The sequence below is a fragment of the Ambystoma mexicanum genome, chromosome 2q (assembly GCF_040938575.1).
Source record: "Ambystoma mexicanum isolate Mex_15411 chromosome 2q, UKY_AmexF1_1, whole genome shotgun sequence".
Lineage (NCBI taxonomy): Eukaryota > Metazoa > Chordata > Amphibia > Caudata > Ambystomatidae > Ambystoma > Ambystoma mexicanum.
In genome coordinates, this window is record NC_090924.1 from 250,513,285 (window position 1) to 250,657,463 (window position 144,179).

Genomic DNA, 144,179 nt, shown 5'->3' on the forward strand with positions numbered 1-144,179 from the left:
GATATAACTCCCCCTGAAGTTGTCTGCAGTAATCGTTCACAATTTCAAACCCATCCTGAAGTTGTCATGGGGCATCCTGGAGTAATTCAACCCCCCACCCAATCCTGAAGTTGTCATGGGGTCATCCTGGAGTAATTCAACCCCCCACCCAATCCTGAAGTTGTCATGAAGTTATTCTGGAGTAATACAAGATCACTGGAAGTAAATCGGAACTCCTCCTGGAGTAGTTTCTGTGATAACTCTAGAGCAGGGGTGCACAACTGATTTTGACAGAGGGCCGAAAGAACCTTACATGAGGGCTATAGTGGGCCGAAAAGTAAATGTGGGCGGGGCGGTAGGCCTGGCGTGGCAGGAGGCTTTTTAAACCCCCAAGTTGTACTAAACACATGGAAAAAGAATGTTTTTGAGGGGTAATGATTTTTATTTGCATTTCAAACTTACATTTTGTACTACACATTTTCCATTGTTATAATTTATTTCTATTTAGTTATTGTATCTCGCCTGTTTAATTAACATATATATTTTATTGACCCTAGATTGGACATGCCGTTATTTTGGACTGCTACAGTTTGCTATTTGGGTTGCCCAAGAGGAGTATGGCCTTCGTTGAATCAGGTTTCCTCAAAAAGCCAAAGATGAACATCTCCTAACTGTGCCTGTTTTAGCTTTATTATTGGGTTGACTCTTGGAGTGCAACACTATGCCCCATGGCCCCCTCACCCCCAACCAAACACTATGCCCTAGGGCCCCCTTACCCCCAACCAAACACTATGCCCCATGGCCCCCTCACCCCAACCAAACACTATGCCCCATGTCACTCACCCCCAACCAAACACTATGCCCCATGTCACTCACCCCCAACCAAACACTATGCCCCATGCCCCCCTCACCCCCAACCAAACACTATGCCCCATGTCCCCCTCACCCCCAACCAAACACTATGCCCCATGTCCCCCTCACCCCCAACCAAACACTATGCCCCATGTCCCCCTCACTCCCAACCAAACACTATGCCCCATGTCCCTCACCCCCAACCAAACAATGCCCCATGTCCCTCACCCCCAACCAAACACTATGCCCCATGTCCCTCACCCCCAACCAAACACTATGCCCCATGGCCCCCTCGCCCCCAACCAAACAATGCCCCATGGCCCTCTCACCCCCAAACCAAACTATGCCCCATGGCCTCCTCACCCCCAACCAAACCCCCCACCCCATGGCCCCCCTCACCCCCAACCAAACCCCCACCCTCCAAATCAGCACACACAAACCAGCACTAATACAGACCCGAACCCCCGCCCCCAACTCAGCACACACACAAACATGCACCCATACAGACCCGAAACCCCCCACTCCCCCGAATCAGCACACTCAAGCATGCACCCACAGACCTGAACCCCCCACCCCCCAACTCAGCACACAAAAAACATTCAAATACAAACATTCATACACATCCGACACACACCCCCCACCCCCGCATCTCAACATACACACAAAATACATTCAAATACAAACATTCATACACATCCGACACACCCCCCACCCCCGCATCTCAACATACACACACACACAAACAAACCCAACACACAAACACAAACAGCACTTACCGGAGACGTGCTGGAAGGCTGGAAGGCAGGTAAACTGGAACGCTGGAATCTTACTACGGCTGGCGTGGTCCAAGGCTGAAATGCCTTCCAGCATCAAGCCTTATGGATCACGCCAGCCGTAGTGCTGGCCCTCCATTGGTGCAGCACACAAGCATTAAGTGGCTTGTAGGAGCGACGTGGTGCGATTGTGTGCTGAGCCAATGAGGGCCAGTGTTTTGTCCGGCCCGGAAGACAACAAAGACTTTCCTAATGGAGGGCGGCCGCCCTCCATTAGGAAAGTCTTTGTGCCTTGCGGGCCGGATAAAAGAGCATGGCGGGCCGCAACTGGCCCGCGGGCCGTATGTTGTGCACCCATGCTCTAGAGTCATCTCGTTTAAATAGTTCGGCCTATACACATACTTCAGGATGATCTCCCTGAACTAGCCATGGATGACTATAGGATGGAGTCACCGGATGACTCCAGAATGATTCCAGTAAGATCTTCCTTTTTGACTTGGGAAGCTATCAGATGCGCAATTAAGCCAATGGGGAATATGGAGTTCAGTGGTTCTCCTTTAGGTCAGCTGTAGTGTAACAACATGGTAGAATTAGAAGACAATGCCAGACAAACTAATCAATGTACACGTTTCTTAAGTAAAGGCTTGAGGAATTTGCATGCAACAAGCAGGGTATCTTCCCTAATTCCATGGGTGTGACATTTCGAAGTAACTAAAGCACTAAACCATGGGGAAGCAGAAAAAAATGCCAAAGTAATATGGATTGCTATCCTCGTGTCACATTACATTAATGGCTATGTAGATTTGTCAAGTGACAACAGTTTGTAAAATGCTGTTGAGCCGCTCCCTGAACAGGAGCAGTCAACATAATTTCTCCGCTTGGACAAATATTTGTAAACAATGTAGCAGATTTATTGTTTCTGGGTAGTTGGCGGAAAGCACAAAACGAACGTCATAAGCGAAGTGTTTAGCTTTAATCAGACTAATAAAACCAAACAGTGTAATGCCCTTAAGCTATGAAAACACTCCTACAAAAAAGCAATTTAGAAAAAAACAGTTCAACTATACTGCATAATACGTTGTCGTGTCCTCTTTTTGGCGGACAATGACATTTGCGGGGCTGGAACCTGGTGCATAAACTGATACAAGCACTGGCACCACTGCCAGTTGCCCCCTCGATCCCCCTTCACGTCCACTCAGTTCCAGATGTCTGAAGACTAAACTCAAACATTTAGTACCTATCCAGTCGCTGGAGCCCACTGCATAAATGCCTAGTGTGAAGCTGTAGGGGGCCACTTTCGACAACTAATCTGTATTTTACCTAGGGTCCCTATACTGCATTCAGTATTCAAATGAACTTGCCTATTAGCAGTGGTGCCAAAGGAGCTAAGCTATGGTTGCAAAACAAATGCCTAATCGTCCTTTATTCATTTGAGCGACCCCAACACCAGCAAGTAGAGCTAGGATGTTGACATGCTGCTATGGACGTCTCAGTGGGGCCGCTTAATTCACAATGCTCTCTACAGAACAGCTTGAAAATCCAATTTCTGACTTGACTGCCTCAGTAGCCGACCTGCACGTTCCTCATATCGAGAGCATGCGCTCAGGTACCATTTACCTTCATGCTCTCTAATCAATACAATACACGTGTGCATAGATGTTTAGCTGTCGGGTAAATCCCAAAATCCCGTGCAGTGAAAACTGGCAGACCCTGTGACCTAAAAGGACTATACATACATTGAAACCATGTATTTATGCAAACCTGCTTATTATGGCCATAAATGCGACGGCTATTACGTTTTTTACATTTACAAGGCTGCAGTTGCCAAACAGAACAGTAATCCCTAGACGTCAATGAATTAATTAGGACACAGTTACGGCGTGGAGGTAGGATTCTGAGCCTTCTACTTCAGGTACCACTTCTATTACATGATCGTTCTACTACTGGAGATCTGGAAGTCATTACGTAGGTGTTTGTCTCTGAAATGGGGCATACTATCAAAGACAATTACAGTAGTAATCGGGAGCAGTCCCAAGTGCAAAAAGATCAGGCAGAGCTGAACTTCGACCTCACATTATGGGAACTTGAAACCTGTTGCTGTTCAATCAAATATGCCCGGTTGGATCTACAAATGACAGCTTTGTTGAAGCATGCATAGATGCATACATTATATTCATGACACAAACTCCCTATGACAGATTCATTACCTGCACCATTTATAAATGTGCCTTACCACTAGTGCATTGCTCACAGTGAGCAGGGGGGCCTTGCACATAACTAAGCTGCGCATCCTAAAATACTAAGCCGCTTCACTGCAACCCACTACTCGGTAAAAAACAATTACTCCGTAAATATTTCAGAACGTGTTTTTAGTGAAGTCGGTTTGCAGTGCAGGACCAATGTTGCTCAATCAATTAAAAGATACACATAGTACGTGTCTTAGAGACAAGGATTTTTTTTGAAACAGAAATGGTTATAGGTAGCTGTCAAACTGAGCGGAGAAATACTGCAGCTTTCACATAATGCGCAAGACGATTTCAATGTAAAAAAACATTCAAATGTACACATTGAACCACACATTTGAGATTGCAGTCGCATCGCTCTTATGGATATGGATTCTATGACCACTCAACGTTAATCCCAACCCAGCTTAAACACCCACGTATCTTCACTACTTACAAATGTAAACAAATTTACTAATTACCAACTGCCTAAAACTACCTGGACTGAATGCCACAGTTGACACTGAACCATCAGCACTGAGGCAACACTAACCACTTGTAAACACATTAAACTCTATTACTGGTTAATGTCATTGGAGATTGACTTTAGGACAAAGCAACAGGGGTAGCATATAGGTGAAACGCTGAGAAATCTCAGGTAAGTGGGTGAATAATAATGCATGCTTGCATGTAACAAGATGCCACAGTCCCTTCAAATAAGATGCCGAATTGGGACTGACAAAATCAGGAATATACTGGAAAAAATAAACACCTACATTGTTAGTCAACCAACTACAGAGCAATTATTAGCACCCCAAACAAACGCAAACGAAAATCTAGAGAGTGAAAACTCTAGCAACTAGCTCAGATCTGCACTACATCAATTTCGCCACAGTCTAATGGAACTAAAATGAAAGCGCCAAACCTAGGTCACCAAAACCAGAGAATCTGTTTGTCATGGCCACAGGGAAAATGCTGTTTAAGGCATTCCCTGAGATCCTCCATGCACAGGTAATGTCATTATTTGACAGAAGTTAGCAAGCTGGCACCGTTTCCCATTCTACACTGATGCAGAATCCCAAAATGGCTTGCCAGTCTCTGCGAACCATGATGGATCAGGCAAATTCAGTCCACCCACTTGAAGCTGCCATTGTCACTCTGAGGCAGACTTCAAATACATTGGCTGCCGCGGCGAGGAACCAGCCCCCTCCAGCTCTTCACCCATGAGCTGCCCAACATCGGGAAAGGAAGAAATCACTGGTTTAAATCCCCAATGTGTAAACATGACAATGTGTACACTGTTTTGTTTTCTTCTAAATAACCCATATTTAATAAAGTGAAAAGCTTGACTATTTAATGTGTTTGAGCGTTTAAGTTAGTAAACATTTCCTATCCGCTGTTCGGGACGCCAGACAAGTCCAGCATAGATGGCACATGATTATAACAGATGCGAACAAAAGGTTTCCACAAAGATGACTTGCCTATACTGCGGCTTACCAATGTGACCTACTCTAAATGTGCTCATAATAACATAACTATTCCAATACACAAACCGTGAGATTTGGCCATGTAGCAGCAGTGTACTGTCCTCGAAAGATGTGCATTACTGGGCACCACCATAGTACCAGGACGTTTTGGCCGGTAGGTGGAGTACAATTAAGTGGGGTTTTTTATTTATTTTTTTATATTAAATGTTTTTAGTACACCCTTTAGCAAACAATTAGTACATAGATGGAAAGAAAAAAGAAACAAGGGTCTAATTACATACACTTTAGGATATCAAAGTACACAGTTCACTCATTAATTCATTCAATTTCCTTATAAGCAAGGCAACTACATCCCCTAGTTACCAATAGTGATTTGTGGCTTTACCCTCCACGGCTAACTGAGGCCATCTGTCTCCCCACTTCCCAACGTAACACCTAGTTCGAGCTGCGCTGTTTCCATACCTTCATCCAGTCTTCCAAAGATTACCATCAGGAGCTTTACCAAGGCTAGCGTGTGGGACAGATGGGAAGTTGTCATAAGTCTATGCCATAGTCTGGTATGACACGTGTTGTGGAGTCGATAAAAGGTGAGAAAGTAAGTAACCTCTTTGCCAGTACTTTGGGGCAGTGCATCACCAAATGTTGTAGTGACTCAAATTCCCCTCCACATAATCTACAGAATCAGAGTTCCGCTGGGATCCCCAGTTTCGGTCCCATTACTTCCAAGGTCGGTAGGCAGTTCAGTCTGAATTTGAGGTACCAGTCTCTGAGCTTTGCAGATGGACATTTTTTGAAGTACTGTCTGAGATCAGTCATCTGCAGACACCAAGATTCGTGCTCTGTGTACCTTCGTAGACGTTCCAGATCTCAAGATCGGCTATGGTGTCCCATCTCTTTATCTTGGATTTCAACAGAGCATCTGAGACCAGTCCCTGCAGATCACGTTGATCCATAAATTCCTCGCACTTTCTTAAAATTGCGCAAGAAGGGGTTGACTCCCTTGTCCATGGTGGAGTTCAGGTAGTAGTCGATCTGGGGGTGTCCAGCTCTAGCCATCTTGCAGAACAGAGTAAGGCTACGTTTCATCACTTGCGCCCACCAAGAAACTAGACCCAGCTCCAGTCTGATCAGGGTTACTGGTACTGCAATGGGAAGCCCCAGAACACGTCATAATCCTCCCTTCAAGAATCCTTGAGTGATTTCTGCTCCGTACAAGACAATTGCCTACATGTTAGCCCCGTAGAAGTCGAAGGGGAGTCGCACAGCCTGCTTTTGACTGCTTTGGCCAAGGACAGGCAGGCCCCCACTTACTCTTCCATTTTTCCCTTTAATTATACGTCGCCGTTTGTGAGAGAGAGAGAATCCTAAGTATTGGATGCACTCCACTTTGTTAACCCAGGAGACATTGATTTTCACCTGTAACTGATAGGATTGTTTCCTCTTGCTACAAGTCATCAAATGCGATTTAGATGGATTTACAGTGAAATTATTTTTTGCAAGATAGGTCATAAGGCCCGTAAGACATTGCTGCAGTCCTGCCGGGGCGTAATCAATCAGAACTACATTGTCTGCATACGTGATGCAACCCACTTGCAAGTCCCCCCCACGTCCTCGCTTCCTCCCACAGAACAGTTAGATCAAGATGGAAAAGGGCAGGAGCAACCACGCACCCGTCAGACCCCTGCGTATCCACTGAGATGGATCTCGAAAAGGCGCCTCTGCTGTTAACCCTCACTTTACAGGTATTTTCCGAATACAGCATCTGGATCATTGCCAAGAGGCCTAGGTCTATGCCCCAGTTTTGTCAGATTCTTCCACAATCGCGGTAGATCTACATAGTCTAATGCTGCAGTGAGATCTATGACTGCCATATACAAATTATTAGGCACACTGCCTTCGACCTCAGAGGTGCAGGCATGTAACAGAAGTCCAGTCTTTCGAGTGCAGACATCCCTTCTGAACCCTGTTTGTAGCGGGTTGTAGTAGAGAGTCAACAGAAGCGGACTCAACAATTAACCTATAACAGGGTCTGCGCAGAGCAGATAGTTACCCTACAAGATCAGATGTAGAAATTGAAAGAGGAAAATAAGTTAATTTTGAGAGACCTCCACTCTCAAACAGAATTTGATGAAGAGCGCCAGAAATTCAATACCATCAGGAAACAAAGGGATGCCCTGGCAGAACAGAGAGGCACCCTAACTCATGAGAGAGACGCCCTAGGTCAGGAAGTAAGCAAATAAAAAATAGTTACAGGGAAGTGAGTTAGCACTCCAGAAACTAAATGAACTCAAAACAGAGTATGGGAATCTACTGGAGCACGCCAGACAGATTGCAAAAACTCAGGAGGCGAGTCTCCTGCAACAGAAATTGTCTCATTATTCGCAAGCCATACAGGAAGCGCAGAGAGACAATGAGGCCCTCTGTGAAAAGAATGATGGGCTCCACAAACAAGTGGCAGCGCAAGAGCGGGTCATAGAGGCCATTAAAGCCTTGATAGCTGAGCAAAAGGCTAAGATCTGTAAAGGATTTTTACCATATACAAAACTTTTTTTTAAAAAAAGGCTAAGATCTTTGCTTATTATCAAGAAGTGGGGGCTGAGAAGGAGAAACTAGCAAGGTTGGAGAAAAAGGGTGCTGGATTTAATCCTAACTGGAGGGACCCTGAACAGGTAGAGGGGGACAGGGCAATCCCTGATCATAGTATAAGGACCTCTGTACTAAGGGACTCAAACCCATTTAACACTTTGTGCACTGCTGACTTCATGGCTGCCGGTTCACATGAGCCGGAACCCATGAGGCAATCAGAATTTAATAGGCCAAGCATGATGGAACTGACAGGTCAGAGCCTCCAGAAAGTGATGGATGGGCGTCCTTGTATAGATACCCAAACATTAAGGCTGATGTCTCTGACAAGGAAGTCTATGAAGCGAGAGTCAGGGAATTAGATCCACAGAAATACTTTCCAAGGGACTAGTTGGTTCAATTTGATGAAAAACTGAATGAAACGAGGCCCAAAAAGAGCACCCTGAAGACCTCTACCCAATTAGGGCAGTGGGGGGTGTTATTCTGCCATCCCTGGGAGCAGGGAAGAGTCACAAGACTACTCTCCTGAGCACCACCAGGGGGGAGAAACTAGGCCCCACCATTCTGCAAGCCCCTCTCAAGTAGTAGCGCCTCCGAGTGAGGGCGAGTGGACTTGGGTGGCTAAACCAGAGAATTACCAGGTTACTCACCGTAGTGACCACCTTACTCCTAGTCCATAGTCCCCTTTCCTCCATACTTATGGGACATCTCTCCGTCCTGTGGGACGGGACCGGAGCACTTTGTAAAAAGCATCCACATTTTTTCCAAAATTTGTCCCTCTCTTTCCTGCGCAGGGCCCGGCACGCGGCCGTAACCCCGCTCACCTTGGCTCCGCCCCACGCATCGCCCATCAGTCCTTTTCTATCGCAGGGTCCAAGACCCATTAGCAATAACAGAGGAACCTTATTAGAGGGGACTGCGGGCGGGCGTATGGAGGAAAGGGGACTATGGACTAGGAGTAAGGTGGTCACTACGGTGAGTAACCTGGTAATATTCCTACGTCCCATCCCCTTTCCTCCATACTTATGGGAGATTCCCAAGCACTCCTTACCAGAACTATGGGTGGATGGAAATACCCCTTACTGAAACAGGTTCTTCAGCACAGCCTGGCCGAACTGAGCGTCGGCCCTAGAGCTCATATCGAGGCAGTAATGCTTACAGAAAGCAGATGGGGAGGGCCAGGTAGCCGCTCTAGCGATGGACTCCCAGGGAACATACTTCTGAAAAGCAACCGCAGCTGCCTTGCCTCGCACCTGATGCGCATGAATACCCTAAGGTGGTGTCAGCTTTTGGACGGTGAAAGATTCCGTGATACAGGCAGCAATCCATCTGGAAATGGATGCCTTAGACACCGGCCTGCCCTGGGGTTTACCGAAGGTCACAAACAGTTGGGAAGAGCTCCGAAGCTTGGCAGTCCTGTCCAGGTAGAACTTAAGAGCTCTTCGGACATCCAGGAAGTGTAGAACCCTTTCCGCCTCTGAGGCAGGGTTCGGAAAAAAGACCGGAAGGGAAATCGACTGATTCAGATGGAATTCGGTCACTACCTTTGGTAGGAAAGCTGGGTTCGTCCGAAGGACTACCTTGTCCTTGTGAAAAACCAAGAAAGGATGCTCCACCGACAATGCCTGGAGCTCACTCACTCTCCTCGCTGACGTAACGGCGACCAGAAAGGACACTTTCCAGGACACGTACTTAATCAACCGTAGCCATCGGCTCGAAAGGTTTATGGCACAGCGCCGACAGGACTACGTTTAAGTCCCAGGGCGGGTGCAGAGTACGAACCAGAGGGTAGATGCGTGTCAAACCAGCAAAATGTCTCTTCACCACTGGGTTAGTTAACTAATAAGAACACCGGTCTGTAGAGAGGTAGGCGGAAATCGCCGAGAGAAGTCCTGCAGGACAAGACATGAACCCCTGACTCTGCTAGGGAGGAGACAAAGGACAGCACCTTGTCAATCGTCGCCACCGTCGGGTCCAACTCTTTCTTCAAACACCAATGACAGAACCTGAGCCATTTACTCTTGTATTGGGATGTGGTCGAGGGTTTCCTGGCTGCCTGGATAATGCGCATGTTATCCGCAGACAAACCCAAAGGCTCTGGCGCCGTAAACTCAGGCACCATGCCGCCAAGTTGAGCGATTGTGGGGAGGGGTGCCACATCTGCTGTTCCCCTTGGTGAAGAAGATCGGGAGTTACTGGTAACCTGATCGGCAGACAAGCCGACAGGTGTTGAAGTTCTGAGAACCAAAACCTGGCCGGCCACCATGGAGCTATCAGTAGAAGAGAACAGTTGACAAAACGTTTCAACTTCCAAATTACTCGAAGAACCAGAGGAAGAGGCGGGAAGGCGTAAGCTCTCATGTTGTGCCATGGGATCTCGAGTGCGTCCCCCAGAGAGGAGGCTCCCAGCCCCCCTCTGGAGGTGTACTGAGGAAGCTTCTTGTTCATCGCCGTGGCGAAGAGGTCCACCTCCGGTGTGCCCCAACGCGGGAAAATCCATGATAGGATCTCCGCCTTCAACTCCCACTCTTAGCTGACCACTGTCCGCCGGCTGAGGGCATCCGCGGTGACATTCAGCCGGCCCGGGATGTGCACTGCAAGCAGCCAGACCCCATGAAGCACGGCCCACTCCCAAATCTGATTGGCCAGATCCACGAGAGCGGGAGACTTTGTTCCCCCCTGCTTGTTTATGTAGTACATTGATATCACATTGTCCGTTCTTATGCGGACCACCTTGTTGACAATGAGAGGTCTGAATGCCTTGAGCGCCAGAAAAATTGCCAGAAGCTCCAATAGGTTTATGTGCAGGAGCTTGTCCTGAGGTGACCAGAGGTCCGAGACCTGAAGAAGATCTAACGTCGCACCCCACCCAAAAAGGGAGGAGTCTTTCGTGATCGTCACCATGGGGCTTGGGTCCTGGAACCCGACACCCACTGACAGGTTGCTGAGAGAAGACCACCAGTCCAGGTCCACTCTCATGGAATCCGGAATCATTATCCGTTTGGAATCCAGGTCCACAGCCTGACGCCAGGAACTCCGAAGAGCCATCTGGGTCCGCCTCATTTTGAGACGAGCAAGAGGAAGAGCCAGCACACACGAGGCCATGAGGCCCAGAAGCCTCTGGAACCACCAGGTCGACATGCTCTCCGACTGCGTAAACATCTGACACGTGGTCAACAGATCCGCCATTCTGTCCCCGGTCAGATAGACTGCCGTGTGTATCGTGTTCCAACGAAAACCAGGAAAGTCCGGTCCTGTGAGACCGTCATGGAGGATTTCCGCCAGTTCACCAACAGCCCAAGATGGAACAGGAGCTGAAGGAGAGACTGGAGGTTGCCCGCTGCTGCCAACGGGCAAGGGCTAAGTAGGAGCCAGTCGTCCAAATAGGGATACACATGGATACCCTGTAGACGAAGATGGGCCGCGATCACCGACATCTTCGTGAAGACACGCAGCGCCGAACTGAGGCCAAAAGGAAGCACCCGAAACTGGAAGTGCTCCTCTCCCAGAGAGAAGCGGAGGTACCTCCTGTGTGGGTTCCAAATCAGGATATGCATGTACGCATCCTGAAGATCCACCACGCTGAGCCAATCGCCCGCCTGCAAAGAGGAGCGAATTTGGCCGGGCGTGATCTTGAATTTCTCTTGGGGTATGGAAAGATTGAACTGGGAAAGGTCTAGGATGGTGCGCAGGCCAGCCTGGTTGGGTTTGGGCACCGTAAACAGCCGGGAGTAGAAGCCCTCCCCTCGCTCCCCAAGGGGAACGGGTTCCACAGCTCTGAGGAGCAGAAGTTTCTGAACCTCGGCCTTGAGGGAGGGTGAGCCCGACAGCTGAAAAGGAGGGTTGAGGGGTGGAGTAGGGGGTAAAGGTAAGCGGAAGCCCGCTCGAGCGACTGACAAGACCCATCTGTCTTCTGTGATGGTCTGCCAAGCCTCCCAATGAGACGCAATGCGTCCTCCCACCGGGGTCTCGTGCGAGCACGGAAAACCCTCATTTGGCAGGTTTATCGGTGGCAGTGCCACCTGAACCTGATAAGGAGGCTGAGGAGCGGGAGAAATACCGCGTACGCTGTTGTCTACGGCGGTTATTCCCCGCAGGAGTAGCCACTCTGCGATTTTTGCGGTCGAGGAAGCCCCTAAAACCAGAGGAAGGTCGACCTTGCGACAAGGGCCTTTGAGTCTTGAAGGGAGGTTTAACCAGAACAGAAAGATTTAGCCGTCGGAGTGCTGTCTTTGGTTTTGGTGAGCTCTACATCAGTAGAAGAGTGAAAAAGCTCCTTACCATCAAATGCAAGGTCCAGGACCTTGTCTTGCACCTCCTTTGAGAACTTAGTGGCATGCAGCCATGCTTGCCACGAGGTATCAACCCCTAAAATCAGACCCCGAGCCGAGGTGTCTACGTGATGAGCCACAGCCTCCAGGAGATCCTGGGCCAAGACCCTGGCATCGGAAAGGCCTCCTCTGAAATCCTCCAGCTTCTCGACAGGGATATGCTCCTCAAACTGCGACAGACCTCTCCACATCCGCATGTTAGCTCCCGCCAAAATCAATTCTGCATTGGCCTGCCTGAGCTGCAAGGCCGAATTGGCAAACATTTTCATCCCTAGGGAGTCCAGGAGCTTGACCTCCTTCCCCAAGACCTGAGTCGCCGTCACGGAGGAGGAAACTGCAGGTCTGGATTGCAACGTGGCCGCAGCCACCACTGTGGAGGAGGGAGGCGGACAAGACAAGGCCACTTCTTCCGAGGAATGTAGCCTGTACCTCGCGTCAATCTTTTTATTGACAAAAAGTCCCGAGTGTGGGTTTTCCCAAACTCTTCGGACCTCGGCCAGAACGTCCTCCTGCAAGAACAGGCTGGTACGCTCCAAAGGAGACAAGGTGAACGCCCCAGAAAGCACACCCTCCAGCGGAGCAGGTGGCTCGGGCACTGGAACATCCAAGAAGCTCATCATGTCCAGTACCCGGTCATGGAAAGCTCTGGTAGAGCGGGGCAGGTCCTTGTTGTCCTGATCGCCTTGAGGGTCATCTGACAGGTCCGGCTCCTGCTGAGCCGAGTCAGGCACTGCATTGTCCACTGGGGACAATGGCGGCACAGGCGGAATCGCAGGGGGAGGCACCACGGGCAAGGGAGGCGCCGGCGGAACCACCGACGGGACGGTTGGAGCCAGAGGCGTGGGTGGACACATCTCCTTGAAAAGCCCCTTGAAATATTCTCTCATGGGGTCGGTGCGCATAAGCGCTTGAAACTTACCGAAAAAGGCGTCCTCAGGAAATTGTTTCGGAACCTGATGAGGCCTCTCATGAGGTGGACAAAACCAGGGACGCAACGGGGACGGGTGCCACACAGGCCCCTCCGCCGATGTATCCACATAAATCAAGGGAGCCGCCCCTGCAGGCAACGAAACATTGTGCGGAAGAGGCATCCGGGCGTTCCAATCAAAAACGGGCCCGTAAGGATGCGCACAAGGGACCTTAGGTTCACCCGAAGGACCGAACCCTAGAGCAGGGGCCGATGGTGTAGTTGTAGGGGTAGTACCTAAAATGGCCGCCGTGTTCGTGGCGGGAACGGGCGCCATTTTGTCCTCATCTGAGGGGAACTGCGGCACGTGAGGAAGTGAGGCAGGGGTCCCCCGTCGATAGATATGGGGTCTTAATTTTAGCCTTAACGCAAGGAACCTCGGCAGAGCCGGTACTATGTGGCCTGGAATGTTTCTGCGACATACCAACCGCCAACTGAGCCTTCGAAGGAAGAGCCTTGGCACTGTCGCTAAAAGAAGAAACCTTCTTTGCCCCCTCAACAGATCTGGTGTCACCACAAGAGCGGGAACGGTGCGCTGTCACCGACAGGGCCTTGCCCGGCCCCTCAGAACTGTTGGTAGCCTTAGCCTCTGTACGAGGAACCTCGGACCTAGGCCCGGTAGAAGCCTTATCGGCACGGGCCTCGAACATGCGTTCAGTAACCTCAAGCCCAGCCAAGACCTCGGGGCGTACCCTGGTTTTGTTTTTGAGGGAAGCCGAAAGAACAGCCTCAGAGCAAGCTCCGGTACCCCACGACTCACTAGAACTGGGTCTACACACAGCCCCCACAGGAGGGGCCTCGGAGTGTACTCCGGTGAACAGAGGCCCCTTACGGAGACCCTCGGAGAAAACTCCGGTAGAATTATTAGGCCCGACAGGCACCTCAGGGCGAACCCCGGTAACAGAGCGATCGACGCCCCTCCCGGCTCGAGAGGATCCCGGGAAGGTATCCCCCGGCCGGGGTGCTCTGAAAATCAAAGAACTTACCGGGCGTTTTTTCTTGAAAATTCAAAGGAGGAGTCCGACCGAACACCACCTCCCACCGCTCCAACCGACGTTGAAGAGCCCGGACCGAAAGGGAGTCACAGTAAAAACAGGAGTCCCAACGGTGTTCCGGACCCAAACACTAAGCAAAGAGGATGGGGATCCGCCCTCGCGAAGCGATGGTGACACGATGAACAGTCTGGAATATCTAGTTTAAAAGACATAGACAGACAGACTAGTAAACGAACGCTAGCGAGAGCCAGAGAGGGAAAAACCGAAGAAAAACTTCCGAGGATGCAAGTGCGTCCGGCCCCGATCGTGCGGAGAAAAGGACTGATGGGCGATGCGCGGGGCGGAGCCAAGGTGGGCGGGGTTACGGCAGCGTGCCGGGCCCCGCGCAGGAAAGAGGGACTAATTTTAGAAAAAAATGTGGATGCTTTTTACAAAGTGCTCCGGTCCCGTCCCACAGGACGGAGAGATGTCCCATAAGTATGGAGGAAAGGGGACGGGACGTAGGAGTAGGTAAACAAACTCGAGAGTTATGACAAAAGACCCCGTTAGGCAGATGAAGGCCATTAGGGGTTTCATAACCCCATACCATAAAAACACAAAATATTGTGTTTGGGAACACTTGGAACTCTATGAGCAGATGGACACTTTTCATATGAAAGACAACCAGAACTGCATAGAGTAAGTAAAATGGACCTTCTCCCCTGAGTATGCCAGCTTCTTTGCCGGACTGGAGGACCAGAACCATTCAAGATGGTCCACCTACACATTAGGATTGTTGTGGTTGATATGTTGTTTTTTTAAAAAGGTTTGATAATATATAAAAATGGATTTTGTAATAAAACATAGCAATATATATATTTTTTCAATCATGGTTGTAAGTGGAATTTGTTGCAACTAAGGAGGGCAGTTCGCAAGGTTTCCGAATAGTTCAATTTGGATCCTTAAGGGTGAGGTGAGAGGCGTTGGGACCCTTCTTTTGTAGAAAGTATGAGTTCCACTGGGCACTGTCCTAAGCCTCTTTAATCAAAAAAACCCAGTCCTTTGCAAGTTTGATGGCCACCTACAGGGCGGCCCACTTGAAACACTTTTCCGCCCACAGAAACCCCCAAGAGGCTCGCAAAGCGGCCTACCATCTGCAATGTGGGAAAGAGCAGGCCCCACGAGTGTTTGTGCAGGAGCTCAAACGCGCTTTTGCACAAACCACTAGGAGGGTGCGCACGGATAGCAGGGAGTTTGTAACCACCTTCTTTCATGCACTCCAAAAGTATATTATGACCCAGCTGGTGAGGGATTTCCATGACAAAAGATCTCTGGACTGAGTTAGAGCAGGCGACCCGCATTTTTGAGGTCCAAAAAACCTGCTGAAAATTAAAATCTGGCCAAGAACCCCAAACCAGCCAACACCCCTGCTGTGGCGAAGTTGAAGGTTGCCCCCATTTTAGCCCTAGAGATGGGGCAGCCTAAAAATGTACCAATACAAAATCAGAGACCCAGAAGGCCTTCAGGCCAGTCACAAACAGGTGGCAGTCAGGGAGGTAATCCCACTAATGGGACCCCTAACTCCCCTTATTATATCAGTGCCCAATACAAGGGCACCCGACCAATCTTGGGGTATGTATGGACTCCCCCCCCCCCCACCCCCCCAACCCCGTGTGTGGTTGGGGGGGACCAATCAGGTAAGTAGCGCCCCGGGAAACTTCCCGCCCAACTTCCCCCAGGAGGGCAGGAATTCCTAAAATGCTGGGTTAAGTTTCTTTCCCCGGTACCCACAAAACCCCAACCTGCAGGACAACCCTCCTTTCATTTCCTGCTTTCATGAGCCCAGACAACCCAATCCGGGAGTGGGGGAGGCCAAGGGTGGAGTGTTACCAAAATTCGCCATATCCAGGGAGAGGGGATAGTTACCCTTCCCGTGATCCACCTAGAGTTGACCAGAGACCCCCGTACCAGCGGAACGGGTGTCCCCACTTGAGCGCCAGGTCCAAAACCCTACCCAGGATATGGGTAGCATGTTGAGGGCTCAACAGAACCCTCAGATAAACATGGCGGCTCAGAACCCCACAAACCAAGGGTCTGGTACCCCAGAACAATGACTGGGAGAGAACCCTGACAACTCACCGGTTCCAGAGGATGAGGCACAGGGGGGAAGGGAGGTGTAAAGCCCTAGAGGAAGCGTCCCTCCTCACTCGTGAAAAGCCCCTGCACACCCAGGAACCGGAACCAAAATTTCCTGCCCCGAAATCCTACAACCCAAGGAACAGAGGGTGGGTTGGAGAAATAAAGAACTTAAAAATGCCCATTTTGTGGAGGAAGTTAGTTAGTGTCCTCCAATTTGAAGGGGAAGAATCCTTAGAGGATTCTGGGAAAACGATCTTCAGGGACGGGGGAACTCCTCCCAAAGAAAAATGGGTCCCAAGAGATTTAAATAAAGACTGGGTGGATGTGGGGACTGAGTCAGAGTCTCCCATCCTTGAACCCCAGAAAGAGCATCCAGGAAACCCAATAGTAACAGGGGGATCCAAACCTCACAAACCAATTCTGTTCACTGCCTCCAAAAAGGAGGTGAGGGGCAGCACAGAATCAGAAAAAGGGGAAGCCCGAAACTCCCCAGATATCCGAATGCAAACATTTTCTTTCAGATCCCCAAACTCCAACACATAATTATGCACAAACTACCCCTGTGTCGGAGTCGAAAATAAGGAAATTGACCACCCAGCTGGCCCAAAATGCACATTACCTTTGCCGCCCATTGGAGGAGAAAGAGGGTAGATTTTATGCCCCGGTCCAAGTTCAAGGACAATGTACATTTCTGTCGCTGGTGGACACTGGATCCCAAGCCACTTCTGTCAAAAAGGGCCTTTGAACAGCTAAATTCAGGAAGGGGGAGAGATACCAGATCCCTCTCACCCCACTTCCTGGACAACTCCAAAACTTAGACGGGAAGGAAATTCCTGTTCAAGGGACTGCGGATTTGGAAATAATAATTGGGCGACATAAGGTGAAACACCCTGTCAGAGTCGTGAATCCAGAGGGCACACCCTGTCTACTGGGGAATGACATCCTGCGCAGATTGTCCCCCTTAGTAGACTGTGAACAAGGTTCTCTGGACTCAGACTAACAGGCCAATAAAATTAAAACAGAGTGTCAACCAGTTTAGTTTAAATGGCACATGGTTGAACAAAAAACCGATCATATGGAGTTTCATTTTCAGAACAATCAAATACCTGACGTGACCGTAATTGCTGTAGGACAACAAACTGGTGATGGGCACTCCTCTCCATTCCTGAAAATCAACCTTCCCTCCAGTTTTAAGTGGCATTCCACACTGGAAGAAAATACTTTGACATTTTATACTGATTCACAATCTGAAGACACCAATTCTATAGCCAAAAGTGATGAGAAACCAGCTCAAAGTTTAGCTGACATTCAGAAAATTAGAGAACAATTGTTCATCCCTATTCAGTTAAATGAGGGGAAGGAGACTGTTCTCACTTGAGTGTGCGTGAACAATGGTAAGAGCTTCATCAGCGAAGCCATGTTCTGACAGCTCCCAAAAGATCCAGCCATTCCCACATTTAAATTGATCGATAGTGGGAAATGGGCCTGGAAGCTCCCAATTCCAAACATCTCCTGCCTAGCAGGTGTATTCTCTATCGGAAACAGAAGCATAGTGCATAATTGTTGGGTCATGCGAGAGGTCCCTGTTGCATTTTATTTAGGCAGTGACATTCTCAATCGTTTTGCCATTCATTTGGATCTAATCAATTTCAAAGCCTGGTACCGACTAGGGGGTAATCCCATGGACTTTGATGATTCAAAAAAAGCATTTCGGTCAGCCTAATTGCTGCCATATGCAGTTGAAGTTCAAATAGGAGAGGAGGTCACCATCCCAGGACGGACACACTATTCCCACTTGAATTAAAAATGAAAAAAGAACAGAAACTGCAAAATCCTGACGCATATGTACACCTCAATGCCCATCTCCAACAGCAGGGGTTGGGGTTAAACCCAACACCATTAGTCAATATAGAACACACCACCATTCCAATATTGATGGATAACAGTGACCTTAGGAGCATCACTCTGGGCGCAGGCACCATTATTGGAATGGCGGTTGATGACCAACATTTTTCCATGGATCTAGTTAATGAACTGTTAGGACCAATCCCCAATGACTGTTGAGTGATAGTGAAAATGGCCACCAGACAGGATCTTCACTCGGCAAGGGGGGGAATTTCCTGGTGTACTCCTCCTGCCCTTGCGGTGAGGAAGAGGTGACTTGTGACATTAGGCAGGAGGCGGTGATCTTCCAAGTCCACAATGACAGCCTCTCCTACCTGAAACCCTCTGTCCAGGTCAATACTCTAACCAGGGACCTCTCCACCCAGCTGGAGGAGGCCGCTGAGATAGCAAAACCGGAAGTCTTTCCAGGCTTCAGGCAGATGGTTGAAGAACGAGTCATCCTAGCTGATGCCCGTGAGACTCCGGAGCAAAAGCAAAAGTTGAAACAGGTTGTCTTAGATATTCAAGATCTCTTTGCGGTGGACTCGAATGACTGGTCGCACCAGAATCCATACAACAATTCCCACATACCCTGGAATGACTCCAGCGTTTGTGAAGCAATATCGCTTGCCTCTCGTATCCATGGAGTCCCTCACGAAAATCATCAAAAACCTTTGGTCCTGTGGGAGAATTAGTCCAGTCCACAGTACCTTTAATAATCCATTGCTAGGGATTTTAAAACCGAATGGCCAGTGGAGAGACTGTGCTGACCTGAGGGAGCTGAATAAACGGATCCACATGTCCCGATGGCCTCTCCCCTACATTGACCAGGGGCTGGCCCAGATCCCGGGGTTAAAGGTATACACTGCCATTGACCTGACCAATGGGTACTGGACCGTGCCAGTCAGTAGGGATGACCAATACAAGCTGGCCTTTACCTTCGGGGGGCAGCAGTACAAGTGGACCCCGGACTTCCTTCTGATACATCAACTCCAGCAACAAATTCAACATCTTCCTACAGAAGGTCATGCCCGACTTGGGTGACAGGGGTAACCTGGCCTATGTGGATGTCTTGGTAAAAAGCTCAACTGTGGAGGAACACATAGCGGAAATCCGTTATGTTCTGACACAGTTGAGGGTTGCCGGAGCAAAACTGTCCTTCCAAAAGGCACAGTGGTGCAGAACCCGTGTCAACTTCTTGGGGCATGAAATAACTCCTGAGGATCTCTGTCCCCAGGAGAAGAAAGTGGAAGCAGTCCTAAAACTTAAAGACCCCACAACTCTGCGGGAGCCAAGAAGCCTCCATGGACTGACTAATTACAGTAGGAAGTTCATTGAGGATTACGCAGAGATCACAAGAACCCTAATCCATCTGTTGAAAGGGGGCAGGGGGTTGAGTGGGGTCCAGAACAATCCGAGGCAGTAAAGCAACTCAAAAGAAACCTCTCACAAGCGCCTTGTCTAGCTTACCGTCAGAAACAAGGAGTTCTTGGAGACAGGGTTCTCGAATACATGCTTCACAGCAGTATTATATCAAAAGCATATCAAGGTCAATAAAGTAATCGCCTATGCAAGCAAGACTTTATCCTTTGTGGATGAAAAATTCAACGATTGTGAGAAGGCACTCCTGGCAACAGTGTGGGCATTGAAAAATTACCGCCCGTTCATCCAGGGGGAACACATCATAGTGGAGACTCCCCACCAGCCTTTGCAATACCTCCAAAGTGACAGAATCCGGGCCGGAAATGTGAGTAATTCCAGAATTACTTCCTGGATTCTGTCAATGCAAGGCTTTCCTGTGGAGGTCCGATATGGCCAAAATAAGAAGAGTCCCCTCATGCAAGGTCTGGCTGACTTGCATGATTGTGCCAGAGAAAACTGTCTCGAGGACCAAAGTCTCAAAACGCACGCCAACATGGAGGCGTACCTGAATTCCCTGCACAAAGTCTATGAAGAAGACAAGTGCGAGGGAATTCCCACAATATGTGTAGGGTGCTCCTACCATGTTGACAACAACGGGGAAAAAGAAGTGGTGGCCGGCATTGGGAATGCCTGGGTGAATGATGCCCCAGAGCCCTCTGATGTGTACAAAATCGGTCCCCATAGTAGTCAGGTGGCAGAGTTGATGGCAGTTCATCAAGCCATCCTTCGTGCCCTCCAACACCAACTCCACAAACTAGTCATAATCACTGATTCAGATTGTGTCCGGAACGGGTTCATGGAGCACCTGGGAAATTGGAAAACCAGAAGCATGCTGTGTGCTAACAAACCGCTTAAACAAGGCAAGCTTATCCAAAACATTGATGATCTGGTCACCTCTAGTGGGATGACCATCTATTGGAAGATCATCAAGGAGAGAGGGGCCAGACAAAACTGGAAACGACCTAGCTGATCAGTTGGCCAAAATGGCCAAAACCAGAGCCATCCAGGGGGATCTCCTTGAGATAAGAGTCCCTGTTGGGGGAACTCCAGGTCACTTCTATCACTAGGTCCCAGACAAATGCTCACAACGAACTCTCAAATGCCCAATGGAGTAAGGAGACCCCAGAAGCTGATTTAATCACGGCACAAAAATGGGATCCAATTATTGGTAAATTTTATAAACACATTGAGGACCCTGAGAACTTTCCTCTGACGGATACCGATTACATTGGCAAAGAGGACCTCAGGGTCTTGAAATGTCCAACAATGTTCCGAATCCAAGACGGTTTGTTGGTAAAGAGATCTGTATCTGGCTGTGACTGTATAAGGTAATATTATGCCCACCAAAAATATTGCCGTATATATGGTCATCGGGAACAGCCATAGGCGATATTTTTAGTGGGGATAATATTTTGGGGTTTTGGGAGTGTGGGTTTCAGGGGTGGCTCCAGCTCCCTTTAAAATATAGAGGTTGCGGGGGTGTCCCCCGCAGGTTCCATGCCTTAATATCCCCGGAAAAATATGGCGATATTTTTGTATGGCAATATTTTTGCAGGGATATTAACACATGGAACCGGCTGTGACCAGTGGGTGGTCCCTACCTCATTCCGAAGCCTGATGCTAAGTCACGCCCATGATGCGGCCACAGCCCGTCATCAGGGTTTCACACTACATCAGATATCTTGCGAGAGGTTGCATACTGACCACACATGAGGCAGGAACTCGACCAATACTTGAAGTGGCGTCTTGTGTGTAGACAATTTCAACCAACATCTCACACCGAGCTCCCCGCCAGAAGAGGGGGATGAAAATGCCTTGGTCAGATTTACAAGTAGATTTCATCTGACCCGTGATTCGCTCCTCTGAGGAACAAGCACATGTTAACCATAACATGCTTGTTTACCAAATGGGTGGAATGTCTCCCGCCCCCAAATTGCAAGGCAGAACCAGCAGTTGCTCTGATGATCCACCACATCTGCTCACATTTGGCCTACCGCAAAGGATTGAGTCAGATGAGGTAGTCACTTTACCAGCAAAGTGATGACAAAGATGTGGGAGATACTTGGGGTAAAAAGGAAACTTCACATTGCATAAAACCAGTCCTCTAGTGGCGGAGTTGAGAGGTACAATAAAACCATTGTGAGCATTCTAAAAAAGTTTGTGGCAGACTCTGGACCAAGTTGGGACATATGATCTTCGCTTGTCCTGATGACCATCAAATCTACACCTTCTTCTGCAACAAAGATGTCTCTATTTGAGCTGATGACTGAACAAAGGATGGAGTTACCTCAGCATTTGCTCTATAGAACACAGGAGCAGACACTGATAAATGCCTCCACAACTCATGAGTATGTTGAGAATCTAAGAAAACACCTTCAACATGCTTTTGTGTACGCTCAGCGGACTCTAGAAAGATCTGTAGAGAGTATGAAGACCCAATATGATCTAAAAACAAAAAAAGAATAGCAAGTAGGAGACAGGGTCTACTTGTACAATTTCCAAAGGAACCAGACCAAAGAGCGTACATTTTTCCCAAGCTGGCGAGGACCTTTTGAAATTGTAGATAAAATCTCACCCGTCACCTACAGAATCCGCATTCCTAAAGGCGAAATGACAGAAGAGAAGAACAAGTTACTTTCTTACATGGTAATGTACTTTCGATGGGATGTTCCGAAGACGTATTTAATCACCACAGCTGTGCTGCTTCGAAGGGATTGGTTCCTACGATGTATTCCACATCTATGACAGACTCCCAAAGCAGTACCAATGCTTTGAGGTGGGAACATTTTTTTAGAATTTTAGAATGCCCAATCAAATTGCAGAATAGAGGACTGCCTTACCAAAGGCCAAATCTTGCCCATGGACAGTGTCCAGGGAGTGACACAAAAGTATGGACAGAGGCCCATGTGGCCGCTTCACAAATGTTACAAATGGGAACACCCCTCTACAGAGCAGTGCAGGCAGCCACACCCCTAGTAGAATGGGCCCTCAAGCCTACCGGAGGGTCCGTACCCGCCAGACGGTAGCATTCCGAGATGGTCAAGATAATCCATCTGGACAAGGTCTGCTTAGTAACAGCTTGACCCAAACGCCTTCCAGCGTACCCCACAAAGAGCTGATCGTCCACTCTGACCCGGGACATGCGTGAGATGTAGAAGCTTAACGCTCTCCTAAGATCCAACCTATGGAGCCTCTCCTCTTCCTGGATGCGGAGGAGGATAGAACGCCGGAAGAATGACATTCTGGCTTAAATGAATTTCCGGCACAACCTTCTGAAGAAAAGGACGAACCCCAAGGACATCCCTGTCCTTATGGAACACTGAGGGGTGGCCTGGCGGTTAGGGCCTGCAACTCACTCTGCGAGCGGACGTAACCGCAACTAAAAATACAGTTTTAAAGGTCAACAGTCTCAAAGGGCAAGAATGTAAAGGCTCACACATAGCTCCCATGAGGAATTTTAGAACCAGGTTCAAATCCCAACCGGGTACCTGGACAGGTGACGGTGGGAACACATTAGTAAGCCCTCTCAGAAACTGAGAAATCAAAGAATCTTAAAATAAGAACACTCCTCAGATGAGCGCTTAAATATGGACAGCGCCGCCAGGTAACCTTTAAATGGTACCCACTTGCAGGCCCTTGTGGGCTAATGAAAGCAAAAAAAGAGAACCACATGAATGGCACATGAAAAAGGATCCACATTCTTAACCCTGCACCAGTCGCAGAACTTTCTCCAACGGCAACGGTACAGGGACTTTGTTGCGGGCCTTCTGGCCGAAAGCAACATCTCCATCACATCTTCAGGGAGGTCCCAATCCTTATACCTCAACCTTTCAGAAGCCAAGCATGAAGGTTGAGGGACTGGACCTCTGGATGGAGAACCTGACCCCCCCTCCCGTGAGAGCAGATCGTCTCGGTAGGGAAGACGGCGTGGAGGGCAGATGGACATGTCGAGAAGGTTCGGGTACCACCTTCTCATGGCCCATGCTGGAGCAATGAGGATCATTCGGGAACCGAACCTCCGTAACCTCTGCAGTACTTGCGCAATGATGGGGACTGGAGGAAACGCGTACAGCAGTGGGAAGGACCACTCCACTACGAACGCGTCCCCTAAGGCTACTCTTGGAGGAAATTCCCACGAGCAGAACCTTTCGCACTTTCAGTTGCCACTGATGGCGAAGAGATCCACTTGTGGGGTCCCCCACAGGGCGAAGATCTCTAGGAGAATCTTCTGAGCAAGCTCCCACTCGTGAGAGACCGTGCTCTGCCTGCTCAGAGCGTCCGCCGCCACGTTTTCGTCTCTGGCCAGATGAACTGCCGAGATCGAAATTTCCTGCTGGATGGCCCAGAACCAGAGCTGCATTGCCTCTCTGCACAGAGGGAGAGACCCTGCCCCCGCCCTTTTTTTTGAGGTAGTGCATGGCCACTGTATGCCATTCTTCCCCCGCACAGACAGCAGAAAAGCCTTCAGGGATAGCCTGATGGCCCTCAGCTCCAACAGATTGATATGGAGTCTGGACTCTGACTGAGACCAACGACCGCTGACTCAACTCGTTGGCATGAGCTCCCCATCCCGTGAGGGACGCTTCCGTCACGATCGTTACCTGCGGCCAGGGTAGCCAAAATGGAGCCCCCTTCATCAGATTGCCTTTGACGGCCCACCACAGAACATCCTGGGTCACCGAGGGCGGCACCTGAACGGGGTCCGACATCCTGCCGGAGGACCGCGACCACTGCAGCTTGAGAGCCCATTGCAGAGATCTCATCCGCAACCTGGCCTTTGGCACCAGAAGAATGCAGGATGCCATGAGGCCGAGCAACCTCAAGAACTCGAACACCGGGAGACTGGGCATGTTGAAACTTGTGCACCATCTGCAGAATGTGATGAGCCCTCACCTGGGGAAGCGAACACTGCCCCAGGGAAGTGTCGCGCACTGCTCCGATGTACTGGAGCCGCTGGGTAAGTGTCAAGTGGGACTTCTTTAAGTTGAGGGAGAAGCCCAGCCTGTGAAGGGAGTGGCAAGTGACTGACAGATGATCCAGGACTTGCTGGGGAGAGAGCGCCCTGATCAACCAATCGTCCAGGAAGGGGTAGACTTGAATCTCCCCCTTTCCTGAGATACGCTGCCACCACCACCACCATGAGCTGGGTGGAGGTCAATCCGAACGGCAGGACACGAAACTGAAAATGCGAGTCGCCAACTGCGAACCTCAGGTACTTCTTGTGCTTAGGATGAATCGGCACATGAAAGTAAGCGTCCTTGAGGTCGAGAGACACCAACCAGTCCTGAAGTTGAAGGGCCTGGAGGACTTGAGAAAGAGTAACCATCTTGAACTTGTCCTTCCTGAGGAGCTTGTTCAAACCACGCAAGTCCATGATGGGTCTCAATACCCCGTCCTTTTTCGGAATAAAAAAATATGGGGAATACCATCCCTTGTTCCTCTCTCTACAGGCACCAGTTCTATGGCACCTTTCTCCAGCAGAGATTTGATTTCCTGCGCAAGGAGCAGATCCGGACTCTTCAAAGAGATTCCCTGGTGGATTGCCGTGAGGCCACTTCCGGAAAGGAAGACAGTAGCCGTGGGCTATGATCTGCAGAACCCACACATCTGAAGTAATGGCACGCCATTCTACAAGATGCTGCGCCAGCCTTCCCCCATCCGGCGAACCATGGGACATGGCCTCATGAATGAGCTGAAGTGGCTGCGGCAGTGCCTGTGGGCAAAGAGGCAACTGCCCGAGCGGCCTTGGCACCTCAAGTACCTTGTTTTCCAACTCTGGTACTCCTACAGTGGCCCCTTTGACTTGCAGCTCCCCTCGATCTACCAAAGGAAGAGTAGTATCGAAAGGACCCTCCCCTCCATTGCTGTCCCCTAGGACGAAAAAGCGGAGGTTGGCGAACTGCAGCGCTCAATGACTTCGCTGCACCTTTGGAGGTCTGCAGCTTTGGAGGTCTGCAACCTCTCAAGGCTCTCGTCAGCCTTGCTGCCAAAAAGATGTACACCATCAAAAGGCAGGTTTAGAATCCGAGCTTGTACGTCAGAAGCAAACCCTGACTTCCGCACCCACGCAAATCTGCACATCACAGTGCTCGCCGCCATGGACCGGCTGACACAGTCTGCCATGTCCAGACCCGACTGAACGGATTCACACATGGCATCCTTGCCATCCTGAACAAGGGCAAGAAAACCATCCCGTTCCTCCCCTTCGGGAATATGTCAGCCACCAAAGAAACAATTCCACAGAGTGGGAGTGAAATGTGCCAAGGCACACAGAGTTGGCTGCCTGTAAAGCCATACCCCCCTGAAGAAAACACTTTCTTTGCCCAGCCCTCAAAACATTTGTCGTCCCTATCTGGAGGGATGGTAGGGTATGACGCCTGCTTTGCTGGGGCCGTAGCCGCCTGCACCACCAGACTCTCCGGAGTGGGGTGCGTATTCAAGTAACAGGGGTCGCTACTGGCTGGACGGTATATTTTCAGCAACAACTTGCTCCCTGCCGGGAGACTCTCCCGAGCAGTCCAAGCCGCTGCCACCCTTCTCTGTAAAGCCATATGAAATGGCAGCACCGGGTCAGTGGGTGGACCTTGGTCAAGGATATCCATCAGGTCATCCTGCAGAAAATCCACTGGTGGCGCAGACCACCCCAAGTACTCCCTCACCCTCGACATGAGGCGCCTGTACGAAGATTCAGCATGCCTACCAGGCTCAGGCCTGCCAAACTCAACCTCCAGAGAGGTATCAAGACCACTGGCATTGTGCAAAGACTGACGCAGGTCTTCCAACTGGCTATGGCCAGATAACAGGTTGTCAGGAACCTCATCAGCAACCAAACCTTCCTCAGACCCTTCATCCACCTCAGATGTAATCCAGAGGCTGGAATAAATCCCTGGATGAGGGCACAGAAAAAAGTTTCAAAGACAGGCCTCACTGATTTCTTCAGGGCCTTCCTCGGAGTTTCCACCGATGCACGGGGTACCTCCGGTAAAGCCTCCACAAAAGGCGTTGAGGGCGTCGACGGAATCGGCATCAAGCATGGCGCTGATGGCTTCGACACAGGCCTTGAGGGCGGTGCCGCAAGAGTGTCCTTCGACGGCATCGGCGGCGATGGCTTCCTCGGAGGAAGAGCCTCGAGAGAGTCCCTCGACGGACATGGCGTCGACGTCTTCTTAGAAGACCTCACAGGCTCCACCGGTCTCGAGGGCGTGGAGGACTGGGACCTGGAGCGGGCATGGCTAGAGCGATCCACCTTGTCTAACCGGGACCTCGAAGGTTCCCGATGATTGCGCCGACCGCCCGAGCCCGAAGGCGTGCAAACTGTGGCCCTAGCGCGTTCCTTGCTGGCTTCTCTCGAAGGCGCGGCCGGAACGGAGCCCTGCGACTCGAAAATCGCCATCATTTCCTTATGAAATGCATCCCATTCTGCAGGTGAAGAATGCTTGGTAGGACAAGCTACCCGCCGTCTGGCAGAGTCCTTGGACGAGGAAGGCGACCGGTGATGGCGCTTCCGCGAGTTCCTTGCAGAGGCAGAGGACTGGCGGGAACCACTCCGGGACCGAGACCCCCTGGATTTACACCGACGATGCAAGTCGCCCCTCGAATAGTCGGTCGAAATCCCAGCGGATTTCGACTTTCGGGTCTTGGAAACCCTACCTACCGACAGCTTCTTCTTTCGCTCCCGCAAGGCCTTCGGCATCAAAGACTGGCATTCCTCACAGTCATCGGAGGCGTGGTCCTCGCAAAGGCATCAGAGGCAGATGTCATGCGGGTCCGTAAGTGACATCTTGGAACCGCAGTCCCGACACTTCTTGAATCCCGACCGCGGGGTAGAAGACATGACCACTTCACAAACCAAGTTCGAAGAACCGATAGAATCAGAAGAACCGAGGTGCGCCGAGATCTCCAAAGTGAACACATTCGCGGAAAAAACAGAACTGAGGCTACGGGCGTCGTGCGTCTTACTTATAACATCCGGTGATGTCGGCTCGACGGAGGCCCTTGAGAACAGCGCATCAACGTAATCTACGCAGATGCCGAAAACTTTCCGAAGCAGCACAGCGGTGGCGATTACCTGTCAGATGTGGAATACGTCAGACGAACCAATCCCTTCGAAATGGGTCCATATTAATCAGCTAAAGAGTAGTCACCCTAGGCATACTTTGCAGCAAATTGAGGAGTCGAGAGAATCAGATCGAGGAGACATCTGATACCTGAAAATAAGAAAAAGAACCAGAAGGGAAACAATAGGATTTATAAATATAATTATGCAATGGGGAGTATTTCTTCATTGTCAACTGTCAGTATTGAACGCAAGCCTATCCCACTGCTGTCAACCCTATTGGAGGGCAGTTAGTGGGAAACTGTAGTAACCGTTTGTGCTAGTTGAGACGTCACTACCAAGGAGGACCTCCCGGTGGACCGGGAAAGGAGAAACCAAAGGAAATACGGGGGTGTCGCTCAACACCATAAAGGAAGACCTCAGGGAAAGCTGTGTGTGTTGGTCCACGTTCCAACCAGAAACAGTGAGAGGAGCATCACGCACCGCTATCTGATGGAAGGACTCACACCCGACTGATCCTGTTTTGCCGCATTGAGGAATCCCACTTGTCCAATTCTCCCTCGATGTGGAATCTCAGAAGAAGTCGGGGGGGGGGGGAATATGTGGGATATATTGACCCACTCAACAGTATTTCTCCACATCACCAAGCTACATTTGTGCAGATACAGCAAAATGGCAGCGCTGGCTCCTGCGAGTGCCATGGCCTCAAAACTGCATTTGCAGCAACAAAAAAAATGGCTGCACCTTCCTGCCAAGCGCACATCAGGCAGGATGGAACCAGGGAACACACAGAGCGTGCCAGTGTATTCTGACATATCCAAAAGGAATTAAGTGAAAAGGCAGCGTTGCTTTGCTGCAAACCCCAAAATCCCCATTGAAAAGTAAACGTTTTCACCTTTAAAAAAATGCTGCTTTGACGCTAATTCCATCTGTTCTTTCTTAAACCAATGTGGTCAATAAGGCCCTGCCATGCCACCTATATCTAATTGTGCCTCAGCAAAACCAAGCATGATTTCTGAATGATCGGCCCTGTTAAGCCAAACCTGAATAAAAGGCCCAAGAAACGTCACTTGCTGCCGTGCACGGGAAATGCTTTATGTTGTGCTACAAAGTGTCAAAGGAATGAACCCTGCAAAAGAAATCATAGCTCTGTGCACATGTCCACTAGGGCTGCAAGACTATTGGGAAGTCAGACGGCAAAATTGAATTTGAAAGGAAATGCTAGCAGTTTACCACATGTGTAAAATGGGCTTTACAAACCAAAGAAAAATAAATGCCTGTTTTAAAGGAAAAGTAATATGTTGAATGAAAGCTTGTCTGTGCCTAGCAATGAGAAGGGGCTTTGGCTGCTGGGAAACGCATATGGGCTATTTTTATTCCACAGGCTTTTTTTTTTTAAATTCAGGACCAAATATAAAAAAAAAAGTTTTAAACTGACTTGGCTAGATTTTGCAAGCTTCCAAAAACAAGTTAATCTAGTTGGCAGAGCTAAGGCTTCCCCCAAGGAAGGGAGCCACCATAAACTTCCAGGACACAAAAGTGATAATTGCTAGTTTGGAAAACTGACTGACCAGGACAAAGAAACTTCACATACTAATCAGACTTTACTCTGGGCAGGGGCCCCTTTCAATAGAAATTCTGGGACATCAAAGTGCGAAGTGGATAAGGGGCAATACATCTTCAATCAAGCTGGAAAAACCCATCCACCCTTTGGGGGAAGTCACAGTTGGTCGTAGCAGAAAAAGAAAAAAAATGGTCCAGTGCAGGACAAAGGACTGCCATTTGCTTCCAAAGACTATTTTTTAATAAACTTTAAAGACTTTTATCTCTGCAGCAAGACTTTGTAAAAATTGTAAAAATCCTGGAGTTTAAAAGTGATTTTGCGGTTTATAATTTGAGACATTGTAGAAGTCACCGACACCTTCAGAATAGAAATGGCAAAGAATCAGGGATTACAAGGAAAGTATCCATGATGCCAATGCAAATTTTTATACTTGCATCCCTCATGATAAACCACAAATGTGTATAAAGTTATGGAATTTTAGGCTGAATCTTACATTTTGGTAATTTTGAGTATGAATCAGAGAGGCGAAACAATGTCACAGAGTTCAGAGTTGGAGTGGCATGGTCTGCATAAAGTATGTAACCTGCTCATGTCATTGGGTAATATGCCACAACTGTACAAATGTGTAAATTCTGTTATGACTGATTTTTGGCAAAAAGGTCTCTGGGAAGTCTTTTCACCTCAAAGTACAACCCCTAAACTGAGTCACATCCTAGGGGAGACAGCCAACATTGATTGCCCAATCCAGTTGGTAGAGGCGTGTTTAGCAGACCCTGCCCAGCCATATACTTAGATGATGTCACTATGCATTATAAATAAGAGTCCGTGACAAGACTCTAGACACACTCTTCCTGAAGTTCCTGCACTGCGTTCCTGTTCCATTCATCATCCAGATACCAGACCCCACTACAAGACCAAAGCATTGCTGACCCTACTCCAGGGCCCACTGTTACGCTCACATGGTCTCTGCGGGGGCGTTGTGGCACGGTTGGAGCCCTCCCTGGACTAGACTGGACTCCCCTTTTTTGAGTCTTCACCCCCAGCTGCGATAGTGTGGACTGCTCTGGTTGCTGGCAATACCCTTGGGAGAAGGTACGAGGCAATGAAAATGCTGCATCTGAATTGCGATCCCCCCCCCCTCATTCCAGAGTGAGATGAGCATGTGTTTTCCCATATGATCTCACCGGTTTTGTAAGGATGAGCTCTCCGTCCTGCTTTCGCTCAGCAGGGGCGCCGTCGCTGGACCAAGTTGCGTCACTGCTCCGTGTGCGTGGTGGCCCAGTCCGGCTGTGACCAATCCACCTTGAAGATACGTTTTTGTAGCAGTGATTATAGTCTTTGTCCTTTTGTATTGACTTTTCCCCAATGATTATTGTTTGTAATGTTGCAACATCTTTTCCTCCCCTATAGATGTGAAGATGGCCACGCAGAGTCGCGGTGATGGAAGCGAGTTCAAACGGTGCCAAAGGGGATTTTGGAAGACCCCACTTGAAGGTAAGTTAGGTTTCCGGATGGTGCGCAAGGTTTGCGTATTGCATGACCAAACGTTAAAAGTTTATGCAGTTGCTAACCTTGTGCGTTTTGTCTTCCTTGCAGTTTCGGCCTTACGGCGCTTGATGGCGAGCGGTTATCCGAGGACCTGTCGGCTGCAAGATGGATGGATCCGTGAGGATGTTGAGCCGGAAGGTGTTTCCCGAGCTGTTGGGCGTTCGCAACAGGTAAGGATGCGAGACGCTGCAGGCGTTGGATTTGCAGAGGTAAGATGCGCGTGGAAGCTGCAGAGCTGGAATCAGGTAAGCTGCGCTTCGAGCAATGGCGTGGCTGGACCCAGGTAAGATGCGTGCTGTAGCTGCAGAGTGGAGATCAGGTTAGCTGCGCTTCGAGCGATTGTGTAGCTGAGTCAGGTAAGTGCGCACTGAAGATGGAGTTCCAGAGGCTGAAGAGAAGCATGCAGAGCTGAAAGCAGGTAAGAAGCTGACGGCGGTAAGCGTTACGCTGCACCCAGCAGACTAACGCGACGCGCCAGCATGCGGGTGGGGCTGGCTTATATAGCCTGGCCTCAGCCACTCCCCTTAAGCCCCGCCTTGTGGCCCCACCTTACCACTCCCTCAAACTTTTGCACGTGCTTCCCATGCTTTTGTATGACCACACCCGGCCTGGATACACGTGCCTTAGGCACACTGTGCAGCACACTTTCAAATGAGCCTGGCGCTGGGTCCATTTGGACCCTGTAGGGCATAAAGGTAATGGCCCTTGACCAGTGGCCATCACACCCACTGCATAACCCAAGCAGTGCTGATCACATTCCCAGCAAGGCCTCAATTCTAAAAATGGGAAAGCTGTGGTACCTTTTGCATCCTGAACCAGCCTGGCTTGCTGCCCACTAACTGCATGCCCGCTGCCATCCGGCCATCCAGCTGACCTTTATATCCAGTGACCAGAATTGCCATTCCAGAAGTGCCATCCGGTGACCAGAACTGCCCCGCTGTTTGCTAGGCATGCTGCCGTGTAGTGACCAGAACCGTTGACGGTCCAAAAATCCCAAAACTAAAAGTGGACTTTGTATAAATCACCATCCCATAGTATACCTTGTCTTGCCTTGCCTTGGTCCTTATCCCACACTCTAAATCTTTCTATCCTTATCCTGATAAAGTGGTTAAAACTGTCAGAATTATCCGTGCAACCCTGCCCTTGATTTCTAGTGCTAGTGCCATCTCTTTTCAACTTTGTCTTTATAATTCTATGCCATTAGTCAGATTTCGAGTGATCGGACTGGTTTCCGCCAAGGTTGGGCGCTGGGGTCATAGAGTTGAACTCGTGAATCAACCTTGGATCTTACTGTGTCCATCTTTGGTGGCCTAGCCTGAATACTTTAGTGTAAAGTAAAACTGTTCTTTTTATAACTGATTTCCTTTCTTATTTCACAGCTTCACTTTACTCAAAGCGCACCTTTTTATATCTTCTATAACTCCTCCAATTTACCAGCTAGATACATACTTTCACTTCCAGAATATCCCCCACTCCAAATCAGTGTATTTCACCCGTTTTTTTTAATTAAAAACTGTTTGGGTAATTTAAGGCGCGAATTAAGAAAATGCAACTTTTACACGTTATTTTGCTGCAATCTGTATTAAACTTTCCACTCATTTTCGAACTTTCTGCTTTTGGTAATCCATTCTGTGTGATTGTTAGTGTCATTATTGCTTTAGTGAGGAATTAGATTTGCTTCAAGGTTTTTAACACACTATTTGTCCATTTCTGAGTGTCATTTCATAACATTGCAAGGGGTATAAGATCTGTTTTTCTCTCTTATTTGGATATGGAAGGTCAGATTTGGATTCAGTTTCCTGTTTCTCATTCCCGATTACCTGCTGCTTCTTTTTATCCACTCAGAACTGATTATTTGTGGGTTGAGGGAACATTGCAGGGGGTATTTCTAACTTCGGTGCTATCTTTCCTAAATCAAAAAGTGCTCCTATTATGCTGTGCTGTGTATATGTTCCACTAGAAGGTTAAACCCAGTGCATTGCTCACATTCTCATTGTAATTATCACCCCATTGGTGATTGCTGCCCCATATTAAAAAGTGTATGATTTCTTTTGAATTTTAAAATAAATATTGCATTTTACCAACCAGCCTGGCTCATTGTCCATTGTGACCTGTGGTATTTGAAAAGGGCGTGTGATAGGAGTGGTGTACCATCTCAAATTGAATCTGCACAAAATAAGGAGAAAAGCATCTCAATTGTGCTCTACGTACTAGACCGAGGCCAAGGTGAGTATCGCTTGATTGAAATCCTTAACCTAACACCATAGTGGCAAAGACCTTAGAGGAAGCATCAATGACAGAGATGGGGCGGTAGCTCCCTGGCGCTCCCCTACTGCCCTTTTTAAGATAAGGATCAATATAGATTGGTGCTGAGAGTCTGGACATTTACCAGATGTAGCAATTTGATCGAACAGGTTCCCTAAGATTCCTGCCCAAAGAGTGGGATTATTCTTCAAGACTCCATTTGTCACCCCATCTGGGCCATTGGCCAGCGAGTTGAGGTTAGTTATATTTTCTAGATCTTCCCTGTCGAATCTGGTCTTCCAAGCCAGAGTTTGGCCCGCTGCTTGTGATCCACCTAAAGGGAGCTTCCCGCCCTCACTAACTTTACTTTGGAAAAACTTCACCCATGCTTCCTCTGCCACGCCAGACGTCTGAAGCGGGGATTGAAGTCTGGCCTTGTTGTTCAGTGTACACCATATGCCCCGAGTGTCTTTCTTCACTAACTTAACCATTCAATCTCTATTATTGGCCATGTGTTTGTCTATTTTCCAGTGCCTGCACCAGAGCCTGTATTTTTGCTTAAGGGGATTTTTCATCATCACCTTAATACCCCCGGGAGAATGTTTTTTGCATTCCTAATTTCTTTTTGTAGAATGCGTTTTCTCTCACGCATTAGACTGCTGAATGGGTGCCTTTTGTCGTCCAGGGTGGGCACTGGAGGAATCCCTATAGCTCGATGTCCACTTCCCAATTTGCCTAATAGATTAAAGAACACGTTGGGAGCCGTCGTCCACCTTTTATCTTCCAAACTAAGGTCGTTCCACCATCGGGTAAGCACACCATTAAGCTTCTGTATGTTAGCACTGCATTGAAGTAGTCTTCCATGCTCCCCCGATACTAGTAGTTGTCTGTCCCCCATCAATTCCATGTTTTCCAAAATCAATAGTTGAAGTGAAGACCTTGGCCCAAGTTAGAATGTCTTTTAGGGATCGATCCCCAACCAGGTTTGATTAAATAAAACCTCATCGAGAGGAAGTGAGACCATTCCCTGCCAATGTTGGACCTTCTTGAGCAGCCCATGGTTAGCCCCCCAGTTTCTTTACCATCTAACTCAACAAACTTGTCAGGCGTTACCATGCAGTAGCAGTTTAAGTCCCCTCCTAGAATAATGGGGACCCCCCCCCTAACCCTCTTCTCGTTGCCACTCTTATAAGGCATTTTCAATTACATTCAGGACCGTGTCAGTGTCACCCCAAAGTGGGTTGAAATAGATGTTCATTAGAAGAGTCAGAACAGTTTGGTTATTAATCAAGTCTATTAATTTTGAAACTAGTAGGCCCTCCCCACACAAGTTGAGTTGACGGAGCTGTCTCTGCTTCTAATTTCTTTACTGCCACTTCCGCTGTTCCTTTGGTACCCTTTTTGGCGTGGTTACAGATTGTCAGGTATCCAAAGGAGGGGGTGTCCCTAAGCCATGTTTCCTGCAGAAAGAGGTCTGCCCCGTTAAAAAGTACAGCCGGATCAGTATTCAAGAAGGAATTGCATATATCCTCTTAAATTCCAGCTGCTTACCAGATCCCAGACTTTAGAATCCTGGACGGCTCTTGCGAGTAATGACAGAGCTCTGGAGAGCAATCCCCAGCCATCCGGGACTCTTTCCGGTCAACCTGCCTCCGCTGGTTGGGGTAAAAAAAGCACTGTACAGTCAAGTTCACCCTCCCTTGAACACAGGCCGCCTCCTGTCTTTTTAGGGTAGCAAGTCTCAAAGCCATTCAAGAGGTCTTCACATTCACCGACCATGGTTTCCACTAGTTTGGAGTGGAAAAAGACTGCACATTACCCAAACCGTAATCAAACAGGTGGACAAATTGGATGTCAGCCAAGGAAATGTCCTAGAGTACGTGGATCAAAGCCAGCAGGGCTAGTATGCCCCGTCTGTTGAGTGGAACGTTCTTGTCCTCTTCTAATACAATCTCAAAGATAATGCGACGTATTCCCCTGCCGTGGCACCGCCTTGAAGCGGGTTGTGCCCGCTTTCTGGCTCCCCTGTTCTCTGGGATACGTTTTAGATCCGAGTGTCCTTGCGGTTGGCTGGGGAGATCTTGGGGTGTGTGTCAAGATTACCTTGTTTTGTCTGACTTAGTGGACCCCTTTTCAGCTGTTTATACGGAGGTCCTACGTAGTTCGACTTGGGTTCCGGAAAGCATCAGAGCCATTCACAGCCTTCTTCGGAGACTGATTTTTTTTATGATCCCTTACTTGTGAGTTTCTGGTGGTGCATTTTGTTTTTGGCTGCTGCATGGTCCTTTGTCTCTGAGATGGATTTGTCTACATCCATCACTGGTTCCTCCACAAGGCCCGGTGCGCTCAGAATTGAAAGGCTCCTCGACTTCCACTGCGTAATCCGACAGTCACAAATGCCTCAGGAATTTTCGGGAGCCCCCGTAATGGTCTTTCGGGCCATTTTTTGTGTTTTTTCAGTTTCTTTGTAGTCATGGTCCTCTCCGAGTTTAGTGGAGATTGTTGTAATTTCTGGCACTTCCACTTGATTAGGTGAGGTCCTGTATTAGTTCCCCTGCAGGTTGATGTACCCGGCTTCGTCTTTGCAGCGAGAGTCTCCGATGAGACCCCCCTTCACCATGCCCCTCACCGCAAGGAGCAGATGCTCCATTAGTAGATTATTTATGTTCGTCAGGGCTGAGGTGTTTGTACGACATAATTGCATTTCAGGTTAAAGCAGTCTGATAAAAGCCTTTAGTACAATGTTCAGTGCTGCAGGTGAGCTTGCACCCCCTTCTGTGGGCACATGATTGCAGGTGTTAACGCCCTTGAATGACAGCGGGGGCAGTTCATGGTCTATAAATGAGGTATATTCCCGTTAGTTCGGGGTGAGGGTGGGGGGAACAGAGTGTCAGATATTGCATTCACCTCTGGAATCTGCATTTTGAAGAGTGCAGGAGAGATGCTGAGGCACTCATACGCATGCTCTGCAGTTCTGATTTTGTTTTGCAGACCGAGGCAAACTTCAGTCAGATGCAAACTTTCTTCTGCTGCCACTTGTGACAGCACGATACCCGAAATGTCTAGATCCTGGTTTGTGCCTTCCATCTCAGAAATGTTTAGGGCTGAAGGTTCTGAGGGAACAATTAAGGTGGCTTCTGTTGCAGCTGCCCAAACCCACCATTCAAATTGAACATTTAATGTGTTTAAAACAGTTTGAAGTAAAACATAGGTTTTGTCTTTTTTCTCCATGTTATTAGTCTTTATACTATGCACATCACCACCATATTCGTTCTAAAGAAGCATGCCTGTTGTGTGAAGGTGCGAATGGTGACCATCCCACCTGTCCATGATGGCAGCCAGATAGTTTCGTCCGTGGGGTGAAAAAGAAAATGGGAAAGCTGGAGAAGTGTGTGACAAGTCAGGGAGACAAACACGTACAGTATTTACTAGTCACAATAAACAGGGAAAGGAAAATAGGCGGCTAGCTGGATCAACCAGAGCATTAGCCATCTCTTAGTTTATGAGAAATCGTGGCCATTGCAAATGTCAATTCCATCTGCAGGAAATTATAAATGCCCTTGCTACCAGAGGTCAAAGTGGGCAGGAACTATGTATACAACATTCCATTGCTTTTCAGGAAAATCAACCATCCTTCCCTTACCAGGCCACCTGAGCACTGTTCCAGGATGGTAGGGGAAGGGCATTTCTCCCCCTACTGCAGATTCGAAACTGAGCACGTCTGGTAACGACCCAGGTGTTCAATCTGAGCTATCTTGCTGGCTTTTCAGTATGCATTTGTGTTAAGCATGAATTGGTGCATGTACTACTGTCTGAACAAAAACCTGGATGTGGGTAGTCAGGCATGTCACTTACGAGGTACACATTCTGGGTGATTGGAAAGAGGAAGGCGCATAAAGTTGCATGCTTTGGGGGGCAACAACAAACTAATAATGGTCACTTAAATGCATGGTCTTTCACTGTTTTCTTCAGTCTGGATGGAACAGTTTTAACAGCGTTGTGGCGTGAGGGGGAAAGAATGGACCACCAGGCATTGGGTTTAAATTGAGAGGAAATATAGTTGCATCATTTTTGTTTTTTTTAACACATCGACGCCCTGCTGCTCGCTGCACTTTGCTTTGTCTTTCTGCGGGAGCTGGACCTGTACTCTGTTGAATATTTGGAGGGGTCCATTTCATTGCTCACCCATTCCTTGTGACATACATTAGACACAGTGGGCACGATTCATGGGATATTTGCCTGGTTCCAATAGAATTTGCACTGCTGAAAAGAGACTTTGCACTGCCGACACAAACCATGATTCACGAAACCATGATTCACGGAACCCTGCAAAGTGTATTTTTTCAGTACAAAAGGACTTTGCACAGCAAAAATACATTTCGAATCGGGGTTTGTGTTGGCATTGCAAAGTCACTTTTCAGCAGTGCAAATTCACTTTGAACCAGGCAAATATTCCTTGAATCGAGCCCAGTGTTAGTATGTCTCGGACAGACATGTAAAAACGCATGAATGGAACCTTTGTGAAATGTGATAGGACCAATAGCCTACGTGAGGGGATATAAATCAATGCAAAGACCAACCCGCAACACATACTGTGACAAACTGACTTGATTTGCTCAGTAGAGGGATGAGTAGTGGCTATACCGCCCACTCTGCACCCCACAGTTCTACAAACCAATAGGCACAGCCAGGAGATGCATCTCCACTTTTTCTTAAAGCCTTTATTTATTGACACATCACATGCACTTTTCAATACAAGGATTTAACGACTGTTTCAATGTTAATGTTAAAGGATATTTATACCGCGGACTATCACCACTTGAGTGGTCCCCTGGCGCTCTGGCGGATCCGAAAGCTAAGAGGGTAGGATCAGTTAGTAGGGTGTAGCGGGATAAAGGTAGAGCAAGATTTGTGATGTCCTGTTGGCAGCTTCGGTTAGCAAAGTTCGCTAAGCATGGGTGCAGTTTACTGATTTGTGGGCTCTCATTTGCTATTCTGCGAGACTGTGTGGTTTGTTTTGTTGTTGCAATGTAGTGAAGTGCTTGTGGTTTGCAGTGCAAGAGAGTGGCGAGTTTGTTTGGGGTTTGAGGTGTGTGCAGAGTGTTGAGGTTTAAGTAGATGAGTTGGTGAGATTACCTCGTTGTTTCAGACATCTGCGTTAGGTTTCTTTGGCCTTGCTGACTGCTGGAGCGTTCCTGTGTGGTTCATTCACCTTGTTCTGAGCGCGGCAGTGGCCTATCTCTGTGGCTATCTAGTGATCTCCCCCAACCACGGTCGAGATTGCTAACGTGGTTTCTGTGGTGAAGAACGAACCAGGTTTTGAGTAGTTTCTTGAATTTTAGGTGGTGCAATATATTAAACCACCACCGTAATCTTTATAGCAGATGAGCTAACCAGCTTCCATCCAGCACCCTAATCAGGGTGACCTGCCAACCTGCTCCATCACGAGATCACGAGCCTGCTAACCAATTTTTCTGGTAAGCACCTGCAACCAGGTCACAATCATTCCTTTTCTTTGACCCCATGCATCCCATTCCTGCATTAATACCTCTTACACCTCTGTTCTCCCTCCTTCCTTGGTACTTTGTCTCCCTTGCTTCGCCATAATGTCTAACAAATATGACCTTACTTTGTATTATTCATGGTTACCAATGATACTTGATTCTTTGTGTACTGCAATCACAACACACCCCCCACCACATGTTCTGATATGCATTTCATGCTGATCAACTTGCTAAACAATATTATCAATGTATCTCTGTGACAAATCATGGTTTTACCAACTTGACTATGTTGCCACCACCAATGTTGTAAATCTGGACAATACCACTGCGCCGCCCAATTCCTCACACACCTATCACTCATACACCTCACCCATCATAGCCTTGATAAAGACTACAGTCGAAACGCGCTTCGGCTTTTTAGTTTCACCACACACGGCACAAGATGCCAGACTTGTAATGCTTTATCAGTACATTAACTACCATGTACAATTATAACTCAAGACTGAGGTGTCCATTATTAACAAGTACCAATAGTCTCACAGAAATTGGATTACCAACAACTGCAAGCGCCCACACCAAACAAGGGTTTGTCACCCCACCCAGTACCTAACCCTTTGGCAACCCTGGAGTTTGTTCCCAGACAAACCATGTGCCAGGCTGCAGGCAAGGCCCATTCCATACACTGAACCTGTGCGCAGGGGACCGGCTGTCCCGACACAAAACTCCAAACTCTTTGAAACCTTGTTTTGAATGTGATACGTTGTTTGATTGTAAGTCAGTGTAATATTTTTAGCGCTGGAGTGATGTGGCCTCTTCGGGATAGTTTGAGAAGTCTGGCTGCTGCGTTTTGGATGCGTTGCAGTTTCTTCAGCAGGTGTTCTGGCATTCTGAGGAAGAGGTTGTTGGCGTAGTCCATTTTTGACGTGATGAGGGCAATGATGGTCAATGTTTTATGGGTGAAGGACAGGAACGGTAGGATTCCATTTATCGAGTGTAGGCGGAAGAAGCATTTCTTGATTATTGCATTGACTTATGGTTCTAATGTTAAAAGAGTGTCCATTAGGATTCCAAGGTTTTTTACTATTTTCAATGGTGTGGGTGCTGTTCCTAGTTCTATGGGCGTTGGAATATAAATGTTATTTTCCAGGTTTTTGGATATAACCATGAATTGTCTTGCCTGGGTTGAGTCTTAGGCTGTTTGCGTTTATCCAGTCAGAGTTCTTTGAGACATTCTCCCAGCGCTGTGTTCTTTTCTTGTGCATCTTCGATTTCAGAGATGTGTGTCTTCTGTGTAGCTGTAGCATGCAAGGTTGAGTTTTTTTAAGACGTTGAGTAGTGGAGCCAGGTAGATGTTGAAGAACAGCGGGGTTTGGGGTGATCCTTGTGTTACTCCACATTCGGTGTCCCGTGGTGTGGATTTGAAGGGTTTTAGCCAGACCGTTTCTGTTCTATTTGCTACGAATGATTGAATCCAGAGAAAGGCTATGTCCGTTATTCCTATTTCTTCTATTCTCTTGATGAAGATGTCATGGCTAGCTGTGTCGAACGCTGCAGAGAGGTCGAGTAGTATCAGGGCAGAGTTTGTGTTGGAGTCTGCTTTTGTCTTTAGGTCATCCCAGATAGATAGATAGGAGTGCCGTTTCTGTTCCCCTTGCGGGTCTAAAGCAGACTTGTGCATGGTCCAGTACCTGGTGTTTGTCTACATTTTCTTGTGTTAGTTTGTAGATTTAGGTTTCTAGCAGTTTTGCTGGGTAGGGGATGTTTGAAATAGGTCTGTGGTTGGAGGTCTTGCACGTGTCCTTGAGTGGTTTGGCGTGCCCCAATTTGAATGATCGCTGTATTTTCCCTGTTGCGACTGACAGTTTAAAAAAGATTGTGTAGCATTTCAGTGGTGCACCCTGTGTGAGGATGGATTTGTAGATGTCTGGTGTACAGGGTTGCAGGGAAAAGCATGCTTTGTTGCTATGTCTTACCAGCTTGACAAATGTCTGATATCTGTGGGAAGCTTTGGAGTTTTCCATCAATCCCCCCATATCTTCCTCCTTAGTCACACGATACGCCTTGCAAGTCAAAATGGAGTCCACATGGGAAGGTCCATCTGTAGCGGATATTTTTATCCTGTAACCAGCTGGTAACCAGCTGGTAACCACTCTTGGGAGTTTCCATATTAAAGTCGCTTGTGCCACATCTTGAAACAGCACTATATTCTTGTCTCAGAAGTATACTGGTTCCTGCCTCCGCGCAGCTCTCATGATCCTTTCTTTTGTTTGGTAAAAGTTGACCCTCGAACGCACATCTGGGATCAAATCTTTTCCTGGTATGAAGTGTAAAGTGTGTGTCCGATATAAGATATCTTTCCCTGTTGGCTCCTCCAATGGATGTTGAAATAGGGCCAGTACATAGTCTTAAGTCTGCATCAACCACTGCCTGGGTATCCCCCAAAGCCTTTTTTATTCTGGATCTAGACTCTAAATCCTCTGGTTTGTTGATGAACCAATCCATTTGTTGGTTGAGAGACTGCATCCATTTAGAATGTTGTTCCTGCTCATAGCCCTGCACACACAGGGTAGTTTCGGTCTCACCCACTCTTTTCGGCACCAACAATACCTGCTTGGTCAGATCCGTAATGGATTTTGTTAGATTGATGTTAGGCAGAAACCTGTGCAGTTCCCTTAGGGACCACTGCAAAAGGTTTAAGACTACAGGTGTTAGCAGTAAACCCAATTGGTAGCAGTCTATACCACTCAGATTCACCTGGTAGCTATGGCTGAGCAGTCAGACTTCTCTCAAGAAGAGTAAGGCAGTATAAGGGTATACACATTAGGTACCAAAATACAGTGGCACAAGCAAACACTGACCAGAGCTTTGGTATAAAAGTATATAATTATTTATTTAAAAACAGACTTGTAAAAATACACTGGCACTAATATGTCACGCAAGTTCAAACACAGTCACTAGAAATATATACACTTCCCTGATTAATTATCAGACAAGTCTTAGGAAAAGAACACCACTTATCAACACAGAGGTGAGCGCTTAACCAAGATGGCACTCCAATAATTATTTAAAAAGGGAGAGAAAAGGCAGAAGGAACAAGTTACTTACCTGTAACTATAGTTCTCCAGCATGGGTCTGGCATGAATTCACATGCTCATGAATATTCCCCGTCAGGCCGGGAATCCTCGGTATAGAAAAAAATCAGTATCAGTTTCGTTTCTGATCTGTCTTTCTCAGTAGTAACCAATCACTGATCTCTGGGTCATACTGCCCCCAGCCAATGACTGCCCTCGCCCTAAGCCCCGCCCCTGGCAGCCAACCTCAGATTTGGTAGCACGTGAAGTGGCAGTATGACCAAGTGAAGAGCCGCCAAGGGGTAGGCGGGAGGGTTCGCATGTGAATCCATGCCAGACCCATGCTGGAGAACAACAGCTACAGGTAAGTAACTTGTTCCTTCTCCAGCATGGGGTCTGGCATGGATTCACATGCTCATGAATATAAGAATACATAGCAGTATACACATGCACAACCACGGGAGGTGGCAAAAGGCTCAATATCAAGCAATACAACAACTCAACATTAAGCAACTCTTACCTCCTCATCAGGCTCAACTTAGGCGAACAGGTTGCGCAGCACTGCCTGGCCGACTCTGGACTCCTCCCTGGAATCCCAGTCGACGCAGTAGAATCTCGTGAAGGTGTGCGTCGACCTCCACGTGGCAGCCCTGCAGATGTCAAGCAGGGGCACACCAGACAGGAACGCCGTAGTAGCAGCGATCGCTCTGGTCGAATGGGCCCTCGGACGGCGTGGCAACGGTCGGTTTGCCAACCGTGGACAGTGCATGATGCAGCCGGAGAGCCATCTGGAAATGGAAGTCTTCGAGAGAGCCTTCCCTTGATTCACAGGTCCAAAGTTTACAAACAGCTGTGATGTCTTCCGAAAACTCTTCGTGCGGTCCACGTAGAACTTCAGCGCTCTAGCTACATCCAGAGAGTGCACAGTCCTCTCAGCCGGCGACGAAGGCGACAGGAAGAAAACTGGCAACACCAAGGGCTCGTTGAGGTGGAAGTCCGACGGCACCTTGAGCATGGAGGGGTGCGTCCTCAGCACCACCCTCATGTCGTGAAAAGTCAAGTATGGAGGCCTGCAAGACAGGGCCTGGATCTCTCCCACTCGTTGTGCAGAGGTGATGGCCACGAGGAATGCTGTCTTCCACGACAGAAACTTCAACGGCACTGAATGCATAGGCTGGAATGGGGCCCCCATGAGCCTAGTCAGCACCACGTTGAGCTCCCACGCCGGAGCAGGGGCCTTCATCGGGGGGAATGATCAGAACAGTCCTTTCATAAATTCCTTCACCAGTCGATGAGACCACAAGGACGCCCGTCCTGTAGTTCTGGTGTAACGTGAGACGGAAGCCAGATATACCTTGATGGAAGCGTGAGCTAGGCCAGCCTTGGCCAAAGACAATAGGTACGGCAATACTTGAGGTGCCGTAATCCGCAGAGGGTTAATCTTCTGTGCACGGCACCAGACAGAGAACCTCTTCCATTTGTGTCCGCAGCACGAGAGTTGAGGATGCCCTGGCCTTTGCAAGAACCTCTCTGCAGTCGGCCGGGATGTCGTATCCTCCAAACTCTAGTGCTGCAGGAGCCAGGCCTGCAAGTTCAGCGACTCTGGTTTGTGATGAAGAATGGCGCCTCCTTCTCTGGAGAGAAGATCCGCGTCCGTCGGCAGCTTGACTGGTGTGGACGCTGACAAGTCCAGAAGGTCCGGGAACCAGATCTGCCTCGGCCACGCCGGTGCGACGAGGATCATCCTGCACCGGGACCTCTTGAGCTGGTTGACGAGCCGGAGTATCAACGGCGGGAACGCATAAAGGAACAGGCCGGCCCAGGGGAACGAGAAAGCATCGCCCATGCTCCTCGGTTGGGGAAACCTGCTGGCGAACCTCCAGCATTTGGAGTTCGCCGCCGTCGCGAAGAGATCGATCTGGGGTTCGCCCCATCATCGGACGAGTCGGTCCACTTGATACTGGCGCAGTTCCCACTCGTGGCACGAGCGCAGCTCTCTGCTGAGTGAGTCGGCGATGGTGTTTTTTATCCATGCCAGATGAAAGGGTACCAGAAACATCCCTTGGGCGACGGCCGAATGCCACAGATCCTGGGCTTCCGTGGATAGGGCAGGGGATCTGGTTCCGCCCTGCTTCCGAATGTAAAACATTGTGGTGGTGTTGTCGGTGAAGATCCTCACCACCTTGCCCTTGAGGGACAGAAGGAAGGACCTGAGGGCCCAGAACACTGCACGGAGCTCCAATATGTTGATGTGGAGAGTCTTCTCCTCCGGGAGGCAAAGGCCTCTCGCGTGGAGACCCCCGGTGTGCACTCCCCAACCTTCCAGGGAGGCATCCGTCGTCACAGTCACCTGGTGGGCCGGGGCTAGGAAACCTGTTGCCGCCGTCAGATGAGAGCGGACACCCCACCATCGTTTCACCTGACGGAACGCTTCGTCGTGCGGGATCCTGTCCTCGAAGCTGCCCGTTGTCTGGATCCAGTGGGCGTCGAGGAATTCTTGCAACGGCCGCATCCGAAGTCTGCAGTGGCGCACCAGATAAATGCAGGAGGACATCATTACGAGGGGGGAGTTGATAGACCTCACTCTGGCCACGTCTGTGGCCAGCAGACGTTGCACCTTTCCCAGGATGGTCCTTATCCTTTCCTCCGACGGTGAGGCCCGCCGCGGCACTGTGTCGAGATGTGCTCCCAGAAACAGGGCGACTTGCGACTGGACCAGGTGGAATTTTGTAAAGTTGGAGAACCCCAAGTCCGTGCACAGCTGGACGGTCTTCGCAGTGTGTTCCACGGCGAGGTCCCTTGTCCTTGCCCGTATGAGCCAGTCGTCCAGGTAGGGATAGACGTGGATCCCCTGCAGGCGCAGCCGTGCCGCCACCGGTGCTAGGCACTTAGTGAACACCCTGGGCGCCGATTGTAATCCGAACGGGAGGGCCTTGAACTGGTAGTGCCGCCCTTCGACCACGAACCTGAGGAATTTTCGGTGTCTCTTTAGAATAGGGATGTGGAAGTATGCATCCTCCAAGTCCAACGACGACAGGAAATCGCCCTCCTCCAGCTGTCCCAGCACGTGCTGGAGGGTGACCATCCGGAACTTCTGTGCCTTGATGTATTTGTTCAGTCGTCGCAGGTCCAGGATGGGACGCCATCCTCCTGTCTTCTTTACGAGGAAGTATCTTGAGTAAACTCCGGAGCCCCGAAGCCTCTTTGGAACAAGCTCGATGGCACCTTTCCTGAGCATCGCCCTTAATTCCAACAGCAGTTGAGGGACGTGATTTTCCTTCCTGGCCACGGGAGGAATGCGGGGGCACCTCTTCTGGAACTCGAGGGCATGCCCCAGGGCCAGGGCGTCCAGCACCCAACGGTCGGTGGAGATGGACTCACACACGCCAACGAACTTCGTCAGCCGGCCTCCCACCGGGAAGCTTCGGCAGGGGCCCGAACCGACGGTCGGTTCAATCTTGCTTGGAGGCCGCTTTGCCTCCTTGACCACCTTGGCGACGACGGCGGGATCTACCTGACTTGCCTCATCCCCTGTAGGCCTCCTGCGACGAAGATCTTGCCGCTTTACGGTACGCAGAGGAGCTGCTGCCGGCTCCCTTGGAGGCACCCTGTCTGCCTCCGGAGCTCCGAAAGGACAGCCGTCGCATTTGGAGCACACCCAGTGCCCGGGCCGTCTCCGTGTCCATCTTGATCGCTTGAAGGGACTCATCAACCGCCTTGCCAAAAAGGTTGTGCCCATCGAAGGGCATGTCCAAAACCTTGGTCTGTATGTCCTGGCGGAAATCCGTCGCCTTGAGCCATCCTCCTCGTCTCAGGCAAACGCCGTTGCCCAACTGATGGAAACCGGTGTCGGCGATGTCCGTAGCCACCATAATGGCGTGGTCCGAGGCAATCTCACCTTCCTGTAAGATTTCGAGGGCCTCAGCCCTCTTGGCGTCCGGAAGGAAGTCCAACAGAGGGGCGATCTTGAACCACAACTCCCTGTCGTAGCGGGCTACAATGGCCAGGGCGTTGGCCGCCTTGATGGTTGTCGCTGCAGATGAGATGACCCGTCGTCCCATCGCATCCAGCTTCCTACCCTCGCCGTCCGGCGGGGAGGTTGAAGTCGAGGCCGATGCCCCCCCCCCCCGCTTTCTTCTTGGCCGCTGCCGAAATTACCAAATCCGGGGTAGGTTGCGCCCTAAGGCACAAGGGGGCAGCGTCGGGGACCCGGTACTTCTTCTCGTACCGGTCCCTCTTCGCAGGAGCCGTGGCAGGGTTCTTGAGGAGGGCGAGCCCCTCATCCCAGATGTCATCAAGAAGCGGTACGGCGAGGACCGTCTTCCTTTTTACCTCGCGCCGTTAGAAAAGGAGGAAGGGTTCCTTTACCTCGGGGCAGAGCTGGAAGAGCTCCGATGCCCTGGAAATCATAGCATGGAAGGATCCAATCTCGTCGGGCGGGGACGCCTGGGCAGGGGGCGACGGGGGACACGTCCCGTCGTCGCCTCCGTCATCATCCGTACCCGTCGTAGTCGTGTCCATGCCTGTATCATTCCAGTGGCTAGTGGACCGGGGGAAAGGCAGAGAAGGCCGCAGAGGCGGGAGAGGAGGCCTAGGATGCGTCCTCCTCCTCTTAAGTGGTGGGCTCTCCGAAGGTCCTGGCTCCGGTTCCCCCGTCGGGTCTGGCTCAGGTACCTCCGTCGGGAGAAGGGGCAACCTAGTCCTCATCTCCGAGCATAAGGACTGGATGGCTGACAAAATGGCCGCCGAGGTGTCCTGTGGCGCCGGAAACGACGGGAGCGAGGGCTCTTGAGGAGCCTCGTCTGCGACACCGTCGCCCTCGTTGTCGCCCTCGTCGGGATCCTTCTCGATGGGCTGGGCCTCCTCCACGACTTGGATGAGCTCCTCTTCAGAGGTCGTGTCCGTATCCACGATGGCCACCAGCCCCTCCCCCACCCTTTCCAACGAGGACTTTGTGGGGGTCTTCTCGATGGGCCTGAAAGACTCCCTCTGCGGTGGCAGGGAGACTCTGGTACCTGAGGGCGCCTCCACTGGTGTAGCCTCCACAGGCTGAGCCAGGGCCGCGGCGACATCCTCAATCGAGGGCTTAGCAGGGTGAATTAAGGCCAACATCACCTTCTGTACGCCTGGGGCCTTCACCTTGGAGGGAGGGTCCGAGCCTCGCTCCCCCTCTGCTGTAATCTTCGAGATCGACCGGTGCCTCTCCAGAAGCTTTGCCGGGTTCTCGGACTTCCTCTTACCCGAGCCAGAGCATTGGCTCGTGGTTGATGGCGCCGGGGAGGATGCACCCTGCCTGGCAGCCAAGGAACCCGACCGTTCGGCGCTCCCGGTGCCCGCGGACTCTCTGTGCTTAGCCTTTTGTTGGGCCCCCGTCGCCGGGGCACCCTCACAGGACTTAGACCGCTCGGACTTCTTTTTCTTCTTCTCGCCTGGCGGGCTCTTACCTTCCAGCCAGTTGGCGAGACGGAGGTGGCGATCCTTCATGGTCCGCTCCGACATGTTCCCACAAAACGCGCAGTCCTTTTCCTTGTGCGTTTTGTCCTCATGGAGACAGTAGAGGCATAACGAATGCTCGTCCTCCTTGAAAATGAGCTGAAGCTGGCATCCAGGGCAGGTCCAGAACAGCTTCCCGGGCGTCAAGCTCCCTTTCTCCTGGGCCATGTCTGGGGTAGGCCTCGGAACTTCTGGAATCCTCCAAAAGTGTAACTCGACGAAATCTTCACCCTTGAGGGTCGTAGAAATTCCGAAACGGATCCCCGTTGATCGGATGTAGAAACGGTGGAGCTTGAGGCTCTATTTAACTGAAAAAATGAGAAAATCTCCTGAAAAAAGCGCGAAAACGCAGCAAAAGCGAGAGCTACAGCACGAGGACTCCCAACACTTGAACGTGCGGTAAAAATCTGAGGATGGCTGCCAGGGGCGGGGCTTAGGGAGAGGGCAGTCATTGGCTGGGGGCAGTATGACCCAGAGACCAGTGATTGGTTACTACTGAGAAAGACAGATCAGAAACGAAACGGATACTGATTTTTTCTATACCGAGGATTCCCGGCTTGACGACGGGGTATGTTCATTAGCATGTGAATCCATGCCAGACCCCATGCTGGAGAATTAGGAAAACACACAATACCAACACTTTTAAAGAACCACAGCAAGTCAAGAAAGGCAGGGTCTACTGTAGAGCAAAAAGTTCATAGGCCAGGCCCACTCTTGGAGAGCAAGGCGGAATGTGCCCAAGATCACACAGTTGAAGTACACTTTAAAAGTCTTTGCAGATAGTTCAAAAAGGAGTTAGATCAGTTCAGAAAAGTTAGTTAACAGGTCCAAGGTCACCACAGGATAGTGTGTCAAGGATTCACGGGACACCTTGGACGGTCTGTTGCAAGGGAGACCAGGCGGGACACAGTACCTGAAATGGTGAGAAAGCTCCAGCGGGGGCAGTTGTTCCACTGCCAGGGAAGAAACCAGCCGCGGAGTTTCCTGGTTAAAAAGGTACTATTACTATTTATTCGCGGTAGTGGTGAAGCCTGGCTATCCGGCCGCCGGGGTGCTTGGCACGGGCGATTCGACCATGAGACGATCCAGGAAGGTGAAAAAAGGGCGAACTGGTTAACCCCACCAGCTCAAAGGAAGAAGACTCTCCTGGAAGATCTTCTCTGTCGTTGGGAAGTGGTGAGTCGGTTCAGCAGGGCTCCACCGGTGGTGTCGTTGTTGCAGGTCAGCTCAGCTTCTCCCTCTTCAGATTCTTTAGGTCCTGTGGCGACTTCTGAAGTTCCAGTCCCCAAAGCCCTGCTTTTATGCAGAAAACCCCCAATCATCAGTCCTAGCTGTCACTCAAACATGCTAAGTGGTGAGCCGGGCGGCTCACCACTGGGCCAATCACACAAGAGTGGGACTTGAGATGTCGAGGCAACTCAGTCCAGGGTGCCTATTCCCCCCCCCTACCACACATCCTGTAGACCCAGAAAGAGTGGCACCTCTTTTGGAGGCTTCTGTGCAGAAGCCTGCCAAAAGTGGAACAAAGGGCTCGACTTGGGTTGGAGTTAGAGGCAAACACAAATGCCATTTTAAAACCGAGTCCTGGCAAAAAGACCCAACCGGGGAATAAATAACCCGGCGGTATCTTTAATGTTGTACCAAAAAAGTGGTGCATTTAAAATGAATGGGAAAGGGGGGTGTGGCCAAGAGCGCCATCGATGTGGTCGTTCTTTTAATGGCCTCCGTGGGGAGCCCGCTGCGTTGGTGAAAATCAGGCGGTTCCCGCGATTAGCAAGAAGCGGAAAGCATGGTTATCGCCTTCGGAACTCCCCAGGCACACTGGGGGCTAATAATATTGCTCATCGCACCTCTTGAGCCTCGGAACTGATGCGGAATTGATGCGGGAAGATTCGGCCCGCCAGCTGCAGTGCCCCAAGATGGCGGACGGACATCTCAGCAGGGGAAGGAGGAGCTGAAACAGCGCGAAGAGTGGGTGAGACCCGGCACCCCCATAGACCAACAGCTTCATGGGACCCGGCATCCCGCTTGACCGGAGGGGACCCGCTGCCTCCAGACAGCGCTCACGAAGATCGCGGGGACTGACTGTGGCATCGGCTTTGCGGAGCGCTTTGTGGACGCGCTGCCCTGCACCCCGCCTGCGCGTCGGCCCTGCCTGCTGTCCTTCCTTGAGCCTTACCTCGGGGGCTCGGCGGCTCCCGGCCGGGGCGCTCGACAGTCCGGGTCCGCTCTGCGGGGCTGGCTGCTCCCCCCCCCCCCCCCCCCCCCCCCCCCCCGAGAGCCTGCTCCAGTCGGGAGCAGCGACAGCGTCTTGCGGGTGGAGAGCCCATATCATACGGAACTCCCACGGGGCCCACCTTACCAGCAACGAACATCAGTCTCCCCTGCCCGAGATTGGGGCTATGCGCAGTCTGAGCCCGAATCCAGGAAAACTCGCGCACTGCTCTGCCTGCAGTAATTAAGGGCACCCAGCCCAGGGCTGATTCCCGCCTGGAACCTACGACCTGCTTGTACCCAGAGACAGCTGCCCCCCACCCCCTTATCTCCTGGGCCACTAAACCGCCGCCCCCTTCCCCCCCACCCCCCTGCTGGGATCCCGCTTGGCGTGGGACGGGGGAGATACTCTCCCCTTATCTTCACGGCCCCTGGAGAGAGAGAGAGGAGCACACCATTGGACCCGGTGCGGATAAACCGGGACCCTGCAACTCGGGACACTGCAACTCAGCAGGGGCAGTTTGCCCCAACTACAAAGTGCCACAGCGCTGGCCTTCTTCGGGCTCTGCAATAACATTCCTGGGGCGCCCCAGCCCACTCAGCGATTCCCGTCCCCCTGCTTGGCTCACTCCCAGACAGCCTGCGACACGGGAGGAGGGGGCCCTCCCCCACATCCCCTCTTCGCCTCCGAGGCCCAACGTCTTTCTCTGGAACCCCAGCGCCTATGAGCAGGGTACCCCTAGATCTCTCATTCTCCCACTCCTGCCCGCAGCATATAGTACGCCTTTTCTCCACTTCCAAGACCTGTGGACTCCTGGCTTTTGAAGACTCCCAGCACTATTCCTGGGGCGCCCCGGCCCACTCCGCGATTCCCTATCCTCCGTTGCCTATCTAGGGGAAGGGGCATCATGTTGAAACAACCTAAGGTCATGAAAAACACAGACATTACTACAATGCTGCTGGCGGCGGATAAAGGGAGGAAGCAAGACCCACCCAGCACCGCCCTACAGGCAGACCAGGAGGGCAAGGAACACCTCGCAACCAGAAGCGACCTATTGGCCTTTATGGCTGACATTAAGGTGGAATTTCGATCCTGCATGACTGAGCTCTCTACGAAGCTTGAACACACCGATCAGAGAGTTACCGAGGCGGAACAAAGACTGGGGGAAGTGGAGGACCAGGCCCAAGACCACGCCACGGCTATAGACGGGATCCAGCCCTCCATCACAGCTCTACAAAACCGATGCAAAATCCTGGAATTCAGGCAGGAAGACCTGGAAAATCGAGCCCGGCGCAACAACCTACGAATCCAGGGTGTTCCTGCCGCAGTACCGGATCAAAAGCTGGATGAATATATCGGGGAGTTCTTTCAATGCCTTCTTCCGGACCTGGATAAATCCCAACTCTTGCTGGACCGCACCCACAGGTTTTGCCCTCGCCGCGGAATCGGACTCACTCCCTGATGTCATCACCAGGGTCCACTTTCCATCTCATCCATCTCCCGCACCCGAGACGAGTTATCCTTCCAAGAATCCCCACTCCAAATCTACCAGGACCTCTCTCTCGTCACTTTGCAAAAAAGAAAGGCTCTCCGTCCATTGGCTCTCTTTCTCCAGGACCAACGGATCCGCTATAGGTGGCTTTTTCCCAACAGCACTACAATTCACCTACAAATGCACTCTACGTAGAATCGCCCACCTTGAGGACGCTGCACAAATAATGCATCCACCTTCACCTGGAACGTCTCCCCCAGGGACCTCCGAAAGGATCATTGAGGGGGACCCGTTACCTCCACCGAAATAAAAACGAAACACATGGACTAGGGTCCCAAACGACAGGAGGGAGAAATAACCGCGCTTCACAAATCTTGCATAATCACCATCGACATCCACCGCAGCGGGCCCCTCCCCCCCACGGCTCCTGCCCACTTCAAAGGAAGGCTACACCTATAGACCCTTGGAATGCCAGCTATAGTCTGGCCGAAAGTTCCAGCCATGTTGGCTGTCCCATGTTATTTGGCCCAGTTGGCCTGGGGTGGCACCGGCCTCACAATGCCGGCCCCCCCACCAGTTAATACCCGGCCTCCCCATTGGAGGCAGGGACTAAAAACCCAAGAGCAGGATAACAACCACTTTTCGCCTTATGGACAATGGCGGACCTCAATCCCACCTGCTCCTCTTGCCTGAGCCCATCGGAGCTCCCACCCCCCCTACTCGAGACCATAGCATCCGGAGAGTCGTTTCCCTCAATGTCAGGGGGCTGAATTCCCCCCCCAAACGCAGGTCCGTCCTACAGAGGCTCCAAGATGAGGAGGCAGCAGTGGCCCTGCTCCAGGAGACCCATTTGTTACCAGCGGACTTCGGGCGCCTGCGCACCCAAATATTTCCCAAACAATTCCTTGCCTCAGGGGGCAGCAAGAAAGGAGGCACGCCGGTCCTCTTTAAGAAGGCAGTCCTCTGAACCAGCTTTACACCTTTATCTCGGTCTATGCCCCGAATACGGGACAAGTTGCATTCTATGAAGCCCTCTCCACCTCCCCGATTCCCTTTGCGGAGGGCCAGATCGTCATGGGCGGGGACTTCAACGGAGTCCCAGACCCTTCGAAGGATAAATCACACTCGGCCTCTTCTGGAGACACCGTCGTGGCTCTAGGTCTGCTACAATTATTCAGGACCCTGGAAGTGGTCGACTCCTGGCGGGTGGGTGTTGCACCCCTCGGAAAAGGACTTCACCTTCTACTCCGGTCTTCATAGAACTTTTTATAGGATCGACCTCCTGCTGACATCGCCACAGATACTTGCCTTCACGAATGAGGTGTCCATTGGATCGAGAATTCTGTCAGATCATGCCCCGGTAACCCTGGAGATCCGCACTCATGACCCAATACCCTCTGCCCGCCGCAAATGGTCTTTGTATGACCCGATGCTGAACGATATGTCAGTCAGGGATGCTGTAGCTACCTCGATCTCGAACTTCTTCCAAGAGAACCCCAGTGAGGACACTTCCCCGGCCAATACCTGGGATGCCATGAAGGCGGTCATCCGGGGAGAGCTAATAGCCCGCGGGGTGGCATATCACAAAAACCGAAGGCAAACTCGTATGGCTCTTGAGGAAGACCTCCGGGAAGTGGAGGCGAGGCATAAGGGGAAAGGCTGGTCCCCTAAAATACAACGAGCGCTCCGAACGGCGCGGATGAAGATTGAGGCGCACTACGCTGATCACACGGCGCACCTACTAGCAAAAACCAAGCAATTCTATTATGTCAGGAATAATAAAGCAAACAAGCTAAATGGTAGCAAAACTCGCCAAACTCAAGGGGAATAACACCATTGTCGGACTGCGTGACTCCCAGGGCACGACCCAATATTCTGAGCCAGAGAAACGACTAGCGACCGAACATCTCGTGCAAGTTATGTCGGCACAGCCACGCAACCGGCAGAAGCAGACGGAATATCTGCGGAAGGCTACCCTTCCACAGCTGAAGCCTTCAGCCCGTGACACCCTGGACGCACCAATCTCGGCAGAAGAGGTCGAGGAGGCTATAAAAACCCTCAAATCCAGAGCCCCCAGACCAGACGGATACACCACAAGATTCTACAAACTCTTTCGGCATCAGCTATTGCCACCCTTGGTGCAGCTCTTTAACTCTTTCTGGGGCGCAGGCACCATAACCCCTTCCATGCAGGAATCAATTACAGTCCTTCTGCCTAAACCTGGGGGGGGATCCAGCAAATCCGGCCTCCTATAGAACCATCGCACTACTGAACATCGATGCCAACATCTATTCGAAGGTCCTAGCAACGCGCCTTTCCCGCGTCCTGCCTGACATTATCCACCCAGACCAGGCCGGATTTATTAGGAACAGAGCTACAAGCGACAACATTCTTAGAACCCTGGATCTGGTGGATCTAGCTACTTGAAATTCCCAAGGCTTGGCACTGCTGGCCCTCGACGCCACTAAGGCGTTCGACAAAGTAGACTGGACCTTTATGAACCTCACCCTGGAGGCTTTCGGCTTCGGACTGGAGTTCCGCAATATGGTCATGGCGAATTACAGATCCCTGAAGACCCTTCTAAGAATTAATGGCAATCTCCACCCCCCCATCCCTCTAACCAGCGGAACCAGGCGGGGATGCCCACTCTCTCCACTTTTATTTGCCCTGGTCATGGAGCCCTTCGCCCAAAGAATTAGACTGAATGACTATCAGGGGGCCCCAGGTTGGACCCTCCCAACACAAAGTGGCCTTATATGCTGACGACGTCCTATTCACCATCTCACAGCCCACTGTCGCTCTCAAACACGCCCTGGCCGAGATAGAGGACTAGGGGAGAGTTACTGGTTTCTCTATTAACTTTGGCAAATCCACAGCTCTTGGGATAGGCCTGTCTCAGTCGGAGAGGGCGTCCCTGACCCCGCTTTGTCCCATTCAATGGAAAACTATGGCAATTCCCTATTTAGGGGTCCAAATTCCGGCAAATCCAAGGGAGGTCTACCGCATGAACTCTTCTCCCCCCCCCCCTCTCTCCAAGGATCTGGCAGATGACCTGAAACGATGGAAATCACAGGAAATCTCGTTAATGGGCCGTATCACTGCCTGTAAAATGAATCTTCTCCCCAGATTCCTATATGCTTGCTCCTCACTCCCGGTGCTTATTCCTCCTTCGGCTCTTCGAGACCTCCAAAGGAATATGCTACGCTTTATCCGGCGGGGGAAAAAGCCCAGGATCCCCCTGAGAACAATGTTGGGGAACACCAGGCTGGGCAGTCTGGGGGTGCCCGATCTATAGGGCTACATGATGGCAGCACAACTGGCATCTACTTAAGCATGGCGAATATCTTCTGACCGCCCTAGGTGGGTGGAACTCGAACAGTCTCGCCTGGCCCTCCCCCTACGCTTCCTCCCGCACGTCCCGCCGCCCATGCGACAGAGAAACTACTGCTGGCCACCAGGCACACCGTGGACACATGGGACAAAGCGCTGAAGAAAAAAGGGGTCCCCAGAGGCCTGAGCCCCTCATCGCCAATTTTTCTCAATCCAACTTTTTCGCCAGGTATGAACCCCCGGAACTTTAAGAACTGGATTGCGGGGGGCCTGGAATCACTGGGGCAACTGTATGAGGGAGGGGAACCGCGGACGTTCACTCAATGCAAAGAGACCTTTCACCTGCACGAGACCGACAGATTTTCCTATATACAGCTTCACCATTGGTGCTCCCACCCGCAGACTCGCCTTGCGGCAGTCCGTCCACCTACAGCACTGGAACTGACCCTGATGGACCTGCCGGCCCGAGGTAAGATTTTGGCCCTATATAAACGCTTCCAGGGGGACTTCCTCATCTCTAAAACTAACGCCATGGCACAGTGGGAGGCGGACCTGGGTCATCCTATAGAGGACCAGACCTGGACTGATATTTGGTCCCGGGCACACTCTTCCTCGGCCTGCATCACCAACAGAGAGTGTGCGTACAAACTTTTATTGCGCTGGTATTACTCGCCCATGAGACTCCACCACATGAACAGTTCCCTGGATCCGGCGTGCTGGAGACAATGTGGACACCCGGGGTCTTTTCTTCATATGTGGTGGACATGCCCGCAAGCCCGACAATTTTGGGGACAATGCCTGGACACTATTAAGGACATTACCCAAACTGCGCTCCCCCTAGAGCCTGAACCCATTTTGCTGGGCGCCCCAATCCCAGGAATATACCCAAGGTTGCGTGGTATCCACTGCCACCAGCCAGAAACTCGACAAGGGGGGACTGGACGTGCCCCCTTGGAAAACAGACCCAGGGGCAATCTAATTACCCCCACCAGTACTTCCACAATTTGATGCTTTGTACTGGTTCTGTTCACAATTTGAGACTAGTAAAGCCAATGGTGACTTTACATGCCCTGGGAGACCGTAGTCAGTCCCAGGGTATGGAGCCTGTGTTTGGGGGTCACTATGACACCCCTGTGTTACTGCACTGAGTGCTGTGTGACACACATACCAAAAACACATGAAGCCCTATGGAGTAAAAGACCCCATAGCCCATAAAACACATTACATAGTCCAAGGACATTCTCAAATCATGCCTAAGAGTGGGAGAAAAAGAGTGTCACTCTTAGCAGGAGAAAAAATAAACCCCAAAAATCCATAAAAGCTGCTGGGGGACTCACTAGTTTTGGGAAATTAGCCTTTACAGAGAATTCTCCCTAACAATTGAGTATGCAATTCTTGATCTCTTTCTTGATTTCTGCCAGCATTACATGGAAATCCGAGCTTCATGTGGGCGGTGGGGTCGTTCGTCCGCCTCAGTGGGCACGCTCCTTTCATCTGACGAGTGGATTTGTACAGTTTTCTGTTGGCGTTTTGAAACTTCCCATCTTTGCATCATGGCTTTGATGTCCCCTGAAAGGGGAGATTTCCGCTTGCCTGCCTGGTTAGACATACTTTCAGCCTCCAGAAAGACAGGTTTGCTAGGTTAATAGGTTTGGCCAAAGAGCCATTGTGTCGCCAGCCTCTGCTTGTGTCTCGTTTCTTGCCTAGCCCAGACCACTACCATCACCCCCACGCAAACTTCAGGATCTTACAGGAGGATTTCAGTTCAAGTGTTGTGCTCCATCACAAAAGGTATAAAGATGTGGCAAATGAAGAGTTCATATATTGCTGCGGCAGGAATCCAATATTTTAAACCAAGTGAGCCCCAGCTTGTGAGGTCCGCCTCTCCATTGCACTGCAGCACCCATGCTACCTCCACTTCGGGCACAGCTTCCTTATATAGAAGTCTGTGCGTTCGCCATCACTAATCCTTCACTTGGAGTGTCCTGGTCTCTTCTGCTGCCTCCAGTCACAGACGACCATCAGGGAGAACACTCCCGCCCCAGGTAACCACCAGCTCAAATAATTTTTGCAGGCCTGATGCCTCTCACCGCAGCACATTGCATGCGGTGGGGGGACAGCAGCTCCTTCAGTTCCCATCTTCACCGAGCAGGCACGCATCTGTCCCAATTCTAAATGTAAAAGGCCTCCATCCCAATCCGTTAGTGGTGGCGTTAGTTTCCCCGGGGCAAGCCAGTCCCGCCTCCAGTTCTTCCGTCGAGGTTGCGCCCACCATTTTGGAAGTCTCTGGCAGGATGAACAATTGTGATAGCTCATCCTTCGCCAAGCCCCGGTGGTTTAGATTCGAACGGTGCAGTCGGAGGTGCAGGGGGTCTGGCCTTAATGCACCGAATGTGGGGGTAAATGGTGGCAATTAAGGGGTCTAGGGGCCCAAGGGGTGGTCACGGAGCTCACCACAGCATCAGTCTCTGCCCACGGCTAGCCATGCCCCCTCCTTAACCTTTTGTGGTAACATGGGCTAGGGGAAGGCAATACTCTCAGAAGCGGTGTGAACATGAGCCAGTAGAAACCCCAGCAATAGTACATCTCATAAATTTCAAACCAAGGTTTCATAAGACTATATTCTTTCGATGGGGTTGAACCAGGCTTTTTAGTTACTGCAGATGCAGGTCGAACCAGATTTGGATGCTACGAATGGTACTGGTTCAAGATGCAAGCCAACACCAAGTTGGTTCAAAGCAGGTGCTCATTGCAGTTCAAGTGCAACGATCGAACGATAAAGTTAGGATGGCTCCTCAGGGTCACTACGATGATCGAGTTAGTTCTAGGCATTTGGTAACCACTGGTTTGGATCTACAAGTAACGCAATGCTCCAGCAGTTACAGTCATGTTTCAGCAGATTGAAGCTGAGCCCGATGGTCCAATGCGATGTTCGAAGTGCCAGCGGTTCAAAGTAGTCTGCAGCAGCAAGATGGTTCTTTGAAAAGAACAGGTGACATGCTGTGCCGGTTGCAATGCAGCAGCAAGGCAGTTCAATGAGTAAGAATATTTTGTGTTTTTAAATCTTTAGCTCTTGTAGGCGTGACATTGCAGCCTCACATCTCCATTTATACAGTCCCACAAGGAAAAGTCAATGTGGTATTCAGAAAGCAACATTTAAAAGAATAACGTAACTTCAACCAAGTTGAGTAGGTCTCCAGCTTTATTCTGGAAATAAACACAATTCTAGATATCATAACCAATCAGCAAAAATAAATGTACCTGCCTATACAAATCCGGCTATTATCAATCCATAAAAGAGTTGAATCAGTCTTCCTATGGATAATTGTACATTCTTTAGACAACATACTTTAACTCAACGATAGCAGTCAAAGATAATCAAGACAAGAATGGTCTCAGAAAATCGCTTCAACAAATTAGAGCCCATATACAATCACATTAACTCCTGTATACAAGTGTGATGTACTAAATGTATATGCTATGTGTACGCCACTCACCAGTAGACGATAGTCAGCTTGCATTGGCCTCTTGTAGGCTTGATTTAGAAATAATCTCGGGGATCAGTTTATTCTATTCTGAACCCACACGCATATTGTGCTAAAAATATGCGGGTACAGCTTTCTCTAAACATGCATGTGCGACTTCCTCTAAACATGTGTTTGTTACTGTCAGTCGATAACAGTGTGTGACTTTGAATAAAGCAAGGTATGCAGCTTTAAAGTCACTTGTATGCGTGTGTCCTGTTTCCAATCTACTTGGGTGTGCAACTTTCAAGCTGCGTATGCTTGCACAATTTACGTATGTTGGCATGTAATTCTCAACCTGCATGAGTTTTTGGGCTAGAGCTGTAACCTTCTTTAGTAGCATGTAAAATATTGAAAAAATAAACACGTACCTTCCATATTACACATGAGTGTTTATGCATCCAAAGATGCGGCACTGCAGGGGTTTGTAAGTCACAATTCTTATAATTCTTTATACTATTTTTTTGTTGCACCAACATCGAATATTTGACCATGACCCAAGCTGCACTAATGCATGACATCTCTCAGAAAATAGTATGTTGTGACTCACATTATGGTCCAAAAGGACTCTAGATTGGCTTAACTCTTTAATATCTGAAATAGTACTTTATTTTAGAAAGGCAATGCTAGAATAAAGCTGAAGTTGTAGAAAAAGTCGTGACCATACAACTACAGAATTTTCTAGAAGAGAATAACATCTTTGACTCAGTCAAAATTTAGGCCAGGTCGTGGCACTTAAACACCATTAACTGCCGTCTGGGATGATTTACTTGAGGCTGCCGATGGTGATATCACCATGCTCATCATGCTGGACGTATCTGCAGCATTTGATACAGATGATCCTCCTCCTCCTCCGCCCCCCCCCCCTGAAATCTCTCCATTGGCTCCCAGTGGATGCAAGAATTACATTCAAACCCCTCTGCATTGTCCACAAAGCTTTCTGGGGCCTGGATCCAAAATACCACCAGCTATCCCTTTCCAAATACCTCCCCTCTCGAGCTCTTCGCTGCTCTACCTCCAACTCCCTCAGGGTCAGTCGTTACTCAAAGAAATGAGCTGGGGGTAGAACTCGGTCTTCAGCTGGGGCCTCCCTCTAGAATAGCCTCCCTGCCACTCTGAAACGTGAGAACCTTTGCCTTCTGCCTTTGCCCCCCCCTTCCCCTGCTGATCTGTTCTCTCTCTGCACCGTGCACCTGGCCTACCCTCTGTCTTCCGGGTCCATGTACCTGCTCACCCTGCCACCCTACTGCACTGCCTCTGGGACAATCCCTGCACTGGGGTCTGTATATGTACCCTTACAGCCCCCCTTTTTTTCTACTGCACTTATCAGACACGGATTCTGCACTGTTTGCTGCCTTTATTTTGTATCTTTTTTCCTCCTTTGATGCGCCCTTTCCCCTCCCCCATGCACTTATCCCCCTCCCCCTCTCCCATGAGCTTGCACGTTCACAATGTCACTGGGCCTAGTAAGATCGTTTTGGTTCCCCCCTGTTCCCCTTCCTTGCCTTGTCGCGCTCTGAAACACGTGTACGAGCGCGATATAAATGATATATCATACTATAAGCTCTATTCAAATTATGCTTGGCGAGTAGCTATTAAGCATAAGTCACTGAATTTCACCAGTATCAAGTCCAAAAATAAATGCCGGTATAGATTATGTCGATCTTCGACACACTTAATTGAAAAATACAAATACTGAATGTGTATGCCCCAATACAGATAGCCCTGAATACTATATGGTTGGCAGCTTTCTTAACCATAATGTTGGTGCAGTAATGTAGGGAATCTAATTCAAAGTAAAGATACAGAGAGCAAGGTGCCATGTTCCAAACCAACACGTGAAATGCTGTCTGCGCACAACATTTGAAAAATGCGCAATATTTTCAAGTCCCCTCACACATCAAAATACAGTGCCAAGGACCGAGAAACATCTCAAGTACAAGAAACTATCCTGCAACTTTTATTAAAATGGGGAATTGGAGAAAAATAACAGCAATTTCACAGAAAGAAAAACGAACTTCTGCTGCTGTGGGTTTACTTTACCTTGCAGAATATGGGTTTACTTTCCCTTGCAGAAATCGGGGGGTTAGTGGTTATGCAACCTACAGTAATGGGCACCTGTTCAGTGTGTGATCTAACCCAGAACATGAAAGCAATGGACCTGTATGGTGTACACTGGGATCTACGGCACCATACTAAGACAAAATGGGCAGTGTACAGGATTCAATGCCTGTGCAAGTTGATCCATATTGGAAAGACAATACGAGAAGTGCAGCAACGCATATGTGAACACTGTTCCTTTTTAAATAACGAGGTTCAGGATAAGCCCTTAGTTTAGCATTATGTGTCTATGCAACACACAAATTCAGATTTGTTGTGGTTCATAATTCAGGTCAAGAGTCCACACCATAGAGGTGGTGAATCCAGACTGAAAAGAAAAGGATACGTAGACTTAATACAGTGGATAGAGGTAGGAGCACCAGTCTGGATTGGCAAATCTTTGTTCCGATTTTACCCGGCCTATCCGAGTACAATGTCTTTGGGTAGGACGACTTGTGCAGATTGACCCAACTTTAACAATGATCTTTATCCATTGAATGAGTTGAAATGAACAAAATTATTGTGCGAGCTGGATTGCTTCTATAAATACACACTAGATCTGCAGAGTCAACTGAGAGAATGTGCGTTTTAACCTTTATCATAATTGTTCAGTTTAACATTGTGTTCATTCCAAGATGCTGCTTAAAATCTCAGCAATAGGTGTTGCCTTGTCCGTATTTCATTACTCCCATAACAAGAGCTTGCCTGTTCCGAATGAAAAAGCACACTACACTTTCAGCTGCTTATAATGCAGATCCGTGGATGAATGCTGTCTGACCCTGAATTGAAATAAGGGTCTATGGCCCCCAAAAAGTTAAGTTAAATAATTGCCAGCACGTGACTTCAGTTTTGAATAGGACAACTTGTCTGTTCTGAATGATTGACCGTGCTTGTGAGAGTATAGAATGTTTGCTAAATGTAGGAAATGGTGGTGGGGTCCAAAACATCGTTATTCGACCGCCGGGGTGGATACTTGGTACACCATATGTTCTTGAAAGTTGGACAGTGTTGCCGAAAAGATGGTGACTCAAGAACTGATCTTTACCAACAAATGTTTGACATGGTCTCATTTGGTGCCTTGCATTTCTTTCTAGGCTACCGCTTTTACAGTTCCAATGCACTGACCAAGTCTTATGTGGAATCTGCGGACAGCTTCAGGTTAGTGAACACTGAACATTATCCACTTGTGTCCTAATGAATATCACATGGACGTCTATATTAGTAGGCAGACCAACCAGGGTTTTGAATATGAGGAAGTAATTGGTTAAACAATTGATCATGTATTTATACACAGGTTGCGTGCTGTGACTAGGAGTACAGCTGTGGTCCTCCAAAAAATTGAAGTGAAAGTGAAGTATATTCAGCTCGAAAAACACCCTCAGCACACATTCAGGTTAGTCCTGTATACTGTACATTGGTTCACACTGTAGTATAAACGTATCGCATTAGTATGAAATACTGAGTTTGTCCTCTAACAAACTCAACTGTCAAACCTCAAGACAGGGGTTTGCGTGGTCTCCAGCCACAGTCCATTATCTGGGAATTGTTGTGACCAGGCAAGGCACATCGATGTACGAGCAAAACTAAGCTGCATAAATGGCACAGCTGGAGATAGAACTCAGGACCTGGGCACAATTGCCAATGACCATAGCAGGCAGGATCACTCTAATAATAACGACAGTGATTCCACTCTTCTGCAGACTGGGACCTGAGGCCATTGATTTCCCCCCCTCCCCCACCCTGTTTTGCTGATGGCTGAGAGTTTGATCCTGTTAGTGCCACGGCAACGGCCTGGTTCAAAATATGGTTGTGGGGGGTGGCTGCCCTGTATCAAATGGATCTCCCCGTCTGGAACTGCATGCCCTCACTACATCATACAGATAAGGCTTCCCAGCGCCCCTGGGCACAACATGGGTTCTCCAAGATGGGGGCACTATACTCAGATGGGAATTTTGTGGCCGCTAGAGACATACCTATGCTACAGCAAAATACATCCTGCATGTGGCTAGAATATAAGAGTTTGCATGGAGTATGCAGGAAACTGAAAAGGATTCCTATGGAGCCAGAGGGGGATATGGTCCTAGGGTTCATCCTGGCTGCCAACAGTTGCGAAGCCCTGTATTGTCTATACATCATCTAGCTTAGGGTCGTATGAGGAATCCGCATAGCAATGCTCGCTCAAAGTGGGACATGCAACTGGATATCATGGATGACGTGTGGGCGGACATGTGCAAGCACGCTCTAAACATATCCTATAATTCCAGATTAAATGTATGGATATAGCCCCCACCCCCCCCCCCCACTCATCCATTTCATGAGTTTGAGCATCGTCTGAAGCAAATGAGAACATTTGTGGCACTGTCTTCTTCTTGCCAAGTGTTGCATTCTGTTGCGATGGACGAGGGCGGGAGCCCCCACAAGAGACCAATGGCTGAATTCAGTTGTTTGACCTAATGACATGGAGCAATGGTCCCTGACGCAACCCATTAAGGCTCACCCTAAAGACATGTGGGGCCCGTTTACAGTATCTGCTGCATACACCATCTCCACAAGATTCCCCTGCTGCCTCTCAGATGGACTACCTTCTTTATGGTATGGATTCCCTGGGAGGGTTGCACTTTGCCCCCTCAGAGGCAGTTCCTTTTGAGGCAATATGTATGCCGAGTTTCTCTTCATTGTTTTGCCCTCGATATGTCTACTGATATTTGATGTATTGTATGATGCCAAGTGTGCTAATAAAGTGTGAAATATAAATACGGAGTTCGGGTTTCTTGGTTTTTAGGAATCTTTTGCACTGTTGAAAAGTAATATAAAGCACATCATGAAGCAATACCAAGAATGCTGCACAACACATGAGCCGCATATTTGACTTTTTGGTCCTGATGAAGGCCATACAAAAATTGTTCTTGGGGGACACTAGGGATGGGTGTGCCCTTAGTCACTTACAGGCCAAAACATCTGTGTCAACATTGTATTGGTGATCAGTAGTAAGTGAGTCAGTCACTTTTTTGGCATACATCCAAAGGTTGAGGGAACACGATTTTGAATTTGCTACCCGAGTGGCCGATGATTGGAATCTAGTACACCCATGAGCTACACCCAGGAAGGCTGAGCTTGTGCATTTTGACCAGGGATGACTGAATATAACGTGTCATTGCTCTCTCCATATATGCTTTTAGAGGAAATGTCTGTATTAATTCATTAATGTAATCCTTGTCTGAATATTTCTGTGCACTTCAACAGGTTACTAAACTCACTCATGGCATCTAGCAATTTTTTAACATGAATGTTTGTTTTGTCCAATCTCAAAGCTGCATTATACTTTTTTGCTTTTTACATTTGTCTGTTCTTTGAACGTTTAGAGTGTCCACAGAATATTTTTTCCAGTATTTAGATAGTTTGTCACTGGGGACGCTGTGCATGAGTGTTTGAAACAAGCCGGGCAATCTATTTCTAGAATATGGTATATCCTCCCACATGCAAGTAAGTGACCCACCCTCCCCCCGGGAGAGAGGCAATTAAGGGGGGTAGAGATTACCCAGTTAAGCCATAATGACAGTCAAAAGGACTGTCACAGGGAGGCAGAAAGGGATACCAATTCTAAGGCCGCGTTTTTATGGCCTACATCTGTTTATGTTGGGTTTGAGATGATTAAAAAATAATGGGAGTTCAGCTTGGCCAGCGGATCTGTTTTGTCTAATCTGCTACTTCAATCTCCCAGGCCCCCTGGAAGAAAGAAAAAAAAATACCTGGAAAAACAGTGTTTATCTAGAATCTGCAAGACAGGTGACTGGACCAAGAGGAGCAGCAATTGGAGTCCTATAAACACCTAGAATTTCAAAGACTGTACCACTGCCAGGCAGAAGTTAAAAAAATGTTTTCCTCTGAACTAAAGACACAATGCTCTTTAATTGACAGACCCAATTGCAAATTCCCGATGTTATTTTGGATAAAGAAAAAATGCCATATTGGCTTCATGTTTCGGGTAATATTTCCCCAACGAAGTGTCGTAGCAAGTTCATTTTTGTATGCAAAGCGTTCAGTTTGTCTATTAGATGAACCAAACACGATTTTTCTAATGTGATCTTTAACAATGCAAATTAGTATTTGGTCGTACAGAAACTGTGCACGCCAGGGGTACATATATCCTCGCATCTACAGTGATGAGCCTGTTACCTTGAGACAGAAAAATAATTTCTATATAAATTGCGACTAATCGGACAACCTAGTCACCGATTCCCTGGAAGGAAGCCTCTCTTATGTGGCCAGGGAAGGGCAGAATCTACCAGATACCAAGCCTGGCCATCTGCGGGAGGATCATGTGGGAGAGGACCAGCTCCAGGGAGACCGAAAAAGACAGTCAAGACAACTCTTCAGTCATCACTTTTTGTAGTAGCCATGTGCGCCTTTGCAACACTCCTACGTGGCTTATTGTGAGATAGAGACTAACGATCTAGGTTTTTCTAGCACTGTACCTCATTTATCATCCCCCATTTTGGTATGGAGACGAGGAAGCGGGAGGGTGTAATGAGGATGACTAGACATTGGAAGCTACAAAGAAAGCCTGGGACAGGAACACAGGTGAACCAAATGATAAAGGAGAGAGCTAGGGACTGCAGAGGCACCTGCGGACGTTGTGAAGGACGCAGAGAGCAAGCAGATGCAGAGCACAGCACTGATGCCATTGGGCATGGTGTACCAAGGAACCGGGTCAGGACACATTCACTTTTCCGGAACAGGAGCAGAAGGTAAAGCGGGAGGCAAACAACTCGAAAGATGCACTGCCAGTCAATCGCCGGAGCATAGACACCGGTGAAACACAGGGAACGCGGAAGACACCACACAACCGCTAAGCCCAGAGAAAGTGAGCGGGTTACTGGGGCGCTTCCGGGTGAATGTCATGTACCGCATACTATGCTAGGAAGCTTTAAAGGCAGTGAAACGAACATTGTTGAGAGAAGGAGCCCAAATAAAGCCAATGCAAATATTACTGATACGAACATTGTGAGCCTAAGTAAAGGCTGTGGAACTATTGCAGACAAACATTATTGAAAGCAAGAGCTCAAATGTGGGCAGTGAATTAATAAGAAAGGGTCGCTGACCAAATACTGGAGACGTGTTGTAAGCTGGTTGAAAGAGAAAGTGAAAAAAGAGCGGAGAAGCCCTGGCAGGTTAGTGAACCAGGCAAACAGTAAGTCTGGGACTCGCCCCCAAGGAAGAAAGTGAGTATAGCCTGGCAATTGAGTAAACCAGGGGTAAGAAGTGATAAGACGTGAAGGTGCATACCCTTTTTTTCCAAGAAGACAGAATACCCTGGCAGGAGAGTCCAAGGAAAAGACCGATTGAGAAAGCAAAGGGGTCAAAACCCCATTTATGAAAGTGTGTAACAGAAGGGAAGACTCATCCCCCTTTAAGAACTGCATACATTTGAGGTGGTTCAAGGCAAGAGCTTTCCCCCTTGAGCAAAGTGGAACTGCGATAAAAGCTTATCAAAAACACTTGAAGTCGTCTAGGGGAAGGGATGTCGCCTTTCCTGGAGGAAATGCATCACTTTTCTTTTTGGCACTTTAGTAAATAAAGTGTTAGAACTTTGCTGAGATCCCAGTGTACACATCGTATTTAGTTTAGCTTGTAAGGGTCCGATTAGGCTTTTTGGACACAGGACGCTTTATTTTATTAACATACTGATCGATGCTCCTTAGTTGTGCTGAGGCAGTGAAACCACTTAAGGTTAGGGGCAGATAAGATTTCTCCAACCTTCTTTTCATTTGTGATAAATAACAGTTTGTAACCCACACTCAAGATGCCACTGTGTCTGAGTCTTACTCATGTCTCCTTACACAATGTAGAAGCAAGTTAAATGAAAAAATATTTAAGCCAATAGTCCCCTTGGTCCTACGACAATGAAAATTGCATTGCTTGATTCATGCCAGAAAGAAATCCAGTGAGTCGATTAAAAGTGGTCATATGTGTGGAATTTACTATTTCAGAATGTTACAATGTTTAATGCAAGAAATAGATAAAACAACAACGGGAGGGAAACTGGGTTTAGAAGTTGCTCCCATAAGACTACCCCATTCAGTAATATGTCCAATGACCGACGAGGGTTTATGCCTACTGTGATGTCACTTATGGAACACTGTCGAATTACAGACATTGACCAATTCGATTGGGGTAATTATACACATAAAATAATCACTAGGGGAACACAAGGACAGACAGACTGAATGATGGAGAGTTGAAGAATAATATATAACAAGCAGGAGAAGGAATCGCTTGCTCTCCTTTTCAACCAATTGATGGATTATTAACAGACTGAAAGAAACCTAGCTTGAGTTAAAACCCCAGGCCTTCTTCGGGGGAAGAATGATCAGACAGGCTGTGGCAGAGAGCTGATCCATCTTGCTGACTGTCCCCACCTGTTCCTAGATGGACAGAATTGAACCAGTCCTTAAGGGGATGCCCTCCTACTTGTGATAAATCCAAAAGAAATGCATATGAGAGTATGATCTAAAGGAAATAATCCAGAGGGGAGTGATACTACAAAGGTAATTAGATTAAATCCTAGTCTTAAATACTGAGGAGCAGGGTATACAAATTGATGGCACATCCTGCAAAATAAGTAAATATTTCAAAGCGTATGCGCTTCTGGAATTATACATTTGATTAACTAGAGTGTGTGCGTATATATATATATATATATATATATATATATATATATATATATATATATATATATATATATATCCCTTGACTCCTATTTTGTGCAATGTGCAAGCAGACAAACGCAAGACATCTCTCTGTGTGCATACCTAGACAAATAAAGTAATTGAAATATCTTCCTGGATATCCCATTAAGCAGAAAAGGGTTGTTAATGCTAAGTTTTTCCGGGGGAAAAGGGTGATTCTTGGCTATCCAATTTCATGTTTTTAAGTAAGTTGCCCAAGGGAGAAAGGTACACTTTTTACACTAAGTAAATAGAAACCTCACTGAAGCCAGCCAACATACGCCATTTACTTACAGGAAGGTCCAGTAGTTTGTTGCAATTGGGTATTTTAGAATGCTGTTAAAATTCTAATATTCCTATTGAGTAAGGGGAGGGGCGGTATCTATTTGCATTAAAGGGAAAGTAGAGAAAATTGGATAGGCAGGAATGTTTTAAATTAGTTTCTTTTAACAAATGAGTCATATCCTGGCCACTCATGCATTTTTTTTTTTTTAAAAAAGTGATGGATGCACGCCCAGGGTAAACAAAACAATGAGTGGCAATGGCTATGTTACAAAAGAACAAGTTACTTACCCCTGGTAACGTTCTTTCGAGTGGATGTTCCTCCCACATATTCCTCATCTTATGATAAATCTCTCCAGCTTCAGCTGCTTTGGAAACGTCTGTCAACAGGGGGCGCTGCGTGCTGTCTTGTCGATGTCCCTTTATGGACTCTGACTGTTGAGGTCATCAGTATAAGTTGCGCACGAAGCACCTGTTGGCTTCAGTTCCGTTTTGCCTCCTGAAGTGGAATCACTAGGCGTACCGTAGACTTTAGGCTCCAAGAAAGCGTAAAGTGTAAGAACAAGTGCATTTTACGGCGGGGTATGCTAGGAGGGGCTATGAGGAATATGTGGGAGGAACATCCAATCGGAAAAGAACGTTAACAGGGGTAACTTGTTCTTCAAATGGATTGAGTCCTTCCAAGTATTCCTCATCTTATGATAGACTCCCAAAGTAGTAATAATTTGGAGGTGGGAGTACGAATTAAATTTTGTTCCAGTCATGGGACCAAATGAAGGACCGCTTTTGCAAATTGTCCTCCCTGACAGTAAGATGGATACAGGCAGTAATGTCTCACATAAGTGTGAACAGGCGACCAAGTGGACGCTGGAATAATGTCTTTGATTGGGACACCTCTTTGAAGAGCAGCAGAGGTTGCATTGCCCTTTGTGGAATGTGCTCTTAGGCCTTCGGGCAGGTCCTTGCCCGCTAATCTGTAACATTCACCAATAGCCAGGATGATCCATCTGGATAGGGTTTTTTTTTTTTTTTAACAGCTAGACCCAATTTGAGGCCAGTATAGCCAATGAATAATTGGTAATTTTGGCGAAATTTAGCCATTCTAGCTATGTAAAAACCGAAGAGCCCTTTTTGGGTCCAGACTATGTAATCTTGGTAGGTGGCTAGAAAGTTGCTAAAGTGATTTTTTGAGACAAGTGGAAGTCAGAGACTACCTTAGGTAAGAAAGAAGGTTTCACCTCGAGAATAACCTTGTCTTTATGGAAAAAAAAGTGGAGGTTTGCAGGAAAGCCTGCAACTCGCTTACCCTGCGGGCAGACATTATTGCAATAAGCAAAAAAGTTTTGAATGTTAAAGGTCTTAATGGGCATGGGTGTAAAGGCTCAAAAGGAATGCATGTTAAACTAGATTGAGATCCCATACAGGAACACTGAACGGGACTGGTGGAAATACGTTAGTAAGGCCTTTTAAGAAATTAAACAATCAGATCTTAAAATATGAATCCTCCTCTTAAGAGCTCTTCAAAATAGATAGCGCCGCCAAGTAACCTTGAATTGTTCCAATGTGGAGCCCCAGATTTGCCAAATTTAACAAAAAGGAAAGGACCATTGGTGCGTCACCTAAAAAGTGATCCACATTCTCGTACCTGCGTCAGCTGCTGAACTTGACAGCGATACAAAGAGTTTGTTGCTGGCCTTCTGGCCAAAGCAAAACCTCCATTCAGTCATCTGGGAGGTCCCAATCCTTGTGTCGCAGCCTCTGAGAAACCATGTGTGAAAGCTGAGTGTCTTGACCTCTGGATGGAGAACCCGACCTTCCTCTTGCGAGAGAAGATCCTCTTTGTGGAAGACGCATTGGAGGGCAGATGGACATGTCCAGAGGGTCCGGGTACCACGTCCTCCTGGCCCAATATGGAGAAATTAGGATCATGGCTTTCCTGAACTTTCTCAACCTCCTGATCACGTGAGGATTGACGGGGACAGAAGGAAACGCGTACAGGAGGGGAAAATCTCAGTCCAACACAAACGTGTCCCCTAGAGCTCTTCTTGGAGGAAACTCCCTTGAGCAAACAGTTTGCACTTCCGGTAAACACTGGTCGCGAACAGATCCACTTGATGGGTTCCGCAAAGGGTGAAGATCTCTTGAAGGACTTCCTGAGCATATTCCCACTCGTGGGAGACTGCTCTGCCTGCTCAGAGCGTCCGCCGCTGTGTTCTCCTCTCCGGCTAGGTGACTGCCGATAGGGAGATTCCTTCTTGAATTGCCCAGAAACAGAGCTGCATTTCCTCTCTGCAAAGTGGTATTGACCCTTCACCACCGCTCTTGTTCTGGTAGTACATGGCCACTGTGTTGTCCGTCATTATCAGGACATTCTTCCACCGTACAGAGGGCAGAAAGGCCTTCTGCACTAGTCCGATTGCCCTTATCTAGAAAAAGGTTGATGTGTAGTTTGGACTCCGATAGAGACCAACGACCGCTGATTGTCAGATCGTTGGTGTGGGCTCCTCACTCACCGTCACTACGGTCATCTCCGGCCATGGCTGCCAAAAATGTTCTCCCTTGAGAATGTTGTGCTTGAAAGCCCACCACAGAAGGTCCTGAGAGACTCAGCTCGGAACTTTCAGATGGTTGACATTCTGCCTGAAAACTGGGACCATTGAGTCCTGAGAGCCCATTGGAGGGATCCTATTCTCAGGCAAGCCTCTGGCACCAAGAAAACAGGATGAAAACACAGGATGCCATGAGACTGAGCAACCTCAAACACAAAAATCGAAGACCGGAAGATGCTGGGCACTCTGGAATTGGGTAACCATCTGCAGAATGTGTTGAGCTCTCACCTCGGGTGGCCAGGCTTTCCAAGAGGAAGCATCCAGGACTTCTCCAATAAATAGGAGTCCTTCAGATGGTATCATGTGGGACGTCTTGTGTAATTGAGGGAGAAACCCAGTCTGTGGAGCGCATGATAGGTTACGCTGAGATGTTCCCAGACTTGTTCGGGTGAACGAGCCCTGATCAGCCAATCGTCTAGGTAGGGGTAAACGTGAATCCCCCCACTCCTGAGACTTGTTGCCACCACCCTGCCCCCCCCCCCCCTATCAACTTGGTGAAAACCCTCTGGCGGAGGTCAGCCGAACGGCAGAACTCAAAATTGATGAGAACCGCCAACCGCGAACCTCAGGTACCTTCTATACCTGGATGGATAGGCACATGAAAGTAAGCACCCTGAAGGTCCAATGATACCATCCAGTCTTGGAGTTGGAGAGCCTGAAGGATTTGGGAAAGGGTAACCATAACTTGTCCTTCCTGAGGAACTTGTTCAAGTTTCTTAAGTCTAAAATGGGTCTCAATCCTCCGTCCTTTTTGGGAATCCGAAAGTATGGGGAATACTAACCCTTGTTCCTTTCCGCTACAGGTACATGTTCTATTGCACCTTTCTCTAGCAGGGTCAAAATTTACTGCACAAGGAGCAGATCTGGAATTTTGAAATAGTTGTTCCCCAGTGGATGATCCCGAGGCCTTTTTTGGACAGGAAGGCAGTAACCTCGGGCTACAGTTTCCATTGCCCAAGCATCTTAAGTAATGCCTCGCCATTCGTTCAGATGCTGATTAAGTCTGCCACCCACCGGGGTCTTGTGAGTCAAGGCCTTGGTTGCTTTGAGGCAGCTGAAGCTACGGCTTATGGCGAAGCTGCTGCTGCTGCTGCTGCTGCTTGGGTTGGTTTAGCACCTCCCCCTTGTCCACCACAAAGGAATTTCTCTGTCCGGCTTGTTTAACGATCCATGCCCCTGACCCCCCCTCAGGTATAACAGCCCCCTGGCAGCAGTGGGGCTAAAGCCCTTCACACTGGCCCCAAGGGCCTTTCTCCATCAGAAACATACATGGAGTCAGTCCTGGCGCCAGCTCATTATCAGGAATAATGCAATACCAGTTTTGGATCTTAATCCAACATGGAGGCCTATTACACAGCTAAGTTCTTTAGAACAAAGCCATGTGGTCTAGTGTTTTGGGTGTGGCTAGGCCTGGAACTACTTGGCCTGGAACTACTTTACCTGGGCTATTTAAACCACACCCAAACAGCAGAACACGTTTCGTGTTATTCTGCACTCCTGCATCGTAACGCCCACCATGTCTAGCACCTGCTCATCTGCTTCTCCGGCGGCCCGATCCTGAAGCCCTAGATCTGGATTCCATTAATAACCTGGAAGAACAAGAACAGCATTAGCGAGCAAGAACACTTACCTGTGAAGTAACCAGTCTTGAATCCATCCTGCGCTTCGCTTACCTCGCCCATCTCCGGAGTTCCCTGCAAAGGTAAAGAAACAAGGACAGCATAACAATTCTTACCTGGGCAAGCAGCGAGTCCTGGCAGCACCCTGCACTCCTCTTACCTCGCCCATCCCTGGGTGTCACTGCAACCTGCAAGGGAGAAGGAACAAGGTCAGCATTAACAAAGCACTTACCTGGGCAAGCAGCGCTTTGATCGCTCATCACTCCGGAAACACCACCGCAACCTGTACAAAGAAAAGAAGAGAACACAGGTTAGCAATTGACACCAATAAACCGCTCCGTGCATCAATAACTCACCGTGGTCTTCGCAACCATCCCTGTGAAAACAAAGACACTTTGTTAGGGACCAGCGTAGTGGAGCAAGATGCCGAGAAGGCAGAGAAAACAGAGGGAAAGAAAGAAACAGAATAAAGACGGAAAAGACATTATAACTCACCTGGAAGACAGCAAGCAGAGTCGGAGTCACAGCCGGTCTGGACCCGACATAAGGGCACACCAACCAGTGAAGCAACTAGGTCCACGGAACGCCCGCACCAACCACGCGCCCTTGAACAGAGACGCAGGACGGAGAGTTCAACGCACAAAAACCTAAGGAGCAATAACCCCAAGGGAGGGGATTTGGACCAGAGGGAGGCGAGAGTCCACCCATCACAGAACCAGTATCTTAACCCTCCATTCTCCTTTTATAGGCGCTACCCAACGTCTGGCACATAAGCAGATCCAGGATAGCGCTTAGACCTCCATCCAGTATCGCGTGGTGCCCCCGTGGATACCAGGTGAACGTAACACTTGTCCTCTTCCAAATTAGTAGAATCGAAAGGACTTACCCCTCCAGGAAGATGAGCCAGAGTAGGGGTGTTGATGCTGTCTAATGGTAGTGCTAAGGGATTTAACCACCTCCTTTGCGGTCTGCAGCTTTTTCAAACTCTCATCCGCCTTGCTGCCAAACAGCCTCGAGCTGTCCAAGGGCATGTTGGAGTCTAGCGTGCACATCTGGTGCAAACTCAGACTTCCTCAACCACGCAAATCTACGTAACACTGTGCTAGCTGCCATGGGTCTGCTGATGCTGTCTGCAGTATCCAGACCTGACTGGAGACATTCATCCATTGCCTCCTTACCATCCTTGATTGCCAGGAAGCCGTCTCTTTCCTCTCCTTCTGGGATTTGGTCAGCCGCCATAGCTACGGAGTCCCACAGGATTAACGTAAACCTTGACAAGGTACAAGTTACATTAGTTGATTTTAATGCCACAATGCCAGCAGTAAATACCTTTCTTGCCCAGGCATCCACTCTCTTATCCCCATCAGGAGGGAGGGATGGATGGATGGATGGATGGATGGATGGATGGATGGATGGATGGATGGATGGATGGATGGATACGCTGACTGCTTGGTAAATATAGCAGCCTGAACCACCAAACATTCTGGTGTTGGATGTTTAGTCAGATCCTCTGGGTCGCTGCTGGATGGTCTATTTTTTAGCAAAATTTGTATTCACTACAGCCGCAGTTTCTGGTGTCTCCCAGTTTGCTCTGACCCTTTTTTTGTAATGCAATGTGAAATGACAAAATTGGATCTTTCTGGGGACCCTGGTCCAAGAGGTCTGTCATGTCATCCTGTTCAAAAGAAGGAGTAGGCCTGCTCAAGCCTAAAAACTCTATAACCTTACTCATTAGTCTCCTATATCAGGAGTCAGCACGTCCAGTAGGGTCTGGTTTGCCAAATTCAAGCTCGTGAGATATATCTAACCCACTGGCTGACTGAAGGTTGTCATACAAATCCTTTAATCTAGACTCAGATTAGTTCTACTGGCACATTAGGGATGCCGAATTGTAACCCAAATGGTGGTGTGTTTTCTGAAGGTTGTTCATCTTCATAGATGGCTGATAAAGACGTAAAAAAAGTCTTTTAGGGGGATTCCAAGATGGCGGACAGCGCAGGAGGACGTACGGGTCGCACTTAAGAAGCTCTTCAAATATGCAGTGCGGTCGCTCTAAAATTCTCTACTGACCTGGAGGGTTGCCAGCTGTATGGTGTAAGTGCGGAGCACGAGCGTTTCAGTGGAGGGCCTCCGACGCCTCTCCCGGGCGCACATGCAGAGGAGTGTGCGGGAGGCGCCGCGGAGCTGGGCGGCCAAGTCAGGACTGGCACCGGGTGGAGTGTGGCCTGCGGGGGGTGCATGGCGTCTGAGGCCCCCGTCGAAGAAGCACTAGAGCGGGTGCCTGGGGGTCGGATGCTGTTGGTGCCCGGGCACCGGGAACGGGAGCGAGTGAAGTGCCGCGGTCGGATCCCAGCCGGGGTCGGAGGGGCCTCTCTGGGGGCAGAAGTGGAGAGCCGCGACCCCACGAGAGCAACAGCGACACCAGCAGCAGTAACGAGGCAGAGAGGGCTCCCGGGGGGCGTCGGCGGTGATCGGAGGGGAGCCCCGGGGCGGGCGCCGCCCCTGCCCCCCCCTAACGGATTCAGCACAAACGGGCAGTTTCACGCCCCCATCGGGTCGCACGCCCCGAGGGGCGGAGGATACCGCCCCTATAGCGGTGGGCCCTTCATCAGTCTCTCGCCCTGGAGGGAGCCCCGGGGGAAGGATCTCTCCTCCATAGGGCACATCATCTTGGTCAAGCAGCGGAGGTACGGACTTGGTATGGGGCCCTGGGCGGGAGAGCCGGACCATCTCCTGCGTTTCCTGTTAGGCCCCCCTGGCGTCAGGCAGTGGCCCGCGAATCGGTGGGGCGGGGCAGGGGACCCCCAGAGGGCTTCAGTGACTGGAGGGACCTTGGAGTGCTGTGGCCTGCCCAGGTGGCTGGGGCTTGGTTGGTGGGGACGTGTCCTGCAGTCCGGCAATTGCCAGACCCCATTTCAGTGGAGAGGGGTCGTTGGTATCCGGATTCCACCACTCCATGCTGAGGACAAAGACCCCGGCACGCTCCCCCCCCCCCAGCGGAAGCAAAGCAGTAGTCTCAGACAATTGTGGTCCACGCAGGCTACCCCAACCATCGCATCTGGAGAAGGGCGATCCCCGCCTCCCGAAGCAGAGCAAGAAAACATGGCAGGGACAGCGATGAACAAGACAGAACTTCAAGATTGCTTCAAGGAACTTCAGGCGCAACTACTCAATGCAAACGCAGTTTAAAATACTCCGGGATGAAATGAAACAGTCGATCCAGGAAATTAAGCTAGATATAGCAAAGCTAGAGGAACGGACGGACACCCTGGAGAGGCAAGTGCAGCAGGTGGAGGAGGATTCTCATAAGTCGGACGAAACGCTGGACCATTTCGCTCAGGCCACCACCTTCCTCAAAATCCAGTGTAAAGACATAGAAAATAGATTAAGATGGTCCAACATTAGGATTAAGAATGTGCCGGAGTCAGTAGCGGACAGTGATCTCAAGGGGACTATCACTCAATTGTTCACTGAGATCCTTGCGGAGGACTCGGATCAGCCTGTGAAAATAGATAGACTGCATCGAGTGGATCCTAGAAGGTCAACCGAGCAAGGAGCCATACCGCGGGATGTTCTGGCTGCTATGACGTATTATATCCAAAAAGAGCAGATCCTTCGCAGGGCACGGCTCACACCACCTGTCAGAATAAACGGACAGGAAGTTCATCTCTACCAAGATCTTGCTCCTTCCACACTGATCAAGCGAAGGAAGATGGGTCCGGTGCTTCAACATCCGATAAGCAACAAAGTTAAATATAGATGGATGTTTCCGTTTGGCCTTCTCTTTACCTGGGAGGGCTCGCAACACAGAGTGACCACATGTGAGGAGGGTGAATCGATCCTGGGGATTCAGAACGAATCAACGAAGGCACAATCACTTCCACGGAGAAGAGGGCGGGGTCCGAGCAGTCAAGACAGCTGGACAACAGTTCAGAAGAAAGGCAGAGGGAGCATCCACAATTAGAGCCTAAACCCTCTCAAGTCAGTTGACAAAGCTAGAAGAAACGTGACCGACACGATTTCAGCAGGCCCGGCCGGTGGGCGGATCAACTAGTCTGGAATCACTAGTGGGGTTTAGGACCCCCCCCTCCCCCCACGACCTTTTTCCGGGGATGATTTGGGACCGGGAGCTCTGGGCATTTCGTCTAAGGGCGTTTAGCACCTCTGGCATAGGGGGTGGGTTTTGGTGGTGGAAGGGGGGGCAGGCTAAGGGACTCCTGGGACTTGTGGAGGGGGCCCGGAGAAAGTAGAGCAACTTGTTTTGGGATCTTCATGGAACATTTGACGATTCTTTCACAAAATGTCAGAAGGATGAATACACCAGCGAAAAGAGCCAAGCTCGACAGGCAGGCCAAGAGGTGGAAGGCAGATGTTCTTCTCTATCAAGAGACTCATGTTAAGAGACGCGAGAGCGCTAAGCTCAAAATAAGGGGCTACACCTAAATATATCAATCCAACGCTAAGGGGAAAAGGGCAGGGGTCCTTATAGCAGCACGCGACACAGTCGCCCTATCGGTTCAAGACCACAGGAAAGACAAAGAGGGCAGATTTATTTTCCTGAAGGCTCAGATTGGGGGGGAAGGGCTATCACGCTGGCGTCGGTATACGCCCCGAACATGGGACAGGAAAGCTTCCTCAAAGAAACACTACTAGCCCTGGAAGAATTTGCATCTGGTGACATTATCCTTGGCGGCGACCTGAATTTTGCATGGGACCCCAATCTGGACAGGAGTACTTCGACTTATGATTCTAAGGCCCTGTCGAGGTCCCTGAGGAAAACATTTGAGACGCTGTCCCTGCATGATCTGTTGCGATCTAAACATGGCAACAATAGGGGCTACACGTACTACTCATGTCCACAATTCACAATCCAGAATAGATTACCTATGTGCTTCGACCGGGTTGGTCGAGAGAACAAATAAGATTTTGCACGGCCAGATCTCTTTCAGATCATACCCCTCTAATAGCGACCATAGCCCTGGGGGTTCGTGAAGTGCGGCTGTGGACCTGGAGGTTTCCAGAGGACCTCCTCCGGGACGATACGGTGGTGGAGGAGATTCAGGAGAAAATAAACACCTACTTTAGCGAGAATGACAGGAGTTGCCGCAGGGATTGGTATGGGATGCTTTCAAGGCGGTCTTGCGCGGGGAGCTGATGGCGCTCAAAGCTAGACGAGTGAAACAACTATCACAATGGGAGGAGGAACTAGAGCAGAGACTAGGAGGGAAGCGACGAACAAGCCTAGTAGAGCATCGAAGAGAGCGCTGAAACATGTACAGAGCCAACTGAATCTCCTTCAAACCAGAAAGGCCGAGGCGGCCCTGCTGAGGACGAAACAAAGTACTATATGTATGCCAACAAGGCCGATAAACTCCTGGCACGGCAGCTTCGGGAAAGGACTCGTAACGGAACAATTTTAGCATTAAGGAATCCCCTCGGAGATAAGGTGACTACAAACGGAGATGGGGGAGGTTATGAAGGACTTCTACCAGACTTTATACAGCACAGAGAACCCTCCTGGGGAGGATCAGCAGGCATACTTGGCTCGGCTGGATCTACCCCAACTGTCGGAGGAGACCAGATCCTGGCTGGACCGGGAAATCCAGTCGGAGGTGGTTGTGGAGGCTATTAAGAGTCTTCCAAAAAATAAGGCCTCGGGGCCGGATGGGTATACGGACGCATTCTATAAGAAATTCCAGACATCACTGACCCCCAGACTCACCTCTTTGTTTAATACGTTCAGCGCTCAAGGCGACATTACACCTTCCATGAACGAAGCAAAACTAATTCTCTTCCCCAAACCGGGTAGAGACCCACCTCTACCAGGCTCCTACCGTCCGATTGCCCTAATCAATTTGGACGCCAAGTTGTACACTAAGATTCTGGCGAATAGGCTCTCCAAACATCTCACTACATTGGTGGACCAAGACCAAGTAGGCTTCATCCCTACACGGCAGGCAGCAGACAATACTAGGAGGGTGTGCCATTTGATTGAGAAGGCCGAACACTCAACCATACAAGCAGCACTTGTCGCCTTGGACGCCGAGAAGGCGTTTGATAGGGTGGAGTGGTCGCAACTCTTCCCAACGATGGAACGCATGGGGTTCGGGGGGGACCGTTATACAAATGGTGAAGGCTAATTATAAGAACCCCTCGATCAGAATCTCAGTCAACGATACTGTGTCTCCCAAGGTGGCACTCACCAGAGACACAAAACAGGGCTGCCCACTGTTGCCCCTCCTCTGCCCTCTTCCTAGAACCCCACCTGGCGAAAATTCGGATGCACCAGCATATCCAAGGGATCCCAATGGGCGACAGGGAGCATAAGGTCATGGCCTTGGCAGAAAATCTATTGATAGCCCTCACCACACCGGACCAATCTCTTCCAGCTTTAGTTCGGGAACTCAATGGTTTTAGGAGTCTCTCAGGTCTAAAGATAAACAAACACAAATCAGAAATTCTCAACCTGTCGGCCAATCCCGAGATCGTAGGGGTCCTGTCCCAATCCCTCGGGATGAAGACTGCACAAGATTGTATTCCCTACCTGGGCATTAATCTGACCCCTTCTTCATCCAAGCTTTATTCAGCAAACTTCCCGGCCCTGCTTGGCCATCTCCAGCGTCTCCTTGAAAAGTGGACCCCACTGAGCACGTCCTGGTGGGGGAGGATCTCTGCGGTCAAGAGGATTATTTTACCAAAAATTCTTTACTATTTTCAGGCCCTACCGTTGATGCCGCCAAATTCTTTCTTTAGAGCCCTGAACAAAATGACGTCTGCTTACATCTGGCAGCGGAGAAAACCAAGAGTGGCAATGTCAACGTTGACGGCGCACAGACAGGAGGGAAGGAGGGAGGGATGGCATTGCCGCACTTCCGAAGATACAATGAAGCCGCGCAACTGAGTGTCTTGAGGGAATGGGTCGCAAGCTCCCCCCAGCAAATCTGGACCAGTCAAGATACCGCAGTGGCGGGAGCCCCTCTCTCCAATCTCCTATGGAACAGGAAGAGCCTTAGGCACCCAAATACCAAAATCAGTGTAGTTATGAAGGCTCCTCTTGAAGCTTGGGATTCAGCAGTCAAGAGGGGGTAACAACCACAATCCCCTCTACTTTCACCCCGCTGTTTGGCAATCCGGATTTTCCCCCCAGGTATGAACTCCTCTTCTTACTCCGCCTGGAGGCGGGCGGGCTTCTCAGTGGTCAAGGACATGTTTGAGGACCAGGTCTTGCGATCCTTGGAGGAGTGCTCCCGAGTTTTTGGCGTCCCAGCGAAAGAAAAATTCCAATATGTGCAGCTTGTTCATTGTCTAAACCACCATATAAAGAAGCAGGGACTAGGCCGCTAACTAACTTCGAGACGTTTCTGTCAACCAACTCGGGATCTATGAAACTGATCTCGAATTTGTACTCCCTCCTGAACGGACAGGGAGAAGACATTTGTTGGGCTTACATGAAAAAGTGGGAACAGACTTTGGGGAGAACGATCTCAAGGGCCCAAGGGCAAGATGTTTGGCGTGAGATCCCGAGATTTTCACGCTCTATCCAACTGAGGGAAATGTGGTAGAAAGTTCTCCTGCAGTGGCATTTTACTCCAGCTAAATTACAGTCAATCTATCCGAACACTGACGGAACTTGCTGGCGGGGCTGCTCCATGCGGGGTGACTGGATACACATTTGGTGGAAGTGCCCAGCGCTCCAAGCGTTCTGGTCAGATATTAAAACGCAAATAGGGAAGATGGTCCAATGAGCAGAAGAATTGGAAGACAGTGTGTGGCTAGCGGGTTTATGGGACCTGGAGAGGCGGTTGCTCACCAGGCGTCAGCGGAGAGGGCTGATGGCCCTCATCATAGCTGCTTGGCTAGTGATAGCTCAAAACTGAAAGAAGAACCCTCCCCCCACGCAATTTCAATGGCTCTAGAAGGTCTGGAACTTTATCGCCCTGGAGTGGATGACTAGTAAACTCCAGCGCTCCCGAGAAGACTCAAGCGACCTGGGGGGGAAATTCTGCAGTATCTACAAAGTGATTACATGCTCCAATGGTGCCCTCACAAGATCAGAATTTATTTCCTGGGAATTATTAAAGCCTGCTAGTTTTCAACCACCATAGGGGAAGGGGGTGGGGAGGGGGAAATGTTCTGTGTTTTGTGTTATTTTGGAACTGCAAGTATAAGTACCTGGGAAGGAATGCTCGTCATGAAGGGTGGGGGTGGGGGGGAGGTGGGCGGGATTGTTTTGCTTTTGACTTGTTGCAAAATTCAATAAAAAGAGTTTTAAAAAAAAAAGTCTTTTAGGTAAATGTTTGAAAACCTTTTCCTGGACTACCACTGGCTTCCACAATTTAGAAGTAATCGTTAACAATGACTTCGATGTCAGGATCGCCTTAGTCGGCATCGTCTTCGCTGGCACCATCAGAGCCGTCAACGCCAGTATCGAAGAAGTCTACTTATGTTTCTTCAACGGAATTCTCCATGGGATGGGTTCCTGACTCGAAGGCCTCAACGATTTCTCGTCAGATCGAGATGTTTCCTCGATGCAGAACCAGTTTAAGGCTCGGTTTTGTAGACTGTCTTCAACTTCCTTTTGTCACCTTTTTGCAGATCGACAGGGGCATGGGCTTTCTGCTTGTCCTTCGAGGAGGGGGAGAGGGGATTTGAGGCCACATTGTCAAACATTTTGAGCATTTCATTACAAAACATCCCACTTTGCTGGGGAGTCCGATCTAGTTGGACACTTGATTAGCTCAGCCGAGGAATCACTGGAGGTCGAAGGTGACCTATGACGGCATCTCTTGGCCTTCTTCAAAGACGACGAAGAATGGCGTGATCGACTTCTCGATCGAGATCCGTTTAGATTTTTTGCATCAAGTAGAATCCTTCACTCATCGGCCTTTCTCTTTGAACACTTCGAATGAGACTTCGAAGGCAACCTCCCCACCGCCAATTTACCTTTACGCTCCCCGAGAGCCTTTGCGGTCATAGCCTGATAGGAGCCACAGTCGGAGGTACAGTGACTCGTACCAAGACACCACAGACATATGCAGTGGGGGTCAGTGATCGACATCTTCGATCCACAGTCTTGGCACTTCTTGAAGCCCGTCTTAGGCGTTGATGGAGCTGACGGGGGAGGGGAAGTCATTTTCGAAACTAAAATAACTATCCAAGTTCACAGAAGAGCCGAAGCACCACCTAATTCTCTCGAAGCATTAGCTCGGATAAACTGAACTGTAGCCGACGGGCGCTGCGTGCGCTACTTATACTGATGAGGATGTCGACAGTCGAATGGAGGCCTTCGAGCAAAATCGACTCAACGAGCTGGCACACAGCGCCCCCTGTCGAAAAACAATTCTGAAGCAGCTGATGCTGGAGATTTATATTTTACGATGAGGAATACATGGGAGGACACAATCCATTTGAAGCCTACATTTTTAGGACAATAGCACTAAAAAGTAGAGGTGAATAGTGTGGATTTTTCATTATTGGCATTTTATTGATGTATAACTTATTTATCTTAAAATGTATCCAATTATTTCCATTTTATTAATACACATACCTTCTGTGCATCCCTGTGTGGTTCTTGTCCCGAAAGGGGAGGGTAGCTGTAAGAAACCAATATTAAAGTGGGGGTTCCAGATTCATAAAAAGAAATTGACCCAATAAAGGAAATATTGCACAAGCCCATTTGGAGTGGGTGCAAAGTTCCCCTGTATTAGATGTTACTCGATTAAAACATCCTACAGTAACCATATAGATTGGAGATTTTAATGCAGTTCGGAAAGATTCTAAAGATAGTTAGCGAGGTAGACTGTCAGCCTTATAAATCCGCTGGAAGTATGGCTAACTAGATTATATGGTCTAATTGATATTTGTGAGCACACAACTCGTTAGCTAGGATAAATTATACTTTTATAGCTATATCCAAGTCAATTAACAGTTATGGGAAAGAACGCGCAAGATTGCCAAGAATGGGGTACAACCACATTCTTATTAAACTGGCCATGCAACTGCCACTAGATGCATGCAGTGGGGTCTCAAACTATGAAAATTTCTCAGATTCCATCTTGAGGGCCGAGATAAAAGACAATTTTTAAAAAAAAAAACAAGCGTAGGGTGGGTCACAATAACGTTATGGGAGACGTGTGTGTGTGTACCTGGAGTATTTACATGGCCACAGTATGCAGAGATCAGAATACACATGCTCAACTGTATAAGAAAGAACAATTTACAGAGTTAGAGTCTGAAGTCCCATATACATAGAACAGTGGCAGCAATGCAATACTGAGAAAAGTGACAGACCAAGTATTGCTCTGGTTGATAGCGAATACGAATATATTATGTGTTATGACAGATAAGAAAGAATACATTACTGATTGTGTACAAATTCAGTTTCAGAGATGCAATCAGACATTGTATATCTCAAGATTATCCTGCAGAGATCTCAAACTTGTATGGTACCGTTGTAACAGAGCTCCTCTCCGAACAGAACAAATTCTGAAATTGATGATCAGATTAGAGCTCATAAAGAGGGCTTTAATGTATACACCAAATAAGACACTAGGCCAGACGTTTGTAGATTTAAAGCTGCACTTGCACCAGTTATATCCAGAATCGTTTGATTCAGTGTGCCTCCCTCAAACACCAATGGAAGCCAATATGATAGTACTTTTAAAACCTGGCAAACCACCGGAGCATGTGGTGCATATAGACATTTGTCATTGCTGAACAGATTATAAAATTCGAGATGAAAGTAGAGATTGTTGCAATAATCTGGTGTTGGCCAGATGTTGTCGGTCTAAGCGTTAAGAGGATGGATAAAGCTGCTGTAAACTGCCACTACAGCATGAGTGATCACAAATACTAATGGTATTCCAACCTTCAGGTGTACTCAACAGGGTTGCCCATTGTCCTCATTTTGTTTTCTTAGGTGATTGAGCCCTCAGTCCAGTTACTTCGTTAGAAGCATGCACCTCATGGCATTCGCATCTCCACCCTAAAACATTTTTGTGTGCAGGGGATCTGTAAATTTGCCTCAATAGCAATAGATGTGGCATTACACTGTCAATATTGAGTTTAACAATTAAATTTGAGCTAATATGAATGGATCCCACGACCCTAGAAGCATTTGAACATCCACTGATGGCCTTGTGCCTTCCATAAAACAAAGTGTACAACATCTTTGTTAGTGCCCAGTTGGGCTCCTGCTACACTGTGCTGACCTCTTTTCACTTCCAAAATGGGCTGCCACCATTACTGACCTTGATTTGCAGAATGTGTGCGCCCGGGAGCCCGCCTTACTTTCCTTTGATTGGCTAATCTCGCCTTAATTTGAGCCTACCCCGGGAGCCGGAAGGAGAAGCTTGCTCTCTGCTCAAGGCCCACTCATAAGGCCTTTCTACATCCCTGTCTGGCCTGTCCAGCCGTGGCACGCTCTGCCCTAATCGGCTCCATCTGAATTTGTCTCCCAACACCTTGTGTGATTGCTCGCTGCTCGATCCTGCATGGAAAGTAACCGCCATCGCCTGGCACCCCTCACTCTTTCCCCTTGCCACTGAAGTGTTGGATCAAATCCGCCCCTCCCCCCACTGAGGCCGCTGTAGCCTGCTCATCCGGCCTGCCTGTATGTCCACCTCACACTTGTACTATGGGCTTAGCTATTGCCCCCCCCCCCCCCAACGCTGCAGTTTTCTTGCCTCCAACTTGCACTATAGCACATTGGCATCCAACTTTTTCACTATGCACCATCTTCTATGCGTGTTCACTGCAATTGCCACCTACCACCTCTGATCTACTAACTCTACCAGTTGCTTACTGCTGAACTTTCGACACTACATGTTTTTATGGTAGATCTGCCTTTCACTCTGCTGTACACTGACCTGCATCAAACTCTTTTCACCTCCCCCAGTCAATCTGCTACATGACTTTATCCCATTTGTTTTATGGTTGTGGTGCCATCCTGCTCTAGCCTACTACTTGCCAACCTCAAACCTCTACTTATCCTCAGCCTGTAACCTATTACTGAGGCCTTCTAACATGCACTCTATGTGTAACTTGAAAATTGCCTACTTGAAGCCTGTGAGGATTTTCATCTTATTCTAGAAAGTCATGTTAAATCTGTACTCGGGTGCTAGGCTTTTCACCTTTACTTTAAAAGTCGAATCCAGTACTTTCTGTAAATCTTACAGTATTTAACTGCTAGGCATTTTACACTGCTTCAAAATGCACCGCCTGCCGCCTTGGCGTACTGTTAATCTGATTTGTCTTCCACCGATTTGCTGCTAGGCCACCTGGTGAGCTCTTTGCGCATTCCCTCTGCCCCCCCCCGCAACCATAGCACTCTCCATCACTCCCATCTATTTTAATTGCTACTCTATCACCAATCCCACCTCTCAAAGGAAAAAGCAGGAAAAATCTCAAGAAAATTACTCCTGATATCCAATCCTAGCCTGCCCATCACTGACGATTTGGGGTTCAATGCCCAAAGCGGAAATGGAGGGAGAAATGACAGAAGATTATTTTTTCGAAAATCATTTTCGGTCATTTCTTCCCTGAACATTCCCGATAGCCCAAACCCTTAACCCCACCACACCCCCATCCCCACCCCCCTACTTACTATGCATTCCATCTTGCCGTGTCCCTGTGACACCTGTTCCCTTTCACTTTTGTGATCGGGAACCGGCGCCGCAGGGTCATTTCCTTTTTTTTCCTTCGGGTCAGCTGTATAGTGAGCCGGGGTTGCGGGGGACACCCCTGCAGCCTTATTTCTTTTTGGGATGTCTGCGGTGGGCACCCCCACAATCCCCAGCACCGAATGCATAGTTTGGTCAAACCTTTCAGCCGTTCAGAGATTTTTCGAACGGCCGAAAATCGGCCAAATCACGCAGTCAGACATTTAAATTCAGTCTTTTTGGCCAAAACCTGGCCGACACCTACGTCAATGCTTTCTCCAGGCAGACTATCACTGACACCCCTTGTCGCCCCTTCTTCTGACCTATGGACTCCTAATATAATCTCTAACCTCTCCTCTTTCGACCAATGAAGCGACTGTAAGCTGCTGCCTTTACCACCACTTTCATCCCCCTCACCTATTAACTCTCCCATTGACAGCCCTCGTTAATCTTCACCTCTCCATCTCCAACACCCTTGCCCCTCATGAGGATCTGTATGAAGCCCGCCTCCAAACATTGTTATGACTCAGATCTAGCCTCCCTGAAATGAATTTGAAGAGTTGCCGAATGGCCGGCATCAAACACGTCCACTGACAAACTGGTCTTTCACCTGCTCCAAAGGCAAGAATGTCTCTCTCCACCTCTCCGCTTCCATCACAGGCCCTCTGTACTGCGCTGTCCTCCCTTTCCTCTACCGTAGTCACACTCTTCCTCCCTCCCCACCCTACCCCTCCCCCCTCACCTCATCCCTCCCCCCCCCGATGAGGTCTGTAAAGCTATCCGCTCTATGAAAGTCTACTAAAAACAGGTGCTCCTCCAGAACTATTAAGGATCTCCACTCTCGCCTTATCCCATTTGTTTAAACATTACTTTGTCGCTGGCACTTTCCCACTCTCCCTTGTACACTCTCCTAAAAAGAAAAAAAAAAAAAAAAGCCATCAGCAGACCACTCCTGCCCGGCTAACTACAGCCCTATTTCCACTAGTTCCCCCCCCCCCTTCCTGGGCATATTCCTGGAGAAGCTGGTCATCTCCCAACTGATCCGCCACACTGAATCTGTAGGTTGTCTCCAAGACCACCAGTCTGGCTTTAGAGCATCCAGAAGCATGAAAACTGCTCTCCTGAACACATGTGAAGAACTGCTCAAACCTTGACCCCAACTCAGTCTGTTCTCATTCTCCTTGATCTCTCCCCTGCCTTTGACACAGTCAATCATGTCACCCTCTCAAAGCATCACTACGAAACCCTCTGCATCACAGAGTTGCACTGGAATGGTTGATGGCCTTTCTTTGTAATCGACCCTCGGGTGCAACTAGGCCCCTTCCTCTCCTCTACTCTACCTGCGGCATCACTCAGGGCTCTATCCCATCGCTGTGGCTCTTCAACATCTATCTTGCCCACCTTATTTCCTCCTTCTCGCCTCATTTCCAATGTTATGCTGATGACACTCCGCTCTCCTTCAAGCTTCCCTCCTCTATCCCCCCTCTTCGTCTCTCATTCCTGACTGCTATTCAGGCATGGTGCACGGCTAAAGATCTGTCTTAATGCCAGTAAGACAGAGATCCTTCTCATTGGAACAGAAACTCAATGTCTCCACAGCTCTCGTTCTCTCTAGGCTAGACCACTGCAATAGCCTCTTCCTTAATCCACCTCTTTCCACTCTTCGCCCACTTACACTAATCAAGAATAGGACTGCAAGACTTATCCTTGAATTCAAGTCTAGGGACTACATCTTTCCAGCCCTTAAATCTCTCGACTGGCTCCCAGTGGCTGCAAGGATCAAATTCAAGACCCTGTGCATAATCAACAAGGCCTTCTGGGTCCTGGGACCCCTCTACATCCAACTCGGTCTCCCTAAATACCTCCCAGCTAGAGCCCTTTGGTCCTCTACCTCCAACTCTCTGCATGTCGGATATTTTTCCAAGCACTTAGACGGTGGTCCTACCCTGTCATTCCCTGGCCCTTGCCCCGCCCACCCTTCCCGCTGCATCCCTCACCCTTGCATTCTCCCCAACACTCCTCTACCCCCCCCCCCCCCACCGTCTGCACTTGCAGGATCCGAATGTCACAAGGCCTAGTAGGACCGTTTTTGTTGTTTTATATCTACCGTTCCTCCCCACCTCCTTGTTGCCTTGTCACGCCTAGAAACACTGATACACAGTGCACCTTATGAATGCTCAATAATCGCTGCAGAATTAGTTCTCCCTGTGTCCATATGGGATTTCTATAGGAACCCAGATTCTTACGACTGCAGAAAAGCTATACCAGACAAATTATGTCTGGGTGCTAATACAACTAACAGAACATAGATGGATTGTGCTGCCACTCCCCATTGCGTGTCAATCTGCAATTATTGAAATCATTCTCCTAAAATGTTATCTTTTTCAAGCACTCTATTTTCCTACCATTACAATTTTTTGGCAAATTCAAATGTTTTATCCTGAGAATTTTTTGAATAAACCTCACTTCACGGGCGCATCAGAGGACCCCGACTGACATGTATTCCTTGGTAACACGGACACACTTTGCCATACAGGTTTAGAACAGATGAAATATATCTCGACACACACGTAGAGACCTTGTTTGCAGAACTGGATACTCTATGACGATGACCGGGTAGATGAAGCAGCCACAAACTGAGTTATATGCAATGACATGCAATTGTTGGGCTTGGAAAATAATTGGCAAAAAAAGAAATTACATATTTTCACCAACATGGCATTACTGGCATGTGAAGGGTTTAGTGGTAACTTCAGGTGCGGCATTACTGATAGCCTGGGGCTAGCTATGCATCATAAACTGGGATGGAAGACGTGCTAATTATATATTCCCAGACATCTGTGACAATTGTGTCCGTAAGAAAAATGTTTTACATTTACCATTGTATTGAAGTCCGATAGCCGCTTGAATTATGGTGAAATCCCATTACGATATCAGACACATAATAGGGAAGAGCCTGTTCTGTAGTCTTCTAGTCCTCCAAATATCACAATCTTTGTAGCAATTAAAGCGCAAAGAATTATCTGGCTGCAAGACGGAAAAGGTAGCAGAACTCATGCAAGCTTGATGTGTTCCATTCTAGATTGCACACGTGTGCTTGATATTTGCCAGCAATATATCCTCAAACTACAACCATTTGCCTTTCCTTGCAGCAAAAAAAGCCAGTTGTATCATCTTCTGCATCATTTATTGTGAATTTGGTTGTGAATATCTTCGATATTTCGGATTTCCAAAGAGTTTTCCACTACTTTAAATTGCTGCTGCTAGTCTCTCCCCCTACCCCCGTGGGGTGAGTCAGGCGCCATCCTCGGCACTGCAGCCCCCAAGTCAGCCTGCCAGCAGCTGCCAGCCCTCGCCTCGCACAGCTGCCCCTAGCTCCTCGGGAGGGCCAGCACTTTCAATGCAGAGCCAAAACATTGGCCGACAGTGTTGTTCGAGAACTGTGTCACCGCATTGTAACTCTCACAAAAGCACTTGTGTCTGAATAGGCTAGCCGCTGACCTCAATGTGTTCAATATGACCTTCTGTCACTGGCATCAACCCACATGAGAACCTGCTCTATCAGGATCGTTAAGAAGCTTACACCAAGATGCTAACGCATTGCTAAACGGTTTGAAGATCGCACCCATTGCTAGCGCTTAAGGCAACGGTCACCGACGAAGCAAAGAGATTGTCATGGAGGAAAGGTCAGCAAGAGAATACAAATGGCAAATGAGTTATAGCGGCAGATTGTTGCTTTGTAAAGTAGTCAAGCAAACTAACAGAGACAAGAGAATGTCTTTTCGAACGTGAAATGCACTTATGCATTCTGAAAACCGAAATATGGATACCAATTCACATGCACACAATAATATAACAGCCATGCTATGCAAGGGTACTGCCACAAGCCAGATAAAACTTGCCAGAAGCCCAGACACATCATTGACCGCAGTGGAGTTACAAGTTAAAGCCCACCATCAATTGCGGACAACCTTTGTCCCAAATAACTTTCTGGCTACCATTATGAACAGTACTTGGTCTGGGGAGTGAGTAGGTTTAGGTTATGCTAACTTGCATTTGTATTGCGTCTTCTGTCGTAGGTTATGTCGTCGAAGGGCTTTTCCGGTCAGAGGCAAAGGAAAAGTATAATAAAACATTCAGTAATGGTAGGGTGGAGCAAAGTCAGATCGATAGTTGGGTTGATGGGCGAGTGAGGCATAAGGTGCTCAGGAAGGAAACTGGAGGAGCCATGTCTATAATTGGCTCAAATGTATCTTACGTATTGTGCGGTATCAACTCCAGCAGGGGGGCCTGGGCATGTGGAAGCCATGCCCAAGAAAACAGATGAGACCTTCCTTCTAACTTTCCTTGGACCCCCCCCCCACCGCCCACCCCCGAATCCACATTTGGGAAGGGATGCATGTCAGAAATCCGAATTTGCCAAATTTGGGAAATGCTGTAGGGCCGCCCAAAGCGAGGCCGGGTAACTGCTGCCCCCATGGCAGCAGTCCCAGGAGATGGGCAGCAGCCTTCCCACTCCCCCAGGCCTGCTCCCCTCTCTCTCACACACACACACACACACACACACACACACACACACAGAGACATGCAGTCTCAGCGCTACAAAGCGCAGGAAGGGCGAGGTGTGAACAAACACCTCACCCTTCCACAAGGACAAATGGGTGCTAAGCACCCAAGGGAAGCAAGTTGGTCAGGCAGGGAAACTACAAAGATATGCCCCCACTACCCCCCCAGGGGTTCAGACAGTCAGCTGCTGCCGGCCTGGTGGGCTGGCCTAGAGCACCCACAGAACACAACAAAGACCCAGGGGCTACCCCTGGGTCCTATATAAGGAGCTGCTAGCAGCTCATAAGATATAAACTGTTTGTGGACCCTGAACGGGGACCCAAACAGCCAGGAGGTTCGTTGGGCACTCAGCGTCTTCTGCTCTTTTTCTTTTCCGCAATCCCGCCCCGCCTACAAAAAGCAGGGAGTAGAACAACGGAAGAGGAAGCAGGACACTGTACAGTGACCACAACAAGGTCGTGGGACAAGAAGGCGGCACGGGCCAGAGGGGGTAACCTCAGGACCTGGTGCCCAAAAGTACTATATTATTACGATATGCGATTGTTTATGTTTTCCATAACCATATCTGCAACAATAAAAACCTACAGCCTTTTATTGCCAACACTTAACAAATGTTGTGGTGTAACAATTCATTGGGGAGGGAGGGGTTGTTTGCAGTTCACAAACCCACATCCCGAACACAACAAATGCAAGTTGCCTGCATATGGGTCCAGCAGTTTTGCAAAAAGCTCCCTGAAAAGCAAGCAAAAACCACCTCAAATTTTCTTGGTTTCCTCATTAATGTCATGGTTACCCAAAGTATTTTATTTTTATAAACTTGATAAAAAAAATAAATCCAGGCTTGTGCTTCTGGACAGGGTGCTTAACACCACTCAATGCTCAGACCAGAAAAAAATGCAACCCACTAGGGAAAAAGGCTCAGCACACTTCTTGCAAGGAGAAAGGTTTATTTCCACAAAAATAGATGCAGCAAAGCACTCTGCTGCCACGCAACCTTAGGGCAAAATTAGTACAACCAACGCATTAAAAAGGCACACTGTCAGTGACAAATTACATAAGGTACAAACCCGAGTGGCTGGTTGGCGCGACCCTATACATAGGCTACCTGCTCTGTAAGTGATGGCAGGCCATCGGTCCCAGCCCTATCTGTCCATCTTTCACATGGGCTTCTCCTTGTACGCCATCAAGCATGAGGCTACAGTCAATTGCTTGTTATGCAGAAAAAACAAAACAGCCTTTATCTGTACCCTAGTGTGACCTTGGTACTTTAGACAAGGGCCAAGCAGACACTTTGAAGCCATTGTAACCGACAAATCCCTTCCAAAGCTCTCCATCCAACCTCGTTTTAGGTTTGTCGTTCTGGTACCACGTAGCACAAATCATGTGACCCCATGGTGAAGGCCGCCTGTCCCTGCTTTTTGATCTTTTCTGATTGATGGGGGTGGGAGGAGGGAGGGATTGGGGGGTTGCTAAGAGTTTTATGGTCGGTGGTCTGGGACCGACTAATACCTTTGAATGCTGGGGTATTGGGAAGGGGCAGCTGGTTACCATTACCTGGAGCTGGGACAGGGGGAAGGTCGGAGGCTCGTGCCCTCCTTCTCGTGGGATCACTTTACTCCCTGCGTAATCAACCCCCTTGTGTCCTTGCAGGGCGCATTCTTCCTAGAATACGAAATGCTCGCAACATGAGACAATGAAAGGTCTATGAATCTGCTGTTCTGGCCTTTCTCACCAGTCCCTGCAATATAACCTTCTCTCACATGCATGCACTTATTTCCAGGTTTGTGGCTCAGGCCTGCAGTCCCAGTTGCACTGCAATGTTAGGCCTCTATTTCAATATGGCTGCTATTGCCCAAGACAGTGTCTGATTCCTACTGTGTTCTAAACCCAAAGCATGCACTACCCTCCCCGCACGATAGCGCCTGTTGCCACCCTCCACCCCCCCATACCCCCCCTCGTACATTTCCAGGCCTTTGCCTCATCCGAAACCGCTTGGGAGGGGGCGAGGGGGGTCTGGGCGATAGTTTCCCATTCCCAACTTTAGGCATGTTAAAACCACAGTGGGGAAAGCCCTATAACGTGTAAGTGTGTCCCTAATTACGCTCACACCAGAATAAATACACCCCTCTAGAGAAAAAAGGGGAAAAGGCGATCTTGTAAGGATAACAAGTTTAATCTTACAAAATGAGGATGTAGCAAAGGACTCTGCTTCCCGAACGATTATCTCCGGTCCCTCTTCCGTTCCTTCCAGCCAAAGTGGTTTCAGGCAGGGGTTTATATAGGCCTGGCTTGCTGTGGTTTTGTCACCGGATCTGGATCATGGCTTCATCCAAATGAGTCCTTCCATAATGGGGATGCTCCAAAGCCTTCTTTCTTCGTTTTCAGAGCATGCTGTTCTACAGTTTGCGGACTATACAAAAACACACTGCAGCTCTGCAGACTTTCACAAACCTGAACGCCTAGCCCAAGGAAAAACTAAATTTTTTTACGTGTAAACATTTTCCAGTCATTCTCTCCATATTCCACTCATCCTGCTCATATTTTATATTGGTCCTGTAGTCTCCTCCACACTTTACTCTTATAATTTGTCCCATTCTACATTTTGTCACACAGAACATGCAATTCCTATTTTTAACCTGCATGGTCCTTTGACGGACAGTAGACCGCTGGTGAGCCTGTGCTGGCCATTACGGCGAACACTGCATAAGCGCCTGTGGTAAATATTTAGATCCCGCAGGCCGCATTGCTTCTGGGAAGGAGGGGGGAGTTTGACTCATACAGCACTAAGATTTTACAATGCCTAGGATCTGACATTACAAATCTATCCAGCTAATAGTTAATTGTGCCTTATATTTAAACAATAACTACCTTCTTCAGTGCTTGCCTAGGTCTGTTTATGTGATTATGTTTGCATGAGGGAGCCTTCCCAGTGCCCCTCCTCCCCCTTGTGCATTATAGTGCCTTGAAGAGGTCTTGTTAACTCTAAAGCGCTTGGGGGTTCAGAAGGACCATGGTTCCTTCCCAACAAACGTACTCCCCTAAGGCTGAACAGCCAGGTTCTATAGAAGAGAAAGCTGGAAGGAAATCTGGGCACATGTAACCGAGGGTGGGATTTGGACCACAGCTCCCTGGGAGCATAAATCCTGGTCCAGCATTCCTGGAGGTTCCAAAGTCCTGCTAGAACCTTTACGGCAATGGTTATAGTGGTCCAAGCACCAGGAATCCTCATAGGCTGAGGCTGTGGGCTTATGAGAATTAATTTGCATAATCTAGCCTTTGACTAGCCTCCTCACCCGGGTCTGCAGTTACTATGTCCTGTTAAAAGATGGCATGTGAATATTAAGTCACAAGAGGTGTGTAAGGTCTAGTTAACACTACAGATTATATTTCCATGTCTACCATCTGTTGCTTGTGTGTTTAGGGGGTGCCACCTTGGGGCTGCTTCAAGGCTCTTGAACATTATACATTTACATGTAAACATTATAATGAAACCTCAACATAATAACTGGACTTAACCATCTAGTATAAACAAAGAAACCAACAACATTCTCCCCTGCTACCCCCCCACCTCAAGTGAGTACATACAAGTTAAAAAAGGTAATCCTGTAGATTTGTGTAGCACTTCAAAACTAGGCAGAGCATATAGAACAGAGCTAGTACAGGCACATCGCAAAACAGGCCATCGGTAGGCATCCCAAACAAATAATGATGCAACCCAACAGCAAATGACCTGCAAAGGTAGCGTGTCCGCAGAAAAACATTAAAGATACTGGAGTGGTCACACACTCTCTGCGCCAGGCTAAGTCTGGATTTGAAATCTTCTGCTCTTGGGGTCAACTGCTTTTAAGATGTAAATGGATGCTCTTTTGTAGGCCTAGGCCTCGGATGTAAAAATACTCCACCTCCACCCCTCACACCCTTCCTTCATTCTGCCATGGGGCAAATTGCAGTTTTCCTTCATCAAGAAGTGCCAATCCTCCTTTAATTTACATGTGCTATCTCTTGGCAGAGGAAGGAACGTTTGCGTCCTTTTTTGGTGAGAGCGATGGCTCATTCTTTGGAACAACTGGTGGCTTCCATAAATGGAGTTTTTAATTTACAAAAAAATTAAAGGGCATTTTAGTTTGATTCTTAAGCTCTTTTTCCCCCCAGTGTGCAATTCTCATGGCAGCACATTAGCAGCTTAGGTGAGGTACCCACTTTGCCTTTTTATGCTTCACTGGCAACCCAACCTATGTCTGTGTTCCTATTGTTTCCAGGCAGGGAAAGTAAAGCTTAGATTTCACCCCATAGTCATTGAACAGAACCACCCTACCTTCACAGCAGGGGACCACCACAATACTGCTCGCCTTAAAATTCGAGATAAATACCAAGAGGTAGCTCAGCAAATCACATCAGCCAACATACTGTCATGATCTCTGCTTCCAAAAGGTCAGGACTTACCCAACTCCCTTGGAAGCAGACCCATAACCCAGGTTCCGAGTGCCAACCAGTCCCAATTGGGATCTTTTGGACCCTGTCCTGGCGCCAGTGGCACCAGGCTCATAAATATGCCCAGTCCCAGCGCTGGAAGCGCCGGGCTCATAATGCTTGGGTGGACTTAACTGCAGCAGACCATGCTGCTTACTTACCTGCCAGTTGAGCCTCTGATCCTCTTCTGTTTGGGACTACTTTTCCTGTTGGGTGGGGCAGGAGCCACTCCCTAGGTTCAGAACACTGGAACTCTTCTGGAAAACAGGAACTCTTTTCTTACCTAGGCGAGGCTGTGGAAGGAGACACCTAAGCACTACAGGAGGCTATTTAAACCACACCCGATGGATGAATCTTGCTTTGCGTTATTCTGCATCCTCTGCAGCAGAACGCTCATCGTGTCTTCTGCATCTGATCCTGGGCCTAAGGGAAAAAGGCTTACCATCCTGAATCCAGTCTTCAGCAACACCTATAAAGACAAGAAAGAACAGGTTAGCATTACGGTCTTCAGTGACAGCGCTTCTCTTACCTGGTCCATCGGCTGTCACCAACGCCTCGCGCTGCATTCCGGCATCTGATAGACAAAGGCTTACCTACTCTTCACATGCTCCGGAGGTCTTCGCACTGCATTCCGGCATCTGAAAGACAACAGCTTACCAACTCTTCGCACGCTCCGGAGGCCTTCGGCGCTGCATCCCGCATCTGAAAGACAAAAGAAGGTGCGTTTAAAGACATTGGGTAACTTTATTACTCACGTGCCAGTACTCCTTCCCACGCCGAACCCAGTGGGTATTCCGGCACCCTTCAGCAGCTCCGAACTTGTACCTGCAAGATAAAAGGACAGTTAGTGCGCATCGTGAAGCAGGCAACAAGCGCTTACGTGCTTCCAGGCGCTTCTATTCCTCACACGGGTTCCATCCTCAACTCACTTCAGCCCGTCATCCGCCATCGCCGGAACCCTGCAAAATAAGAGACATCATTACAAAAGACTTTAAGACATTTGAAATACTCGGAACTTACCGTTCGTGCAGTAAACGACGGACAGCAGTCCTCTGAGGTCAAGAGGCCTGCACCCTTATCCAGTGAAGAAACTGGTTACGGCACCCTGCCCCGAGGCAGATGGAGAGCTCGGCGTTCACTTACCTAAGGTGAGAGCGTTAACCTTTGGGGTTCTACAGGAGAAGAGAAGGGGAAGAAGAGAGAGACACCCAATAACCCCAGTTCATTAATCCCATATTTTCTATCTGCAAACATCTTACTCTTCGAGTCAGACATACAGTGCACAGAGGTCCAGCCCAAAGAGCCAACCGTGTGTTACACATCACCTTTGAAGATACGGTATTCGCCCAGTCAAGACCGGCGCCTCTGCGGGAATCAGGTGAGCGTTACACATACACATGGCCATACTTTCATCAGGCCATCGGACAGAAGGTAGAGAAGTGCTTTGAAGAGGCTGCAAAGCAGCATGTAGTGCTGTAGAATGCACCTAAATAATAAATTCACAAATTATATATGGCACTGCTCATTACCACTCGTCCTACTCTTCCCATATCACAGTCCTTGTCTAAAACTTCACAGGAGTAATTACAGGTCTTCATGCTCTCAAATTTGCCTGCGGTCAGACTCCCGCTCCTCCACTCTTGTATTCTTTCTTACAGAGCAGCAACTGCGGGATGGCTTCTCGGCACTGACCGGAATAAACAAACTGTTAACATTTACCCAGGGAAACTATGAATCTCTGCACCCCAGAGCTATACAACCCGAATCTCAAAATAAATAGGGGGAATAAAATATTTAAACTGCTTTATTCCATCATGAGATAAAGCACCTAAGGTGTTAATGCGAATAACTAAAACCAAATGAACACATTTAGAAAAGTACAAAACGATATTTGGGGATTATGGTTAAGGCAGAGCAAGGACACGATAGGTTATCAGGATGTTTCATTAATGGCTTATCAGGATTTTTCAATAATGGCTATATTGGGCATTTGTTCAGGGAAGGGGCTGGACTAACAGGATGTGGGGTCCTGGGTATGGGGTTCACTACTAGAAATAAGTTTCTAAAGTAAATTGTCAAGAAAAGTGGTTCTTGCCAGATGTACATAAAAACAACGAAGTTCAGCATTAAAATCAAAGTTGTTAACCTATTATAAGTTTTTTCTCCTCCTTGGGACACCCTACTCTGCAAAGCAATGAGGAAATGATGTGGCCAACAACAAGTTCTGTTCCTAACCATAGCAAGTCTTTCAACCTGCCACTACCCTAAGCTATCAACACAATTGTTCCAACGTTATACTAACTAAAGAGATCCCAAAATCCTAACCTTAAATGTGAAGCCCTGAAATAAAAAAAAGCAAAACAATTTCTCACCGGAAGGCTCCTCCAGTGGTCCTGTTTTCACTGGCTCACTAAAGACCAATCGCAGTTCTCTGGTTCCTTCTCCAAGCCACAAATTACTTCAATCCGTTCTCACAGCACTCCTGGTGTACTTCAGGTCTCTCCAAGACATTGGCTTTCACCAGCTTCGAACAGGCCTCTTCCAGGCTGTGGGTACGATCAGCAAGCGCAAAAGCTTTCTTCTAGACAGTGGGTTCACAGCATTAACGCCAATGGGTATTTCTTCCCCTACACTCATTATTAAGAAGCCTTTTTTCAGGCAGTTGTGTCACCCCCCCACCTCCTTAACACAGGCCTTCATTCAGGAAGCACTTTCCCTAAATACTTCTTCCTCCTGTCCTCAGCTGTCTGCCTTCTTGGGGGATTGAGCCCCAACTTTGCCCTCTCCAGAGTAGATGTTGCAGGTTGGCCAAGGTGTGGACTACCTCTTACCAGATATGGTTCATGTGTATCCAGAAACAGTTTGAAAGCTCACTGGCTTTTCTACAATCTTCCTACCTCTCTTAGAGTGCTTCTGAGGAATGTGCACTTTTGGCCCTTCAGATTGGCTGTGGCTGGTGTGATTTTTTTCTCCAAGTTTGGATTGGTTTGTTTACGTGCAGTACCCCTAGAATACAATTGAATCTTGTTGCAGGTCTTGCTTTGCATTTGTTAATAGGAATATTTCCCTCACCGGTTCTCTCTGCATCTATAAGTGCGGCTGATAGACTCGCCACAATCTTGGAATTCATCTGGGTTCAGTATTGAAGTTCCTGCATGCAAAGATTGGGGCTCGCTGGTTTCTGACAGTCATTCAACCAGACTGAGGATTGCAGTCGTCTGAACTCTGGTGTGTATGTGTGAACTTCCCTCCATCGTGGGTGCTCTTCACACTCGCACTGACTGCTACACTAGCTGGTTTGGGGAAGATACTTTTGCGAACAGCAGCGGGCCATACACAGGGAGCAGTTACCAAAGTATGCTCCATGTGGTTTCCTAATAACTCAGCATTAAGTAAAGGGGACGGAGAGTGTTGGTCTATTACTTAGGTAGAATACTTAATGTGATTTCCTTTGGGCTTTTTAGAAGCAGGGTTCTTTGCCTTTCTGGGGTTTCACAAACTCGAAAACTTTCTCCACATTTTGTAAGACAGGAGTTAGAGTACTAAATTACATAGTCCTAGAATATTTAGTGGAAAGGAACATATGTCCAGTGTTTTTGATTTACTATTCTTACTTCAGATTTAAAAAACATTTTATACTTTGGCGGAGGTATGACTTGAGAGAACACTGGTACTGTCCAGCAGTCTTGCAACTTAGCACACTGTGCTGTAAAGTGCAGTGCCCTACATAATCAATAACCTGAGTGACACAGATGAAAGGAGGAGCAGTGAATCATTAAACGCCTACAAAAAATATGCTACATCCATTATGTGTTGGCCTCCATGTTTCAACCCCAAATGGCACATACAACTAAGAGGGTAATGAGAGGTTTGTAAAGATGGTCTTGAAAACCCCAGTTTAAGCAGAAATGGGAGGCTGGGAAAAGCTGCACTCAAAGGAAATCGTCAAAGTGAAAGCCAAAACTAACCAGGTCACTCACACTAGTGACCACCTTACTCCTAGTCCATAGTCCCCTTTCCTCCATACTTATGGGACATCTCTCCATCCTGTGGGACGGGACCGGAGCACTTTTGTAAAAAAAGCATCCAATTTTTTTTCCAAAAATGTGTCCTTCCTCTCTTTCTTGCGCGGCGCCCGGCAGGCGGCCGTAACCCCGCCCACCTTGGCTCCGCCCCGCGCATCTCCCATCAGTCCTTTTCTATCGCCAGGTCAGAGACCTATTAGCAATAACAGAGCAACCTTATTAGAGGGGACAGCGAGCAGGCGTCTGGAGGAAAGGGGACTATGGACTAGGAGTAAGGTGGTCACTACGGTGAGTAACCTGGTTATACTCCTATGTCCCGTCCCCTTTCCTCCATACTTATGGGAGATTCCCAGGCACTCCTAACAGGAACTACGGGTGGATGGAAATACCCCCTACTGAAAAAGGTTCGTCAGCACAGCCTGACCAAACTGAGCATCAGCTCTTGAGCTCATGTCAAGACAATAATGCTTACAAAAAGCAGATGGGGAGGCCCAAGTAGCTGCCCTAGCGATGGACTCCAAGGGGAGACATTTCTGAAAAGCAACCGCGGCTGCCTTGCCCCGCACCAGGTGTGAATGAATACCCTTAGGAGGTTTGAGCCTTTGGACGATGAAAGACTCCGTGATGCAGGCGGCGATCCACTTAGAAATAGTCGCTTTAGACGCCTGCTTACCCCCAGGGTTACCAAAGGTCACAAAAAGTTGAGAACTCCTAAACTCGGAAGTCCTGTCAAGGTAGAACTTAAGAGCCTTTCTGACGTCAAGACAGTGCAGAACCCTTTCAGCCTCTGAGGCAGGGTTTGGAAAAAAGACTGGTAGGGAGATCGACCGATTCAGATAGAATTCAGTCACCACCTTTGGTAGAAAGGCCGGGTTTGTCTGTAAGACTACCTTGTCCTTGTGAAAAACCAAGAAAGGATGCTCCACTGACAAGGCCTGGAGCTCACTCACTCTCCTCGCTGATGTAACGGCGACCAGAAAGGACACTTTCCAGGATATGTACTTGAGGTCCACCGTAGCCATTGGTTCAAAAAGGTTTATGGCACAGCGCCGTCAGGACTACATTTAGGTCCCATGGCGGGTGCGGACTACGAACCGGAGGGTAGAAGCGTGTAAGCCTGCAAAATGCCTCTTAACCACTGGGTTACTCAGAGAATAAGAGCATTGGTCTGTAGAAAGATAAGCGGAAACCGCTGAAAGGTAAGATCTGCATGACAGAACGTGAACACCGACTCTGCTAGGGAGGACACGAAAGACAGCACTGTGTCAATCGTAGCCACCCTTGGATCCAACTGCTTCTCCAAACACCAATGACAAAACCTGAGCCATTTACTCCTGTATTGGGATCTGGTCGAGGGTTTCCTGGCTGCCTGTATAATACGCATGTTATCTGTAGACAAGTTAAGATGCTCTAAAGACTTGAACTCAGGCACCATGCCGCCAAGCTGAGCGTTTGTGGGGAGGGGTGCCACATCTGCTGTTCCCTTTGATGAAGAAGATCGGGAGTCACTGGTAACCTGATCGGCGGATACACCGACAGGTGTTGAGGTTCTGAGAACCAAAACCTGGCCGGCCACCACGGGGCTATGAGTAGAAGGGAACAGTTCACCGAGTTCTTCAGATTCCAAATTGCTTGATAGACTAGAGGCAGAGGCGGGAAGGCGTAAGCTCTCATGTGCCATGGAATCTCGAGAGCATCCCCCAGAGAGGAGGCTCCCAGCCCCCCCCTGGAGGCATACTGAGGAAGCTTCTTGTTTACCGCTGTAGCGAAGAGGTCCACCTCCGGTGTGCCCCAACGCAAGAAAATCCATGAGAGGACCTCCGCCTTCAACTCCCACTGGTAGCTGACCACTGTCCGCCAGCCTTAGGGCATCCGCTGTGACATTCAGCTGGGCCGGGATATACACTGCAAGCAGCCAGACACCATGAAGCACAGCCCACTCCCATATCTGGATGGACAGGTCCACGAGGGGAGGAGACTACGTTCCCCCTTGCTTGTTGATATAATACATTGACACCACATTGTCCGTGCGTATGCGGACAACCTTGTTGGCAATGAGCGGTCTGAACGCCCTGAACGCTAGGAAGATCGCCAGACGCTCCAAATGATTTATGTGCAGGAGCTTTTCCTGAGGCGACCAGAGGTCAGAGACCTGAAGAAGATCTAACATCGCACCCCACCCCAGAAGGGAGGAATCCGTTGCGATTGTCACCGTGGGGGCTGGGTCCTGAAACCCCACACCCACCGACAGGTTGCCGAGAGATGACCACCATTCCAGGTCCACTCATGGAATCCAGAATCATCGTCAGCTTGGAATCCGGGTCCACAGCCTGACACCAGGAACTCCAAAGAGCCATCTGGGTCCGCCTCATCTTGAGACGAGCAAGAGGAAGAGCCAGTATGCACAAGGCCATGAGGCCCAGAAGCCTCTGGAACCACCAGGCCGACATGCTCTCCGACTGCGCAAACATCTGACACGTGGTTAAGAGATCCGCCATTCTGTCCCCGGTCAGGTACACTCTGCAGTCGATCGTGTTCCAGCGAAAACACAGGAAAATCAGGTCCTGCGAGACCGTCATGGAAGATTTCCGACAGTTCACCGACAGCCCAAGATGGAACAGGAGCTGAAGGAGAGACTGGAGGTTGCCCGATGCTGTCAACGGACAAGGGCTGCGTAAGAGCCAGTTGTCCACGTATGGATACACATGGATACCCTGGAGACAAAGCTAAGCCACCATCACGACATCTTCGTGAAGACACGTGGCGCCGAGCTGAGGCCAAAAGGAAGCACTCGAAATTGGAAGTGCTCCTCTCCCAAAGAGAAACAGATATCTCCTGTGTGGGTTCCAAATCAGGATGTGCATGTACGCGTTCTGAAGATGCACAACGCTGAGCCAATCGCCCATCTGCAAGGAGGACCGTATCTGGCCGGGCGTGATCATCTTGAATTTCTCTTGGGGTAGGAAAAGATTGAACTGGGAAAGGTCTAGGATGGTGCGCAGGCCAGCCTGGTTGGGTTTAGGCACCGTAAACAGCCGGGAGTAAAAGCCCTCCCCTCGTTCCCCAAGGGGAACCGGTTCCACCGCTCAGATCCAGAAGTTTCTGAACCTCTGCTTTGAGGGAGGGCGAGCCCGACAGCTGAAAAGGAGGGTTGAGGGGTGGGGTAGAGGTAAGCGGAAGCCAGCTCGAGCGACTGACAAGACCCATCTGTCTTATGTGATGGTCTGCCACGCCTCCCAATGAGACGCAACGCATCCTCCCACCTGGGTCTCGTGCAAGCGCAGAAAACCATCATTTAGCAGGTTTATCGGTGGTGGTGCCACCTGAACCTGAGGAGGAGGCTGAGTAACGGGAGAAAAACCGCATCCGCTGTTGCCTACTGCGGTTATTCCCCGCAGGGGTATCCACTCTGCGAGACTTGTGGTCGATGAAGCCCCTAAAGCCAGAGGAAGGTCGACTCTGTGACAACGGTCTCTGGGATTTGAAAGGAGCCTTAACCAGGACAGACAAGGACTTAGCTGTCTGAGTGCTATCCTTCGTCTTGGTGAGCTCTACGTCAGTAGTAGCATGAAAGAGCTCCTTCCCATCGAACAGAAGGTCCAGCACCTTGTCCTGCACTTCTTTCGAAAATTTAGTTGCATGCAGCCACGCCTGCCGTGAGGTGTCAACCCCCAGCATAAGGCCCCGAGCCGAGGTGTCTATGTGATGATCCACAGGCTCCAAGAGATCCTGGGCCAAGACCCTGGCGTCAGAACAACAAGTTACTTCTTACCTTGTAACGTTCTTTCGACGGGATGTTCCTCCGACGTATTCCTCATCTTAGATATCTCCTTCCAGCTCTGCTGGCCTCGGAAAAATTTTTCTCTAGAGGGCGCTGCGCGTCGACGTCCTCCGAGTCGATGTCCCTCGACAGCCGCCGTATCAACGTCATCCTGCCTATAAAGGCCGCGCGCAGCGTCGGTTGCTCAGTTCCGTTTTGTAGCCCACAATAATACTTTCTGGACTAACTAATCACCCTGAAGGAGCGTAAGCTGCAACAACAAGGGAAGTAGAACTGCGGGGATGGATGGGAGGGTCGATGAGGAATACGTCGGAGGAACATCCCGTCGAAAGAACGTTACAAGGTAAGAAGTAACTTGTTCTTCGAAGGGATTGTGTCCTCCGACGTATTCCTCATCTTAGATAGGCTCCCATAGCAGTATTCTATTATCGGAGGAGGGAGTACTGACTTCACGCTGTCTATTGATGAATAGAATGCAGTACAGCCCTTCCAAACCTAGTCTCTTGACTGGAGGAGGAATCCAGATTGTAAAAACGTGTAAAGGTATGGACAGACGACCATGTAGCGGCCGCACATGTGTCTTTAACCGGCACGCCTCTTGAGGGCCGATGAAGCTGCAATACCTCTGGTCGAATGAGCCCTAAGGTTTTGAGGGGGCTCTTTCCCTGCCAGTTTATAACATTCCAGAATGGCTAGAATGATCCATCTGGAAATGGTCTGCTTAGTTATTGCTAACCCCAGCTTGTGACCTGCGTAACCTACAAACAGCTGGTCTGCCTGTCTTATCCTGGCTAGTCTACTAATGTAAAAACTTAAAGCCCTCCTAGGGTCTAGCCTGTGTAACCTCTCTTCCTCTTTCCCCGGGTGAGGAGGAGGATAGAAAGATGGTAGGGTAATCTTCTGAGTGATATGGAATTCAGAAACCACCTTTGGGAGGAAATTAGGCTTCACTTGCAGGACAACTTTGTCTTTGTGAAATATTGTATGAGGGGGTTTACAAAATCTGTTCCAACAGCAGCGGTATAAAGACTTTGTTGCTGGCCTCCTTGCCGAAAGCAACACCTCCATAACATCATCAGGGAGGTCCCAATCCTTGTACCTCAACCTTTCAGAAGCCAAGCGTGAAGGTTGAGGGTTTTGATGTCTGGATGGAGAACCTGACCTCCCTTCTGTGAGAGTAGGTTCTCTCTGAGTGGAAGTCGAATTGGAGGGCAGATGGACAAGTCTAGAAGGTCCGGGTACCACGTTCTCCTGGCCCAATCCGGGGCAATTAGGATCATGGTTCGCCGGAATCTTCTCAACCTCCTGATCATTTGAGGAATGACAGGGACCGGTGGGAACGCGTACAGAAGCGGAAACTCCCAGTCCACTATGAACGCGTCTCCCAGAGCTCCTCTCGGGGGAAATTCCCTTGAGCAGAACAGGTCGCATTTCCTGTTTAGGCTGGTGGCGAACAGATCTACCTGAGGGGTTCCCCAAAGGGCGAAGATCTCTTGAAGGACTTCCTGAGCTAGCTCCCACTCGTGGGAGACTGTTCTGCCTGCTCAGAGCGTCCGCTGTCAAGTTCTTCTCTCCGGCTAGGTGAACTGCCGATAGAGAGATTCCTTCTTGGATTGCCCAAAACCAGAGCTGCATTGCCTCTCTGCACAGGGGTAGTGATCCTACGCCTCCTCTTTTGTTGAGGTAATGCATGGCCACCATGTTGTCCGTCATTATCAGGACGTTCTTCCCTTGTACAGCTGGCAGGAACGCCTTCAGCGCAAGTCTGATGGCTCTCAGCTCTAACAGGTTGATGTGTAGTCTGGACTCCGATGGAGACCAACGACCGCTGATGGTCAAGTCGTTGGCGTGGGCTCCCCACCCCGTGAGTGAGGCATCCGTGACTACTGTTATCTCCGGCCAGGGTTGCCAAAACTGTTCTCCTTTCAGAATGTTCTCCTGACAGGCCCACCACTGAAGGTCTCGAGCCACCCTGCCGGGAACCTGAAGAAGATCTGTCATTCTCCCTGAGAATTGTGACCACGGAGTCCTCAGTGCCCACTGGAGGGATCTCATTCTCAGGCGAGCCTCCGGCACTAGGAAAATGCAGGATGCCATGAGACCTAGCAACCTCAAAAAGTCGAAGGCTGGGAGACGCTGGGCATGCTGGAACTTGGTGACCATCTGTAGAATATCTTGAGCCCTCACCTCTGGTGGCGAGGCTTTTCCCAGGGAAGTGTCCAGGATCGCTCCTATGAACTGGAGTCTCTGCGATGGTATCATTTGTGACTTCTTTAAATTGAGGGAGAAGCCCAGTCTGTGAAGGAAGTGGCACACGTGATTTAGCTGGATCTGAGCTTGTTCCGGAGAAACAGCCCTGATCAACCAATCGTCCAGGTAGGGGTAGACGTGAATCCCTTCCCTCCTTAGACTTGCAGCCACTACCGACATTAACTTGGTGAAGACCCTCGGGCGGAGGTCAGCCCAAATGGCAGCACTCGAAATTGATAGTGAGAGTTGCCAATTGCGAACCTCAGGTATTTCCTGTGTTTGAGATGGATAGGCACATGGAAATAAGCGTCCTGAAGGTCCAGAGATACCAACCAGTCCTGGAACTGAAGGGCCTGGAGGATCTGAGAAAGAGTGACCATCTTGAATTTGTCTTTTCTGAGGAATTTGTTCAATTCTCGCAAGTCCAAGATGGGTCTCAGTCCTCCGTCTTTCTTTGGAATGAGAAAGTAAGGGGAGTACCAGCCCTTGTTCCTCTCCGCTACAGGTACCGGTTCTATGGCACCTTTCTCTAGCAGGTCCCAAATTTCCTGCAAGAGGAGCGGATCTGGAGCTTTCTGAGAGCTGATCCCCGGTGGATGACTGAGGTATACGTAGGAAGGGCAGGCAGTAACCTTGGGCAACTGTTTCCAATGCCCAAGCATCTGACGTGATAGCCTGCCATACCGCCAGATGTGGAGTCAACCTGCCTCCTACAGGTGTCCTGTGAGGGAAGTCCTCAGAGTGGTTTTGGGGCGGCTGATGCAGATGCCGATGGTTAAGCGGTACCTGCTGTTGCTGCGGCTTTTGAATATCTACCCCGTCCACCTCGGGTAGTTCTTCTTTGACCCCTTTGAGCCGGTCGTCCTCTACCTCTTCCGAATGCAGAGTAGAAGCGAAAGGACTTGCCCCTCGCAGAGGTTCCTGTGGGACGAAAAGGAGTCCGACGGATTGCAGCTCCTAGGGATTTTGCTGCTGCTTTTGAAGTTTGCAGTTTCTCTAAACTGTCATCCGCCTTTTTCCCGAACAAAGAAGAGCCATCGAATGGCATGTTCAAGAGCCTGGCTTGCACATCTGGGGCAAAACCAGACTTTCTCAACCAAGCGAATCTCCTGGTTGATGTACTTGCCGCCATTGCTCTGCTGATACTGTCAGCCGAATCAATGCACGTCTGGAGGGATTTGCACATAGCGTCTTTACCGTCCTGTATAATATTCAGGAACGCATCCCTTTTTTCTCCCTCCGGGATGCAGTCAGCCGCTGTAGAAGCACACTCCCAAAGTGTATGGCTGAACCTAGCAAGGGTGCAAGTAGCATTAACAGATTTTAACGCCATGCTACATGCTGAAAAGACTTTCTTTGCCATAGCATCATATTTTTTATCGTCCCTGTCCTGTGGGACGGTAGGATAAGCCGTCTTGACATCGGTAGAGGATGCTGCCTGTACCACCAGACTTTCTGGGGATGGGTGTTTAGAGAAAAACTCTGGGTCTGTAGAAGATACCCTGTACTTTGTAGACAGTTTTTTATTTACTGCTGGTACTACATCTGGGGTTTCCCAGTTTGTCATGATCTTTCTCTGAAGAGCTTTATGAAAAGGCACCACAGGTTCCTCCTGTGGGCCTTTGTCAAGAATATCCGTGAGGTCATCTTGTTGGAAAGATTGTGAAGGTGCAGAACACCCCATGAACTCTGTGATTCTGGCCATTAAGGCTCTGTAGGGGGTTTCAGCATGCTCCCCTGGGTCTGGCTTAGCAAACTCCACCTCAGGGGAAGTGTCTAACCCACTTGCCTCATGTAAGGAATCATGAAGATCCTTTAACCTGCGCTCTTCAGAGGAAAATTCCTCTCTAATTGGTGCTACAGGTCCCTGTAACTCAAATGGGTCATCCTGTTCAGACAATTCACCCTCTTCCAAAATTGAGGACATAGTTCTCAATTGTTCTGAACTCATAAAGGGAGTAAATCCCATTTCCAAGGCAGAGGGTGCCGAACTTGTCATTATCGGCCTCGAAAACGTCGATGTCGTCGACGCCGAAGGCTACGAGCGTGGCGTCGACGGCCTCGAAAACGTCGATGTCGTCGACGCCGAAGGCTTCGAGCGTGGCGTCGAAAACAAAGGCGGAGGCCTCGAAAGAATTGGAATTCTACTCGACAATCTCGAAGCCATCGACGTCGAGGACCTGGGGATAGTCAATGGATGTGTGGTAACCGTGACTTTTCTTGGCATCGACGCCGGTGTCGAAGCTGGCGTCGAGTCGACAGACCCGTGTGTCGAAGGTCCCTTCGACAACGGCGTCGAAGACATCGACCTCGACGGAACCCTCGTCGACGGCGTCGACGGAACCTTCGAGGAAGGTTTGGAGGTCATAGTCCTACTCGAGGGTTCGAGACGCGCTCGAGAGGTTTCCTTCGCCGGGTACTGCGACTCGCGGCGTTTTTGACCTTCGGGTCTTTCGACCAGAGCATCGCTCTCGGCAGTCTTCGAGGGGGTCGAGGCCGCTTTCTCGAAGACGCTCATCATATTTTTTCGGAATTCCTCCCATTCAGCCCGGGAACTATGTTTCGTGGGGCAAGGGATTCTTTTTGGCGAAACAGAGGAAGAGGAAGACTGAGAAGGGGATTTTCGACGTCTCCTCTTCGAGTGCTTCGATCTCGAGGAGTGATGAGACCCACTCCGAGACCTGAAGCGCGAATGGTGACGAGGAGACGAATGTCGCGACTTCGTCGACGAAGAAGAAGCTTTAAAAGTCTTACCTTTCTCCAGCTTCCCCCTACGCTCCTTCAGGGCCTTAGCTGTCATGGACATACAGTCCTCGCATTCCGAACAATGGTGTTCAGCTCCCAAACACCACAGACAAACTCTGTGAGGATCGGTCAACGACATCTTTTTCCCACAATCTCGACATTTCTTGAAGCCGGATCGAGGAGTTGTCGGTTCCGACGAGGAAGCCATCGAGTACGGATCGAATAACTCGAGGTAAATAGGATTAATCTGACTAAGAACTGAGCAACGGTATTCCGAGGCACTGAGTAAGCGCGGAAAAACGGAACTGAGCAACGGACGCTGCGCGCGGCCTTTATAGGCAGGATGACGTCGATGTCGATACGGCGGCTGTCGAGGGACATCGACTCGGAGGACGTCGACGCGCAGCGCCCTCTAGAGAAAAAAATTTCCGAGGCCAGCAGAGCTGGAAGGAGATATCTAAGATGAGGAATACGTCGGAGGACACAATCCCTTCGAAAGGCCTCCTCTAAAGTCTTCCAGCTCATCGACCGGAATAAACTCCGACAGACCTTTCCACATCCGCATGTTAGCTCCCGCTAAAATCAATTCAGCGTTGGCCTGCCTGAGCTGCAAGGCCGAGTTGGCAAAGATTTTCCTCCTGAGGGAGTCGAGTAGCTTGTCCTCCTTTCCCAGCATCTGAGTAGCCAACGTGGAAGAGGATGCTGCAGGTCTGGACTGCAAAGTGGCCGCAGCCACCACCGGGAAGGAGGGGGGCGGACGAGAGGACAGGGCCACCTCTTCCGAAGAATGCAGCCTGTATCTAGCGTCAATTTTCTTATTGACAAGACTCTGCAGACCTCGGCCAGAACGTCCTTCTGCAAGAACAGGCCGGTATGCTCCAAAGGAGACAGGGTGAACGCCCCAGAAAGCACGCCCTCCTGCGGAGCGGGTTCCTCAGGCACCGGAACATCTAAGAAGTTCATCATGTCCAGTACCCGGTCATGAAAAGCTCTGATAGAGCGGGGAGGTCCTCGCAGTCCTGATCACCTTGCGCGTCATCCGACAGATCAGGGTCTTGCTGAACCGTGTTGGGCGCTGCCTTGTCCACAGGGGACAATGAGGGCAAAAGCGGAAGAGTCTGAGGAGGCACAGTAGTCAAGGGGGGTGCCAGCAGAACCACCGGAGGGACAGGTGGAGCCGGAGGCGCAGGAGGGCATATCTCCCTAAAAAGCCCTTTGAAATACTCCCTCATGGAGTTGGTACACATAAGCGTTTGGAATTTACCGAAAAAGGCTTCCTCCGGGGACTGTTTCGGAACCTGAGGAGGCCTCTCATGAGGTGGAAAAATCCAGTGACGTAATGGGGACAGGTGCCACACAGGCCCCTCCACCGACGTATCCACATAAATCAACGGTGCCGATCCTGCGGGCAGCGAAACATTGTGCGGAAGAGGCATCCGAGCGTTCCAGTCATAAGCTGGCCGATAAGGAAGCGCACAAGGAACTCTATGTTCACCCAAGGGGCCATGCCCTACACCGGAGGCCGATGGCGTAGTTGTAGGAGTAGCACCCAAAATGGCCGCTGCGGTCGTGGCGGGGACGGGTGCCATTTTGTCCTCATCTGAGGGGAACAGCGGCACGTGAGGAAGTGAGGCAGGGGTCCCGTCGATTGATCAGGGGTCTTAACTTTAGCCTTAACATAAGGGACCTCGGCAGAGCCGGTACCGTGAGGCCTGGAATGTTTTTGTGACATACCAACTGCCAAATTAGCCTTCGAAGGAAGGACCTCGGCACTGCTGGTAAAAAGAACTTTGCTTCTTTGCCCCCTCAACAGGTCTGGTGTCACCGCACGAGCAGGAATGGTGAGGAACAGCTTTCACCGACAAGGACTTGCCAGGCCTCTCAGAACTGTTAGTAGCGTTAGCCTCTGAACGAGGGACCTCGGACCCAGGTCCGGTAACAGCCTTATCTGCATGGGCCTCGAACATCCGTTCGGTAACAGCAAGCCCACTCAAGGCCTCGGGGCGCACACCGGTCTTATTTTTGAGGTAAGCCGACAGAAAGGCCTCAGAGCACGCTCCGGTACTCCACGACTCAGTAGAACTGGGTCTACAAACAGCCCCCACAGGAGGGGCCTCGGAGCTTACTCCGGTATCCACAGGCCCCTTAGGGAGACCCTCAGAGAAACCTCTGGTAGAATTATTAGGCCCAACGGGCACCTCAGGGCGAACCCCGGTAGCAGAGCGATCAACGCCCCTCCCGGCCCGAGAGGAACCGGGAAAGGTAAACCGGGGTGCTCTGAAAAGTAAAGAACTTACCGGGCGTTTCTTCTTCTCGTCAATGAATGCCTGAAAATGCAAAGGAGGAGTTTGTCGGAACACCTCCTCCCACCGCTCCAACCGACGTTGAAGGGCCCGGACCGAAAGGGAGTCGCAGTAAAAACAGGAGTCCCAACGGTGATCCGGACCCAAGCACTCTAAACAAAGAGGATGGGGATCCGCCCTCGCAAAACGACAGTGACAAGATGAACAATCTGGAAAATCTAGTGTGAACGACATAGAAAGACCAGCACACGATCGCTAGCGAGAGCCAGAGAGGGAAAGAGAGAAGAAACTCTTGCGAGGATGCAAGTGCGTCCAGTCCCGAACGAGCAGAGAAAAGGACTGATGGGTGATGCGCAGGGCGGAGCCAAGGTGGGCGGGGTTACAGCCGCGTGCCGGGCCCCACGCAAGAAAGAGTAAGGACACATTTTGGGAAAATATTTTGGATGCTTTTTTAGAAAAGTGCTCAGGTCCCGTCCCACAGGACGGAGAGATGTCCCATAAGTATGGAGGAAAGGGGACGGGACGTAGGAGTACTGCTTTATTAACAATTCAATATAAACCAGAGACGGCATACAAGCAATGAATTCTCAAAGCTCTCATCCAAAACAACAGATTATGGATCAAAAACACGTCACTATTGACGTCTTACTACAATCCTGGTTATAAAAACCTACAGGATGAAGGGATTGCTCAAGGGAATAGACTATGTATGCATTACATAGGGGTTAGTCTTCTAAATGTACATTACATATCTGATGGCTCCACCAGAGATCACCTCTGAATTGATAATCGGGACTACATCTCATCTCTAAAAGGTGTGACTGGTCAATGCAACATGTACTTGGCAGCCTAGCATTGAGGGTTTCATTGGTTGGCATTTTACAGACATGAGCCAAACGGGAGTAGGGGTTGTGAGGCCCAAGAACCACCTTCCTTTCAATTAAAAAAGATACGATACCCTATTCCCAGACCATGAGCCAGAGTGACTTCTTTGTAGTTAGCCTTGCACAGTGCCTCATTTCAGAGACTATGTGGGGAGTCTAGGCAGATGCCCCATCTTTGTCCAGGACTAATGAATAGACAGTGTTCTTGAATCATGGGTCACATGTGAGAGGACCGCAATTTGAATTATTTCACCCTGCATTTATTAGGATTTTAGCTAGTGCAATTGTTTTCTCGACCACTAGAGACTTAGGCAATTCCTTCCCTAGGAAGGTTTTAGCTCTTAATTAGCCTGCGCCTGGCTTTCAAAGGCTGGTTGTTCTTCAATCTTAGAAAAATATGTCTTGTACCTTGGTAATTAGTATTTCGTGTTCTCTCTGAGCCGTCCAGCCCTCCCCAATTTCTCAGTAACCTTGGCTGGGTCCATGCAGCCGTCTGTGCCCTGCACAGTTCTGTATTTCAGTAAATTCAGCATTTTAAAAAAAGATGGCTGCCCATTACTGTCACGTTTATGTTAGTGAACTATACAAGTGTGTTCGTGTTGCGTTCAGCTTATACGGTGCTTATGTTATCTTCAGGTCTTCATGGTGTCAAGTGATATTCTTTGTGAATAAATGCATATTTAACCTAGTGTCTGCGTTTCTTCATGTCGTGTGCATATTTGCTTTGCGTATATTGCATGCAAGTGTAGCAACAGTGAGTTTTTCACATTCTCGCCATCTTTAGTTATATTAAGTCAATTTCCTCTTGTACCTGCCTGGGATAAGGCAGCTATGGTAGCCTTGTTAGGCAGAATCCTGTGCAGTTCCCTTGGAGACTACTGCAAGAAGATTAAGACTACAGGAGTAAGCAGTCAACCCAATTGGTAGCAGTTTGTACCACCCAGATTTACCTGGTAGCTGTGGCTGAGCAGTCAGACTTCTCTCAAGAAGAGTTAGGCAGTATACAGAGGATACACAATAGGGCCAAAAACAGTAGAACAAGCACACACCGACCAGAGCTTTGTATCAAAAGTATATAATTATTTATTTAACAGACACTTTAGAAAATACACTAGCACTATCAAAGCAAGTTCAACACACAATCAGAAAAGTATGCACACCTCTTAGCAATTATTAGACAAGTCTAAGTCAAAACACCACTTGAGAGCCTAACTTAGATGGCACTCCAATAATTAAATAAATGGGAGAAAAAAAGGGAGGTCATTAAGATTAAACAGTTCTCAACACTTTTAAGAGACAAAAACAAGTTAGTGAAGGCAGAGTCTACTGTAGAGCCAAAGTTCATAGGCCAGGCCCACTTTAAATGGAGCAAGGTGAAATGTGCCCAAGATCACACAGTTGTGAAATGCATTCAAGTCTTTGTAGGAATGTTCAAAAGAGGTTGGGGTGGTTCAAAAGATAAAGTTAGAAGGTCTGGGGGCCAAGCCAGTTGGAAAGCAAAGGATTTAAGGGTCACCTATAGCAAACCGTGGAAAGGGAGGCCAGGTGGAACACAGTACCTTTAAAGTTGAGGAAGCTCCAGCGGTGGCAGTTGTTCCTGGCAGCGGGTGCAGTTCGTGGTTTCGACCAGGGGAAGAGAGGATCTCGTCGAGGAGGAAACTTGGAGTCGTTGCACTGCCCAGGGAAGAAACCAACCACGGAGTTTGTCGGTTAAAAGGTGCGTTCCTGGTATTTGCGGTCACAGTGGTGAAGCTTGGCTATCCGGCCGCCGGGGTGCTTAGCACGGGCGATTTGACCAAGAGACGTCCTGGAAGGCGAAATGGCGAACTGGTTGATCCCACCAGCTCAGAGGAACAAGGCTCTTTCAGCAGATCTTCTCTTGTCGTCGGGAAAATGGTGAGGTTGTTGCAGCAGGGCTCCACCGGTGGTGTCGTCGTTGCAGATGGCTCAGCTTCTCCCCTCTTCAGATTTCGTAGGTCCTGTGGCGACTTCTGAAGTTCCAGTCCCAAAAGCCCTGCTTTTATGCAGAAAAAACCCCATTCAACAGGCTAGCTGTCACTCAAACATGCTAAGTGGTGAGCCGGGGGGCTCACCACTGGCCCAATCAGAACAGAGTAAGACTTGGGTTGCTAAGGCAACGCAGTCCAGAGTGCCAATTCCCACACCCACACATCCTGTGGAACCCAGACAGAGTGGCACCAGTTGGAGGGCTTCTGTGGAGAAGCCAGCCAAAAAGTGGAACAAAGGGCCCGACCTTGGTTGGAGTTACAGAGACGGACACGAACGCCATTTTAGAAAAGAGTTCTGGCGAAAAGACCCAACCGGTGATTTAATATTAAATAAATAAACCGGCGGTATATTTAACATTGCACCAAAAAGTGGTGCGTTTAAAATCAATGGGAAAATCCCATAGGAAATATTCCGGTGGAATATTTTGCGTGGTAACCACTGCCACCAGCCAGAAACTCGACAAGGGGGGACTGGACAGTGCCCCCTTGGAAACAGACCCAGGGGCAATCGAATGAACCCCTTCCAGTACTTCCATAATATGTTTTTTACTGGTTCTGTTCACAATTTTGGACTAGTAAAGTCAATGGTAACTTTACATGCCCTGGGAGACAGCAGTCAGTCCCAGGGAATGGAGTCTATGTTTTGGGGTCACTAGGACACCCCTGTGTTACTGCACTGAGGGTGCTGTGTAACATGCACAAAAACAGATGATACCCTATGGAGTAAAAAAAAAAAAAACATAGCCCATAAGCACACAAGAAGTCAAAGACATACCTCAAATCATGCCTACGAGTGGGAGGAAAAGTGTATCACTCTTAGCAGGAGAAAAAAAAAAAAAATACCAAAAATCCAGCAAATCCTTGGTATCAGGTTTTTCCTCCGACCAGGAGTTAATCATGACCCAGGAGCTATTAAAGACCAGTCACATGAATGTAGTGCCTCAACGATCGCATAACTTGGTTATTTATCCATATTGTTGCATGTACCCAAAAATGCACATGCCCCGACAACCTCCTATTGCTTTGTTGCCATGTCTTGTTGCATCCTTGGTCTCCTCATGTTGCTTTACAAGTCTTCCCTTTTCACATTCTCTTTAAATTGCTTTCCAATTTCTTTCACAATTCTTTTCTCAGTTCTTCCATCTTGTTGCTCTCGCTCATTTAGTCTTTACCCTTCCTTGCTGCTACATCAGAAGATTGCCACTACATCTGTTCCTGCATTAATCTCTTATTATCTCTCGTGCCACTTCTGTGATGCAAACTTGCTCACACCCATCCTCCGCTGCAGAATGAGGTACTAATACATAGTATACAACACATGTAACTTCTGAATGAGATACAACTAGCTCTTGTGTGCATTACATATGACCATTTGTGTTTAAAAGGTCTTCTAGAGGTTAACTAATGCACCTTTTATGCAAATTCACAGACAGAGTTAATATTCAGATGGGTATATTTGTGTACCCCAAGTTGGCTTGGGGTGCTAAAAGGAGCTCCTGGTAGCTGTTTGTGTCTAGCTGGCCAGGGTCTACTAAGCACCATCCAGGAGCTAAATAGCTCCCAGCAATTTGGAATCCTGGGTCTTCCTCACAATATCTTCTCATGGGTCACCATTCCTTGATTATATTTTCTTATGATAGATGTGTGGTACCAAACCATTTATGTAAGGGAACACATACAAAAATAACATTAACACAGGCTCCAAATGGAACATTTAAATATTCCACAAAAATACTATTTATAATCCATATTTACATCACAAACGCTTCATAACATAATGGGTACTTGCAAACCTTTTTCATCTGTTAGTACTTGCATATGAATGTGTACAGAGTACGCCTCAACTCAAGGAGCAGGTCACAACTGTTTTAATGTCTATCCTCCTTGCATAAGAACCTGTAAAATAATCAAGAATTATGTTCAAAGCAACACTCTTCATATTCCACTTCTCCAATCTGTTCACAACATAAAATGGTGCAGAATTACTTCATGGTCACTTGTCGTGCCCCCAATTACACAGGCTGTATGTGATTCATGAATTCCATTGGACTTTTTTCGTCTGGGCAACCCCTAGAATGAAAGAGGGCTGGTTATCCTAACACTCCATTATATTTTTGCTAACCTATCACTGTGTGCATTTGAATTAATTATGGATGTTAATACAAGAATTGTGTGAAGGCTTCATGAACTAAGACACAGACAACAGATCCAACTTTTTAAGTAGATGGTTGTCTTTCTTAAATGTCAGGATGGAGTAAAGTCTAACTTGCCCTATGCTAATGTGGGATTTCCCTACCTAAAGAAAAACTAAGTCAACTTAAAAGTCTGTCTGAATCCAAAACCTACACTTGCCCTCACAACTAACCATATATAATGTGTAGGGATGTCAGCATCAAAAGAAAGTGTTCAAAACAAAGTTCTGAGCTTCTTCCAACTCGGGGCTTAAGTTCAGCTTAAGTTCAGCTTTCCTTCCAAGTTCAGAACACTTCCAAAAAGGCCTTGGGGTTCCCTTCCCGAAGAGTTCAACACAGTTCAAAATGTTCCAGCGTTCTCTTCCCAAAGAGTTCAACAGTTAAAAAAAATTATAATAAAGCCTTTGGGCTTACTCTCCAACAGTTGAACTCATAGTTCTAGAATCAATACAATTCACCACACCTCGGGGATCACTTCCAAGAAGTCCGCTCTTCCTAGTTTCAAGACAACAACCAGTTCAAGTCTCGACTTTCAAAATAATTCCAATTCAACTTCTTAACCATTCACGCTTTTCAATAGGTCATAAAAATCAGTGCACAGAGGGTCCCTTTTCGCTCTCTGTATTTCTTATGCACAAGTAACTGGCAGAATGCAAGCTTCTTCACATGTGCTTTCCTTGGCTCTTTGAAAATGTGGGTCATTCGGTCTAGGCACGGTTGTCGGACACATGGTCCACCCATTACAGGTCACGAAAACCTTCTAACCCTAGGCACTTTGTTATACATCTAACCTTCAGATGGATCATTAAACACGGATTTCAGATTCTCCTTGGCATTCTCTTGGTTTGTCGCCATGTGCATTTCACATAACGCATTCCGCATTTACCTCCCCCCCCCCCCCCCATCAGCTTGCTTCCACTTTGCTCATGAGGGTTCATCATTTGCTTGAATCTCATGCTGTGTTCATATAGGTGCATTCATCTCTCAGTTTGGTATTCAACAATGCTTGCAGCATTCACAAAAAGTACTTCTAGTTCTTTGCATCCATCTCCGGCATTCAACAATGCGTGCAGCACTCTCATGAATACTTACAACCCTTTTTAGCTTCATCTGGTATGGAGTAATTTTCATCGAACTCGTACAATTACTTGTGTCTATTTGCAGCTCGTTCGGTATTCAACATTGGATTTACTCTTCCACAGCAATAGTAAGGATTCTTAGTTCATTTGCTATGCCAATTTGCCCCTCTACAGCCACAGAGCATACTGGTATGAGTGTTCCCATCTCTTACACTCACCAGTCTTATCGCTCCTCCTGGTTTCTCGATTCGGCTTCAATGTTTCTTTCAGCTCCCCCTGTACCTCGTGTGAGCTTCTGTGACCCTTGCTAGTCATCGTCCTCTGCTTCAGCTGCGTGTAGCTCTGCTATTCCCTAGACAAGGCTACCAATGGGCTGTGGTGGTTAAGAGCCTTCTGTGTTCCACAGCTCCTGCTGTGGACACTGGTGAAAGGGAACATCAGGCTTCTTGAGCCTGGCACTGCATGCGCTGGCCCTGGCATCCTTTCTGTACACCTGCTCAACCCAGCTACGCTCCAACCAGTTCCCTTTCAGCCCGCTCTGTCTCTGCACACCGTGTTCCTTCCTGGATGGCTCACACCAGGACAGTTCAAGTGGTTCTCTTGAGTTGCTGGGCGGTCACTCTTATAAACCTGGAACGTGTTAAGTTGTTTCAGGTGCAAGTCCTTCACTTTGTTTGCCCGGCCATGATTAAGCCAATTATCTGGACATACCTGACTTTCACAACTGTACTCCTCCATAGCTCTCTTCGTCTCAGTAACCAAAGTGGTGTGAATGAGTGGAAGTGGGCATTACTCCCAGTTACTTCTTTCTCCCTTTGGCATCGACCTGATCTCTCTCTCTCTATATTAATAAGAGGAGACCGATGCATATGTATACAGTCCACCTGAGGAATTGCCCCCCTAGCGGATTTCTTCCAGTAAAATATTGGCATTTTGGAGTGTCATTTGGAAAGGAAAAGGAGGGGAAGGATCAACAATAGCCTACAAAGGCGGTTAGGACCGAAGATTCATTGTGAAAAGGAAAAGGGAGATACCATGCCTCACCCAAAGAAGTCCTCTCCCCAATCCCCAAGTCTTCTCCCCTCGGATGATCCTCCTTCGCATATCCAACCCTAGGGGCAGGATTTAAAAGCATGGACTTTCCCTGGCCACCTGAGCAGAGAATACAGGGGAGAGCAAGTGAGGGCGCCCTCACGTTCCTCACAATTGGAAACACCCATCGGTCCGTAACACAAAGGCTGAAAGTGTGTCTAGTGTAATCCCATATTCCACCCAACAGTTTCTCTTTTGCATTTTGTTTGAGCTACTTATACATTTTGCTATAAAATCAACAAACCTTCGACTTCCTTTGCGATGCAATTCCAACCACTGGACCGTTACATGAGCTTAAGGGTGCCAATCAGTCTGCCATTGTGCTAAAAGAGCCAACTGTTAATACAACTGATTACATGTACCTCGTTCCCCTTCTACGCTTAATGTATGATTTTCCACATTTCTAACACATTGCTCATGTTTCACAATTTTATCATTTATGTGCCAGAACTTTTAGGATCACATTGGAGTGCAAAGGTTAGCATACCTCTTCTATACTGTGCATGAATGATGTAGGCACATTTGCTTTCACTCTTGTATTCTACATAACATTGTTTCTACATTTCCTTCGAATTACTGATATTTTGCCATAGCTTCTTCAGCAAGTTTGTGCAACTCTGTGCAATCAGACTTGAACCACTAGAACTTTGGATTTATTTTTCATAAAGGCTAATGTCGGTAAAACAGCTGACTTCATTTGTCTAGTTCAACTCACCAACTATATATCTATATAGAACGCTTAATATGTTTCCGTACTCAGCGGATGCAATCAGTGTTCGGCTGCCATCTACTATCCAAATGACAAAGTGCACCTCTGTGTGCCCTTCCACTTCAACAACAGATATCATTTTAACTAACAGAATAGGCACAGTTCTTCGCAGTCACCTTCACCTTCCACTATCGCAAACATTCGGTATAACTGCAAGTTACTTCTTTCCACCCCCACTTCTCTTCACACAGGGCAGGCTGTTCCAGTGCCAATGAACAATCAATTACCAGCTCAACGTTTGTCTCTGAAGAGACAAACACTGTTGGACAAATGCCTACTCAAGCTAAAACTGAAGTAGGTTCTGTAATTATGCTACTACACAATCTTATGCCATCACGGGGACTCTGCAATGGAACAAGGTTGACAATTACGCGTCTACAAAGACGCATCAGAAGTCTGTGTAATCGATGGATTAAACCTAGATACTGTTCTGATACAAATATGCCTTTCAAATTCAAAAGGAGACAAGTTTCCTATACGTTAAGCTTTTTCAATTACCATTAATAAGTCCCAGGGGCCTACGCCCCCTTCCTGGAAGCGACGGTTGGTAATTCTGATATTTAAGAAGGGGGACAGAAGTGACCCTATAAAATACAGACCAATAGTGAACTTCAAGATCTGCTAAAACGGCATATGTTATGCCAGAAACTGCTCGTTTTATTATATTTTGGGAATGCCGGAACGGGTTTCATTTATACCACTGGACCCTGTTCACTTAGTGTAGGTCTCATTTCAACAATATTGAAACATGTACTTTACTCAAATAGTTCTCTTAACATTTGATTTCCAATGGGTTGTATTGAATCCCGCTTTCCATTTGTTATCTTGTTCCAACAATTGTGTACCAAGCGGTGAACAAATGGTAATCCTACGCGAATAGGGGATCGATCAAACTTAAGACTGGGCGATGCCTCAACATTACAAAAATGCCCATCATTAACAAAAGATATTATGGTAAAAAGAAAAACATCAATCGCATACATAGTCTGTGGAATGGAGGGCATGCCATGCGACAAGTTTAGCAATTCTGCTCTCTTTGGCTCATTTCAGTGCTTTAGGCAGTGTTGCTGCGTGAAAGGGTGCTGGTAATCTGAACATGGGGTTAATGAAGAACGAAACCAGCACCATTTGCCTAAAGCCATGCATACATCAGGCAAGAGTCCAGTGGGGAACTTTGCCTTTCACTTGCCCAGATCAGGGTTCGTAGGTCAACCAAGGATATGGCTTTAAGTTACTCTCATCTTGAGATGAAACTAAAACTCAAGTCCAACATGTGTGCCTTGTTGCAAAGTGCACCCAAATCATGTGCTGGAGCTGAATTTTCACAACCGCCCATTTAGCGTTTTGAGGCTGAGCCCAAAGTGAGGTCACGGACACCCAGCCCAATTTAAAAGCTAAAATTACATTTCCCCATTTCACGAGGAAATCAGATTTATTAATTTAAATATAAATAGTGGGACAATCTTCCAGGAGTCACTGTGCATTTTTTTGGAACTTCTTTTTATTGGTTTTACAACAAAGAAAAAATGCATTTCGTAACTCCCCCCACCCTCCCTCCCCCTGAAGGCAGCTGCATTATGTCCATGATCCATTACCTCCATGGACCGATGGCCAAAATTATTAGGTTTATAACAGAGAAACAAACCTTCCCAACTCCCCCTCTCTCTTTCTCTCTCCCTCCCCTGGGAGCGGCCCCTCTTTGTTCTTGATCCATTAACTTCATGGGTCACCCGCTAATGTTCATTGCAGGTCCAATAGTCGTAAATGCTGAGGGCGCCAGTCAATCTGAAAGTCATCTTTAAGAAAAACCAAGGTTTCCTCCCAGTCCCTTGCGAAGGATTGGACATTGTTATCCATAGCATACGTTGCCCAATCAAGTGCCACAATTTCCCAAAGCTTCTGCAACAAGTCCTGCAACAATGCTCCTCCACCTCTGTGCTATTACCGTCATAGCTGCAATTGTGAGGCTCGCCGTTGCTCCCCCCCCGCCCCCCGAGACTTAGATTTCCCTGTCATAATGCCTCGCCCAACTCCTAGGAGGACCTCCTCGGGGGGTCTGTTACTTCCTGACCCGTAACCTGTTCCTGAGCCTTCTGGACCACCTGCTAAAATGGCCGAATTTTTGGGCATGTCCACCAGATATGCTGCGCCGTGCCCTCCATCCCACATCCCCGCCAACAACTCCCTGAGGTGGTGGGATAGATCTCCCGGAGGCAGACTGGTGTGTAGTGTCACCCGAACAAGATCTTGTACCATATTTCCTGTAGCTGAGATACTTTGACCAATCTGGGAATTCTCCATAACCTTTCCCACTCTTCTCGCTCAATTGCCCTTCCCAAGATCTGTTCCCACCTCCGCATATACAGCCATTGGCATCTGACAGTTCTCTCATCCAAGATTTTATATAAATTAGATATTAGTTCCCTGGATCCGTCATTAGCTAGAAGGAATTTCTCAAACCGCATCTCCCCTTGTTAAGGGCTGCTTGTTCACAGGGTTCAGGACCCAGTGGCGTAGCTGCGCGTATCTGAGCCTTTCCCCCTCCTTTATTCCGTACTCCCTCTTACCATCCTCAAATGAGAGCATTCTCCCCTCCCCCAAAACATGTCGCCCAGCCATTTGCAGCCCCCCCTCTTGCCACTGCTTAAATGCCCCCCCTCCAGCCCAGGGGTAAAGTCTCCATTGCGGAACAGGGGTGTGAAGGGGGAAGGGAAAATTGCGATTCCCCTAGTTCCCACCAATTTGTCCCAATTCTCCGCCATCAATTTCGTAATGGTGCTTTCATATACATGCTTGGGCCTGTGCCGTTTTGGGAGCCACAGGACTTCCGCCAGACTGCGATGTACTACTGCTCTATCCATTGCCACCCACTGTTTATCTTGTGTGTCCTCCCCTTCCCAGAGCCAATCTCTAATTACTTGTAGCTGCGTGGCCTCATAATACTGTTGGAAATTCGGTAATGCCAATCCCCCCCCCCCTCCCGTCTGGGAGCCATCAACTGTTGCCTACTGACCCGCGGTTTTCTCGCTTCCCACAAGAAGTCTCTGGTTAAAGATCCCAATTCATTAAAGAATCCCACAGGGATTGCCTGAGGTATTGCCTGGAAGAAATACAGCAAGCGCGGAAGCGTTACCATTTTAACCGCCACCACCCTGCCCAACCACAAAATCCGAAGGCCCCTCCACCTACGATCGTCCCATTTAATATCCTTCAACAGAGGTGGGTAATTCGCTAGGTAACAACCTGCCAGGGTTGGCGTGGTTTTCACACCTAAATATCTGATTCCCCCTGGGCTCCATATAAATGGGGTGGCCGCCCTCAGCGACTCCCGATTCTCTGCCTTTAGAGTCAAATACATGAGTTCCGATTTGCCAAAATTAATGTTGAAACCAGAAGCTTCCCCCAAATTCCTCCAGCAATTTCCGATTTGATCGAATAGACTCCATTGGTGCCGTCAGGGTTAGCAACATGTCATCGGCAAAGGCTGCTACTTTTTGTTCTACCCCCCCAAATGGAATGCCCTTTATCCCCTCCGTCCCACTGATAGCCTGCAATGGGGACTCCAAATAAATTGCATAGAGCATAGGAGACAGGGGGCAACCCTGCTTAGTGCCCCTGCTCAATCTAAAGGACCTAGACATAACCCCATTTACCGCTATTCTCATGGTGGGTGTCTGGTAGTTGGCCTGGACCATACGTAAAAACCCCCACCAATAAACGCTTTTTCTGCGGCCTAAGATAGGAACACCGCGGGAGTGTCTGTTCTGTGAGCATTTTCCACTAAGTGGGCCATCCTCCTGATGAATCCCCACCTGATCCGGGTGGATCATATCCGGGTGGATCAGAGCCGGGAGAAAACCCTCTGGCCTGTTTGCCAATATTTTTGTGAAGATCTTGGCGGCGATATTAATCAACGCTATAGGTCTATAAGATGTTCTCTCTTCAGGGTTCTTATATGGTTTCAGAATAAGGGTTAGCCTGGCTTCCTCCATGGACAGAGTTATTTTCCCTGTTGTCCTAAAGGTTTTAAAAAAGGTAAGTCAGATGTGGGATTAATTCAGTTGCAAAAGTTTTATAGAAAGCTGCAGTGTAGCCATCTGGGCCTGGCGCCTTATTCTGAGGTAAACTTCTAATCACCCTCTCCACTTCCTCCTCTTGAATCTCCCTGCTCAGCAGTTCTGATGCCTCCTTCCCGATCTTCCCCAAATCCACCCTATCTAAAAACTCTTGCTGCGAGCAGTCCCAAGGGTCCTGCGATGCGGAATTCTACTAACGTCTCCCGTATCTCCCCTGCCTCTGTTACCCTTTCCCCAATCCTGTTTTTAGAGCCGTGATCGCGTTTCTAGCTTTCATTCCCCTTAGCAAGAGTGCGAGGAGAGTATCTGCCTTATTTGCTTTAACATAGAATTTTTGGCGAACACTGAGCAGAGCTCCTTCAGCTTTTTTGGTCCAGAGGACCTCCAATTGTCCTAGTGCCTTGCAGTACTCCCTCATAGAAGCCCTAGTCTGGGTCGCCCCCGCCTTCCGCCTTGCTGTCTCAACTTCCTCCTCCAATTGCGTTTCCAACGCCTTCAATTGTTTCTACCTATGAGTCGCTTCTGCTATTAATTGCCCCCTCAGCGTGGCCTCGAAAGCGTCCCATCTTGTCTCCTCCCTCGTGTCCCCCCTCTGGTTGATTGCAAAGAAATTCCTGTCCGTTCCCTCTCCCAGGCTATGTTAAGGTCGCCCAGCAATTTTATTTGCCCCCCGGGCCCTGTCCTCCAACTTTCCCAGAACCCGCTTCAGAAACTGCTCCTGACCTGCATTTGGGGCATATACCACTGCCAAGGTATATGGGCTGTCTTGGTACACCCTTATAACTATGATATGCCTACCCTCCTTGTCTCTTATAATTTCAGTGACCCTAAAGTCCACTGAGTTTTTGATAGCTCGGGCTACCCCCTTACGCATGCAAGATCTGGTCAAACCCCTGCAGCTTGAGACGCCCCTGGTCTTTTTGTCTAAGATGCTTTTCCTGTAATTCCAGGATGTCCGGGTTCTCTTTTCTCGTAAATTGCTCTTGTTTTTTTCTCTTGAGGGGGGTGTTCAGACCCCTCACATTGTGTTAGCCACTTGAACGTGGGCTAATTTGTCTCTACTCCCATAATGCATTAGATCTCCCCAAACCTTCCTTTTCTAGGGGCAACCAACCAGCGTAGCGTTCTAGACACCCCTCTTGCTCCCTCCTGCATCTCCTGATATTGGGTAGGATCTCTGCTCCCCATGCCCTGGCCCTTGCACAAAGTCTCCGCTGCCCGACCCACCCTCTAGAAGGGCATGCCCTTCCCCGCCTCCCTCTCCCCGGGTATACCCACCTTTCCAGTTTCATAGATGGATCCCCCCCCCCCTGCTAATTACTCCCTTTAGTGGCCCACAACCCTTATAGCGCGTTGTGATTTAGGTCTCCTCTTGTGCATCTCCTCCCATCCCCACAGGGCTTTTCTTGTTTCTTTCCTTATTCGGTTTACCGCTCAACTTCGCCCCCCTTCTCTTCTCTCCCACTGTTGTCCAAGCCCATGGCTTTGGCTCTAGCCTAGCGATCATGGTTTGTTTTTCAGATCCAATGGGAGCATCATCCAAGTCCAGTCGCAGAATGCTCGCCCCTTCCTGCAATGTAGTTATCCGTCTCTGAGCCCCTTCCCACTCGAACAGGCCAAATGGGAAGGTCCACCTGTATTTAATCCCCTTATCGTTAAGTACCTTAAGAACCGGTCCCATTTGACACCTCTTCGTTAGGGTGCTACTCGCCAAGTCCTGGAACAGTGCAATGCGGTGCTCATTAAACATAATTGGCTCTTGCTTTCTTGCCTCCTGGAGAACTGCCAGGTGAACGCTGCCAGAACGTCTCAAGGTCTTGACAGTGACCCTTTGCCCCCTCTGCCCACTCTATGAATGCGATCAAGCTCTATCCTGTCAGGAGACGAGACTCCCAATATCTCAGCGAAGATAGATTGGACCACTCCTTTTAATTCTTTGGCTTGGACGGTTTCCGGCAGTATTTTGCCCTTCGATTGATTCTACGGGACCCATTTTCAATGTCCTCCATTTGAATTTCCAGATTGTGCGTGGCTGCATCCAGCCTTTCAATTGCTTCAGTTTGTCGTCACTTCCTTATGCATTTCCTGCATGCCTCTCTCCAGGAGATCCGTCCGCTCGCCCTGCTGCCGCAACTCCTGCTTTATTTCCCCCAGGGACGAGTTGAGATCTGGTCGTAGGAGTTGGAATTGTTCCTGGAATGTCTTAGTTAAACTGGTCTGCAGAGTGAGCATATGCCCCCTAAAGTCCTGCCGTGACATCATGGTCGTGTTCTCCCCTTCAGGTGGTGAGTCACCTACTGAGTCCTCCCTCGTGGCCTTAGCCATCTCCCTCATCTCCTGCATCGGCCAAATGGTAGGGAGAGTACCTGGGGCGTCCCCTGGGGTTTGCAGTGCTCTCCCACCCTTCTCCTTAGTTTTCGCAGCCATATCAGTGCGGGGTCTGTCCGTGTGGTGCACCTGTTGCCCCGCCGAAGCCTCGCCTCTACTCGGGGCACACTGCTTATACTTCAGGGGGGCTATCAAGGCTCTTCCCCTGCTATGCTTCGAGTGATTCCCTTCCCTGGATGCCCAATCCAATGCTCCCTGCACCGTTCTCTCAGCCGTGCACTTCCTTGGGCAGTCCCGCCAGTGGGAGCATGTGCTTTGCCCCTGCGCCTCAGATAGAAACTCTCCTGCGGGAGGTGAGATACCCTTGCATAACACTTCGCCTCCCTGAATATGACTGAGGAAACTGATGGCCTCAGGGGGGGCCTCATGTTATGAGCTCTAACTTTGTGCAGCTTGAGTGCCCTCCCTTCCCGGGCCTTTTGATCTCCTCCTCTCGCAGCTGCGTCCCAGGCCTCTCCAACTTCCCGGCCGGTACTTCCTCCGCCCCCTCACCACTGCCGCTCAGTTCTCTCAGTCAATGGTGTGCCCCCCCGACTAGGGGCGACCCGGCCAGGGCCGCTGATTAACACCTCCACTGACCTCCGGTAGAACCGCTTTGTGCCCCTCTTCACTGTCGGCCCGGTGCTGGTCTTCTCTCCTCCCATGGTACTGGGCTTGTTATGGGGCCTCCCTGGGCGCCGGGACAGTCGCCCACCAGCCCGCCCTCTTCTGAAGAAGTGGGCCTCCTCAATGCTAGCCCTGCTGGGCCTGGCCGGCGATGCTGTCAGGCACATTCCCGATGAGGCCACTCTATTTCTCCTCGGTGCCGGCTCTCCCGACACCCACGGCTGGCGCGGGGGGTTCGCTGCTGATCTCCTTCGTAGTGCCCCTGGGGGGGGGACGCCCCTTCCCCCTCTGATGCTGGTGAGCTTATCACGGGGCGCCCCCGGTACCGGTGCCGTGGCTGCCCACCGCCCTTTCAGGACCCCTCCAGGCGCCGATGCAGCCGCGTACTGCCCTGCCTCCTCCTGTTCTCAGAGCGGGTTTCCTCACCATGAGCCCTGCTACTGGCTGCAACCCGCTCCTCCACTGCTCGGTCAGGCACCCTGCGGCCTCCGCTGCAGCTCCTCCTCTTCTAGCACGGGAGTGCCGCGGATCGCAGCCCGCCATGGCCACAACGGTTTTCCTCACCCTCGGACTCTGGCCCGTCCACTCCAACGCCACCGCTGGAGACAGATCGCTGCACTGCTCCCAGTCCGCCTCGGGCTGTCGGGTGCACGAGTTCTGCGCTGCTGCGCCCACTGCCGCAATTCCTGCCCCAATTGCTGGGTGGTGGGCATTCCCTAGCCTCGGGACCCGGGAGCTCCGCCGGCACGTCTATCCCCTGCAGGCGGCCATCTTGGAATCAGTCACTGTGCATTTTAATTGTACACCCGTTAAAACGATTTTGAACGGGACTCATTGAAGAAATACCATTCAAATATATGTTTCCCTGTTAAACTGGTGTATAATGCCAGTTTTCTGCAAAAACAAAAGTAGTATTTCAGTTGGTTTCAGTCAGCTATGCTCACTTCTTGAAAACCAGGTGCGATTTCTGTGACATTTGGAAGATTGTAGCAAAACTATTTTCAGCAGATACAGATGCATAAAATATGTTGAATAAAGTGTTAGCACCTTTTTTGTATTTGTAGGCCATGCAATATAATATTTCTTAGTGCCATTTCATGTAGCTAAATTGAGACTAACACTATAAAATGAAGCCATGTTAACTCATACAAAGGAACTTCCAAAACTACCATTATTTATCCGTTTTAGGTTGAATGCATTGGAACAGAAAAGTTATAATCTTTATAAATATTAAAGATTTGATATTTTGTATTCAAACTGTTAGATGATGGGAATGTGAGCAGACCATTTCTTATGGGCAGGCATGTTTTCTAGAGATCAATCACTCTTTTTTACTATTTCTTAGAATTATTTAGGTTTCACTTGTGAAGCAAAATAGTTGTGTTTAAATAGAAAAATATATGAGACGTGGCCAAGATGGCGAGCTAAGCGGATGCGGAACTGTGGAGCTATGTCACGAACCGCCGAGAAAGCAGTTATTTACTCAAACACGTTAAGATCTGTGGTGAAGTGTTGCAGGAAAGAGGGAGAACGTCGCTGCGAGAATACCGACCTGGTGAAGAACAAGAACGGCTGATGTGTTGGAGCTGTGCTTGCCAGCAAGAGAAAATGGCTGGCAGTCCCAACTGACAGCAGGAGAAGTAGACGAGCCAAGAGGGGAGAAGTGAGGTGGGGAGTTGGCGGGCCAGACTAAGGGGACGTGTAGGAGTGGGAGAGAATTGGATCAGAGAACCCTGACGATTGGTGGTTGGCCTGATCTGTGTACCGTCCGGGCCTGCGGCAGCACTAGAGAGCACCGCGGAGGACAAGGGAGCTGTCAGGGAGGTCGGAGTGGAGAGCCAAGCAGGTGGCGAGAGGCGCCTGAGAAGTGACTTCCGGCGAGCGCTGGTGGAGTCGGAGCGGGGCACCGAACACAGTGCCCCGTACGCCGGTAAAGGAGGGAGAGGAGCAAGGAGCCACGGGCGCTCTTCCCGAGGAGACAAGATTGGGCTGTGCGATAGCGACCCCAGGCACCAGATGAGGAGGAGCTGGGGCCACAGGAGATCTCGGACAGGAGGAACGGGAGGGATTGAAATTCTCGACCTCCTGGACTGTAATCCTGAGGTGCCAAGGGAGAGAGATGCCCAAACTGGACAGGATCCTCCAGGTTGAAGGAAAAAAAAGATTCTAGCTCCCGTGTTGGGCAGGCGCCTCACCCCGCATATGACAAGCGGAACATCGGGAAAGGGCTCCCTTGGGGGGCCCAGAAGAAACGAGAGTGGCTGGGGGCGAGCGGGCTGAGACGCAGCTATTGGTTTTACTGCAGCAAACAGCACAGCCGGTCAGGCAGGAAGAGAGGGCCTAACAGGACGCTGATTGGATGTGGGGCTGTGGAGAGGCGCCCCCAATCCTAACAGAAGGTGGACAACAGCAAGGACCGTCCATTGCGAGTGGCAGGAAAGCAGGCACCTTGGAGGCGACAACCCCACGGGGGAGGAGAGCGAGGAGTACCCCTAGACATCAGGAGAAGACCTCAAAAGGGCATCATAGACCTACTCGAGGTATTGGTCTCCTGGCGATCAGGATCCCATAGGGGGCTCAAGGAAGAGCCAGCAGCAGGGGCGGAACTGGGAGCACCAGTGTGCAGCAACCTAATCCCTGCAGAGAGTCAAGGAGCAGAGGGCGAGAGGACGTGCAGAGTTGCACAAAGAAGCAGGCAGAGCGTACAAGAGAGGAACCCAAACCTGAGGAGCGCAGGGAGAGGGAGTGCACGGAAATGGAGTGAAAGAAAGCTGATGGGCCCTAAGAAGAAGAGTGCATACCCAGGAGAGCAGGAAAAGCAAGGGCACCACAAGGGGCACATCCAATCAAAACTCACCTTTGGAAGGGCACCAGTTGGAACCGACGGGGAAATGGCGCTAACTAAGGAAGATCTGCTAGAAGTGCTTGCTCAGTTCAAGGGGGGGCTCACAGACTGTTAAGGGGGCAAGTATTACGGAGGAACTCTCACAGGCCATCGCAAATAACAGGAAGGACATACTCACTGGGGGAAAGGATGCAGGACATGGAAAAGCACGTAACGGAACTGGATGCAACAAGGCATGAATGGTCTCAGCATTTCCAGGGCACAGAAGAAAGATTAAGAGCACTAGAGGAAAAATGTGAGGATTTAGAAAACAGGTCCAGACAGGGACCATATGCGCATCAAAGGCCTGGGGGAGGGAGTAGAAGGGGCAGACCTGGAAGCCTGCATCCGAGAGCTTTTTGAAACGCTGGTGGAGGTTGACAATACTCGTAGCATGGGTATCAACAGAGCACACAGAGCGGACATTCAAAGGGTGGAATCAGGAGCGAGGCCTAGAGATATCCTGGTGAAACTGCACATGTACAAAGACAACACGCAGTTAATTGGAGCTGCAAGGAATAAGGGAAAGATCGATGTGCAGGACTCCTGGTCTCCACAGGGGCGCCGAACAGGAACTGGGCGCCGAACAGGAACTGGGCGCCGAAAGGAACTGGATGGTCCGATGCGGAATGGATCCACATGCCCCCTCCGTTTGCCCCTTCCGTCACGAAAGCAGATTTGCCTAAAATGTTAAAATGAAATGGTACCTAACCGCAAGGAGGAGGACCAACTCCCACCTCCCGTGGCTGCCTTGTGCACCCCTCTGCTATGTCTCACCTTAGTGTTATGAATGGGGGACTCTCCATCCTGTGACTGTGTGCAGAGGTGCGTAGCAGTTCAAGGATCTAGTTACTTCACTGATCCTTAAGAGTTCTAGACAACTATGACTCAATGGGGTAAATCTTTATACCAATGGTATGGATTTCATTAGAGTTAAAGTTGCCAAAAGTTGACTCCTGTGCCTTTTCTTTGCAGGTTTCCCCTTGGTGCATAAAATGAAGCGGACTCCTCCCCAGAAATGTTGAACTGAATTCCAAGGTGAGTTTCCACGCCAGCGTTACGCGATAAAGTCTTAACATACGGTATTGTTCTTCAGCGCAACTATCCTGCTGTTCTTTTTCTATCCTGCAGGTGCGGTACCTCCGGGGCGGAGATCGCATGATGTCTTGAGGAACTGCAAGGAGATGCAGCCTTCAGGCGAGTAGTAGCGCTGCGTAGGATTTAAATGTCTTTAATGAGGCCCTTCCCCATTGCGCAGCTAACCGGATGCCTTCTTTTGTGTTCGACAGGTGCGGCAGCTCCGCAGCGGTGATCGAGTGATGGTGCTTCGATGGATCACAAGGGTGAGCAGCCTTCTGGTAAGTATTAGCGTTGCGATGTCTAACGTGGTCTGCGCGGCTCACCTGGTGTTTTCCTTTTCAGCTCAGCAGAAGCGGAGACTCCAGAGTGATTGAGATGGAGCATCAGGTAAGAGCCTTGTTCTGTTTTCTCCTCTCTTCTTTTCCTTGCAGGCAGGTCATGAAAACCTGGACGGGCGTGGCTGAAGACTGGCCTGAAGTTAGCAGACACGATGAGCGTTATGGTGCAGGAGTGCAGAATAACGAGAAGCGTGTTCTGTTCTGAGGGCATGGTTTATATAGCTTTCAAGAAGTAGTTCCCAGGTAAAGTAGTCCCTCCAACCACACCCTATCAAGTAGTCCCCAGGTAAAGTAGTCCCTTCAACCTGCCTCAGACTGGTCGCACGTGGTTCTCTTTCCTTGTAACCTGCCTTGCTTGAGAGGGCAGTATGAGCCTGGCACCAACGGCGCCAGTTCCGAGCCCAGGAAGCCCTTAGGCAATCCTTTGGGGCCTTAAAGGTCCCCATGGGTGCCAGTACCCTGGGCAGGCTGGTCGGCTCCTGATGTCTGGGGGCAAGCACCGTGACACTGGTCTCAAACTACACTCGCGAGAAGGCGATCATTTAGACCAGAGGAATTTAATAAGAGGAAAATTAGATATAGGTGGCTCTATCCGACGAGGTTGCAGTTTCGCGTGGGTAATGAGGAAAACACTGTCTCGCAGGGTGTAGGAGGTTCTGAGGGTCCTGGAGATGGCACAAGGAGCGACAAGTGAGGCCAAGTCGAACGGCCATTTGGGGGAAAAGTATGGTTAAGCAGGTCAGGAGGCCACAGGATGGAACATGAAAAGTTCTAAGAAAATGTGAAAAGAGGTATTGGGATTGCTACAGAATAAACAGACTACAATACAGTATGGTGAGAGATATACCAGAAGGGTGACTACGGCGAGGGGGGACAAAACAGTTCAGTCCACTGGCGGGGACCACATCGAGAACCTTGATGGATCCAGGGACCATCATAAGTGGGTGGACTGGGGGGGAGGACGGACAACCAGTTCGGGGAGGAGTATGAAGCTGCAGGAAGAGTGCTTACTAAACCAAATGTGTACACAGCTCTCACTTGTGCGTCGCTCGTCCGAACCGAGCTCGCGGTCACATGATAGTTTATTTCTGCGTTTGGTCGGACACATGATCGTGGTCTTGTGTCTGCTCACAAAAGCGTCCGTACGCCAAAGCACGGGATTTTGTTATCCATAAGTATTATCAGTTCAGACACAAAGTGATGTTTTCCTCTGTGATTTATATATCTGCAATAAACAAATAAAGGGATTTATTCTTCTAAAAATAACTATCACGTGACCGCAAGCTTGGTTCAGACGAGCAACACACAAGCGAGAGAGCTGTGTAAACATAAGCGCGTAAGGAGGACAGTTTTTGGTGGCGGCCGGATACTGCTTAACAGACCCTGGGAGTACGCAGCATGTTAAGTAACAAGTCCGTCCCCTATAGTCTTTTTATCATAGAAGCAGCCACGCTACGGCACGAGCCAGTTAAAAAGGCAACCATTCCAATATGGAAATCGCTCCAAACAGACATGAATTTGGATTGTGATGCATGGTTAAATTGAATTTTGCTTGCGTTGCAGTAGAGCGCACACGTTAGTGACCTTAATAATTACACTCCTTTTTCTTGATGACTACAGGCTGAAAACAGGAGTTGCGTCACGGTTTTTCACCTACAACTAATAATAAATGGATGAATTCCTTTCCTCTACCAGCAAAGAGTGAACTACTCACGCCCGTGCACCGAAAAATAAAAAGGCATTTTGAAGGTACCAGTAATGTGAAGCTTCCTTTTGCCCCCTCATTCCTAAACATTAAATCATGTTAAATACTAAAATAGGACAGGTCTGACTACCATCTGAGACCTGAATAATGGACCAAATTAAAAAAGTGTTACGGTTTTGTTCCATAGGTCCTTACCCAACGCATTGTTGAGCGACATTTGCTGTCCATCTGTCGGTGCCTGCTTTGCTCACCACACTGAGGTGAGTTCTTTATGCATCACCTGTAAGATGTCCTACAAAATTGAGTAGATGTCATGACCAGACCCAGTCTATCGCCTCCCACTGAGATTTTATTTTGTAGAGGGAAGAAAAATATAACTGGGGTCAGGAGTCAAAGACCCCTTTTATAGCTTTCATTTCCTGTCCTGATGAAGGCCCGGCTTTAATGAAAGAGAAGACCAAGGATGGATGCGGTACATCTCCTGCCAATACGGCTGAAATGCACCGCGTTGACACAATAACTTTGCAATCTCTGTCTAAAACAATTGATGCAAAATGATGGAACTGTAAATAATGTGGTACTGTGTTTTTACACCACTTTGATTTTTGTGATACATTTGAAATATACACTTTCAGATGGGTCTAAAGAATCTGTATTGTATGTTACACTTGTTTGTGCTCCGAAATATGTTTTTATATGGTGAATAATGTTTATATTGAAAAAAAGACTAAAATAGGAACCAAAGATAGACCGGCAATAAAAAAAAAAATAATCATACCCTGCTGGTTTCTACAATTGTTAGCGAAAAATTATTCTGTGTGTGAATAAGCTCTGGTTTTGGTAGAAGTGGAGCCTGCGTGCAAACTACTGGGTGGTATTTCACTTTGGTAATTATCCAATATATAAAATGCAGGAGTAGGAGGTAGTCTGTGCCCCCCCCCCTTTCTCTTTCAATCGAGAAGGAAGGTACATGCTGATTAAAGGCTAATGAGCGGCCAGATGTACACGATGGCATCAGTACATGCCCTCAGCCAGGGTCATGAAGGTTCTCTCATCGGGTTACTGGAGGACCTAAGTAAATTCAGGGAGGGAGAAATCATCTTGGGGGATTTTAACTTCGCTGCAGACCCGATGTTGGATAGATCCGGGGGGATACGGGCCCACGCAATGGGAACAATGTCTGAACATTTGCTGAAAACATTCCAGGAAGAGGGGGGTCAGTGATGTATGGATGACAGATCACCCACAAGAGAAGGACTACTCCTACTCACACAACCACAATTTATTCTCAAATAGACTACATTTTGGCAACTAGGGGAGTGGTCCAAACAATACGCAGGACACAGATTGGTAGTCTGACAGTGTCGGACCACGCAATGATCCTGATAGAATGGGAGGAGCAACATGAGGCCAGGGTCAGGGAGGTGGAGGCTGGAGGAATACGGAGAACAAGATATGCCTATTAATGGAGAAGGTGGGTGGGGAGGGGCTGGACCTGGGGGAAAGTTGGGATAGATTGAAGCGGTATATTAAGGGCCACTACGTAGGGGCCGCAAAGCAGTTCCGCGAAGGAAAGGAGGACGCAGAGAGGAAGCTTGAGAAGAAAATCAGGGAGCTGGAAAATATGCATAAGGAGGAGGACGACAACCAAAGTGGCCAGGAAACTAGCCCATGCAAGAGGCCAGCTCAGACAAATAACCAACAAGGCAGTGGAGAGCACCCTACTTAGAAGCAGGCAGAGGTTCTATGAACAAGGAAATAAGGTGGGGGCAGCTCTAGTACGGCAGATAAGCGAGAAGGAACAAAAGGCGTTTATAGAGGTTTTGGAGGATAAAGGGGGGAGGCCAGTGGGAACAGAGGGGGCAAAGAGGAAGGTGGTGAGGGAGTTCTAGACAAATGTATATGGGGAAGAGCCAGTGGGAGAGGAGGAGTTACTTGGAGGGCTGGGAAGGTGCATGCTTCAAGCAGCAACAGATCAACAGAGTAGAGGAGCCCATAGCGTATGAAGAGGTGTTGAGAGCGATCAACTGACTGAAAGGCAATAAAAGCCCCGGGGAGGATGGGCTAGCAGCAGGATTCTATACAACATTCAAGGACCGCTAGCCAGAGTCCTAACCGAGATATTCAACTGGTTCTGAGAAACGGGGGAAATATCCAAATCAATGACTACGGCACACATTACTCCAGCAGTATTCAAACTGTGGGGCGTGCCGCTGCAGGGGGGCCACGAGAGCCCAGAAGGAAATGTAAAAAAAAGATTTTGGAAGACGTGGACAGGGGCAGCTCACATGGTCGGGCTGAAGCATGGAACCGTCTTCGGCACCAATGAAAAAGTGGCCTGCAGTTGTAAATGGATATTCATTCCTTTAGTCACAGACTGTTTGAATAGTACCCAAGGGGGTTCTTTGTGTTAAAAGAACAAGTTACTTACCAACTGGTAACATTTTCGATTGGATGTTCCTCCAATGTATTCCTCATCTTAGATGTATTCCATCCAGCTTTGCTGCTCTTCGGAACTTTTTTCAGCAGAGGGCGCCATGCATCGATGTCGTCGAGTCGATGGTCCCTCGAAGCCCTCCGTCGAGGGTGACGTCATCGGGTGTATAAGTAGCACGCGCGGTGCCCGTTGGCCTCAGTTCGGTTTTTTCCCCTTTTTTGCCTGTGATATTGTACTGTGTAGATTGTGCCGGCAGACAGGTATCAGCCTTGCAAGATTTGAGATGGCAATAACACGGAAAAATCTACAGAAGGGTAGGTTGGGAGGGCGATGAGGAATACGTTGGAGGAACATCCAATCGAAAGAATGTTACCAGTTGGTAAGTAACTTGTTCGAGTGGATTGTGTCCTCCAACGTATTCCTCATCTTAGATAGACTCCCAAAGCAGTATTTTGTTACTTTCTCTGGAGGAGGGGTCAGAGTTTTGTTTTTTATCAATGCCTTTAGATGGCGGAATAAAGCACTGCTTTTCCAAAAGTCAGCTCCCTAGACTGGGAAGCATCCAGGCTATAGAATTTTGAGAAGGTGTGAAGTGAAGACCTAGTTGCTGCTTCGCAAATGGACCTTATTGGGACACCTCTTTGAAGGGCCGTGGAAGAGGCGATGCCTCTGGTGGAATGAGCCCTCAACCCTTCTGGTGGGTCTTTTTGTGCTAGTCTGTAGCATTCTGAAATGCAAAGTACAATCCAGCGTGAAATTATCTGTTTTGTTACCGATTGACCCAGTTTCCTTCCTGTGTCGCCTATAAACAACTGGTTGTCCACTTTAAGCCTAGAAAGTCTAGAGATGTAAAAGCTTAAAGCTCTTTTTGGATCCAGTCTGTGTAATCTTTCTTCCTCCTTAGAAGGATGAGGTGGAGGATGGAATGAGGGTAAAACAATTTTCTGACTTAAATGAAAATCAGATATTACTTTTGGTAAAAATGATGGTTTAACCCTCAATACAACCCTGTCCTTATGGAACACAGTATAGGGTGGCCCAGAAGACACTGCCTGCAATTCGCTCACTCTTCTTGCCGATGTTAGAGCAACTAAAAAGGCCGTATTCCATGTTAGTAATCTTAATGGACACGTGTGCATAGGCTCAAAAGGGGCAGACATTAAGAATTTTGGGACTAAATTTAGATCCCAAATCTGTACTTGAAATGGGTGAGGAGGAAACACATTAGCGAGACCTTTTAAGAATTGTGTTATCAAAGGAATTTTGAAGTAGGAGCATTCTTCCGATGAGCGCTTGAAAATGGAAAGCTTTGCAAGGCAACCTTTTATTGTTCCGATATTCAGACCTCTATGTGCTAGGGTCAGAAGGAAAGATAGTACTTCCAGAATAGAACATAGAAAAAGATAGACATTCTTTTCCCTGCACCAGTTGCAAAAATGTTTCCAACGGCAACGGTATAGGCACTTTGTTGCTGGCCTTCTTGCCGAAAGCAACACCTCCATAACATCATTGGAAGGTTCCAATCCCTGTATCTCAGCCTTTCAGATACCAAGCATGAAGGTTGAGTGTTCTGACCTCTGGGTGGAGAACCTGACCTTCCATTTGAGAGAGAAGGTTCTATCTGAGGAAGACGTACTGAGGACAGATGGACATATCGAGAAGGTCCAGATACCACGTTCTCCTGGCCCAATTTGGGGCAATTAGGATCATGCGGTTCCCGAAGCGTCTCAGCCTCCTGATGACCTGAGGAATGACGGGAATCGGAGGGAACGCGTACAATAGTGGGAAATTCCAATCCACCGCGAACGCGTCCCCCCAGGGCTCCTCTCGGGGGAAATTCCCTTGAGCAATAACTTTCGCATTTTCGGATGGTACTGGTTGCGAATAGGTCTACCTGAGGGGTTCCCCAAAGGGCGAAGATCTCTTGAATGACTTCCTGAGCCAGTTCCCATTCGTGGGACACCGTGCTCTGCCTGCTCAGAGCATCTGCCGTCATATTCTCTTCCCCGGCTAGATGAATTGCCGTTAAAGAGATTCCCTCCTGAATCGCCCAATACCAGAGCTGCATTGCCTCTCTGCACAGGGGTAGTGACCCCACACCTCTTTTGTTTAGGTAGTGCATGGCCACTGTGTTATCTGTCATTATCAGGACATTCTTTCCCCGGACAGATGGCAAGAAGGCCTTCAGCGCTAGTCTGATTGCCCTCAGCTCTAAAAGGTTGATATGTAGTTTGGACACCAATGGAGACCAACTACCGTTGATTGTCAAATCGTTGGCATGAGCTCCCCCACCCCAGGAGTGAGGCGTCCGTCACTACTGTGATATCCGGCCATGGTTGCCAAAAAGGTTCTCCTTTTAGGATGTTCTCTGTATAGGTCCACCATAGAAGGTCTTGTCTGACCTCGTTCGGAATCTGAAGAAGATCCGTCATTTGACCCGAGAACTGGGACCACTGAGTCTTTAGGGCCCACTGAAGGGATCTCATCCTCAAGCGGGCCTCTGGCACCAGAAAGATGCAGAATGCCATGAGGCCGAGCAACCTTAAAAAGTCGTAAGCCTGGAGATTTTGGGCATTTTGGAAACCATCTGAAGAATGTCTTGAGCCCTCGTCTCGGGAGGCAAGCTCTTTCCCAAGGATGTGTCTAGTACAGCTCCTATGTACTGAAGCTGTTGGCAAGGTGTCATTTGAGACTTCTTGAAATTGAGGGAGAAGCCCAGTTTGTGGAGGAAGTGACAGGTGAATTTCAGATGATCCAGTGCTTGCTCGGCAGAGCGCACCTGATCAACCAATCCTCCAGGTAGGGGTAGACATGAATCCCCCTCTCCTGAGGTGCGCTGCTACCACTACCATTAACTTGGTGAACACCCTCGGGGCGGAGGTCAACCCGAATGGTAGGACTCGAAACGGATAGTGTGAGTCGCAAACTACGAACCTCAGGTATTTTCTGTGTTTGAGATGAATCGGCACATGAAAATAAGCATCCTGGAGGTCCAATGACACCAACCAGTCCCGGAGTTGAAGGGCCTGAAGGATCTAAGAAAGGGTAACCATCTTGAATTTGTCTTTCCTGAGGAACTTGTTCAAGTTCCTTAAGTCCAAGATGGGTCTCAGTCCTCCGTCCTTTTTCGGGAGCTATTTGCGCCGCCATCTGGTACCTTTGGAGGTCATGGACCCCGAGGCCTCCCAGGTTTGGGGCACACAGCATAGTTTTCTGTGGGATACGTGACTTTTTCCCTTTCCAAATGAAGCTGAATATCTTCCTCTGAAGACGCTGAAGCGGAGGTCGGGGATTATGGTGGGGAGGGCGGAGAAGGCGTAAAGGAATCATGGTAGGAGGTTCATCTTGCAGGCTGCGATGCAACCTATTAGCGAAATCTCCTGTGAGAGCCAGCGATCTAGGTCTTTCTGGACATTGTTGTGTTTAATGTACTATGATTATTGTACTGCTCCAGTAATTGCCTTTCCCTTTTCATTTTTATGTTTGCTACATACTACTGTTGCCATGATGTATGTGTTTACTGCAAACCTCTGCCACCAAAAATAAAAGTTTTAAAAAAAAAGAAATACAGGGAGTACCATCCCTTGTTCCTCTCCGCTGCAGGTACTGGTTCTATAGCACCTTTCTCCAGCAGGGTTAGAACTTCCTGCTGTAGGAGCAGGTTTGAAAACTTCAACGGGTGTCTCCCTGGTGGGTTGCTTTGAGGTTGCTTCAGAAAAGGGAGGCAGTAGCCTTGGGCTATTATTTCTAGAGCCCAAGTAATGGCTCGCCATTCTTGCAGATGCTGCAACAGCCTGCCTCCTACAGGTGTTTTGTGGTGCAAGTCCTCAAAGTGGTTTTGTGGCGGATGTTGCAGCTGCTGATGGCAAAGAGGCTGCAGCTGGAGCTGGCTTAGTACGTTTTCCTCGTCCACCACGAGTGGCCTTTCTTTGGCCCCTTTGACTGGCCATTCCTCTCGTCTTCCCGTATGAAGTGTAATAACGATAGGATCGTCCCCTCCACGATTGCCCTTGCGCACGAAAAGGATGAGGTTGCCTAATAGCAGCTCCTAAAGATTTGGCCGCTGCTTTTGAGGTCTGCAACCTCTCAAGGCTCTCGTCAGCCTTGTTGCCAAAAAGGTGAGACCCGTCAAAAGGCATTTTCAGAAGGCGGTTCTGTACGTCCGGTGCAAAACCCGACTTCCGTAACCACGCAAACCTGCGCATTACCGTGCTAGTGCCCATGGACCTGCTTACACTATCCGCAGTGTCCAATCCAAATTGAAGGGATTCCTGCATGGCCTCCTTTCCATCTCCAACGATGGCTAGGAAACCTTCCCTTTCTTCCCCTTCTGGTATGTGCTCTGCCGCCATTGCGACGCACTCCCACAGAGTGTACGAAAATTTTGCCAAGGCACATGTGGAGTTGGCAGATTTTGATGCCATGCTCCCAGCTGAAAATACCTTCCGTGCCCAACCATCCACACGCTTATCCTCCCTGTCTGGAGGGATAGACGGGTACGCAAGTTTGTTGGAAGCTGTGGCTGCCTGTATGATCAGACTCTCAGGAGTTGGATGTTTTGACAGATAGCCGGGGTCATTACTGGCTGGGCGGTATTCTGATGCGAGGGACTTATTTACCAGAGGAATAGAATCCGGAGTTTCCCAATTCTTGGCCACCCTGTTTTGTAAGGCTACATGAAAAGGTAGTACTGGGTCTTCAGTGGGACCATGGTCCAATATGTCTTAAATCGTCTTGGACGAATTGGGCTGGTGGTCTAGCCCATCCCAAGTAATCTACCACCTTGGTCATTAACTGACGGTAAAATGGACTGGCATGCTCTCCTGGATCTGGTCTACCAAAGTCATTCTCAGGAGAAGTGTCAATGCCACTTGCATTATGTAAAGACTCCACCAAATCACTCATTCTGCATTCCTCAGAGATCAAGCATTCTGGGCCATTTGGGGTGCCATATTCCAATCCAAAAGGTACATTTTCCTCCTCGGTTCTCTCCTGTTCCTCAAAAATTGAGGTCAAGGATTTGAAAAACTCCTTCCTAGGGAGAGGCTTGAAAATCTTCTCTGGGAGAGGAGGAAGAGATGTAGTACCAGGCTCTGAATAAATTACATGTTTTGTAACTTTCTCCTTCTCTTTTTCTGGCTGCCCTGGCTTGGTTGGAGCCTTTGGCGCCGAGGGTTTCGACGTCGATAAAGGCGTTGACGACATAGTGGTCGTCAACAGGGTCTGCTTCGAGGGCGTCGAGGCAGTCTTCGATTTTCCCTTCGAGGTGTGACAGGTCTCGGACGGCATCGATGACCTCGAGCGGTCGACTCGAGAGTTTATCGCTCGGCGTCCTGGAAGGTTCCCTATCCTTCCATTTACGATCACCCGGGCTGCAGGGCGCGCGAGTGTCGGAGCGATGACGCTCCCGGCCGGCTTCCGAAGAAGGTGCGGACCGAGACTTTGCTTTTTCAAACACCTCCATCATTTTGACCCTGAATGCTTCCCACTCTTCGGAAGACTAATGTTTCGTGGGGCATTTCATTTTTTTCGGAGACTTGTCTGACGACGAGGTGGAGGGAGACCTGTTGCGTCGTCTCTTCAATTTTTTTGACAAAGACGAGCAATGAGAATCGCTTCGGGATCTAGATCGATGCCTTTCGCGTCTAGGAGATTTCTCCTCATGGTGTCTTGACTCGATGCTAGAGGCTTTTGGATCCTTCCGACCTACCTGTAGCTTTCCTCTCGTTTCTCGCAAAGCCTTCCCCGTCATCGCATGACACTTCGAACAGGCCTCCATGTCGTGGCCTTCTCCGAGGCACCACAAACACTCGCGGTGCGGGTCCGTGATCGACATTTTTGAGCCGCACGACTTGCATTTCTTGAAACCCGATCTCGGGGTCGTGGTCGGTGTCGAGGTCTAGGACATATTTCTTCTTGTTATATATATATATATATTCTTTCACAGAACTCAAGGCGCGCCGAATGTCCGAAGCAACGTAACTGCGGAAAAACAGAACTGAGGTCAACGGGCACCGCGCGTGCTACTTATACACCCGATGACGTCACCCTAAACGGAGGCCTATGAGGGACCATCGACTTGACGACATCGATGCACAGCGCCCTCTGGCGAAAAAATTTCCGAAGAGCAGCAAAGCTGGATGGAATACATCTAAGATGAGGAATACGTTGGAGGACACAATCCACTCGAATGTAAGTATATTGCGATATTTAAAGAATATTTATTAAGCAACAATGGTCAAAATTATTAACTGCAAAGTAAAGTAACTCATCAACTGGCCCACATTCACCAAAAGGAGGCCCCTTTTGACTGGCCCACACTTGCATTTTTGGTACAGGCATTGCCGTATAGACCAGTCCGAGCCTGGTGGCTCATCCATAATGGCGAGGGGGCGCCCATCCAGTGGCCCCCTCACCCATTATGGAGAAGCTAAGGAGCCAGCCCAGCGAAACAATGAGCACTCCCTCAGCTGCTTTTTGCAGCTGAGGGAGTGCTCCTGGGCTGGCTGACCTGTCAAAGGGAAACACTATTTCCCTATGGCAGTTCAGTTCCCCAGCCGCACATGCTCACTGAGCCATACAAGGCTGGTGCGTTTTGCTTCGCCAGCATTGCAAGGCTCATTGTAAATGCTGGCTGGGGCACTGCATGTCTGTGTGAGGAGGATCCTGCGCCTCCTCGCACATATGGACAGAGCAGGGAGTTAAGGTATGTTTATGCCATTTTTTTATTTAAACATGTGTATGGATGTGTGTATGCTTCTGTTAGGAGTATGGTGAAGAATGATCGAGGTGCGTCTCTCTCTCTCTCTCTGTGTGTCTCTCTCTGTGTCTCTGCCCGTCCATGAATTTACAGGAACAGAGATCCTTCTGGGGATTATCTTGCAGAGAAGGCAGGCAATGGGGGAGGAGGGGCTATGGGCCAATTTAATTCTAGCAGCTAAGCGATACATAGCCAGACAATGGAAAAAGGTGGAAGCCCCATCTATCGTACAGTGGTATTATGCCGTATGGGATACAGTAGATGTGGAAAAGCTGACGGTGACAATAAGAGGCTCCCTAAGAAAGTTTGTCAAGGTTTGGTCACCCTTCTTGCATTATGGAAGCAAAGACCCGACACTTGTACATCCAGAGGAAATTGCAGGCACTAGGAATCTTGGAGGAGGATGCTGGAAGAGCAGCTCAAGAGATTTTGAGGAGGTGTTAGCATATTGAAAGGAACTGCTGGGGCTGGAGGGGGACGTTACTGTTGCGATGGGTACAAGCAAAGCTTATGTCTTGTTCTGACATGTTATAATGGAATGTTTGGGTAAAGATGTACAATACATTTCTTTGTGTAAATCTTTATGAACAAATAAAGATATGGTTATAAAAAAATAGAATAATATGTTGTTGGCTTAATCTAACTGCGGGTTGCTACAACCAGTATTTTGAAACTCTTTCCAATACCATGCCGTTAACCGCAAATGAACTCAAGCCCATTAAACCTACGTCACTTCGTGCCCATCTCAACCCTGGTTTTCTCAGGATTTGAGAGCTATAAAACTAGAATTACGGCTGCCACAGCGTAACTAGCGTCAAACCCAAGAATCCATCCTAAGGGTGCATTTTGCATCCTTATATAAAAGTTATTATGCAGCCGTTAAATTGGCAAAGCAACTTTTTTTACAGTGAAAATAAAGTCTGCTCTTAATAGTTCTAAAGAGATTCTGAGTGGTAAAATCTTTCTTCCTCACCGCAGTTTCTTTCTACGGTTGCATATTCACAGTTACGCTGTGTTGCTATAGCTCATTTTTTCGTACTAAAATTAAAAACATTCCTCCCAAAAAAAAACTGTTGGATCAGAGTGCCACTTCAGCAATAATGCAGGCAGGCACTGGATTTACCACTGGTCTAATTTTCCAGTGTTCTCAGAAGATGCTGTTCTGTCAGCCGCTATGGGCCTGAAGTCAACATCTCCCTCGGATGCCATTTCACTTAGCATTCTGAAATTTTTTTTACCTGGCCCGATTCCATATATCACCCAAGTAGTTAATGCGTCCTGTCAATCATGGGTTATCCCCACCATGTTGAAACAGGCCACAGTGATGCCACTTTTAAAAAGCCTTCCCTAGTCGAATCTGACCGGTCTAATTTTTGCCCATTCTTTCTATGAAGCTTCTTGAATCTCCAGTTTCTCCCCTTTTCTTTTTTTTATTGAATCTTCAGCTAGGCTCGACCCCTTTCAGTCGGGGCTTCAGCCAGGCATGGGCACAAGAGTGTCCTAGTATCAGTGATGGACGATTTTGCCAGTCTAGCTGATGGAGGTGGCATGGGGCCCTAATCCTGCTTGACCCGTCAACAGCGTTTGACACCGTGGACCATGCCATCCTCTTCACTTGCCTTTCTCTGGCAGGCATCTCGGGACCCATGCTGGATTGGTTTACATCTTTCCTGGCAAATAGGAGCCAAACTTTCCTAACCTCCTTTCTTGTTCTGCTGCTTTTCTTGTTCATGAGACAGAGAAGGCCGCTATATGTGGGATATATTGACCCACTCAGCTGTACTTCCCCACATCACAAAGCTGCATTTCAACAGAAACAGCAAAATAGCTGCACTGGCTTCTGTGAGCTCCATGGCCTCAAAACTGCATTTTGCAGCAACAAAAAGATGGCTGCACCGCCTTGCCAAGCACACATTGAGCAGAATAGAACAAGGGGACACACCGAGGGAGCGTGCCAGTGTGTTCTGACATACACAAATGGACTAAAGTGAAAAAACAGCATTGCTTTGCTGCCAGCCCAAAATCCCCAGTAAAAAGGAAACTTTTTCACCTTTTTTTTCAATACATTTTTATTAACAGTTTTCACAGAGAAACTTAAGCGAATTATAAACCAACATACATGCCCTTAAACCCCTGTCCTCGCCCACACCCATCTCTCCCCTCTCCCCTACCCCCCCCCCCCAGATCCAAAAGGTTCAGGGACTACTCAAAAGCAACAAATTACATAGCGACATCAGCACCGGCCCACTTGAGTTCACAGGTCAGATTCATCTTGAGGGCGAATTATGCCCAATAGTTCCATTGCTTTGGGGCACCAGGCACGGCGGGCGCCCGCCGTTAGGAATGACAAAAGGCTGGACCAGTCCGAATTTAAGCACATGTGAGACCCCTGAATCGAGTGGGTGAGCCACTCGATTGCAACCAATAACCAGTTTCGCAACCCACTCATGTTCCAGTGGAGGGACCTTCGACTTCCATTTTCTGGCCAGAACCAATGCAGCCGACATCGTCACATATATTTTGCGTTCAGCTCTGGTGAGCGGGGTTTTTAGGATAGCATTAAGGCCCAGTAAGTCCCGCCCTCTGCCGCCGAAGTATTGGAGCCCTATGACATGGACGATTGCCCGCTGAACTAAAGACCAAAAGTGATCACGTTTCTGGCATTCCCACCAAATGTGAGCCCAGGAGCCCACTGCCCCACACTCCCTCCAACAATTGACTGAAATCGTGGGGTAAATTTTGTTTAACTAGAGCGGGGTGCGGTGCCATCTCAGTAGGAGCTTTAGCCAAATCTCCCGGATCTGAATAGACCTTGCAAGTTTCGGGATATGGGACCACAGCCTAAGCCATTCCTGCTCACCTATGTCAACCCCAAGGTCCTGTGCCCATTTACTCATGTAAATCTTAAGAGTGTACAGTTTCTTCCCGTTTTATGAGTTTGTAAATGGATGAGACCACCCCACCGTCACCCATCTCTCTGTGTCCAGATATTTTTCAAAGAAGGTGATGGGGGCGAGAGGCCGCTCGCTTTACTGACGGATGAGAAATCCAGTGCCTAATCTGAAGGTACGAAAACCTCTGCTTCTCCCCAACACTAAACTCCTTACACTGCTCAAACTTTCACTTCGTCCCCCGCTATCATATCCTGCAGCCCCCAGAAAACCATGGATCAAAGGACGGCTCGTACTTGGCCGCTGGAGTGAATTGCAGGTTTCCGTGCAGGGGTGAGTACGGAGAGGGAAAGGTGGTGATCTGGGCCCTCACGATGGCTTGATCCCATGCATCCGCTGTCGATGTTATTGCACTGCAATACATTCTGGTCGACCTATCCTGCTTTGGCAGCCACAAAACCCCCGACAGGTCTTTCCCTACAACTGCTCGGTCCATCGGCCTCCACACCTTACCCCTGTCATTCCTTTGCCAGTCTCTAATAACCCTGATCTGAGCTGCTATATAGTACATTCGGAAATCCGGTTCCCCTACGCCCTCTCTATCTGGCAATGCTTTCATAATAGCAGCCGCCACCCTCGGGCGCTTTCGATTCCATACGAACCTACTCATTTTTTGCAGCGCTCTAAAGAAAGATGTAGGGACTACTATCGGTAAGGCTACAAAATGATACAAGAGCCATGGAAGGATTGCCATCTTTAAAGTGTTGATTCTACCCAGCCACGAAATCTCCAAGGGGCCCCAGTCCACCAGCTTCGATTTCACCTTCTGAAGGAGCGGGGGGGGGGGGGTAATTTGCCACATATTGCTCCACAGTCCTGGTCAACTGAATCCCCAGATACTTCAGTGAGGAGTCCACCCATCTATAATGGTAAGCTTTCCTGAGGTCTTGGATCTCTGATGCAGACAACGTGAGGGGAAGCACTTCAGGACATTGATTTTTAGGCCAGCTACTTGACCAAATCTGTACAGCTCTCGTCCCACCCCCTGTAGTGAAGCGATCGGGTAAGTCAAAGAGAAGATCATGTCATCCACAAAAGCTGCGATCTTGTGAAGTTCGCCCCCAAATGGGATTCCCTTAATATCTTCCGTTCTCACCTTCTCCAAAAACGGTTCCAGGTGGAGGGCATAGAGGAGTGGCGACATCGGGAATCCCTGTTTAGTGCCTCTTCCCACCCGTATCGGGACGGAGACTTGACAGTTTATTGTCAGTCGTATAACTGGGTTTTGATAATTTGCCCTTACTCGTGTGACAAACCCCGGGCCAAAACCCATGCGATCTAAAACTGCAAACAAGAAGCCCCATTCTACCCGATCGAAAGTCTTCTCAGCATCAATCGCCAGTAGGAGTGCCGGGATACTCCTTTTCTGGACCTTCTCAACCAGGTGTGCCAGTCTGACATTATCCAAGGTTTGTCTGCCTTTTATAAACCCCGACTGGTCGCTATGAATTAGTTTGGGGAGGATGGATTCAAGGCGATTGGCTAAGATTTTAGCGTGGATTTTAGCATCCTCATTTATTAGAGCAATTGGACGGTAGGACGCACAGTCAGTCGGATCTTTGCCTTGCTTAATTATCAGGATCACTTTAGCCTCGTTCATAGAGGCAGGGAGGTTTCCCGAAGACCCCATCTAATTAAATAATTTAGTGAGGATAGGAATTAGAAATTCTTTATGGGTCCTATAAATTCAGAGACATAGCCGTCGGGGCCTGGGCCTTTACCGGATGGAAGGTTGCTGATAACTCTCCTCACTTCGTCGGCGGTAATCTCGACTTCCAATGCGTCTCTATCGTCGTGCGAGAGCTGACGAATGTCAACATCTCGTAAATATGCTTCCTGATCTGCGCCATTGGGGTAGCTTGAGCTAAAAAGGGCAGCGTAATATTTAGTAAATTCGCCCTCGATGTCGGAGTTTGACGTGAGCAAGACACCTCCCTTACCCTTCAATTTTAATATGGTCTTGTCGCCTGCTTCTTTCCGCAACCTTCTGGCCAGCAAACGATCAGCTTTGTTACCCTCGACATAAAACCTTTTGTCGCTGCCGGAGAAGGCTATGTTCCGCCGCTCTCGTTTGAATGAGGTTCAACTAACCACGTATTGCCCCAAATTCCTTTTTGGTGGCAGCTGACATTCTAGAACCCATACGAGCCATAACTTCCTTAAGTCTAGCTTCCAGTCGTAGTTCCTCTAACCTTAATTCCCTGTCCCTTCTGGCTTTGATCGCAATGATCTTCCCCCTAATGAAGGCCTTAAGGTCGTCCCACCATGTCAGAGGGGAAGTGTCCTCCCACGTATTGTGGATAGAGTATTCGCCTAGTTCTTCCTCTAATTCCCTAACAAGGGCCCGGTCCGTAAACAATGAGGCTGGATACTTCCATTTCCAAATGGCTGGCGGTCCCCTGGGAACCACCATTACCAGGGAGAGTGGAGCGTGATCTCCCAGTGTGATCGGCCCCATCCCCAAAGGTGTCACCCTTCCCAATAAAGGTTTCGAGACCCATACAGTCTCTATCCACGAATGCGACCTGTGCGCATGCGAGTATAAGGTGTACTCCTCCACCTGCCCGTATAGTTCTCGCCAAGTATCCACCAGGGCCAAATCGTGCATTTTCCTTACCAAATCACCTGACAGACCTCCCCGACTCCCCCACGAAGAGGAGCTCCTGTCTATGGAGGGGTCCCAAGCTAGGTTGAAGTCGCCCATTAAGAGGATATCTCCCGCAGCAAAATTCCCTATGCGCGTGAGATTTTTGTAAAAAAGCGTCTTGAGCCTGATTGGGTGCATAAGAGTTGCCACCGTGAAGATCAAACCCCACCCCTCAAGTAGCACCGCAAGATATCATCCTTGGGTGTCCTTCTGCGTGCCCTTAATAGACAGAACTGACCCATTCCGTAGCGCAATTAAAACCCCCCCCTTTCTTGGAAGCATGTGTGGCCTGTATCAGTCGAGAGTAACCCCAGAATCTAATCCTGTGAGAGTCCTTTGTGTGCACGTGGGTCTCTGGCAAAGCCACTACCTGAGGTTGTTCCCTCTGAAGAAACCTCTCCACCCTTCTCCTCTTGACCTGGGAATTGAGACCATTCACATTTAGGGAGAGAAACTTTAAGACTTGGGAGCTAGCCATACGCCCATTTCAC